At 45.3% G+C, this 114883-nt stretch overlaps 4 protein-coding genes across 4 annotated transcripts; all 4 read left to right on the top strand.

Moving 5' to 3' along the window:
- The first annotated feature begins 2647 nt into the window (after positions 1 to 2647).
- LOC135399291 (protein FAM110C-like) lies at positions 2648 to 68252 on the top strand. The gene is made up of 7 exons (XM_064631134.1): positions 2648 to 2853; positions 22900 to 23369; positions 51501 to 51711; positions 58632 to 58832; positions 60498 to 61116; positions 63806 to 64132; positions 64874 to 68252. Exons 2-6 carry the CDS (start codon positions 23108 to 23110, stop codon positions 64124 to 64126), a joined length of 1614 nt encoding a protein of 537 aa, XP_064487204.1. The 5' UTR covers positions 2648 to 2853; positions 22900 to 23107; the 3' UTR covers positions 64127 to 64132; positions 64874 to 68252.
- Positions 68253 to 68576: 324 nt separating this feature from the next.
- Positions 68577 to 77103, top strand: LOC135399290 (TATA box-binding protein-like 1). The gene is made up of 5 exons (XM_064631133.1): positions 68577 to 69177; positions 69598 to 69680; positions 72120 to 72287; positions 73504 to 73598; positions 76573 to 77103. Exons 1-5 carry the CDS (start codon positions 68905 to 68907, stop codon positions 76803 to 76805), a joined length of 852 nt encoding a protein of 283 aa, XP_064487203.1. The 5' UTR covers positions 68577 to 68904; the 3' UTR covers positions 76806 to 77103.
- A 1190-nt stretch (positions 77104 to 78293) lies between these two features.
- On the top strand, positions 78294 to 80875 carry LOC135399289 (dimethyladenosine transferase 1, mitochondrial-like). The gene is made up of 5 exons (XM_064631132.1): positions 78294 to 78781; positions 78840 to 78922; positions 79057 to 79328; positions 80407 to 80560; positions 80626 to 80875. Exons 1-5 carry the CDS (start codon positions 78503 to 78505, stop codon positions 80810 to 80812), a joined length of 975 nt encoding a protein of 324 aa, XP_064487202.1. The 5' UTR covers positions 78294 to 78502; the 3' UTR covers positions 80813 to 80875.
- A 647-nt stretch (positions 80876 to 81522) lies between these two features.
- Positions 81523 to 98166, top strand: LOC135399288 (G2/mitotic-specific cyclin-B-like). The gene is made up of 8 exons (XM_064631131.1): positions 81523 to 81700; positions 84304 to 84423; positions 84486 to 84602; positions 85167 to 85352; positions 87762 to 87926; positions 93322 to 93558; positions 94691 to 94936; positions 97798 to 98166. The coding sequence occupies exons 1-8, from the start codon at positions 81677 to 81679 to the stop codon at positions 97894 to 97896; spliced, it is 1194 nt and encodes a 397-aa protein (XP_064487201.1). The 5' UTR covers positions 81523 to 81676; the 3' UTR covers positions 97897 to 98166.
- Positions 98167 to 114883: the final 16717 nt, after the last annotated feature.

Genomic DNA, 114883 nt, shown 5'->3' with positions numbered 1-114883 from the left:
GAAATGACATTGAATCAAGTTGTCGAAAGTGACCATGGTAATTTTTCTTTTATTCTGAACGGTGTCGCCTGTGACCTTGAAGGCGCCACGTAATGTTCTCTTTGCAGTCAATAGATGGCGTCTTACACACCTGATTCACAGACTTTGCTGATTGAGACAGAACACCTCTCTTCGAATAGGACACATGCTCAGAGGACAGGACACGCACGGACAAGGCGCACAGCTGGCGCAGCTCCAAGACCGGTTTTCTGATTTGGTGCTACACACGTGGCTATGCTATGGCGCGCGACAAGAGTGGTTCACTGGAAAGCCGCTAGGGTGCGACGTGATCACTGATCAGGAAAGCGCTATGGGAAAGAGGCCCATTGAGTCCACAAGTGCGTCCTGAAAAACCCGCTTTGAACGGAGCGGTGTGACCCTGGACGCGGGGCCCAATCAACTGCCATGACCTAAAAGCACAATTTTGACCACGCGGTTGACACTGGCGTAGGTGTCCGTGACGTCTACCTCACTCACTTTTTTACGGGCTTTCCCAAGGAGCTGATGGGTTTCCAGCAGGGAACGGATGGAAGCGCATACCACTTTCCTCCATTGACCGGAAAAAGAAACTGAAACGAAAGTGATGGACTGGTATTGAATGGCGGTAACGCCTAATACTGTTATGCGGCGATATAGGTGATTCATTGAGGACTTTCGCTATGATATATATACGCCCTGAATGCCACGCGAAAGCATGGGAAGCGCACTCTGTGATCCTCAGGACGTATTCGTTCATCACATGTCCCAGTCTGCATACCACATGACGCGTGAGACGGAAGTAACATCCGAAGAGATGACTACACAATGCCCCTCGACTCCACACGAGGACTCGGACTTGCGACATTTCATTTCACCATGCCATGCCAGTATTGTTTAATACTGATAGAGTCCGCCTGTATTGCGACATTGGAGGGGGGTCTGGTTACGCCCATCTAGAGTTGCTGCACTCAGAATTCAAAACAGGGTACTCTATACGGGATGAAGACATATGTTTCTGGCAGCCAACTCCAAAGCATAACTCTTCGTTAACTAAATATAAGAAACAGGATACTCCGCCTGTTGTGCTACAGCAGGAATTTCTGGCACTAAAGCAAAGTTTCGGAGAGCATGTAGCCTTTTATACAGACGGGTATACGGGTATATATGGGTTTACGGACGGGTAAATATTTCATTTTCAGCGATATTGCTCTACTCAATCGTGGAAAAGACGACGGGATAGCGACGGTTCATGTGCCGCTACGGAATTGGAGCAGCAATGAAAAAGAGAAGCTCTGGTTCCGTGGGCGCTTTCCCGTAAATTTACGGTCTTTTTTAACAGTGTGTCCATTACACGAAAATCACCGTTGTCGCCATTTTAAAGAATTTTACCAATATCACATGCCTTTTCACCCTGCTCTATTGCTTGGGGATGAACCGCTTTTACCTTACATGAGAATTTTCAACTTTTTTAGAGATATCGGCTATTTAAATGTCCTATAGTGTGAATGACTTTCTCTTTTACTGTGGTTTACATATCAAATTCTGAGATAATTCGGTTTTAATTTAACAGTTGGTTTTACCTTTCCACACACATCACAGTTTTGGCGCATTATATAGTCTAGTTGCTCGTGCGCCATAAAAACTGCAATCATCATCATCAACATATGTTTCTTCCGAATTTGTTAAATGCCGGGAGGTGTATGGATCTCACTGTAGATAAATTATATTTATGTGTGGTATGCATGCGAAATGCTTCACTTGGGAGAAAAAAGAATTTTAAAAAAGCGGGGTGGGGGGTGACAGTGCTTAAAGGATGGTATACTCGCAGAACCATAACGGGTGTCCCATTACCGGGATCAGTACCGGACACATTCTTAATATTATGATCTGGAATAAAAACTGGGTGGCATTATCATTATTGCAGGAGCTTGAGTCATCCAATAGGATTCCATATTCTACTCCGTCTCGTAACAGTTTCCGGTACAGGGCGAGCGACGTATACAGGGATCCGATTTTTTTTTTAAATTTCGTGTTAGCGCCGCGAAGCAACTGTGGCTATGAGCGGCGTACAGACGTGGACAAATGGAGAGATGACAGCAGGAATGAGTGGGGGACAGGGTGATTAGTATTTATGCGTAGGCCGGCTTCATGGGGAACTGTACCGACATTCGTCTGGAAGGTCTTCGGAAAATCCAGGGAAAACCTCAGACAACACAGCCGGTGACAGGATTCGAACCCGTGTCACCTCCCAGTCTCGGCGTAGAAAACGGGAGCTGGTCCGGGATCCGAATGCGACAAAGTGTCGTTTTTTTGGCGTCCTTCTTTACGTTGACAAACCCGCGACACATTGTCGCGAAAATGTTTTCCATGCAGGAATATTGACTTCTGAAGTATGAAAGAATTACTTAAAACCAAGCGACCCCGACCAAAGTTACTAAGACCCCGAGAATAGGCACAACGATAACAGACATACACGGACAAAGTCTTGTCGGTCGCGTCGTCGAAACCTTCGCGCCACTTCACGCGCGCCTTCCCTGCTTTCGGTTTCGGAATGAGCGCGCGGCCTTCTTATTGGCCTGCCTGATCGAAGAGGGGGCGCTTGCTACTTCCGTGCTTCCGTCGCTTCCGTCTCATGGCTGCCAGTGCGGCAGGCAGCTGGGAGCAGTTTATCAGTTGGTGCCAGGCGATTTGGCCCTGTGTCGTCTGTTGCACTTGTGCGATTTCTTGCTGATCCACTGTTTACATCTGAACCTTCTGTGTTGGTTTCCGTCTAGCATGCGTTGAAATGTAAGGATGCGCCAGCTATTCATGGCAAACGGACGGATAAACCTCGAGGTACGAACACATTTTTAATCTCCAACTTTTGTTATATCTTTCTCGTCCTCTGTGTAGTGATATTTGAGAGCTGCAAAACGCATGCTCAGACTTTATTGATCGTGGAACGGTCAGCTGTGAGAAAAACTATCCTGCGTGCGCTTTTTTATATTGAATTTGAGCCTGAATGTCTCCTCCGTGCGCTTTGCTGTCGTGAGGTTCAATCGAGAGATGCAGTGTGAATCGATAGAACAGCTGGGTCAACGAGCCGGACGGACAGACGCGGATCGACCTCAGTTACTGAACCTTTTGAAATCTTGCAGCAGAGGAAAACAAGAGAAAATCCGCGACAATCACCTACCTGTAAACGTAGCCAGAAGCTGTGTCGGTGTGTGTTCCTTTTTCGCACCTCTCGGGCGTTTCATTCTTTCTTTTTCTCACCCTCTTTTCTTTTTCTTTTTTCTGTTGTCACAGCCGTTGGTCAGTTGCTCGAGCTCAACTTCTCAGATGCTTCGAAGGAAAGAAAAAAAAAGAAACTTTCATTATTTGTTGTTTCACCGCCATAATCAGGCTATCAGACGGCGCTCGGCGTTTTGGTTGGCTTCTTATTTAGTAATGTAGGTGTTGTGTTAGGTTCCGTAAACAGTACTATATGAGCGCGTTGTAAGCATCAACCGGCTCCCAGTTTGCTGAAGTTAGGTTCCCAGGTTCAAATTAATCGTTGCGGGCAAACGAAAAGCCTGCTGTCAGCTGTTCGCACAAACAAACTGTGTGGAGGTTCACTGCGAGAGCATTGCTTGCCTCGTAAGAACTTAACTTTCTAAATGAATTTTATATAACGTGCAAGATTTCTAGCGTGTTAATCAGTCAATGTTTGCCAATGTTACTGAGTAGAAACCCGAAGACCAGTGCCGAATTTAAGGAGGGCAGAGGGTCGTAATCCCGAATCACGAGGGCCTCCGCCCTCGCGAGTCTGTTTTTATCAATGATTTTTTTTAAAATCCTCATAGAACTCACTTATATCCAGTCAGAAGTCTTGTACAGTGCAATATTTGTGCTCTGGAATATACAGGGAAATATCACAAAACAAAAGGTCCTCGTACTGTGACAAGTATCTCGACGTTATGGCAACCGTCGTTGCTTGAAATTTGTCGCCAGTAAGTTGATATAAATCAGTTAATATTTTTGACAAAAGCAAGTTAATAAATGAATCGAGTACTGTATACTGTATATTGCAATTTATTGTGTGCATCAACATGTGGGTGAGTCTGAAGGATCTGAAGGGTTAAAATTCTGTAAGAACCTGCCTGACCTTCCTCCATCCGTATGGACAACCATGCAGATGTGCCCTCACAACGTGGTACCACGGGGTCCCCACCGTTGTAAATCCGGCACTGCTGAACGCAGATGCGGATAATTAGCCTGAACGTTGTTTGTTCGTGTAGTCTCTGTTGTCCCCCCATTGTACTTCCAGCAGGCGTTTTACGAAACTTCTCAGACTCAAGTCCGGTATGTTATGATCAGTAACCGAGCCACTACGAGTGTGTTTATCTGCAATTGACAGGGAATTCAGTAATTCAACGCATGTGACCGCCCATTCAAACATGCTTCGTCGCCACTTTCAAAACATTTTATTTTTTCAGTAAATGAAGTACCTCGATATCATTTGTTGTCAGACCTGCTTCTCCCTGTGATTTATCCACCCCCTTACAACGGTACGTTTGCAAAAACAGCTTCAAACACACGTCTGTCAAGATACATACATAAATATGTCACAACTTTAACTTAACTCTCATAATGACATCCCACCCCCACTCTAACCCGTAATTTTTTGCAACACCCACGGGTGCTTGCAATTTTGGTTAGACAAATGCCTTCTCTTGTGAGCTTCTGTTTTGTTTCGAAGTCTTTTTTTTGCGTCGCTCTTACAACAGCTTCTGCACATGTCGCATCCAGGTCGATATGTGTAGCCACCTGCATCAGTCGACAGGTGGGTCGAAAGTCAGGCAACGTGGATAGAAGGCTGGAACAAACTTTGTGCCGCAGAGCGCTCTCTGTACAAACCCGGCTGTGCAGGTCACGCGTAGTGTACAGCGCCCCGGTGCGTATGTAGACCGGAATAAAACCTTCTTGGGGGCTCAGACAATTGATAAACACACCGGTACTGTGTGATGATGGGAGCATTGACCCGAACCTCGTGTGATGGTTTTCCTAGCATTGCCGGCTACAGCCTTATGATCTCGTTAGATTTATTTGGAATAGCGTGATTATTACGCGAAACTTTCGAAGGGCCTGCGCGTCTCTCGCTCGCTGTGCCTGTTTCGATCCAGTTTTCGGGAAAAGTGTTCGCGTCATTATTGATTTTGTACGATGTGTCTCCGTTATTCGCGGTGTTCCAGGAAAAGGGGCGCTTCCGTGAAGCTGAAACGGAAGGGCTCTTGAGGAATAGGTGGAACGGGGCGATATTTTTTTTTTTCTGAAATTTTTTTATCAATAGAATTGGCAGTGTTTGTGCGAAACTACAGAAACTGAATAGAGGTGTAGTGCCTACAAAGTTAAAAGATAGTATCTGTGGTGACCAGGCAATGTCCGAAAACATTTTTAATTAATTAATAAGAAAAAAAATGATGGGGTTTATTCAAATTTATTCAAATACCGCAACATAATTAATGTCTAATGCTGTACGGAAAGTAATTCATCTGCGGCTAAAACATACAAAGGAAGAAACACAATACAATCCCCAAGGTGCCATGGGAACATGAACAGTTAAAATATGGCAGTCGTCGAAAAAGCCGGACAGGCTACCTTGCCCGTTCTTCTTTCGTTTTTTTTTTTTGTTCATTTTATTACAAATTATACCACAAATACACAATACAATACTTTAATACTACAAAAATGAAACCCTGAACTCTGAATAATGGAAGTTATAACTTTCACCATGGCAATCCTTTCCCGCGTACTTGCATATCGAGGTTTTGTGTGACGTCACATATGCTCACTGTGCGCAGCAGTGGAGAAGTGGCCGTTCGTATATACTCAAACTTTGTGTCGGACCGCGTCCGTTGCATTATTTCGCGAGGAAAAGTGCGGTCAGACTGTAATTACGCGTAAGCGAGAATAATACTTGCGTCACTTCTGCTGAAAGGGTCAACACGGCGGAGAAAGTGGTTGCAGTGGCCTTGAAAAGCCTGCATTATAATTTATAACGTTTTCTTTTGCACGTTTGAGCGCCGGTATAAAGTGCATAGGGGGTGAGGGGGGCATATGTTTATTCGAAAATTGCATAGCATGTGTAGTGCTGTAACGCCATCCTTCAGTACGCAGTGCGGTCTGCTGATTCTTCGAACTAAATCTCCTCCTCCCTCTATAGCGATAGGCTTCGGACGGGTTTCTGCAAGTCGCCACGCTACACGGATTCGATGGAATCGTACACAACATAAGCGCAGGTCGCAAGCACTTCTTCCCGGTGGTGCTACGTCAAAAACACGTAATATGGACTTCTGTGTATATAGCTGTGTGTTTTGTGGTACGCCCGAGTAACAAAATTGGGAAGTGGCTTAGCGCCATGTAATGGGCGATAGCGAGGAATCAAATCAAACCTTTACGAAACGTTCGATACTCGTTCGTGACGGCCAATGTCTTGCTGAGGACGAGGAGATGGTGGTGGGTTCGAATCCTACCGGCGACTGTGCTGTCTGGGGTTTTCCGTGGGTCGTTCGGCAGATTTTCCGGACGAATGTCGCCACAGTGTCGGCGAGTTTCCACCGCAAGTTGTCTACTCCTTTGCGCTTTCCTCTTTCCATTTGTCCACGCCTCTCATAGCCGCAGTTGCTTCGCAGCGCTAACGCGGAATAAAAGATAAACGTTCGGTAGTGACGTGCTGTTCTTAAGAGCACGTCGCTGGCATATCTTTTTGTCCGATCACTTAACCCGTGAAGCACGAGCATATTAATCGAAACGTGGAAAATTGCGTTCGCTTTTGTCATACTATATATACTTTCGACTCTCCGATAATTAAGTTGTACAATTGAAAGTCCTCAACCATTCGAGTTGATGTTCTTAGGTTGGACACAGAGTACGTGTCAGTGCTGTCAGTTCCGTGCTATCCAATGCGAGACATCTGTCCCGGTATTTATTTTTGCGGGCGGTCTCCTACTCAGACGACGTCATGCTGGGGCAGACTTCATGGGAAACTGTACCGTTGCCGACACAGTATTTATTTCCTTTCGAAAAGCAGGGACGGATCTTGTTTGTAGTTTGACCCCTTTCTTTCTTTCCTTCTCTCTCTATCTTTTTTTCATTGTCCTGCTCATCTTCTCGTTTCCAAAATGAATTGACACATTCTGGGTGGTATTTCGAGAAAAAGAAACGCCTAAAAGCGAGTCTGTCCCCAACTATCACACAGCCACAAACAGCAGCGCCGCTGTGAAAGAAAGAAGGAAATGACGTTTCGGATTGACCGGACCTTCCCTATAATTCGTCAGACAGTCTTTTGTGCGAAACATTTTCGATGAATAATATCATATCACCGTGTAATTCAAGCGCGCAAAAAAAAAAAAAGAAAAAGAAAAGAAAAAGTCTCCGAAAATCAGTGGTGCGCCAAGCGGCCACGCATGGCAGGCGTGGGCAGCGCCCCCCTGTTGTGACGTGATCGCAAAGTGATCGCCCATTTGCCAGTGACGAGACGTACCACTTCGGCCGAGCCAGTTGACTTCAATCCACGAGCCACCTGTGTTGTTGAACTAGAAAATTGGTAACAGACTGATGTATACGCGTAGACTCTATATTTATTCCAGGGACGCGGAGTGCGAGACATCCTGTCTCGCGCGCTGATCGAAGGCCTCACGTGCGATTTTTGCTTTCTCAAAAACGCATGCTATTTGTCGTGCATTTCGCCTCAGCCAAAAACGGAATGTCCGCTGTGCAAGTGGTGCCCCCTAGAGGGAAAATTCAATCGCTGGCCTAATTGAAATAAATATGTCTGGCAGGAGCGCTTGAACTCCAAACAACTCCCCTGCGAGCCCTGTCATTCGAAATTGGCGTATTTGCAGTCTTCGATGATTATTGGAAACCAATGGTCATTGAACATGCGTGCAGCGCCACCTAGCGTGTAACCTGTCATGAAGCATTGAAATCAATGCTCTTTGAGAAGTTGACACGTTATAGGCTAGGTGTCACTACGGTCATGTTCAATGGCCATTGGTTTCAATAATCGTTGAAGACTGCCCGTGCAACAGGGGTGTTATACACTTATTCCGTCATGAGAGCCGGCAGCGCCCGCGGAGGTACTATGACGCTTCGGTGACGTCCCGCCGGGATAGTCACGTATGAGCGTCCTCCCCCACGCCTCCTGCTACTGCCGTAACCAGGTGAAAGAGTACGCCCCCTTGACGTCACACTAACGTCGCGCGTACGTCACTTCGCGTGAGAATTTCAAACCGTGCGGGTCTCAATGATTTGTGATGCCGAAATAAATTATTTCACTCAAGTCGGCGAAAGATGAGGCAGGGAATTGGTAAATTAGGGAATACTACACTACCAGTGGGAACAAAAGCGTACGAATTTACGCTCGAAGTGTGAGCTAACCATTTAAGCGTCATATTAGTGTGGTAGTTTCACATATCAAAACTGTCTACGGACTCCGTGTAACAAACAAACAAACAAAAAGATTAACAGTTTTGCACGAAAAGTTCGGTCACAGTCAAATGAGCATTGACATATGTGCAGGACCTAGATTCATCATCCCAGAACGCCCCCCTTGACGTGGCCGTCAGCCGTGCTGCTTAGGTCAACCGTTATTTATGTAAGCTCCCCATCGCTTCATAATGGCTTCATTCACTGATAGGCATCGCTTATAAAGCTTGTAGCTTAAAAAGGCTACGCGGCACACAAAAAATCGCTTACATAAAATGAGAGCTCCCTTTCCGGCAGGATGGGATGTTTCAAATAGAGGCGCAGCCCGTGCCCCTTCTGGTACAACGGGAGTTTCGAAGGCCAATAACCCGCTGCCCGTACGAAGTTAAAAGCAGGCTCCAACAGCTCCCCATAGAGCCCATAGTTTGAGATAATTCACACAACACTGGGCACACGACCAATGAGAGTGCAACGTTGTAGAAATTATGCAATGCCAGTCGGCCAATCAGGAGCCTTAACTTTGGCTGACCTTTCGACCGGTTCTGGCTACCATCGACTTCTACCGGATTTCACGCCTACCGCGGTTACCCGATATTCAAAATAACTGAAGCTTCTTTTGGCTAAAAGGAATATTTATTTGACACAAAGCACTGATTCAAAGATCTGATACATGGGTGCACTGTGAATACAAAGTCCACTGCGTTGCTGACGCACTGTAACTAAGTTCGAACTTGAAGCAAAACGAACACAGCTCTCGAAATCCGACGGGGCCCGCGCTTGTTCTTCACTCTCCAACCGCTCCAACTCACGAAGCACTCCAGTTCCGGAGTTCATAGACTGTTCGTGGGATAATAGTCGTGCCCAGGAACAGCACGACACACGTTGAATCACATCGACGCATGAATAAACCAACGAACACTTCTACAAACTGTTCTGCCGATTGACATCACCGAAACACGGAACACAACAGGACGCCTTGCCGGCCCATTTTATGATGAGCATCTTCTTTCGTTGTTTGCGGTGCGGAAAAGACGCTTGTGTGGCACGTAATCGTAACCCTGTCTTTGTTGTCAGGCCTCAAAATCCGACGCCGCCCGAACGCGTTCTTCACGCTCCAACCGCACCAGCCCACGAAGCATTCCAGTTCCGTAGTTGATAGACTGTACGTGGCATAATAGTCGTTTCCAGGAACAGCACAACACGCGTAGAATCACAAACTGTTCTGCCGATTGACATCACCGAAACACGGAACACAAGAGGACGGACGCCGCGCCGACCGGTGCGAGCTATTTCGAAACTATGCTGAAACGGCCGCCGGGACGCTGCACACACATGCGCGCGTACAAAATGCGATTTGAAAACGTTGTCGACCAATCGGAGCGCGCACACAGTCTGGGCCAATGAGCTTGCAACGTTGTAGATTGGCGCAGTGGTACATACTCTACAGCCGCATCCTCGGTTACCTGAGGAGGACTGGTTAAAAGCGCGCGCGCGCGGTTGCACGCGTTGGCACGACCGCTTTGATCTGTGTCTTCCCGCTGTGGGGCGCTGTGTGGGCTGTGACAGCTGTTTCCGCACACGTGGGTTTATGCTTCTGTTTTCCTTTGTTGCGGGGACGACAGTTCATCAGCGTGGGTGTGACGTCGATATTGTTCTGCTTATGCTTGCATTTGGGTTGCATTCTCAGGGTTAGGGGTAATGTTTAGTTTTTTGTTCATACACTGAACCAAAAGTGACGATGTTCATGTATCCAACGATAAGACGTGGTGTGAAGTGAAGTGATGTGTTGAAGTCAGGTTAAATTTCTAACATTTCTAACTCCATCGATGATTGCTGCCACGGAATCATCAAGCAGGTACACTTTAGCACGTTATAATGACGAAACTAATTGAAATGCACAAAGTGCCACACGTGTTGGTTGTTGTGTAGATGTCTGTCAATCATTTACCATCAATTCCCAACATGTGGCTTAAACGTCCTTTGGTCCCTGTCAAGGCGGAACTCATCAAATTTTCATTGATAGATTGGAGGCCCAGTCTGTTGTGGCCGAACACTAACCTCTTTACCCAAGAGCGAAAAAAAAAAAGAAAAAAGAAACGTTCTCGACCGTTTTTTTTTTCTCTTTTACACGGAATTAAAAAAAAAAGCCTTTCAATTCCCTCATTTGTGATCCGGTTCCACATCGTTGTGTGCACATTACTAAACTTGGACCAGTAGTGTGACGCATATAGTGTGAGAGGGGGACGAGTAACTCTTTTGGTTTACTTTTTTAAATTTCGTGTTAGCGCGGCGAAGCAACTGTGGCTATGAGTGGCGTATAGATGTGGACATATGGAGTGAGGACACCAGGAAGCAGCGGGGATACTTTTAAGCTGGACATTTCAAATTTTCCAGCTCTTATTAGAAAACACATCATCAATAACGGTAGAAATGTTCATAAAAAAAACGTTCGAGTTGTGCATTGAAAACAACGTTGTCCCTTCCCTTCCTAAGCCTAACTATGATTTATTTTGGCAGTGTTTATATTTTGAGGGCGTTGATTTTTCAGCGATTTATTTCAGAAGGTGGATTTTAAACGAGTGTATTTTTCAGCGTGGATTTTTTAAATGTTTTATCTTTAATTATTTATTTCGGCGTATACACCCGCTGGACCAAACTTTCGTTGTTCTTTATTTATTTTTTTTTTTTTTCTGACACACAATTCTCCAAACCGAGGTGGCCTAGGGCGTCGTTTTGCACGCTGAAGTATATGCATATATATATTTTAAACACAACGTACGCCACATTCATGTCCTTCATTTCTCAAGCTCGGTGACTAACCCCCACGCAGCATAATCGCATATTTTGTCACTGCCACTCTGTCCACGCGCATATGTGACACTCAGCGCCGAGGACACACACAGAGGCGCTTTCGTGTCGGATTGCGTTGCCCGTTCTTCTCTCAATGGTATACGGCTGACATAAAAGCCTCCCTCTTATAATCATCCCTTGACATCCGAGATCGGTTAACTTGCATATGGCCGCCAGATGCGAGTTGACGGGTGATCTTGTTTTCCCCGACGATATCATCGGTGCCCGTGTCGGTCTCGTACATGAGATATATGGAATGCCATTTAGCCGTGTGTAATGCTTCCATGTGGTAATTCGTCTGGCAGTAACTGAAGCTGCAAAGTATGCATAGGTCAGTTGATATGCGGTCGCTCTGTGGCTCATTTTTTATTTCGTTTTATTTATTTATTTTTTGTTTCGACATGTCTCGAGCATTCCTATACGCATTGCGAGGGGGTTTTGTGTGTGTTGTGTTTTGTCCCTATGACGTCAATCGTCTCCAATTGATGACGCGCTCCGTGAGACATTACTATATTATTAACCTGGGGTAAATAAGTTATAAGGAACTTGTAACTGTAGTTACTTTTTGAAGTAACTCCACACCACGCTTTTGCTTTTCTCTTGTGTTTCGAAAGCATTACAAGCACTTAAGTAAGTAAACGGTTAAACAATCAGTTGTAGAGAACAAAACTTTGTTACTTGTACTTCGCCCCACCCACTTTTACACAGTTGCCCCAGTGTTCCCTGAGGTCGTGCTGGCACGATCGCGGAATAAGAAGAATAAGATAAGTTGAGAACCACTACCTTAGACTAGGTAATTCTTACCGTGCTGTTAGGGCGCATGAGAAATCCTTGTGTATAGCCACGGTTGTGGTACATAGAGGCTGTTTCTTTTTTTTTTTTTTTTTGCCTTTCCGGATTTTTTATAAAACAGCTATGAGAGCAGCATAGATGTCGTTTTTGCAGTTGAGCTTTGCAGCCAGGCGGACATCCTCTCGAAGAAGGTGTGCAACTACAAGATGAGTAATTACCTAAATTCGGTAATTCACTTTTTAATTAGGGGATTTCGGGCAAAAGCGAGATAGCAGATTGAGAGACTATCCTAATTGCGAGGCATTTCACGTTTAACAAATCCTGAAACACGCACGTGCGTTAAAATATCCATCCCCGAATTTTGATACGCGAATGAGCCGAAACCGAAACCGCGGCGACCGGGAACGCGGGGAGTACAGCGCTCATTTCACGTCAGGGGGTCACGTGATTTGGAGCGATGGAGATGATTGGAGGAGGTGCCGCTCAGCTGGCCAGATAAACCGCTTTCCGGCCCAGAAAAGCCTCCGTCGGCTAGGGTGACGCGCTCCTCAGGTGCGCTTTTTCGGCTTCGGCTCATTTGCATATCCAAATTCGGGGATGGATATTTTAACGCACGTGCGCGTTTCAGGATGTTTTAAGCGTGGAATGATGTTCAACGAGGAGAGTCTCTCAATCTGCTATCTCGCTTTTGCCCGAATTAATTTCCATAATTCAAGAGTTAATTAACGAATTGCAGGTAATTAGTCATGTTATAGTTACATACTTTCTTCCAGAGGGTGTCCGCCTGGCCGTAGAACGCAACTGCAGAAACGACACCTATGCTGCTCTCCTAGCTTTTTTATAAACATTATGTTAAGACTAAAAAAAAAACCTCTATAGTATATAGATATGCTTGGACACTGCAAATACTAAGACATGATTTTGAGTTACATTTATTCCGCCTTTTCTTTGAAAAGGTAGCTGTAAAGTAAAACTAAGTTACTTTAATGTGGAAACGGTAGCTGTAACTGTAGTTACATATCAAAAAGAGTAACTAACTCGGTTACTATTTTTGCGGGCTAACTGTAACCACTTTTAGTAACTTACCCACGACTGATTATTATTATTTAGTTTGTAATTACTATGTATAATTACTGTACTTATGTAGTTACTAATTACTACTATGCCGTCCTGTTCTACTCGTCCCTTCCGTCATTGTGCCGAACTCCACAAACTCAAGGAGAAGCTGTCGTCGTCCAAAACGCTACGCAAGTAGGCCAGCTGTCTGCGCAGCTCCCCAGTCTCCCTCCCTCCTCTATTACCCGTGGAGCTGCGTCATTGATCTCTCTTCCGAATAAAGGGGCAACATGTGAAGGTTGAAGTGCACGTGATTTCTTGTGTAGACCCACGCTGATCTACAAATACCCACTTATTGCTCCCTTTCCCCCGTATATTCACGCGAGGGGCATCCTGACGGAAGATTCTAGTGGAAGAAAACGCAAAACACTGCTCACGGAGCTGAAGTTCCGCCCCATGTCGAGCATTCACACGGGGCCGGAATATCGGGAGTGGCGTACTGCGCGCTTAGCAAATGACAGTGTCAGCGTGTTTTCGTGTCGTCTACTACGGAATATCTTGTGACTGTGTCGCAGTATATTCCACACGGTTAGCTATGACATTTTTCGCCTCTTCCGCTGGAGTATTCTGGGGAATGTCGCTCGTATCAATACACGGTGTGAGGGCATTGGTCACGTGGTTTTATCCCAACTTTACAGTATCCCCTGCTCAGAGACAAACTGCCATAGCGTAATTACAATGAATCGCTTGAATTAGATGAATTAAGGACAAGGGCTTTTTGAAAAACTTAAAGGGGTTGAGACAGGTCATCCCCAGGTTGTGCCAGATAAACGTAAAAAACGGTGCTTTGCACCGATGTGAACCTGCGTTGAAAATTTCACAGCGAACGGGGTAATAGAAGGCGGAGAAAATGGGCACCGCGAATACCGGAACTCATGGGGCTCTGACATCACAGCGCGCGCCGCCGCCAATGAGGAAGCGCACGAGAAGTTACGTGCTTACGGCAGCCAATGGGAATCGACGCAGCTCTGACCTCTGTGACGTCTGCGCTTCGCTCGGAAGTGTGTTCGAGGGCTTGTATCTCGCTAAGTATGACACGTAGAACAATAATTCTTTTTTCTTCAGTCTCGTGGCGTGCAGTACAATGCGTCCATGATGTAATGAACAATATCTATCAAGGTGTCCCAACCCCTTTAAAGGAAATCTAAGAAAACGTCGCAGTCGTCGGACAGCAAGTTCACGAGCATTTGGCCAAGTGAGCAGGTCACATCTATGGACTTAAATTACAGCCGAGTGCAAGCCTAAGCTCAAAAACAGCAGTAGCCACTCGTGGTTTGTGTCCGCACGTATCACAACAGGATGCGGCTTATCACCAGAGCGGCTATCGCCCCCCCTCTTCGTCCTCGCAACACGGCCCCGGCAACACGTATTTATTCTCATGCACTGGTACGCATCCCGAGACCCTGAGCACTGCAATCTGTTATTATATAGCCTGGGTTGTGTGGCACCTTGAAGTGCTGCATTGAAGGTAATCTAATTGCGTGCTTCTGATAGAAGAGTATGCACAACCTGATAAGCGCAACTTTGTTACTGGGATATCTTCTTGCGGTGCTCTTAGTAGAGTTGCTAACCTGTTTAGTGAGCCTGAGTTATGCCCTACAAAATACGCTGGATTGCGGCATTCGTATATTGACATGCCGTTAGTTCATATCATACCATTCGTTTATATTGAACTGTATAGACTTCAGTCATCATCATCATTATCAGGAAGGACATGAATTTCGATCGCTTTGGTCATTCATTAACCATCTATCTCTTTCGTTCCTCTTTATTTTTCTTTTCCAATGCAACTGGTACTGGTAAGATATTACACTTAATTGGTATAGCAGCAATTGTTACCAGTTGCCTCGAACTAATTATAGTAATTGCTAGTAATTAGCTAGTAATTGCTTGTATAGTAGCACCCTCATGACTAAAATATTATTTCGTAAGAAAAGCAAAGAATATATAGTATTCGGTAACTTCTAAAAAGCGTAACGGCCCATTTTGAATATGACGGTCATTGAACTTGCAAAAACGTGGAACGAAATGGAACGTTCAATGAAACCGCGGAACGAATTTCCCGAAACAAGACGAAAATTCCCGGAAACGACAAGAGCATGCCACTCTGTAAACCATTCTCCTATTGCAGTCCAGCCGAACGGTTGATCTGGACCCAAATCTGATGCACATATTATTATTATTATTCGACAGCAGAGTTCTATGAATGGGAAATGTCGCTCTGAGTTTCCTGTTCCGCATTCTACATCTTCGCTGGTCGACCAACCACAAACACAACCAAACACAACGACTGCCCCCCCCCCCCCCCCCCCCCCCATTGTCGTGTCTTGTGGAACAATACAGGACAACAATAAGGAAGGCAGTTGCGGCAGATGTGAAGCAGCAGTAATTTTTTTACACCTTCCGGCGTATAAAAGGGGTGTATTTGTAAATAAACGGTCTTTTTTTTTATATATAACGCAGGGTCAACTGAATGGTGTTATATAATGACGTAGAAAAGAGTTGTTTCCAAAACACCCATCTGAAACATTGCTTTCTCTGGAATATACCTTTTGAAATGATTCTGTTTGTAGAAAACACCATTCAGAAGGGCGTTTTACAAAACATCCTTCTGTATATGGTGTGAAACTTACGCTAGGCATGTGCGAATAGTTATTTTAAAACCGAAGCAAATAGACACATACCCAACGGAAATGTGAAGCGAATACTTGTATAACCGGACTACATATACACATGTGTACAGCATATGTCCGCGATATTTTGATATATTCATACGGGTCAGAATATGAAGTACCGCTCACTTTGTTTTATGCCAGTGCCGTGTATGCCAAAAGAAGTCTGACCATTAGGAGGAGCCTAAAAAGGAGGCTCGACCTGTCAATAAAACTTAGGCGCATTTCATTGGTTACCGTTTTCCATGGGAGCTGCCATGACACCAAATTTTCTCCAAAATGGAGGATGGTGCTTCGAACTGCGAAGCGGAGATTTCGTGACAAAAAAATTTTCAAAGACTACTTTAATTTCATACTGTAAGTATATATCCTCATGTACGCATGTGCAAAATCAGCTTCAACTTTCGCTCCGCCATCATTATTTACGTGAAAATGGGATGTTTCGTCGCTAACGTTAGGCCTAGTTAAGATCGTGATACCAGGAAAATAGCAAGAAGGACGACCCTTATACGTAGGATTTTGCATTATATAATTGCATTTTATTTATACATACACCTTTGTTCCTTTTTGATTCAATGTACTTACATTACGTGATATAAAACTTCATACCGGCTGTCGTCTGCTACGAAGAAGCGGTTGTACCGCCATCCTGGCCAATCACTTCTGCCAGCTACCATTTCTGCAATTCTGAGCCTTCCCAACATGCCTCTCTCCGTGCAGATGGCGTTGATAAAAGTGGGCGCAAAATCCGTTGTTTTGGTCTGTCACCGGTGATATCCGTTTCAATCCAAATCCATCAATTTTCTCCAAAATGGTAGCGCCCAGTAAATAAGGGTGAGGTATAAGTACTGGATGGATGTAACAATAGACAACTGTATTTCGACCCGTGATTGGCTAGATACCTCAAAAAGTGGGTGGAGCCTCAGGTATAGGCAGGTCCCATTAATGGCCAGACTCCCTTTGGCATACACGGCACTGTTTTATGCTATCTCTTGTGAACCTCTCCCTCCGGTTTCTTTTTTAATAATAAACATACCTCCCCCCCTCTTCTCTTGTGCAGCTTCGGAACTATTTGGATATATTCGATTTGGAAGAAGCCTCGATTCGATTCCAAAAAAACTGAATCGAGTGCACAATATTCGCTTCGGTATACTCGAAAAACTCTAATATTATCACCGGTATATCAGATGTGTGTGTGTGTGCCATAGGACAATACATTTACACCCGCAGGGTGCCAAGAAAAAACAAATAAATAAAAAATACCGTGCATGCGTTTAGTTGCTAGTTTTATTGGTCTGACGTATTTATCCTGTTTTGTTCATGCTGGTTCAGCCACGAAGGTGTCCCGAGAATGACGATGAAGTTTCCCTCTCATCCTGTGGGGTCTTGTGGGTTTCATGGATTGATCCTTCAAGGAAAAGCTTCAGAGCTGCCATAAAAAAAGATGCAGTGCCTGCTTGTTGTTGCCGTTTATGGGAAGAAGTCGTTATATAGTCAGCTCGTATATACCTTGTTTCCTCACTTGTTTTCATAACGCCTTGCATACGGAATTTTATAAAACAGCGGAATGTTTTTTTTTTCAACTATAATAAACGGCGATATATTCTAGGTCACGTGGGTAACATTATATGACCGCTCTAGCAACCTCCTGGGGCGTGTTCCTAATTAATTTTGACTTATTAACTGCTTAATTATGAAAGATGTTCGGCGTGATGACAACGTCTATTCCTTTTGGCTGCGCTAATGTTGTTGCCGTTTTCAAGAAAAGGGATCAAGCCATATACAAGATCTCGATAACAGAAAAGCTGCCGAATGTCGCATACGCTATCGATATTGTTTGTCGTTACAGAACAAACGAAAACTCTCTGTACATAGTGAGAAGGAATGACACTCGAGCGCAGGGTAAATTTGGATGTCATTTTCCACCATTGGAGGTCGAATACCACCACCTGCTGTGCTTTTTCGGGGGTTTCTCTGGGATGTTCTCCTCAAACTTTCTTGACAGATGTATGTACAGCTCCCCGATGAAGTCGTCCCAGGATGCACACGAAGCCCACATTGATTCACGGGCGCGCCAGAGCGTCGGACATACTTCACATCAGCACAATCGAGAGAACATCGCATTCTGTGAGAACCGGGTTTATCGTCCGTCGGATCGTTTTCTTTTCGCCGCGCACTACCTGCAGTCCGTGACGACACGATTTTTTCTTTTTTTTTTACACGAGTTTACGTGAAAAAAAAAAAAAAAGACTATTGAACCTCGTTTTCTTTCAGAGTACAGCGCGCATACGAACATGCGAACTAAGCTTTAGAAAGATACAGGCTACTGCACTTCGGGGTCGACGAGGCGAATTAAGACCTCAGTTGCACTAGAGTCACTGTAAGTTGCACTTCCCTCGCCCTTGTTTATTTCTCTCGATTTTTTATTGTTTTTGTTTTGTTCTGCTCGTTTTGGAACAGAGCACATCATCAATCCTTCTTCCTACAAGAGGAAATCCAGATCGTTCTCTCTCTCTCTCTCTCTCGTTTGCTTTCTTCTTTCTTTCTTTTGTACCGTTTAAGCGGCGTATTTGTGCTCTCTTCTCTACGAGCGAACGGCGTCTGAATGAATATCTGAGTCGAGACAGAGAGACGAGGGAAGAACAATAACGAGTGGAAGAAAAAAATAATGCTGCACGCTATTTTTCTTTGAAGTCTTTCTTCCGACATGTTATGTGTGTCCGTTTCCTTGTTGCGAGACAAGAGGTTTTTGTTTTTGCCTCGACGAAAATGAAAAAGAAAAAAAAAAAATGAAAAGGAAAGAGCGTGGAAGGAGATATTTGACGGAGGAAGAGTATTCTTACAAAGGGTCAAGTGACAAACTGGGTTCCTCTGGTGACGCACGAAGCTAGGAATTGTACGCGAATGCGTTTTCATGCCGACTCCAAAGGGTATTTATTTTATGGGTACGCTATTTTATGTACGAAACATCATCTAGTTGTGGTATAGACTCTATCAACTCCAATTTTTTTAAAAATACGAAGTGCTACTGATCTGTGATTAATTAATTTAATTCCCCCAGGGCTCCGTATTTGGTTTCTTACTTTTCCTAATTTATATTAATGACCTACCACAATGCGTTTCTTCCTCGACTATTCGGTTATTTGCTGACGACTGTGTTGTTTACAAAGAAATTTCATGTGATACTGATACCGTACTCCTACGAACAGACCTTAATAATATACTAGCATGGTGTAACACGTGGGGTATGGAGCTTAATATTAACAAATGTAAACGCATTAAGATCTCTCAGAACCAGGAATGTCACCACTCTTACACACTGGACAACATTACATTAGAAATAGTTCCACATTATAAATATCTAGGCGTATTCATTTCATCGGACTTGTCTTGGAGAACTCATATTGACTTTATAGCTAGCAACGCAAACCGTTCTCTAGGTTACATTCGACGTAACTTTCATCGCGCGCCTTATCACCTCAAGCTAACACTGTATAAATCCATCCTTCGACCTAAACTCGAGTATGCAGCTTCCGTCTGGGATCCAGGTCAGGTAACGCTTACTAACGTCCTCGAAGCCATCCAAAACAGAGTTGCGCGTTTCATCCTCGGGAATTATCAACGTACCGCAAGCGTCACTTCTATGAAAATTAACCTTCAGCTATCCGATCTTGCGGTACGCCGGAAAATTTCCCGACTGCGCCTCTTTCACAAATTCTATTACCACAATGAATCGCTGCGAACTAGCCTTATCCGTCCTGCCACATACATCTCCCACCGTGCCAATCATCGCCAAAAGTGCACATATACCTATTTCTCATACAGCATATTTCGCAAATTCCTTCGTTCCCCGTACAAGCCAGGATTGAAACCACCTTCCTGGTTGTCTCACATCGATTTCATCCGTTAGTTTATTTAAAACCGCTGTCTGTGATTATCTTACCCAAGTGTGAAATTTCCTAACGCAGTATGTTCTTACTACTATCATGTTACTCTCGTGTTGTTGTAACCTCTTGCAATCCACTCCCCTCTGTAACGCTTCTTGCCCTGAGGGTAAATAAATAAAATAAATCAATAAAAACGAGGAAGAAATGAAAGGAAGTACTAGCTTCTTTTGCAAATTTATAGTGAGCTCCAGCACTTTTGGCTCTCTGCTGTATTCGGTTTGCTTTTTGCTGCTCTGATATCGAGGAACAAAAATAGCGAGCTTTTTAGTAGATCGTTGGTCTGGCAGACCTTTCCATTCAATAAATATATATCCCCCCCCCCCCCATATCACCCTTATCAATATATACACCCTTTGGTGCATGGGTCCCATGCAGTGTCACCATGTAGTCAAGAAGAGGAAGAACTAGAGTTTTGTAAGCCGTTAGTATTACATTTACCGTGTATTCACACGAGCGACATCCTCACGGAATATTCTAGTGGAAGAAAAAGCGAAAACACTGCCTCACAGAGCTGAAGTTCCGTCCCGTGTTATGTTTAGCGTTCACACGCTGCGGAACATCGGGATTGGCATACTGCGCATTTAGCAGACGACACCGTCAGCGTGTTTTCCTGTCGTCTGCTACGGAATATCTTGTGGTTGCGTAGCAGGACATTCCCTACGGTTATCAGTGTACGTGAAGACACGACGTCGAGCGCTCGCGCTCACGTGGCAGCAGAAAGCTATGACGTTTTTCGAATCTTCCGCTTCTGGGGGAATGTCGCTTTGAACACACGGTTATAGGAGCCAAACGCGAGTATGGGCGAAGAAAATAAAGCCGTCCGAATGCTTTAGTACAGATGCCGTCAACATGTCTGTTCCAACTTAGGTTTTCGCAGAGTGCTTACGATCAACTCCACAATAACATGGAAAGTAACTGTTCTGACACTGAAACACGCAAAAAGAGACAAATAAACACGAGCCTCAAGGTGCCCAAGAACACGATCAATTGAAATATGGAAGCCAGACAACGGAGGGGGGGGGGGGGGGGGGGGATCGAACCACGTATTCGACCGGAATGCAAAAACCCCGGCGTTGTATTGCGCGGCGTTGACATGCGGTGGCGCGCTCCCTGTCAGAAGCGTACCCGTGACGTGGTAAGTAGGATCACGTGTTCGATTGCCGCGTTCGCAGCGTATCGGCTCCTCCTGTCAGTTTTTTTCACGCTGATTTATGTCATCTAGCCTCTTGTACGTGCCGTCAGTTTGATTGATTGATTGATGCGACTTCTCAAACGATAAAACAACGATATCGAATTAAGTTTCCTGTACGTGCAAACAAGATCCGACAACACAAAAATAAATTTTTGTTGGTGGTGGTGCATTTCCGTGTCATATACTGAAATAACGTCAGCTGGCATAACTACCACTGAGGGGCGTGCCCCTGCTAAGAAACATCGTGCAGTCGACTCGCTGGTTTTTCTTTCCTCCTGCTTATTTCTGTTTCCTTCTCGAAGTGATCCCCACAGCAGTATAATATTGTAGTGCGTGTTTCTGCCTTGTGAGCTCTTTTTATTCAGCAGGAAGTTGGACATTATCACATTTCATCATGCTCTTTCTTTCTTTTTTTTCTTTTTACAATGCGAAGCCGAACAGTAACTGCTAACTCAGCGTCTGCGAAAGGCACTAGGTTACAGATTTAGTTAAAATCTAGTTCGATTGAAGTTTTCTTCTTTTTTTTTTATTGAATTGTAGTTTGAACATAACACAAGGAGGCAAGCGAGCTGGTGTGCAGACATAGAAGGCAGATGTGAAGCTTGAAGATTGACGTTTTTGAAGTTTTGATTTGGTTGAAGTTTTTCGATCGAAGTTTTCGTTGAAAATTGAACTTCTTTTTCTCTTCTTTTTTGTCGGCGCCCAATTAAAAAAGAAACAAACAAATGGCGAAGAACGTTGATTTCGCAAGGCCCCCCAACGTTTCAGTGTACCGCTCGTTGTCAGCCTCCCAAGTGCAGAGCTCACAACGCAACCTATCATCCATTAGTGATAGGTTGTACGGCTGAAAGCTCATTCTGGCCATCCGGAAACGATCGCAGACGACAAAGACACCGCGCGCGTGCTTTCCGGTCCCACACATGGAACGTCCTTCGGGAAACATTACTTCGTCCTGTTTCTCAAAAACTCGCCAAAGCCCATCGACTGACACGCATCCGTGAAAAAGCGGCCCATAACACTTTTCCGTTGTCTCTCCTTATGTCAAACTTTTTTTTTTCTCTCTCTTTCTTTTCCGCTAAGTACTAAGTGGACGCTGTTTTGAAGCGGCCATTACAGTCTTTCCTAGTTCATGACCATCTGGTTTGAGAACAAAAGGCAGTGACACCAAGGCCGTGCACTTGCTGCTGTTCGCGACTCAACGGCCGCGGGGACGGTTGTGGATATGCCTTTTCTGCTCACGTCGCGTTTGTCTCCAGAGGCGATGGTGATTCGGTGATTTGTATCGAGTCAAATGTGAAGCTTTGAGGTGAGCAGTGATGTGGTCGTCGTGAGGCTGTGACATCACCGCGTGCACTTTTGCTTTCTTCCTCGTGACGCTCAAGCTTTGTCAGATGTAAAAAGCCGCAGTGAAGGCTTTTTTGGTTGGTAACATTTCCCTTAGTCTGGGAAAATATGCGTAAAGGATAGACACAGACGAACGAGACTTTTTTGAATTCGTTCTTTTCGTTTGTTTGTTTCTTTGTTCTAGCAGGTCTCCTCCACGAGTGTACGCTGTTAGTCCCTGCAAGTCAATGGAGTGTGTCTATTTTGATGTCATTTGGCGAAAAGTTGTTATTAGTGTAGGTCAGCGCTCCATCTGTACACGGATTCCTTGCATTTTGTCATTATTTGTCACAACCTTTCCGCGCATCTTCGATTTGCAACGAAATTTGAGTGCTTAACATCGCTATTTTTTTGTTTTTTTGTTTTTGCATTTCCCATCTTGTGGCCCCCGAAAAAAAAAAAAACATAAACATTGCCACCGACGATCTTCTTGTGTCTGAGTCAGATCCTGATTGCAACGTATTCTGTTGCTTTTTCCCAGGTGGGGTGTCGGTGCGTGAACGGAGAGAGAAACAGTTCCAACACCAGGATTGTCGCCTTTGGCAGTCCTTCCTCCGATGTGGTTGAGCAGCACGGACCACACGGAGATTCCTTGTGACGTCATGGTCCTTCACTAAAGGACAATCGCCGTTGACAGGGCAACCATCGACGGCGTCCGTCTCCATGGCAACGTGACGGCGCCCATCCCTATGGCAACTTCGGTGCATCCCTGTTTGCCGGGAGGCACCACCAAGCAACCTCACCATCATCATCACCATCATCATCACCATCATCACCACCACCACCATCAGCAGCAGCAGCATCAACAACAACATAGCCACGTGACAGCCCAACAGTTTGCGGCGGCTGCAACGAGTGCTGTCCATCAGCACCACTTGACCCAAAATAGTGGTGGTCTCGTGCGGTCAGCCAGTTTCATCCGTCAGGGCAGCTCGGCGCGGTACAACCTTGGTAAGAAACGCTGGTGTGACGTGTTTATGAAAGGCTTCTTCTGTTTGTAATCGTCTGCCACGATTGCCTGAAGCGGACGATTTTGTGTCGACTTTACGTTATACTTCTGTGGCGGTGGATAGAAAAAGTGACATCGAGCAGGCCTCTGAGGCGTCATATAATTGTTTTCACGTAGATGTCGTTGGGGAGACTATAAGCTGGGACTGTATAACACCGTATGTTTTTTGACGCGAACCTTTTAGATAGACTCCTGATGCTGAGGAAAAATGCGTGAGAGAACGAAATTGAGTCAGTAAATAATGGCCTTTCAGCTTCAATAGCGTGGCAGAATGTCTGGTTCTCGAGCATCTTCTATAACTGGGATTTTCGGTTTACGGTGTTTAATTTTTCAGAAAAGCGTCGGCTTTCGGTGGTAATGTCTTAAACGCGAAGCGATTCGGTGAAAATCGGCGAACGAAACCGGCGTTTCCTATGCGTACAATGAAGTTATTTACTGTTTCTTTTTCCTTTTTTTCGTTGGGGTAGTAGCTACTAAAACATGGAACTTATATTGTGGAAAATTTCTCAGAACTCCATCATACAATTGTCACATCGGACACCGCTTCTTTTGCTGCAACAATGGAGTGACTCCATTTACTCCATTTCCCTTCTCCTCACCAAGCAGTTCAACGCGAAGCGGCAGGAAATAAAAATAAATATTTTGAAGTGCTCATTCCGGTGATTTTCGCTGTGAAATGGTGTTCACTGACCACGTAAAAAAATCTACCGGGGCACGTTTATAGGTGCTTTTCGGTAAATATCCGAAAACAGGAACCCCACAAACCTACAAGATAGCATTCGCTGAGTGAATCATCCATCATATATTCCGATACCTTACTTTCAAATTGTGGTTCCACGACAGGGACTTGTTATTATTATTATTTTTTTGTTTCGGAGGCATCAGGGTTGTTGTTGCGTTCGCGAACTCATCCACCAGTTTGCTCGGTTTCGCAGCACCTACTATACGGAGACTATAGGGGGGATTATAGAAACCATTTGCAGGGACGGAAAAAGGTCCACCTGCTTAAGCGCGCTGACTGACGCATGGGCGGTGAACCGAAAAGAACGCGCTCCTTTTTTTCCGCCTCGCGTTTTATTATTCGACCAGGGATGCCGTCGCACGTGCCATTTTGTCGGCCGGATGTTTCTATATTCACATATACGCTGCTATACAAAGTGGCTCCGCCTCTTCTAAGCGATTTCGCAAAGGGCCTTATTTTGTCGAGCTTTTCACCCCTTGTTTTTGCTTTGAAGGTTGTAGGATATTTTGTTTTATTTTTTCAAGTTTCTTTGTCCGTGAAACAAAACGAGTTCAGCTGTGCAATTCTGTCGCTTTCGGACTACGCTGTGCAAGCAGGCCAGCTGTCTGCTCAGCTAACCACTTCCCTCTTTCCCTATTCCCCGGGGGGGGGGGGGCGACCTCATTGGTATCTCTATTGGTATATACTATATTGGTATGGACTATATTGGTACCTATTGGTTTCTTTCTGTGGGCCCTGGGTCCATGCCGGTCTTCGAATAGCCCCTTATTGCTGCCTTGTGAGTGGACAGACATCTCGTCACGTGGTTTCTCTCCGCGCAGAGACAAATTGCCGTAGCGTATATTTTGCTCGGTCCCCTCTTCTCGTTATGTAATCCAAGCTTATAGGTTTTCTTCCGGCGCACCCTCCATGTCAGCCGTCAGGGAATAATATGGCATCATTAGGGGAGATTCACTTATTTTATCATCTACTGACGCATGTGTCCCTACTTGCACGACTACTGACAGGCACGCATTGACAATGAACAGCTACAAAAGCAATTTTCGCTACGCAAGCTCAGTTTGAACCTTTACGGGGTGTATAGTGCAGTGCAGTGTACATTGAAGTAACGATGGAGGATTCATTACCACTTGCTTTTCGCCCCCCCCCCCCCCCCCGCCCATGTGCCCAAAGTGTGAAATTTTGGCCGCCGCAAAAGAGTCGAGCCACACATATTGTTGTTTTCGGTTGGGAATGATTTCGCCCGGGGAACGGTTCACAAGATATTACCGAGAAAGTTCCCAGTGGACCGACAGGGCTTGACACGCGTATGGACCGCTGGGCACGGTACACCCAGCGCAGCATGCACTGTGTAAACATAATTCGCAATTCTTTTTGTGCTACAAGCCAGAGCCTTTCTCTGTTCCCACTGAGTTTTGACATCGCCCAAATGCACGTTGCAACTGTGTATACAGCGAAAGCGGGGGCCGAGTACAAACATCCGCAAGGGGCCACTTTACGACATACGAGTATATGTCGAGTCAGTTCTTCGTTGGACTCATCGCCGCAGCCGTCCGTTACACAATCTCTGTAGCTTATACACTTCCTCGCAGACATAGTCGCACGAGGGTGTCACCCCTACGTAAAGCGTCAAGGCAAGCGATCATATTATGAACGCTTGACTAAGAATGCGTGGAAAGTCACGCCGTACGTAGTCAGCACTGGATGCTGGAATTCGCACCGTGCTTGACGTTGTGTAAAGTGGCCTCCACTCTCCTTTACTAATAATGATAAAGAAACGCTTACAAAGGCTGCATTGACCTCCACAAATGCGTGACCAGGCTTCGAAATTGCGAAACGGTAGTGCACACGGCTACACGATTTGCAAATACGCAGTGATGACAAGTGTTGTCATATGCAGCCGTTGGGGCAGCCTTCGTGCAGCGGTTCCCGGTTCATGATTGGAAAGGGATGTTGAGTAGCGAAATTGTGCGGCTGACCAGTTCGAGGTTACATCGTTGATGATTGGAAGTGATTATACGCTTATTGTGTATCCATTGTTTCGTTTTGAGTACCAGTGTTTTCGTGCGGCGAAGGACGTTTGACGTTCTGATCTGTCCATACCGGTTTGAGCGATGGTCTTGTAATGTTAATGTGTGTGAAGCTTATCGGAGTGACGTTTCGATTGGTGGTCAAGTAGGTCGTCAAATTCAGTGGTGAGGGCGAATGACTCGTGGGTAGGCTATTCGGCTAAATCGACAGAAGTAGATTTGTGTGTAATGTTTGAAGCATGTTTCTCAATACAGGGTGTCCCACCGAAAAAGGGCCAGGGGCTAAAGAAAAAACGGAGTGCTCTACACAAATGCAACCAACTGTACGTGCTTGGCAGTTGTGTGGTCTATCCAAAAATATTTTTTTCATCGCCCCTTGTCAATTAATTAGCGGTAATTAATTTTCTTACTTTTTAATTATCGGTTTTAGCTCTCAGATGTCAATGAGGAAGTTGTAGTACACGTCGAAAAAGACGCAACTGAAGTGGTTCGAGGTTGCTATGGCTTGTGGTTTTGTTTTTTCCCGGGTTTAAAAATTGGTTTCAGAAGCCGCCCGCACCACAGAGCGCTCCTCATAATTCGGCGCCCGCGCGCGACGATTGCAGTGCACTCTGATAGGTGTGCCGTGAAACAGGTGAAATATCTTCCCCTTGGGTGACGTGGCCCAAGGATGGTCTCCAAGCGCTAATCTGAAGGTCAATGTACGCCGGAGGGCGCTGGAATCGTCGCCCGCGGGTGCCGGATTGTGCGCAGCGATATGCGGTCCGCCCGGCATCTGAAACCAACTTTTAAACCCGGGAAAAAACGAAACCACAAGTCATAGCGACCTCGAACCACTTCAGTTGCGTCTTTTTCGACATGTACTACAACTTCCTCATTGACATCTGAGAGCTAAAACCGATAACTAAAAAGTTAGAAAATTAATTACCGCTAATTAATTGACAAGGGGCGATGAAAAAAATATTTTTGGATGGACCACACAACTGCCAAGCACGTACAGTTGGTTCTATTTGTGTAGAGCACTCCGTTTTTTCTTTAGCCCCTGGCCCTTTTTCGGTGGGACACCCTGTATATCGCTTGTGTCTCTGCCAGTGTATCTCTTCTGCGTACTAAGCAACGTAAAATTTCCTTTTTTATTCTTTCTTTGTCTTTTTATTTTATTTTTGTTTTATTTATTTATTGGTTTGCGATAAATCCTTGTAATCGCTGCTCGATACAGGATGGGACAGCGGAGTTCGTGACAAAGTAACAAACCCAGACGTCGCTACTATACCATTCGGAGAACAAGGCGTATGTCGTTGTGCTCGCCATTGAACTGTTTTTTGTTGTTTTTGTTTTGTTTTTTATTCTTTTGTAGCAGAGGCAGCAGAAGCGAAAAGAACAGGGCGGTGCTCGCGCCTGAACAGTGTTTCACGGCAGTGTCCCCTGTCGCTTGCAAACTTTCCATTTGGAACATTGTTTGTCTCCTGTATTCCCTGTTTGACCTCCCCAAATACTGTGTATTCACACGCAGCCACAAGATATTCCGCAGCAGACGACAGGAAAAGACGCAGACGGTGTCGTCTGCAAAAGTGTCGTCTGCTAAGCGCACAGTACGCCAATCCCGATATTCTGGCACCGTGTGAACGCTCAACATAAAACACTGGGCGGAGCTTCGGCTCCGTGAGCAGGTTTTCTGCATTTTTATTTTTTTCTGCGCGGGTAGTGTAACATTCTTTTGGAAGAAGCCTTCAATGCCACTAAGAAGCCTTGCCGAGTCTTCTTTGTTCCTTAATCTCAGGGACACGCTACAATCAAGCCGCACTTAATTGATCTGACGATCTGCTTGGAGCCGTCAATCTAATTTAATTGCTACCCTGGACGTCAAGTGCACACTCTCCGCATTAGAAAGAAAAAATAAAAATAAAAATCTCCCTTCAGAGCACACTTCCTCTTTCATCCCAACAGCTTCAATTCGCGTCAGCGAAAAAGCTGACAATGCAATATCTTCGAAATATCTATAGAGGGGGGTAATGGAAGGGCCGACTACTATATTTATATCACTCCGAGAGCTGTCTCTCACAAAAAAAGGTAAGAACGAAAAAAAAAAGAAAAACACAAGGAAAAAACCGTAGGCGAAAGAAAATGACTTGGCATTGAACAGGCCGCGAACAACGGACACAATGGTGAATGGCGAAGGGGTGCCGCATCCCGATTTCCCAGGGCCCGCCATTCGATGCACGCCCATTGGCTCGCTGACCCCCTGACCCCCCTTCGCCCCACGCAGCCTGCAATGATGCACCATCGTGGGTCATTGTCAACGGTCGTTGCAAGCCCTTATGGGGGATGCCTGCTGCTGCTGCTGCAACCCCTTTCTTCGTGGACTTTTATATGCTATATCTAACGGGTGTGTGGCCATATATAAAAGCTTTCGTCCCAAGCTTTATGGTTTTTTCATGTAGAGCGAGTGGGTGGGTTAGGACGGTTGTGATCATTTATAAGAAGATATGATAAAGAAGAAAGGATTGCTCGTGCAGTGTAGCTTTACTATAGCTCGCAGTAATTACAGTTATTCCTCGAGGACGCAGCGTGATTGGCTCTGGTGGGGTGACCGATTGTATTGATGCTGGAGTCGATATTATCTAACTCTTTGTTCCTGGGCCGTCAATGTCCGTCGCTAGTTCATGTTTTCTCACCTCCAAACACATCTACTCCGTATAGATGGAGTAACGTTAAGTATAGAATGCCGACCTCGCAAGGTCGTTTGGTGACGTGTACATCTGCTTATCCCAAGTACGCGGGTTCGAAGCCAGCCGAGGAGGATTTTATCGTCTTCTACAATGTGCTCATGCAGACACGAAAATATTTCAAAAGCCGGGATTCATCGTACGAGAATTAAGGGCGAGACAGATGGGGGGGGGGGGGGGTACGACAAAATGGCGACGCGTCGTCCGGCGGGTCACAACGCAAAGCATCCTGGGTCGGGTTCCGGCGAAATCGGCGGCGCCGCTTTTTGAAACGCATGCGTGAATGAGCTTGAAGACACATCGCAGCGCCGACAAAACTGCTCGGATATCTCCGCTCCCATCGGTGGGTTGTCGTGTGGAGGTGATGACGTCACGAACCAAGCAGCCAATGGTGCTGCCTCTCTGGTAGATGTGGTGGGTCTCAGAAAAAATGGCTTACAGTGTGCAGTGTCCAGATGCATCGAGTGGCTGATCTCGTCGTGTTGCGTATTGAATGAAATAAGGAACGAATTGTTCTCGTTGAACATTGTTCTCTCGAATTGTTCTCTCATCAGCAATGAAGTAGAGTATCGCACTTGGCGATGAAACTCCCCATTCATCGTCTCAAAATAAAGTTGTTGTTATCTCTGGCCGCGCTGTCCTAGCAATACGGCGATCCAAAGTGACATGTCGCAGGGAAGTCGCTGTCCATGTGTCCGCGAATGCATCATGATTGATTGATTTCTTTTTATTGTCTTATCATTTTCTTATATGATACAGTAATAGTACCGCTAGGCAACCCAATGCGACAAGTCATGACGCGAAACTGTGCGACCCGTCGCACGATTTGTCGCGCTTTCTTCCTTCCACTTAAATGCGAGGGAGAACTATACAAGAGCTGCTGCTTTTTCTCCCTCGCATTTAAGGGCAAGGGAGAAAGCACGATTCTGGCGGAGCGACAAAAAATGGCACCCAAATGTGCCGTTTTTCCCACGCTCTTTTCATCACGCTATTGGCTGGATCCTTTTTTCTGAAAACAGCAGTGCTACCAGCGCACCGAAACGAAAAGATGTTATCATTGCGCCAAACTTGTACCTTTCATAATTAAAAGTTCATTAGTCAAAATTAATGAGGACAGCGCCACACAGGAGGTCGCTGTTGCTCTGAATAAAGTGACCCACTTGACCTAGAATATATCGCCATCCATTTATTGTATTTTTAAGGCTATAGTGTCATGGAGCCATCCACCATGGTCAATCACCTATTGAGCACATGGCGTAGTCACGTGATATGCTCACGTGACGCCCCTGTAAATCTGCCGCATTCAAACACGCTTAGCACAGTGCCCAAAGTTGCAGCCGGCGTTTTCCCAGCACCCCCCGCACCCCCTAATACACCCAAAAATCTTGCAAACTCCCCCACGCCCCAAATATCGGCAAGACAGGCCAAAAACGCCACAAAAGCAGCAGCCCCCTCCGAGATGGAAATCCTGGGAATATCCTTCCTGGATGCATCCATTTCGAAAGGTATTTCCCTGTTCGGACAACGCAGCTCGGTTTCGTGAGTGTTGTTTATTCACAGCGAGCGCCACAGATGCACCGCCAGTACACCCGCGAGTCAATCTGAGGCCTACTGGCCTGTACACCGTAAGCCACGTTAAAAAAAAAATGTTACCCCACAAGACCTCTTCAGTGGACGAGTGGGCCATATGGAAAGAAGCAGAGAAACGCTTCTCTTAATTGCGATGGACGCGTGCAGGAAGAGTGTACCTCGCAGGAGTCACCCCTATATGGCCACCCGGCCGTCGTACCACGGCACGACGTCTGCCCGCTAACCAGTTTTCGGGGGAGTCTTCTCTGACGGGCCCCTTCGACCTTAGTTCGTCGGAGATGCCACTTCTCCTCTCCCTTTACTTGCTCTCGGTTACACCGTGCTCTCGGTGCACCCAACATTTCCTCCTAGCTTTACCCTTGCGCTACATTCAAGTGCGCTGCTCGGACGAGTTTATAATCGACGATAGGGTTAGTTGCACATCTGCATATCTTTAGTGATCGACTCCGTAACAGGTGTGGTGCCCCAGAGCGATTCAGGTACTGGTGATATGAACTGAATAGGCCGGGGACGAGCGTGGAGTCTTTCAGTGGCGCAAGTGTAGTACCAATGACAGTTTTTACAGTGCCATTTCCCGCGCCATTTCTAGAGACTTGGACTCCTTGGAATGGTACGTGGCGAAGCACGGTATGCGTTAGATGAGGTGATGCGACTTTCACTGAAATATCTTGTATCGTTCATTGTACTTGATTTCATTCTACGTTTCACCGAAATCATTCATTGCCGCGTTACTGCAAGGTTGAGTCAACGGGTAAATTCACGAAAAAGTTAATAGAGGTTGGTATATCCCTTTTACGAAAAAAATGCGTGGACGTGCTATTGAATTTCTTTAGCAAAACGTTCAAACAGGCAATAGACTTTATTTGGACAGAGCTTTTTCTTTTCTTGTTCGTCCCTTTAGCTATTTGGAACGGACAGTCTATAGACTTTTTTTCTGTTGACCGGCTATAGAGACGTTGTCGTTGGAAATGCTATAGACTATTACCATTCCCCAACGCACCATCCCCTGAGCTCAGACAGCGGGGGTCTCGCCACCCATGCGTGGAGGTCGGATATGCTATCTTGTGTTTCGTTTTATAAGGCATATTTTTATGCCTGGTGTATGCACCTCGTTTGCTAAAGATAAGGTTTAATGTTTACGGGACTATTCGCTATGCTGATGCTCGCGTGACGGATAAGATATCTTACCCGTATTATATCTTATAGCTTGCCTGCCTACATATGTCATAGAACGTATATAGGCAGGCAAGCTGGAGGGCGAAATCCATATTATCAGAGTGCCTGAGCTATATGCACAACAGCCTCCGTCTTGTCTGTTGTGCCCATAACTCAGGCTTTCTTGGTACGGACCTCGTGAATAACTGCCTTCTGGACTGTACCGTTCCACAAACAGCAACAACTTTATTTTGACTTTGTAGAGTGGGGAGGTTCATCACACAGTAGCACACAGTTCCACAAAGTAGCCTGTATAGGGTTCCCATTTAGTGACTCTATAGTAGCCTGGCCTTCATGCAATTTGCAGTCACGTGACCACCTGAAGCCAGATAATCTCGTGGAATAAAAAAAAAAATAAAAATTAACTTAAAAGAACGACGACAATCAAATACGTATATACAAACCTCGCGGCAGAATAAAAAAGAGAAAGGTCAGTCAAACGCAAGATTAACTTTAACATTCCACCGAAAAGAAAGAGGAAAGGAAAAGAAGGGGTGTAAACGAAGAGCAAAAGATAAATAGAAAAGCGTAAAAAAAAGCACTGGTGTGTCACTGATTCGGACTAATTCGTGACTATAATGCGACGCACTAATTCAGAGGCGAAACCCTATACGGATACTCCCAAAGCGGTACACGTGTACCGATCGTCCGATAGACACCGATGCGTATACTCGGTGTCGTTATATGTTATGTGGACCGTACGAAAATAGCGAAAGACCGAGCGACATGTGCGCGTTCTCCGTCCTTCCCGTGGGCCCCGCAGGGCGCGCATAAAATGGATGACCATTACTACTCGCAGACCGGTCGTCTATTTCCCCCTTCTTTCTTTTTGCCCCCGCTGGTTTCACTGGGTCACCGTGTCTGCTTGCACTACTACACGCTCTCGTGCTTGTTTATGTGCCCCCCGTACTGATTGATGTACGTTGCATGCCGCGCACGCATTACTGTCTCGCGTATTACCGACCTACTGGGTTCGAGGAAACGTACCACACGTGCGTTCGCGGCGTCGGGTAACTGTACCGAGCAGTCCTTAGGTTTAATGTTTTGCATAAAACAACGGGCGGAATTAATTGAGGAGAATTAGGTTACGTTTACACTAACACGTTTGTGTGGAGCAGAATTCTTACAGTTGGTGGTAGCCAAGGTCGTGCTGAAGACTGGGAGGTAGTGGGTTCGAATCCTACCACCGGCTGTGCTGTCTGAGGTCTTCCCTGGGTTTTCCCGAAGACTTTCCAGACGAATGTCGGCACAGTTCCCCCTGAAGTCGCCTCAGGACGCATACTAACCGCCCCTGTCCCCCAGTCCTTCCTGCTGTCCTCTCTCCATCTGTCCATGTCTGTACGCCGCTCATAGCCACAGTTGCTTCGCGGCGCTAACACTGAATAAAAAATTCTTACAGTACAGGAATGTTCTCGACAGAAGGTACATATATATTGTTGAGGGCGAATCATCATCACCATCGCCCTCATCTTCGTGGCATTCGAGCTTCTGTAAATTGTGATTTCGCACCCTCGGTTTAGACCATAAAATACATCTATTCACCTCTCTCCGGCTCTTATTATTTCACGCCCAGCAATGTTTCTATGACTGTTGGAAGACGTTACGTAGAGTCCTTTCAATCTCGTAGGTTAATTTTATCGAAAATTGACATTATACATTTAAACGAGAGGCATCAGAGATGGCACATCTGTGTAGACAGTGTCTGACGCTATACATCGTGTCACAGATACGTTGTGGACACCGGAGGGATACTAATCATCTGCGGGTACGGCAAGGTACGAGTATAACAACCGTCATGCAGGGTCAGCGTCAGGAAGAGCAACGCGCTCAGTGACCTCCGACACAATATCGAGGAGTTGCACGGGTGCATTTAAACGAAAACGACACTGACGTTCTTATCGTGTGAATATATATCATCCATCCTTGTCCCATCGCGAAATTTGTAGGTATAATTAAGGCTGACAGTTTTTCCTAAGCTGTGATGAGGCCCTCTTCGCAACATGCTGCAAACGATCAGGTTCTCCAGCTGTTCTTTGGGGTAGCCGACCCATTCCTCTATCGACGTTCTGCGCAACTCCTTGCTGACACTTGTGTGACGGATGTGTTTGAACTGAAGCGCTTGAAGCCCATACTGACGATACTACGAAGTGATTACTTTGCTTTCGTTTATGAAGTGGTAACCGCAAAACTGTAAGCTACTTTAAATTGTTAGGTGTAGTTGTGATTTCGTGTTAGCGCCGCGAAGCAACCGTGGCTCTGATCGGCGTACAGATGTGGAGTGATGGAGAGAGGGCAGCAGGAAGGAATGAGGGATAGAGCGGATAGTATGCGTCTTGGGCCGACTTCAAGGGGAACTGTGCAGACATTCGTCTGGAAGGTCTGCTGGAAAATCCAGGGGAAACCAGGAGACATCACAGCCGGTGATGGGATTCGAACCCACCACCTCCCAGTCTTCAGCACTACTTGGCTGTCACCAACGGGCGGACGCTTTTTAAAAGAGATAAAAAAGCAGTGCAAGGGCAACAAAAGGACGAGACGAACACGAAGAGCACTGAGTGACAAAAACCGTATCTCTTATCTATAAGCGACCATAAGGGTTATAGGGACTATATAGGCGTTATAGGTACATGTACACGTATTTATCTCTTTTAAAATGTACGACAAAACAGAGCGTTTTTTATCGCTTTTTAACCTACTGGAAGCTTTTACCGTCTAACTCTAGTTAAATTTCGAAGGAAACTAACAGGCAAGTAGCTGTAATCTATATAGTTACTTTTTTTTTTGCGTAACTTATCCATGAATATAGTCCAAGCATGCTTTCACGGTACAGCCGGTATATTACCGTACCTGGGTACCTAACATGATGCTGGCCCGTGCCTTCTTACTATATATACCACCTCCATACACCTCGGAGGTTGTTTGAGGGCGTGCGCTGCCGGCTTCCCTTCAAATCTGCATGGATGAATAACCGTGCATAAGCTTTGAAGCACACGGCGCCAATCACACGGCACGACCTGGGAAGCAGCTTTTGGAAAGACCGACGTACACTCCACCACAGGGTCGAGAGATTTTCTTGCGTGCTTTGTAGCGCGGCAGTGCTTCCACTTATTGATTGCGTGGTTTCGAAGGTGAAAACGTACGAAACGTAAAAATAAGACACCTCAACTGTGCCACAAACCCCCGATTCGTTAAAGGTACACTATAAAGTGCAAAAATGTATTCTCGTGCACATAAAGATGATGTTACCTTGACACCAAAGGAACGGGATTCGTCGGTTGCGTCGTTCGTGAAAAGCACAAAAGCTTCTGCCGTACAGACATTTAAGAAATAAAAGGAGTGCTTTGAGTTCTTTGGGGGGCTACATGCATTGCATTAGACATTATAGTACTTTCAAGACTGAATACACGGAATTTTATATAGGGCCAGGGAACTAAAATAGAGTGTAATTGCTATACAAGGGATTAGAAGCTGTAATTGCTCACCAAGTTTACTCCTTTATCTTTTTCAAGGAGAGCGCATATTGATGGTACGAGAGCGCCACGCTTCCCTGTATTCTACATTTCATTTTGTTCATTTCTTCAAATAAAATAGAGGGGTTTGTTAGGGTGAAGGGTTTCTTGCCTTTGTGCCTTATCCGTCACTCTTTTATTACTCCGCACTTGACGTTCACGCGTCAGATAGTCAACTGTCTCCTATCATTCTTGTATCTTTTATTGACGTAGCCTGTCCTGTTTTCCCATTGTCGCTTTTACTGCCAATAAACTGGCGGGGCGCCCCGTCAATGGAAATAAACAACAACCTGGACACCACAAAAGTTCCCGTCGCTTATGTATTACACGAAGTACCCGCATTTGAGCAAATGCCCATTGATAACTGCGAGCAACAGCGAAACAGAGCGTGCAAAACAATGTAGCTTGGAAAAAAAAAAAAAAAAAACACGTTCAGTTGCACGAAACAAAAGGGTAATAGGTCCCATTTTTTCATCTGGGTCAGCCCGAGAGATAGTTGCCGCTTTATTGCTCACTTCCGCTCCCCTCCCACCACCCTTTTTCTTATAGATGACGTCATTTGTGTACAGACACCGTTTCCCTCACCCACGTACTCACCTTGACGCTACAGACGGTGGGAGATAGACGGTCGTGAGTCTCGCTAGAGAGATAGGGAGGATATTACGCGTATCTTACGTGAATCGTGGGAAACTGTGGCCAGGCTGTAGTGTGATGAAAGGGGATCCAGTGAATGCAGAAATGTTGATAGCTTTCTCTTTCCATATGGTGGTTGTTCTCCGTCTCACTCGTGTCAGCTCATCACCGGCTTACATCGCGATAATGTGTCCTATAACGTGCGGCGTGTTCTTTGGCTGAAGTTTTGTCAGCGCCAGAACGTGCCTTGCCGTCGTCCAATCACAGCTCTCCTGTACTGCTCCGATCTCTCTTTTCCTCTCCCAGCTGGTCCCTTTGCTTCTGAAGTCAAATGTCCTGTCACAGAGTCACGTACGGATTTCTGTGCGATTGCTCAGCAGGTCTAGAGCACACCTGTAAAAAAAAAAAAATATTTTTTAAGAAGTAATTGAAATGGCAATTGCAATTACAAAGTATTAACTTGAACTTAACTACAATTAGAGTTACTCTGTAAAGTAATGGAATATAGCACAGAATTACATTGCAGAGAGTCATTTCAGTATGTAAGTTTATTCTTGTCACCTGAGGAACTTTGTGATGTACGGTTTGTTCGCGTATTCTGAACATCATAAAAACATGTCGAACATCATAAAAATCACTGTTGTTGTTTTTGCGCTATTAACCCCCAAATCATCACGACATCATAAAACTGATTCAAGATTTAAAATGAAGTTGGATTCCGAACCCAAAAATGTCTGCTTGGCGCCAGCATAGACGATCCTATAGCAGACGACACTGGCCGCCATCGTCACCCGTTCTCGATCTCATGAGAATCCTACGAAAATGCGCGTGTGTTCCATTTATTGCTAGGATTGAATTCTTCAATATTACAGCATTCGTTTTCCCTCAATATCACGCTGTCAGATACAGTTAAAGAGGTTTGTATTTGATGCGGTTAGTTTTGCCAACATGATAGAGAGTAACTGTCCCGAGTAAGACTTTTCTTTGGCTCTTTCGTGCTTTTTTCGAACGGCCGTCGTATTTCAATCTTCTACTTACTAGTTTTGCAGCCCGTGACAACGGCAGTTACCTATCAGGTTGAGCTGGCACATCCGGCTCATAATTCAACCTCGGTTTATATTTATTTATTTTGCAATACTGTTAGTACCCCTGTAGGGACCGTTACGACGCCCGACAAAACAACAACAAAAAAAGTAAATTTTTGGTGGTAATATACACATCTATAAGCACTCAACACCACAACGACGGGAAGGGCAATGTCACGCGCCATGCAAGCTTCTATGCAAACACAGAAGACAGCGAAGCCATTCACATCACCTATGCAATAGTGACTGACTGGGGCAACCTGTTCCACAGAATTGTGTTTGGAAAATGAAAATGAAAATATGACAGGCGCCACGACGAACTTGGAATCTGGAGCGAAGACCCTTATCCATATACTGCCGCTTACGAGATAATATATTATGCGACAGTAACACTCCAGTCTATTTTCCTCAACCACATCCTCAACCAAACAGCTCCGTATATACGTACTTTCCCTTCACTGAAAATCGTGATTTCCTGCAACAATTGGCTCGAATCTCAGCGGCGGCATTGAATGCATCGCCGACGGATACTCTATGTATATCTTCTTCGGCTGAAATGGTTTCATCCATTCTTCCGTAATTTTCGAATATCGTGACTCGAACGCAGCGATTTCTTTCGCCTTGCGTGCGTCTCTTGGAAGTCAGTGAAGCGTAGGTTTGAGAACGCAATGGCCCGCGACAGACAAACTCTCCGACTGTTAACTCCCTGATCAATATTTACCTTATGCACCGCTTTTCGGCGTCTTTTGGAGTGCCACGTTCGTTGGAGCGTGCAGGGACTGATACACACGCCTCAAATGAAACGTCGAGTTCTTTTGTGTCTGTGTGCTTCTTTATTTTATTTTATTTGTTTTTATCGGGGTATATACGAGATTTCCTTTCAGTGTGGGTCATGCGTGCAGCATATACTGCGAAGAGATAGTGAGTGCTTGTTACAGAAGACGTTAGAATCTGGCATATTTGACGAGAGATTTGACGATCCAGCGATTTAGGGATAATTGTGTTACGAACGAAGGCCTTATGTGAGGAGGCGATATTTTGTACGGAGGCTGTTCTTGTTTCGCTGTCCAACATATCGACATTCTTAACGCAGAATCGGCGGGGCTGTTAAGGGAATATGAAGAGTGTTTTGTTTTATTCGAGTAACTCGGGCAAACGGCTGTTTGATTTAATTGATTCCGGGCGTTGGGGACCTATGTGTTTGTGTCGTCCATATTCGGTGGCCTGCCTCGGCTAAATCTCGTTGTTGACGTTATTTTATTTTCTATAATTTCTATAGAATTTCTATAGCAAAAAGTCCAAACAGGTAATGACTTTATTTGGATAGAGATTTTTGTTCCTCCCTTTAGCTATTTGGTGCAGACAGTCTATAGACTTTTTCTTCTTCTGTTGATTGGCTATAGACACATTGACTTTGGAAATGCTATAGGCTATTACCATTTTGGCCCTATGCGATTAATTTTTCTTTCAAGTCATCTGTAATTTATTTTTTATTTTTTTATTTAAAAGTTTATAGTTTGGCTACTGCTCTATATCACATACTTGTTATGGTGGGCTGTCAGGAAGCGTTGTTTCACACAGACACGTATTTGTATAGTGCCTTGTGAAAATCTGTTGACAGTCATTAATTGACTTTTCTTTTGATTACTCCCCCGCCTGCACCCACTTCCCGTAGACATCTGTTCAAAAGAACATCTATTGAATATTTGTCTTTTGTCTCTTCATAGAAATGTGTTAATATAGGGTATACACTTTCTATTGCCGGAGATTTGGCAAATTATTGACAGATGTTGAAAAGTGGCCACCGCGTTCCTCTTCGAATTCTGTTGAGTTCCTGTTGTGTAAAACTGTTTTTTTTTTTTTTACCTGTGTTGAGAAGCAATACATATCCGTCATTGGCACACGTACCGCGAGAAAACAGATACCATATATTACTGCACAGTTCCCTTAGAAGTCGGCCCAGGACGCACATTCCCCCAGGGGCGTGAGTCGTGACGTTGCCCACATACGTGAGGCCGACAACGGCAAGCCCTATCACCACCACCACCACCATCCACCACCATATATTACTTGTCTTGCGAGCTTCCGCAAACTCGAATGTCCTGCTTGAGTCAGAATGAAGGGTGTGGTGCCCCAGCTTAATTCGATTACACACACATCCAACACTGAACTGAGGAATTGCTTTGAGCATTAACTCACGACAAAGATAACGCCTGTGTTTGTAACTGCTTTTGGTTTGGGACATTGAGTATGTAAATTGAAAGTCAAACTTGTGCAGTGGGTAATTTGCCATGCAGGTTCACATTGATGCAAATAGCCGTCTCACTGCACAGGTTTGTCTTTCAGTGGACGTACTGGATGTCTCAAACCGAAAGCAGTTAGAAACGCAGGCGTTATCTTTGTCGTGAGTTAATGCTCAAAGCAATTCCTCACTTCAGTGTTGGATATGTATGTAATCGAATTAAACTGGGGAACCTCACCCTTCATTCCGACTCAGAGGCAAGCAGGACACTTGACTTTGCGGAAGCTCGCGAGACAAGTAATATATGGTATCTGTTTTCTCTATAAGGAAGGAAACTCCAGTTCATGCTGCGTGCTCAGAGGTGGACGTCCTGAAAGCGCTGGCAAATTAAGGCATAGACTCACTTAACTGCGTGACGTCATAGCGATGCGTTGGCGCTGCTGTCCTGTTTGATGGCCAAAAATCGCGCGATCATCGAGTCAGTGGGTGTTTTGAGTCCTTATTAAAAAGCAATGCCGCGAAGTGGTGTAGCTATTGAATGTGCCACGCTGTACAGAAAGACCAAATACGCCCTAGACACCCTGCGGTTTTTCTTATTCTTTCTTCCGTCGGAACACTTTTTTGTCGTTCATTGGACCACCTATAGACTGTTTTCTTTTGAAAATAAACAGAAGATAAGTCCAAAGGAAGTTAATAGATTTCTTTTGGTGTAACCTCTTTAGACATTCAGGAAAAGGAAAGGCCAAATTCCGTCTACAGCCAGTGTTTGGACAATTGGTGTAATTGTCTATAGGAAATCAAAGCCAAAGGAGCCAAATAATGTCCAAAAGATGTCAATAGACAGGGAAATTTCATTTTCATAAGGGTTTATACTGATGCTACGTGAATACGAACGTCACAGTTATTTATTTATTTATTTATTTATTTATACATACTGCGAGCGCAAGGCCCAAATAGGAGGGGCCAAGCCAATTTGAACCAACAAGACAACAAAAGTGGTGCAGTGAAAGAGCATTGGGAATAACTTTCTCAAAAATTTAACTATACAGCCACTTTGCCATACAATAGTCAACAAAAGATACATTCAAGCTCACTGACAAAACTTCCCGAATGGAAAACTTGAGATGGAAGCGAGTTCCATTCATCTATGGTTCTAGGAAAAAAAACTTGTTTTGTAGGCACAGGTCCTCGCAAAAACTGGAGTAAGCAATCAGTCGTGCTGGCGATGACGAGTACGCCTAGTTGAGAGGGGCTTCACGTAATCTGGCAACTTCAATTTTGTTTTTCCTGATAAACAATTAGCAAGAAACGATAACCGAGCTATTTTTCTTCGCGCCTGCAAAGTATAGGCATATTATACTGCTGCATCAGACAAGATGGTGAATCAGATCTTATTTATATAATCATTATTCTATACATCATATTTCTTGTTTTTATTTATAATCAATATTCTATATATCATAGTTAATCATTATTCTATACAAGGATCGAACAGACAAGCATTTTCGAAACATTTATAGCAGTGCATTGCGACTTACTATATCTGCTGGTAACTTGCATCGTAAAAGAAAATAACGCAGTATATCATTTGTGCGTGTGCATCACACAAAAGAGCACGCCCTCACATGTTTCAAAAGGTTAATGTACCCAGGAAACTTCGTTCGAAACATGTATAATAGCGCATTCAAAATGGCTGCAATACTGCGCTGAAAGTTTTCAATTTCGCATTGTACAACGTCTGTGGCATGTTCAAAACTCGTTCCCTGCACAATTCGCCAGAATATCCGAACGCATAGTGAAACGAAGATTTATTAACGAAACTGGGGTTGCTTTCATTGGTGGTAAAGTACTTTTTTTTTTCGCAGGGCAAGCAGTCCGTCGTGCAGTGCGAAAATGCCTGCACGAAAAAAACAGGCGTTATTATACAGCTTCCATCACCTTCAAAACTGGAGTTTTTCTTTGCTGTCCGGGTATTTTTAGAATACACGACGATATAAGAGAGAAACCGAAACCCTCAAAGCGTGCAGTGAGGAAAAAATGACCTCCAGTTATCCATTCGCATCGCTTCCTCGAACCTCGGAATAAAACGAAGATACACAGCACGGCGCAGCGACGCTGGAGGAAAGCTGGGAATGCGACTTTACGTGTGTGAAACTGTTCCGAGATCTCGAAAGAAAGAAAGAAAGAAAAATGATAGTCGGAAGTTGAACTTGGTTTCGCCTCTGGCATTGACGAAGAGGGCCGGCCGACTGGGTTGCATAGCAGACAGACAAGAATAGTTCTCCTCGCATGATGTATGTGTGTGTGTGTGTATGAGAGAGAGAGAGGGCGACATCTCTCTATTGTCGCTCGCGTTGATTGATCCGGCGATTAATCCTAATCACGGGATCATCGCGAAACGAAGGGAAGTTTCTCTGTGGCACCTTCTTCATCGCCCGGATGCTTATGGTTTGTTAGGGTACACAATAGTTGGCGGCTACGTGCAAGGAAGCCAGCGTTCCAGATGGCAAAGCAGGGTTACGAAGATCGTGTGCCATGTTTCTGCAAGAGAGTGAGAGAGAGAGAAAAATGCTAGAAAACAAAATGGAAAGAACAGAAAGCGAAGCAAAAGGCATTTCCACAAGATCCATCACTATATACACGTCAACAATCACATTTTGTTGCCTCGGAACACTGCACCGTACGAACAGAAAAGGAAGAAAATCTGCTGCAGGTAACCCATGGAAATATATTATAGACGGAGGCCGAAGAAGAGGAATATGCCGGTAACCGTGTATTCACACGAGCGACATTCCCCCAGAAGCGGAAGATGCGAAAAGCGTCATAGCTTGCTGTCACGTGAGCGCGAGCACTAAACGTCGTGTCTTCACGTACACTGCTAACCGTGGGGAATATCCTGCTACACAGTCACAAGATATTCCGTAGCAGACGACAGGAAAGACGCTGACAGTGTCGTCTGCTAAGTGTCGTCTGCTAAACGCGCAGTACGCCACTCCCGATATTCCGCACCGTATGAATGCTCAACATAACACGGAACGGAACTTCGGCAATGTGAGCAGTGTTTTCGCTTTTTCTTCCACTAGAATATTCCGTGAGTATGTCGCGCGTGTGAATACGGTGTGTGGTAACGGGAGTAGATTTACACGTAAGGTGTGTCAGCCTATAGCGTGGCGACATGTTGCACGTGCCGCGGAGCACGTGCAACGTGCTCTTACGATGGTTTCGACCACTTGGGGTTCTTTTGACGTGTGCCGGAAATCTCCGACACACGGTGCTGGAAGCACTGGCTGCGTTCGTTTATTCAACTACAGTTCAACTCGCCAGACGGAGTCGTGACGTGTGAGAGTCTTCGTACGTCGTCGACTCCAGCGACCCGCATCGAAAGGAGTGTCTCTGGAACGGCTCTGTGGGAGTCGGCTCTCCAGCACGTTTCTGTTGGACCCTCCAATTTTAGAACGGGTAGTCACTGCCACAGGGACAACGCCATGAGAGCCGCGCCGCGGAATTTTCGCCCACCAAGAGTCGACTCTCGAGCTGCTCGAGTTCAATAAACGAAGGAATAAGAATTGAAGAAAGAAGAATTGAAAGAAGGCAGTGTTTCAAAAAAGCCAAGTAATGGCAGGATTTGAACACACAGGCACGTGTTGACTGCCGATCAAGTACGCTTACCGTTACACAACGCGCAATCAAGGAGTATCGAACTATATACAGGGTGTCTCATCTAATGTGACAAAAAAAAATCGTTTTAAAATATCTACTTGTTTGAAGACTATGGGATCAGCGTTATTCATCTCAGGGGAGATCTTGCCGTGACTTCTAAGCACTTTTATCAAATTTAGTTTGCGAGAAATGGAGTTTTCCCAATTGATCTCCGAAATTTGCCAAGTCAACCTCACCGTTTATTTCTTTGTTATTTATTTATTTATTTATTTATTATTATTTTTTTTTTACAGAAAGGGAAATGCACGTCGGATTTACCCCATTGCATTGTAGAATACATTCCGTACTGCTATGGAAATAGCCGGAAAAAAAGGTCGGACCGAGTTCAGTTTATGTCCGTCAAATTAATGCAATATGCGGCTGAAGTAAAAAGGTCACACGTCCCTTCCTGTTTCATTCTCACTCTTTCAGATAACTTTGCGTTGAAATCATGCTGCCGTTATCAGCACAAGCTTAGAAAAGGGAAAGTGAAAGGGCACGTCTGGTGGGAAATAATTCCTTATATACAGAGTGTCTTTCTTTAATACAGCTTTTTTCATTAAAAAACTATAAGGGCTATAGACATCATGTTTTCACTTCTATCATCTCTGGGCCGGCGGACGTTCTTGGCCATATGTTGCTCAACCGTCGAATGACTAATTACCTAAAAATCGTTAATTGACTTTTTAATTATAAAAGTTACGAAGTTGTCCCAGTGAGAACATCTGTTCCCTTGGGTCACCGGATATCGTAGCCGTTTTCAGAACAAAAATCTGTTCGATAGATCGTCCGCAAAAAATTCGTGAAGGACCACCTTTTTTTTTCTCTTTCTTTTGATCATTGCGCATCTTCGGAGACGCGTCCCAAGCAGCACAATGTACTGAAAGTGCAATAGGGGTGGACGGTATGTGTCTTATCAATGCTCTTTAGTTTCACGAGTCTGTTCAAGGACTTCCACATACCCGGCCACCCCTTTTGCACTCGACTTTCAGTACATTTTGCTGCTTGGGGTCTTTCCTTCACCCCCAATGTGAGAGGGAAAAAGAGCACACTATCGCGTCTTGCGTCCTGGAAAAAGATTAAAAGAAAACTGAAAGTGCAACCCAAGATAAGGGCAGTTCCGATAGCGTCACCCGATACATTTGTTTTTGTTGCATGAGGCGGCACTGTGCTCCTGCACCCTCTCACATTGGGGGTGAAGGAAAGACGCGTCTCCGAAGATGCGCAATGTACGAAATAAAGAAAAAAGGGTGTTCCTTTACGATTTTTTTGTGGACGATCTATCGAACGGATTTTTGTTCTGAAAACGGCTACGATATCAGGTGACCGAAGGGAACAGATGTTCTCATTGGGACAACTTCGTAGCTTTTATAATTAAAAAGTGAAATAACGATTTAGTCATTCGACGGTTGAGCAGCAGAGGGCCAAGAGCGTCCGCCGGCCCAGATATGATAGAGGTGAAAACAGGATGTCTATAGCCCTTATAGTTTTTTTAATGAAAAATCTGTATAAAAAAAAAGACAGTGTATATTATATGTCATGCAACAATGGTCTATGTTCCCGACTCGCTTACTGCTCATGTGGCTCATGATGACTACGAAGCCGATTTATTTTCTTTCAGGCCCAGTGTTATGCGCACGCAATGTAGTTTTGCCGCCGTACTTGACCAACAACGCGCAGTTGGTGGCTACTTCGACACAATGTTGCCCGTAATTTTCAATTTTAAGTTTCTAAAAAAAATCTATAAGGGCGATTGAGACGAAAATTGTGACGTAACAGTATAGTGACGGCTCAGGCTACTGAGTAGATAAATTTTCTGAGATTGCAGCTCTATTGCTTTATAGTACAGCTCGCATTAGAGTTAACTTGAACACCATTCCGACCTGCGGACCCTGGTGGTGCTTAATAGAACTAAGGGTGGTGGGTGTTTTAGTCATGTATCTACAGTTGACCATCGTTATAAAGGCGTCCTTTATTTCTTTTTTTTCTTTGACGCGAGCTTTGAACATTGCCGCGCGAGAACTTTGACGCGAGCCGTACCTTCAACACCACGAAGAATACCAATCAGCGGGAAACCCAGGTAGTAGCACCGAAAACATTGGACCGCGGAAGTGCGAAAGCAGTGGCAGTGATTTTCGACAAGGTGGACGACACGAGTGAGAGCGATGAAAGCGAAGCGGGCATCTTTCTTTCGCGCCGTGTACGACAGGGACAGCTATTGTGCTGAAGGAATGCTTTCAATGGACGCCCTTCTTCCTCGTAGCTCGACTTGTATATAGCGGTTCTTCCACCCCCATTCCATCGTTGCTGCTTGGAATTAACGAGCATCATCTTCCCACGGAGCGACCCGCTTTTCTTCTGCTCTCGAATGCGCTAGCTCCTAAAAAAACAAAAAGTACAAAAAAAAAAAAAAAAAAAACGGAGAGCAAGAAAAGCAAACTCGTTTCCAGTAGATCACCTCCCACGATCAAGTGTGACGTGTGTGACCAACGCCACCACCACCTTGAAACAATGCTAAGAGTCCACCAATCACGACCCATCAGCCGCACGGGAAGCCACCGGTAGCCAGGGAAAGCCTGTGTTTGAAGTCGTTTGCGGCGATTGGCTGACATCCTGACTTTTATGTCTACGTGCGAAGGGGTGAGAGGAGGCATTCTAGAGTCCCTTCTCCCTCCTTTGTTACGCAGTCGCATGTCGTCTGTTTCAACCCAGTCGCCACGGACGGTTTCAAAGTTTCAAACACAGATAGCCCGTGGCTGGTCATGCGGCCGTTGGCGGTTAATTTCCGTGAGTACGGCCACTGAAAGCATGGTTGTGACTGGAGGAGCTATTTGTGATTCCGGAAAGTTGGGAAATAAGTGTATCGCGTTTGCGTAAACGGGGAGAGCACATACTTAACAGACGATCGTTGTGTTCGTTTATGGACGACCTTCTGTTTACGAACATGTGACGTCACGAGAAGACCGGTTCGAGGTTATATTTTGCTGTAGTGGGCATCGGTGACGTACGACCTGCGCCCCTATACGTCATTGATTACGATTCGCCGCCGCGCAGAGCATGCTGGTGGGCAGCTCTCAACCTTATCAACCGACGCGTTTTTCGCGTTTCTTGCCCACCACAGCAAAATATAACCTCGAACCGGTCTTCTCGTTACGTCACACGTTTGTAAACAGAGGGTGGTCCGGAGTCGTGACGTGTGAGAGTCATCGTACATCATCGGCTCCAACGACCCGCGTCGAGAAGAGAGTCTCTGGGAGTCGACTCTCGAGCACCTCTAGCGTTGAATCCTCGAATTTTGGAGCGGGAGTCACTGCCACGGGTAGAGTGTACTCTTCTAGTACACTCTACCACGGGGATGACGTTCTGACGTCACGAGACTCTCGGGTTGCTCGAGTCCAATAAACGAACACAGCCGATATTGTTGATGTCCTTCTGATTTCTGTTCGTTTGCGCGATTCTAAACACGGTGGCACTCTCGGACCATAATCTATTCTAAGTGGGCATTGCATTCCTGTGCGCGTGGGTTGATGGAAGAATGCTGTTGGCTTCCAATGACTGTTCTACGATTCGTTGCTGAACTTGCTCCAAATTTGGTGCGCATCCCTTTTTGCCGTTCATTCCAACGTTCTGCTTCACTCGGAAATGCTTCCCAGGGGAAATCCAAAAGTTAGCCATATATCCTGACTGTCTGCCCATAAATTGCGAATCACTAAAAAAAAATGTGTTGTGGGTTACCGCGAGCAATGGGATACAGTATCACCTGTGGCGATGTAACGCCCCAATAATCATCATCATCCTCATCGTCATCATCAAGATCACGATCATCGAAATAAAGTTGGTTGTTGTTGTCTTCTAGACCGTTCGTGTCGCCTAGCACTAATCCGTATCTTCGGCATCAGTGAAGCTTTCTCGTCCATTTTCTCAGTTTTTATTTTATTTTTAAAGAACCTAAAAGCACAAAAACAACTACTATTACCGCAAAGACCATCAGTGGCTGCGAACAGCCATCTTGACAAACGAACTATATTCAACAAGATCATCTTAAAAAAAAAAACAAAAAAAAAACACACACACACACACACACACGAAGAAACGCAAGTTTGTCAAGATCTTCTTCTATCCCGGCCCGTACTCTCGCTGCGAGAGAAAACCGATCCTCGACACCATTCCCCCCATATACTTTCCACAGCACATTTTCCCCTGCCAGTACGACAGCTGCTCAACGTCCAGCCCTGACGTTACATAAAGATGACACATAATCGCTGATATGCTCAGTGCAGTATCACACCATCTGCCTCGTATAGGATATCGCATACACGACATCTCCTGTATCACGGCTATACCTCTTGACGAACTCCAGGGATACGCAGCAACGGGAATGATGTTGTCTGTATGCCGAGTCATTTCCACGAACATATAGAATACAAATGTGCTTAAAAAGCAGTGTCCTACATAACGGTTCGCTGCGTTTATCCTCGATATAATTAGAAGAAAATAACTGTGTGCCAATGCCAATGCACGCATTTATCTTTTTTTGTTAATCCTGTATTAGCGCCGCGAAGCAACTGGGTCGATGACCGGTGTACAGGCACGGGCAGATGGAGAGAGGACAGCAGAAAAGTGTGGAAGACAGAGCGGGTTAGCAATTAGTATGCGTCCTGTACTCCCCGCTTCGGCACCCGTATGGAAAGTGTGCCGGAAATTCAGGAAAAAACGAGAAGGCACGAGACAGCATAGCGAATCCTCTACCTTCCAGCCTTTTTTCGCGAACTTGGACCCGCTATACAACAATGCTATCGTTATTGTATCTAATCGGCCGCGCCACTGCTTCATCCACATCTTTCAGATGAGACAGTATATACAAAGTATCTAGAAGTTGGCCTACGCCAGCCAAAGAAATGCTAAACAGCGCTGGCATCACTACGGTGGCACGACCCACGCAAGGCGTCAGTAAAAGCATGTCCTTCGAACCTTGGAACAATTTTTTTCTTGAAGGAAACGATACAACAATCTCTTGTGTGTGCGTGTATATATATATATATATATATATATGTGTGTGTGTGTGTGTGTGTGTGTGTGTGTGTGTGAGAGAGAGAGAGAGAGAGCGCCACGCGAAACAACTGTGGCTATGAGCGGCGTACAGATGTGGACAGGTGGAGAGAGGACAGCAGGGAGTGGAGGACAGGGGGGTTAGTATGCGTCCTGGGCCGACTTCAGGGGGAACTGTGCCGGCATTCGTCTGGAAAGCCTTTAGAAAACCCAGGGAAAACCTCAGACAGCACAGCCGGTGGTAGGATTCGAACCTCCACCTCCCAGTCGGTACCACAATCTTCTTTGACGAATATAACAATACAAATGATGTCAAGACGTGTTAATATGGAAGCAATCGCTTTACCATATGGCCAACTACTCTGTATAGGTTCGCCGCCATAGCCTTGAAGGAGCACGTGACCGAAAATTTACTGCCAACGATGACCCCACGAAGCCACCGCATTTGAATGGCGCAATGTCCAAAAACACATTCAATTTATTATTATTATTATTATTATTATTATTATCATCATCATCATCATTATCATCATCATCATCATCATTATTATTATTAGTTTATCAAATGCGTATTCGAAATGCTCAGCAAATCAGAAAGCCGAATATATACAAACTTAATTGGACAGCGTATGTCCGACTGAATTGCCGGATGCTTGCGTGAACCTACGCTGGGGTGCCGTTGCATGCGAGGTCGCGTTGAACGGTCCGTTGCGCCGCGCGCCCTCTGCCAACTCTCCGGTATCATCGCGAGCATCAACACAGAGAGAGCGCCAGCGATGATAGCGAGGGACGCCCTGGTCAACGCCACCGACACCTGTTTTATATGGCTATAATTGGAAGGACGTGTCCACACTGAACCCCTCATCGCTGGTGAACTGAGGGCGTTGCCACTGGCAGAGACAGACAAGTCGGAGGGTGTAGGGTAGAAGGTATGACGTGGAGAGGAGGAGGACTTCGTGAACGGGTGCAGCGGTTGGGTGTATGTACGGGGGGAGGGAAAGGACAGGTGCTTGTGCGCGGTCAGCATAGGGGATGCTTGGTACTCACACGGGTACAAAGGGACCCTAACTTTATCCAGCACATCCGCTGAGCACTTGACCCACAGCCAAGACCTAGCAGAAAGAGAGAGAAACAGAAACGTGTTGTCGCATGATTCCTTACGGTGCATAAACAACATTACAAATTATAGAGCCGCACGCGAAGTGTATTACCGCATAATGCATTGTTGTACAAACATACCACATTGTTTGGACATAAGGTTATTCCTCTCAGGCTACAGGTGCAACCGGGCATCTTTCGAGTACTGCGTAAATAATGCTAGGTTTAACGTATAGGTACAACATTAGCCTACCTCCCCTTCAATGTTGCAGGCTGTGTGCTGCTCCTAATGTGCATACTCCACATGCGTACGTGCACACGCGAACATTTTGCCAGAACTATACGAACGGGCTCACGCCATGTTTATAGCGTTTCTTAAGGGAAACTCTCGTTTGTATTCGCTGTGGTACAAAGCTATATCGTCTGAACATGAAGCAGTGCTATTGAAATTGGCGGTTGAATTCATTTCTACTACTCCATGAGCAGCTGTACTGCCAGAATGAATACATTGTGCAGCCCTGACCGTTTCAGGTTCTTATGTGCTATTCCTCGACAACATCTTTCACACGTCACCTCATTCGTGGCATTGTTTGCATCGAAGAACGTAAACAATGGCAGGAAGCAATACTTCTGGAACCCATGTGGTAGAAAGGTGCAATTGAACATGCGACATTGATTAGCTGCTTGGTTGGTAGATATCAGACCATCACTTGAACGTCAATGGCCCAGTGCCAAGGGCGTGCTGAAGACTGGGCAGTGGTGGGTTTGAATCCTACCAGCGGCAGTGCTGTCTGAGGTTTCCCTGGGTTTTCCGACTGACTTTCCAGACGAATGTAGGCACAGTACCCCCAGAAGTCGTCCCAGGACGCACACTAACCCCCTTTCCTGTCTCTCACTCCTTCCTGCTGTCCTCTCTCCGCCTGTCCACGTCTGTACGCCGCTCATAGCCACAGTTGCTCCGCGGTGCTAACACGGAATCAAACAAGCAATTCACATATGTCTCCAACTGTGTCTTCCCATATCGCTCCTCTATTTGCGATGGGGAAGTTTCATAAAAATAATTTCTAGTTTAAAGAAGTAGGACGTCATATAGGGTGCGCGATCCGCAATGCGTCTGGCAACATTGCTCCCCGAGATTGATTTCCGCCTCCTCCTCACCACAGCTGCTGAAGGACTTGCATGCAACGTTGAATGTAGAACGAAGACGCTCGCGCTGATGCTATAGGAGAGAGACGCCAACTCTGGATGACGTCACCAGCTCTTGGAGAATCTGAAACCACGGAGTTTTGCAACTTCTTTCGAAAATAAAAAAAAAGGGGGAGTTATATCTCGTCAAGTTCGACCGTGTCTTCCCACTTCGCCTATTCCCATTTCGCCTAACGCTTCTTAGCGGATTATGTCGTAATCCCTTAGCAGGTGCGCCAACTTCCAACGCAAGAGGGTCCCATTTGGCCTAATCTATGCAGGAGACAGTTCCACTTCGCCTACTGACCCCTGTCACGTGATGACAGTAGGCGGTCCCCTAGCGTGCTGCCAAAAGTTACTTTCGCATCTTCACATAACTTTACAACCTCGTTGGTTTTATTCAAGCGTAGCATTGCGTTAAATGCATTTTTTTGTACTTCTTGAAAGTAAATGCGAGAAATTTGTGATTCTTTGTCCGGAAGTCAAAGTTCATTACGCACTTCTACCCTTTGCCTTTGCTAGTTCTATTCAAGCGTGCTGCTCTAAGTCACTTTACCTGTTATATTTCGTATCTGTGTGCTAAGCCAATGAGGTCTGTCACAGGTCACGTGCACAGGGAACGCGTCACGACCATCTGGTTGGTCACAGCGTACCCTTCGCCATGCCTCCGTGTTCCCTCCGCTCTTTTCACGAGTGAAGTTTTCTTTCGGTCTTTTTCTTTTTTTTAAGTGAGCAAAAATAAAAAAAATGTCTTTTTCCTTGTCCAGTCTGTATGGAAACTTATCATTTTTTTACGGTAACCATTCATCCACCGACCCATTCATGAGTCAACGAAGACGTTTTACTCGATAATAAACGATTCATGTTATTATTAGTGGTATCGCACATACCTTCGTTTGCAGATGTAAATGGTCCTTGTTTCGGACGACGCAAGGTTGTCGTCGGACGAGTGCATTCATTTCTTGCAGACGTCACTATCGGGGCGGGACATGTAAGCAACGCCCACATGTCGACAGTCCCGTTTCGCCTCATGAGATTGCACAGCGGTCCCATTTCGCCTAACGACAGTCAGCCCTCCCGTCTTTTTAATCCGATAGTCCGGATTAGGCGAACTGGGAATAGGCGAAATGGAATGTAACCAGTCCGACACACGCAAAAATTTTTTTCCCACGGTACTTCGGCGTGCAGTAGAATGCGATTATGATGCAATGAAACACATTTGTCAAAGTGTTACCACCCCTTTAATGTGACTCAACCTCTGGAATTGTAGCTGGACACCGCAGGAGCGCCGTTGAGCGACTGGAGGAAAGCAAGGCAAACTACGTCAAGTCTGAACGAGTTTTGGATTCTCGGCAAGAGCTGAAGCACAGTGCCCACCTACAGGTGTCCGGCACTGGACCACAGCTGGACCTGCTTTACACCAAGGCGCCTTCTGTAAAGCATCATCAATATACTGGACAGCCTGACAACGAAGTCAACAGGTATTTTTCAGTAATACGCTAATGCACACACAATGAACAGGTAATTTCTTGATTGTTCGAAGTTGGAAAGACGGTGGACGTGAGCCGTAGCGCGATGACTGTGCATGGATCGTCTGCATGAGAGTCAACGTCAGTCACACATACACACCAGTGACGAAGTTGGAAAGAGGGTAATTCGTGTGGAAGCGCGATCATTTTGGTTATTCAGCTTGGCAGTGAGAATCGGTCGCGCTGGGAACGTACACCGCTGATCAAGTTGGAAATAAACAGGTTGAAGCGCGGTCATTGTCGTTCTTCAGCGTGTCAATGAGGGTCGGTCGCGCTGGGAACAGACGCCGCGGACGAAGTTGGAAAGACGGTAATTCGTGTCGAAGCACGATCATTGTGGTTCTTCAGCTGAGAATTGGTCGTGCTGGGAACGTACACCGCTGACCAAGTTGGAAACAGGTTGAAGCGCGTTCATTGTCGTTCTTGGGCGTGGCAATGAGGGTCGGTCGCGCTGGTAACAGACGCCGCGGACGAAGTTGGAAAGACAGTAATTCGTGTCGAATCGCGATCATTGTGGTTCTTCCGGCATGGAAATCAGAATCGCTCGCGCTGGTAACGTACACCGCTCACCAAGATGGAAACAGGTTGAAGCGCTGTCACTGTCGTTCTTTGGCGTGGCAATGAGGGTCGGTCGCGCTGGAACAGACACCGCGGACGAAGTTGGAAAGACGGTAATTCGTGTCGAAGCGCGATCATTGTGGTTCTTCAGCTGAGAATTGGTCGTGCTGGGAACGTACACCGCTGATCAAGTTGGAAACAGGTTGAAGCGCGGTCATTGTCGTTCTTTGGCGTGGCAATGAGGGTCGGTCGCGCTGGAACAGACACCGCGGACGAAGTTGGAAAGACGGTAATTCGTGTCGAAGCGCGATCATTGTGGTTCTTCAGCTGAGAATTGGTCGTGCTGGGAACGTACACCGCTGACCAAGTTGGAAACAGGTTGAAGCGCGGTCATTGTCGTTCTTTGGCGTGGCAATGAGGGTCGGTCGCGCTGGAACAGACACCGCGGACGAAGTTGGAAAGACGGTAATTCGTGTCGAAGCGCGATCATTGTGGTTCTTCAGCTGAGAATTGGTCGTGCTGGGAACGTACACCGCTGACCAAGTTGGAAACAGGTTGAAGCGCGGTCATTGTCGTTCTTTGGCGTGGCAATGAGGGTCGGTCGCGCTGGAACAGACACCGCGGACGAAGTTGGAAAGACGGTAATTCGTGTCGAAGCGCGATCATTGTGGTTCTTCAGCTGAGAATTGGTCGTGCTGGGAACGTACACCGCTGACCAAGTTGGAAACAGGTTGAAGCGCGGTCATTGTCGTTCTTTGGCGTGGCAATGAGGGTCGGTCGCGCTGGAACAGACACCGCGGACGAAGTTGGAAAGACGGTAATTCGTGTCGAAGCGCGATCATTGTGGTTCTTCAGCTGAGAATTGGTCGTGCTGGGAACGTACACCGCTGACCAAGTTGGAAACAGGTTGAAGCGCGGTCATTGTCGTTCTTTGGCGTGGCAATGAGGGTCGGTCGCGCTGGAACAGACACCGCGGACGAAGTTGGAAAGACGGTAATTCGTGTCGAAGCGCGATCATTGTGGTTCTTCAGCTGAGAATTGGTCGTGCTGGGAACGTACACCGCTGACCAAGTTGGAAACAGGTTGAAGCGCGGTCATTGTCGTTCTTTGGCGTGGCAATGAGGGTCGGTCGCGCTGGAACAGACACCGCGGACGAAGTTGGAAAGACGGTAATTCGTGTCGAAGCGCGATCATTGTGGTTCTTCAGCTGAGAATTGGTCGTGCTGGGAACGTACACCGCTGATCAAGTTGGAAACAGGTTGAAGCGCGGTCATTGTCGTTCTTTGGCGTGGCAATCAGGGTCGGTCGCGCTGGAACAGACACCGCGGACGAAGTTGGAAAGACGGTAATTCGTGTCGAAGCGCGATCATTGTGGTTCTTCAGCTGAGAATTGGTCGTGCTGGGAACGTACACCGCTGACCAAGTTGGAAACAGGTTGAAGCGCGTTCATTGTCGTTCTTGGGCGTGGCAATGAGGGTCGGTCGCGCTGGTAACAGACGCCGCGGACGAAGTTGGAAAGACGGTAATTCGTGTCGAAGCGCGATCATTGTGGTTCTTCAGCTGAGAATTGGTCGTGCTGGGAACGTACACCGCTGACCAAGTTGGAAACAGGTTGAAGCGCGGTCATTGTCGTTCTTTGGCGTGGCAATGAGGGTCGGTCGCGCTGGAACAGACACCGCGGACGAAGTTGGAACGACGGTAATTCGTGTCGAAGCGCGATCATTGTGGTTCTTCAGCTGAGAATTGGTCGTGCTGGGAACGTACACCGCTGATCAAGTTGGAAACAGGTTGAAGCGCGGTCATTGTCGTTCTTTGGCGTGGCAATCAGGGTCGGTCGCGCTGGAACAGACACCGCGGACGAAGTTGGAAAGACGGTAATTCGTGTCGAAGCGCGATCATTGTGGTTCTTCAGCTGAGAATTGGTCGTGCTGGGAACGTACACCGCTGACCAAGTTGGAAACAGGTTGAAGCGCGTTCATTGTCGTTCTTGGGCGTGGCAATGAGGGTCGGTCGCGCTGGTAACAGACGCCGCGGACGAAGTTGGAAAGACGGTAATTCGTGTCGAAGCGCGATCATTGTGGTTCTTCAGCTGAGAATTGGTCGTGCTGGGAACGTACACCGCTGATCAAGTTGGAAACAGGTTGAAGCGCGGTCATTGTCGTTCTTTGGCGTGGCAATCAGGGTCGGTCGCGCTGGAACAGACACCGCGGACGAAGTTGGAAAGACGGTAATTCGTGTCGAAGCGCGATCATTGTGGTTCTTCAGCTGAGAATTGGTCGTGCTGGGAACGTACACCGCTGACCAAGTTGGAAACAGGTTGAAGCGCGTTCATTGTCGTTCTTGGGCGTGGCAATGAGGGTCGGTCGCGCTGGTAACAGACGCCGCGGACGAAGTTGGAAAGACGGTAATTCGTGTCGAAGCGCGATCATTGTGGTTCTTCCGGCATGGAAATCAGAATCGCTCGCGCTGGTAACGTACACCGCTCACCAAGATGGAAACAGGTTGAAGCGCTGTCATTGTCGTTCTTCAGCGTGTCAATGAGGGTCGGTCGCGCTGGTAACACAAACCGCGGACGAAGTTGGAAAGACGGCAAATCGTGTCGAAACGCGATCATTGTGGTTCTTCCAGCATGGAAATGAGAATTGGCCGTGCTGGGAATGTACACTGCTGATCAAGTTGGAAACAGGTTGGAGCACGGTCATTGTCGTTCTTCAGCGTGTCAATGAGGGTCGGTCGCGCTGGGAACAGACGCCGCGGACGAAGTTGGAAAGACGGTAATTCGTGTCGAAGCGCGATCATTGTGGTTCTTCAGCATGGAAATGAGAATTGGCCGTGCTGGGAATGTACACTGCTGATCAAGTTGGAAACAGGTTGGAGCACGGTCATTGTCGTTCTTCAGCGTGTCAATGAGGGTCGGTCGCGCTGGTAACAGACACTGCGGACGAAGTTGGAAAGACGGCAATTCGTGTCGAAGCGCGATCATTGTAGTTCTACAGCATGGAAATGAGAATTGGCCGTGCTGGGAATGTACACTGCTGATCAAGTTGGAAACAGGTTGGAGCACGGTCATTGTCGTTCTTCAGCGTGTCAATGAGGGTCGGTCGCGCTGGGAACAGACGCCGCGGACGAAGTTGGAAAGACGGCAATTCGTGTCGAAGCGCGATCATTGTAGTTCTACAGCATGGAAATGAGAATTGGCCGTGCTGGGAATGTACACTGCTGATCAAGTTGGAAACAGGCTGGAGCACGGTCATTGTCGTTCTTCAGCGTGTCAATGAGGGTCGGTCGCGCTGGGAACAGACGCCGCGGACGAAGTTGGAAAGACGGCAATTCGTGTCGAAGCGCGATCATTGTAGTTCTACAGCATGGAAATGAGAATTGGCCGTGCTGGGAATGTACACTGCTGATCAAGTTGGAAACAGGCTGGAGCACGGTCATTGTCGTTCTTCAGCGTGTCAATGAGGGTCGGTCGCGCTGGGAACAGACGCCGCGGACGAAGTTGGAAAGACGGCAATTCGTGTCGAAGCGCGATCATTGTAGTTCTACAGCATGGAAATGAGAATTGGCCGTGCTGGGAATGTACACTGCTGATCAAGTTGGAAACAGGCTGGAGCACGGTCATTGTCGTTCTTCAGCGTGTCAATGAGGGTCGGTCGCGCTGGGAACAGACGCCGCGGACGAAGTTGGAAAGACGGCAATTCGTGTCGAAGCGCGATCATTGTAGTTCTACAGCATGGAAATGAGAATTGGCCGTGCTGGGAATGTACACTGCTGATCAAGTTGGAAACAGGCTGGAGCACGGTCATTGTCGTTCTTCAGCGTGTCAATGAGGGTCGGTCGCGCTGGGAACAGACGCCGCGGACGAAGTTGGAAAGACGGCAATTCGTGTCGAAGCGCGATCATTGTAGTTCTACAGCATGGAAATGAGAATTGGCCGTGCTGGGAATGTACACTGCTGATCAAGTTGGAAACAGGCTGGAGCACGGTCATTGTCGTTCTTCAGCGTGTCAATGAGGGTCGGTCGCGCTGGGAACAGACACCGCGGACGAAGTTGGAAAGGCGGCAATTCGTGTCGAAGCGCGATCATTGTGGTTCTTCAGCATGGTAATGAGGGACGGTTGCACTGGAAACAGACAGCGCTGTGACGAAATTGAAAAGAGGGTAAATGTGTGCTGAAGCATGATGAATGTACAGGCTCCCTGTCGAAAAAAACCATACAGCCATCTGTATGAGCAATCATATGAGGCTCGTATATGTGTTTATTGTATGAGCAATCATATGAGCTATATGAGCATGTATGAGCTATATGAGCATGTATGAGCTATATGAGCAAGTATGAGCTATATGAGCATGTATGAACTATATGAGCACTCTCTCAAACAGCGTATGAGCTATATGAGCACTCTCATACAGCGTATTCATGTACATGAATGCACAACCGTCTGAACAAACGTGCAACATGGCGTGATTAGGCTAAAATGAAAACACGTGATTACAAAATACCGGTTTATTCAGGTACTGGCGCGCCGTAGGTCCCTCAGAAAGCTTGCCAAATGCTTTTGATGAGCTTTTTTCGTTTCTGTACAGGCACCTTTGATGTCGATAGTTTACCGTTTTCTGCATATTTGACGAAGGTATCTGTTGAAAAGAACGAACAAAATTAGAACTGCGCTAAATTTCTGCGCCTACAAGTATTCCAGTTCCCACAACTTATACAGCCGTATGGGTTTATGCTGAAATGAACATGACTGGGACCTGTTTCTCATCCCAACGCGTAGGTCACACCTTCAAAGCATTAAGTTGTATTTAGTCAGTCGGAATAACGCACGAGGTCATTTTGCCGATTAAAATTTAACGTAACCTTCCTCTAATGCTGGTGATGTCCAATGAACGCGGTTCTGAAACATCTGAGTATGTTTGCGTTGTGGTTGCAAAACTGAGTGCATGTACTTGTTCGCGCAGCAACGGGTTACTGACACAGAGTGTTCGTGGCTTGCTTCACTTTGGGGCATCCAAATACACATTTTTTTTGCATGCTAACGTGCGATTTCGGTATGCCCTGGTGCACGACTTTATTTTAAACACTCTATACACACATGCAAAGGCTATCAGCGAACCGGCTTTCCACAACAAGTAAAAAAAAAGCACGAATATGGTAGTTGCAGACAGCTAACCCGACAGACATAAAGGGCGATAACGGAAAAACGGGACTGCAACGTACCTGTAATGCGCACACACCTGCCACGGCTTCTGTAGTTTGATTCTAAGGTACACACACAAAACATCTTCAGTGATCGCTGAAACGGTACAAAGACACTGTCACAGCATGGAGACGGCGACGAAAATATGAGTCCCACGCAGAGCGGAGCGAAATACGTCCAGACGGCTCCGAGAAGCAGGGTAGAATAAGCAAGTAAGCGTCCAAGCACTGAGATGGCACTCGCAACGGCTTGGATGAGAATCCAGGAGCCAAAGAGAATGTAGGACACGATCGGAACGGGAAATATGCACCTAAAATTTGAACAGAATCGGACGAAAGGAAATGGAGCTGCGACCGTTACGGCCCGCCGACTGTGACGAGTGTCTCTTGAAAGGCCATCACCAGACGCTGTGGCGCCAGCACTTCTAGGTGAATAATTGGTTAACTAAACGGTCAACCTTTCTCATACTGCTCATACTGCTCATATCTTTCTCATACTACTCGAAATGCAGCTCATACTGCGCATAACGTTCCTCATACTGCGCATAACGTTGCTCATACTGCGCATAACGTTGCTCATACTGCGCATAACGTTGCTCATACTGCTCATTGCTTTTCTCGTATTGCTTATATCTGCGCACATAGCGCGTCGTTGGCCTTGCCGTGCGGTTCATACCATTGCTCATACTGCCCATAGCGCTGCTCATACTGCTCATTGCCTTTCACATATTGCTCATTGCCTTTCACATATTGCTCATTTCTTTACACATAGAAAGTTATATGAGTTTTTTCAACAGGGCTAGCAGTGCATCTGTTCGGCAACAGGGACGAAGTGAGAAGCACCGTGAAGCACAATGCGGGGCATTAGGGTGCGAAGCGAGAGGGCTCAAAATGTGTTGGTGCAACATCCTCAACTCAACATGTCCCTTGCATTGTTGCGATGCATTGTTGGAATACACGATTATGCGGGTAAAAAGATGATGAAGATGATGATTGATGACAGATGCACGAACTCCACGCTTAATATTGCTGAGTCACTGGTAGTTCTTGATAAATATTGATTGATAACAACTATAAAAAAGTAGAGTGTGACTTTCTGATACCCTTTGTTCAGGTCTCCATCTGTGTATGAGTTTGTGGACATGCAGCTTTCACCACCAGTGCGGACTGGCCTTCAGAGGGTTCCTTCTGTGAAGCTACGGCCAAAGTCACCACCTCCTCCAATGCGAACGAGAGCAAAGTCTCAGTCGGAAGCCACAAGCTCTGCAGCAGCATGTCGAAGGAGGTTTTCTCTTTTCAGACAAAGCAGTGGCAGGTAAATTATCACAAAACAATTCATGAAGAAAATATTCAGTACTTTAATTTGTTCACACAAAAAAGTAATAATAATAAAGAATAAACTAGTGTGTTTAGTCATCATCATCATCATTTATTTTAATGCTCTGCAGAGAGCTGTTATGTTATGTTATGTGCATAATGTGCACCTTTCTCCACTTCCGTGTTTTCCGTGTTTTTGATAACACAAACTTGAAACCAACTGTTAATGCTGCATCTAACATTACATCGGAACCATTGGGGCTATTGTTGTCATTTTGAACTGGTAGATTCAAAATTAACCTTAGGAAGACATTAACATTGCAGTCAAACACATACAAGAAGCACGAAAAGGAAAGAGAAGAGGAATTCTTATTGGAAACGCCATTGAGTATTTTCCTGATTCGCTCATACAGAAACATGTCAACAGCACCGATTCTTGTCATTTGCCAGCATTGTCACTGTCCTCGAGGGATGAAATGTCCTGCGTTAGTGTGCTTTTCTACACTTTGACCTCTGTTTGGTCAATAGTCACTCACTGAAAAACTGGGGCTTACAAACAGTAGTGATGGCTCCCGAGAAGCACAAGCAATGTCCCATTTCTATTGGGCACAAAAAGTCTTGACTTTCTAAAATAACATGTTCTGGAAGATTATCTTTTCTCTTTCCTTTTTTTCTGGAGTGATAATCCAGTTTAATGAAACTGTATGCATCTCCGCACAAGATTCACACTTGATTGGACAATAGATGGTGGGGACTGAGGCATCAGGATAAGCAAGGCATGACTGTACGCCACCTGTTTCATCTGATAACCATGTGTCATCCGATAATCCAATGTCTGTGAAACAGCATCAGTGTGAAGCTAGAATATGTCAAGGCAAAAGAAAGAACCGCTCTTAAAGAAACACTGCATGTTTGCTGTTTTGTGATCACAGTCCCCAGTACTTCATTGCTTTTAACGGCTTGATACGTAGCAGAATGATCTGCACTTGTGCCACTGTACTGAATTTGTACTGTAATTTTCATACGATCTACATGTGGTTCATTGGTCAATATATTTAGGGAGTGACTTTTTCGGGTTAAACCCGATTCCGCCCGGTTATTCCCCCCCGAAATGACCTCCGACCAGTTCGGGTTAAACCCGATTTCTCCCCGAATTCCAGTCACTATGAAATCCTCAAGTGACATTTCCACTGAAGACGAACAAGGGTCACCATGTGTAACACATGTAAGAATGGGTCACTTATGTTCCCAGAAATACACCCATGTGTGTCAGAACTCGGGGATTAGCACTGGTAGGCCACCCTAAAAAAAATAAAAATAAACAATAGATAAATAAAAAATGATAAAATAAGGTTAAGAAAGGACTTATAAGACAAGAGGAGAAACAAATACACCAGATAACAACACAGGCGCAATTATTGCCCGATTTCTCTCCGAATCACAGATTTAAAAAATAGCGCCCGATTTTTCCTCCCGAATCTGACAAAGGCACTTAAATATATTGTGGCTTTCTGTCATCATCATGATTCACTTTAGCTGTGTTTGTTATGTCATATACATTACATGTGCCTACTTTCTTACTTAGGCTGCTGATGACACATAGGTATTTATCCAGTGGCTTGCGTAAAATTTTGAAGCGTAGCATACTTTCCAATTTTTACAGGTCTGCCGATGAAATGATGGACCTTGAGCTCCAACTGAAGCGGCTCATTGCAGCTGGAGGCTCTCGCGAGAACCTCACCTGCCTTCTACCTCCTCCATTTCCAACCGGCCCAGCGATCATCATGGAACCATCATCCTCTTCTGCTTCTTCTCCGAGCGAAAAGGGCCGACCCCAGCCGAGGGTGAGGCGAGGAAATTCTGACCCGCTTCAGAAAGCAAACAACTGGTCTGCACTGACCCCTCCCCCTGTGCACAAGAGCATGCCCAATCTCTCCCCATCTCGCTGTCGGAAGGTGTCACTGTCGGAAGACGATCCACGATCCGACAGCGAGGTGTCCTCTTCGTCGTCGAGTGAAGGGGAGCGGTTCTTCAAGCCACGGTCGCGCACGACGTCGGACTATGTGAGCAGGAGCTCATCATTCAGGCATTCTCCAGTCAAGTCTCTGCGTGACTTTGGCCTGCTGCGACCTCTTAGAGGTTCCCCGTCTCCGTCGAGAGAGTGCGATGCTGAAGTTGATGGTTCGAGGAGAAGACCAGTTTTGAGGTCCAAGTCTGATGTGAGCCACGTAACGCATCGTATAAGGAGTCATCCCAACCTATTAATGATGCAGACCAATGCGGTGAGTTGGATGCTGTCGAACCAGACTTTAGTGTAGACGTTGAGGTACCAGTCGTGGGTAAGTTACTAAAAAAAAAAGAGGTAACGAAGTTAGTTAGCCTGCAAAAATAGTAACTGAGTTACAGTGACAGCTACTCTTTTTGAAACGTAACTTGTTTACATTTACCACATGAAAGTAACTTACTTACTTTATGGTTACATCTTTAAAAAGTTGAATAAATGGAACTCGGAAAATTTGTTTTACCACTCGTACTGCCCAAGCATAGGTAATATATTGTGAAAAAACAGAGGATTATTAAAAAAGGATGTATAGAATATTGGAGGAGGAGAGGATATATTGTGTTGTAATCAGTGGAAAATATTGCAATAATACCTGAGTAAATTAGTTACTGTTACATTTTACAGTTACTATAGCTAAAAGTGGTAACTAGTTACAGTTACTAGTAGCTACTTTTGTGGAAAAGTAGCTAGTTATTGTAACTAGGTAGTTGCTGTAACTAGTTGCTACAAAAAGTGACTAGTTATACTTATACGTTACCTAGTTACTAACCAAAACTGTTAAGTACTTGCAACAATCCTTGTGAAAGTTTTATGCAGCCTTTTATAATTAGTGATGCCGTGAACTTTTCGCAGACCCGAGGTTCACAGTAGAACCCGCTTTCGAATTTCAGATTCACCAGGGTTAGCAGTCTGTCATTGATATGGCTTTTGTAACTGTCAAAGTTACGTTTGAAATCAAATGTTAAGAATGCACAGCACACAGAAAAAAAAAACATATTTAAGACATTTGTTTGACATACGTCAGTACGACATACAATATATATACATATGACATACAAAAATAAGACATCGTCGATGAAAGATGAAAGTCACTGAAAACAACACCCTCAGAACATCAGTTTCTCTCTTGTTCAATAAGACATCGTCGTTGTTGTGCTACACCGCGAGAGCTTGCTACGTGGTGCCCATGATATCTATTTTCCAGGTTTTGCATCTGGCTAGTGAAAGCTCAGATAAGCAGACTTTGACTTACTCAATACAGTTACAGCATCATATTGCAGACATTAAACCAACACATGGCAACTTTTTTAGTCCTTAAACATGCGCTGCAGTGCTGTCAAACCTCTGCAAACTTTTTTTTTACTTACCCAAAAAAAAGAATTCGTGAACTTTTGCAAACTTGAACCAGGTTGCAAACCAGCAGGTTCGTGATATCAGTATTTATAATTTAATTTAATTTTGTAGGCACCAACTTTGTGCGCATGCCTACAACTACACCAGTCCTAGGAATTCAGTCTTGGAAGCATGTCAAAGCCTTTGAGAAAACCAAGGAACGATAATGGTAACGGAAACAGAAACAGTAGCATTACCGAAATTGGAGCTGGTAATGATAATGGAAACGCCTACCATGGGACTCCACTACTGGAAACGGAAACAAAAATAATTGTCCGCTACTGAATTCTGGTAATGGCTATTCCTGTTGTGCGATGAGATGAGTGACTTCATTTTCTTTTTGTATTTTGGTGGCCCCATTGCTGGCAATATGTGCCCTGAATACTACACGAGGGCGTGGAAAGTGCAATATTGGATCTCCAGAGTGCATCCGTCGCTTACTCGTCTCAGTCACCATAACTCATTACTTCAACACATGCGACCTCCACGACTCCAGACTCCACGACTAGCACGAGGACACCAGCTTACAATTTTTTTTTATTTCACCATTGCTATGACAGTATTCCCCAACAACACAAGCTGATCCCAGGAACATAACTGGGATGCAACATTGGGGATGTTTGACACATCCCAGGGATGTCCTCAACCTTGACCTAGAATATCCCTACAATGAACAAATGAGATACCCAAAATATGCTTCATGGAGGTTTCTTTTGCGATATCTGTTGGATGCGGGACAGTAATGAATGGGATGTGCCAGCTATGGCTAGCACATCCCAGAAGCAGAGATCTGTGCTTCTTTCCTTTTTTCACTTCTGGACGCTTGTCCTTCCACTAAGGAGGCGGAGCTCCCGCTCTTGCACCCGCACGGAAGTTTGTGGGACTTCACAGCACCGTGTTTCAAACAGGGATCCTTACAATGCTGTAGAAACCTCTTTTGCGGGACCAGGGATGTTGGGACCTGTTTAGGACATCCCCACAAAGTTTTGTGTTTGGGTTATTTTCTACTGAGAGCGTCCGCCTATGAATGCGGCATTGGATGGATGTGGGATTGTCTGACCATGTCCACCTTGAGTTGGTGGACTCCGAATTTGAGCGCAACACTCTACAGGATGAAAACATGTTTCTACAGATTTCTAAAAATCCTGTTAATGCGAAATTACTTGTGTAGTGTGTACGCGTGACACCGAAGCAGCATTTGGGCAAAACGGGGTGCTGGGAGAGCTGAGCGCACTGTCCTCCCGCATCTCCGTAACAGCCGTTCCATCACCAGAAACAGTAACAGAAATGAAATTGAAAGGGTGGTATCAGAAACAGATAATGGAAATAAAAGTATTGCAGTAACGGAAATGGAAACGTTAACGAAAGATGCGCCTGTTACCCTCCTCTGGGGAAAACCTGGCCTTCGAATATCTGTTGGTGCCAACCCAAAGGATCAAAATTTTGATGATGTACTGCACAGAAGGGGAGGTGGTTTTATTTTTCCTTAAGTTGATGGACACCTTCTTCGGTTCCAGAGACGAGGGAACCGCTCGGAACTGGAGCGTTTCTTCGACACCATGGGGTTGGATGCAGGAGCGTGGCGTCACGTGGTGGCCCCATCGTCGCCTTCGACTTCTCCTCGTTACTTCGGAAGCATTAGCTCAGTCGACTCGGGTGAGAGGAAGTCCAGTCCTGCGAGCGACGATGGGTCCTGTGGAGGCTTTCCTCAGGACGGCATTCGGAACAGGGACCTGGCTGAGCACGGGCCAACAGAAACATCCATCATCGAAAAGAACGCTCGGGTTATTAAGTGGCTCTTCAGCTGCAGGAAAGCCCTTGCAGAAGCAGCTTCGTGACTGAAGGTGCAGGTTTTATTTAAAGAATTTGCATTATGCAGTTTCTACACTGGACACCACACACAGTAGACATTCGTTAATTTGACGTCATTCGCTCGGTTTTGACATAAAGTTTGTGTCTTTCTGATTGTTTACGTGGTTGACACTTAATAAATTCTATGTAATTTTTATGCATTATGCCTTGTTGTAAGGTAAATTAAATTAATTTATTCGGTCAATTATTAATTAGCTCATTACAAATTAGTTAACTAAACCCAGTGAACTGAATTAAAGTAAAAATCATCAAAGCAAATTCTATGCCCAAAACATTGCACATAAATTTTTCGCTTCATTCTATTATTAAGCATTATTAAAACCCGAAGTTTTAGGGTTTAACCCGATTCCTCTCTGAATTTGCACCCCGAATTGAAGGTTGCCTCTTTAGGGTGAAACCTGATTTTTATCTGGCAAATTGCCCTCACTGAGACGTCTGTAGGAATGCACACTAACTTGTTTACCAGAAAATGTAGTTACATAACCGTTTGTACCACACCAGTACTGTTAGTTTGAGTAACTGAGCCCGATTTCTCCCCGAATATAGCATACAAGAAGGTTTTCCACCTGAATTTGCATGAATTTCGAGCACATGTTTATTTACCCGATTTTTACACCCCGAATTTAGAAAAAACATTTCCCACGAACTTCAGGCTCTAAGCATTATTACCTATAGTATGTGCACCTGTCTCATTTCACTTTTTTTTTTTCTAGGCCCAAAGGCATACACATCACTTCAACCAAGAGACAGAAAAAACTGAGCTGTGTTTCCAAGCTGCAACCATGTGCTCAAGGTCTAGGTGCTGCAGAAACAGCTTGTCAAACCCAAAGTGTACTATACCAAACATACTTTTTATAATAATTTATCGAGATTTTTTTGCGTTTTCTTCTTTCACTCACAGTTTTGAGCATCACTGTATTTGAGCATATTTCTACTCTGTTCCTATTTCGCATCGCCTGTGAAACGACCAACATTATTGTTCATCTCGTATGTCAAGTGGTGACCTCTATAGGCTCTGTAGCTTCTGCCTACATTTTTCTAAGAATGCTGCTCACTCATTACATGTATATTAGAAACTGGAGTTGTGAATTTGGGAAGCATTGCTCGGTTGTTTGCAACCATTCTTAGCAGGCTTTAACAAAAACACTAAAAAAGCAACATGCAAGCCTTTCTATCAGTCCCTTTTTCTTCAGTGTTCGGGGAAAGGGATGTGCATGTTGTCTTTTGACATGAGAAAGCCCAGTGTACCCCAAAAAGTTATAACTATTTGTGATATTGTGGAAACTGAGGATCGCCGGTATACTAAGCATCTCGCATGTTATTTTCTATGCGCCTTACAGCCTCCAAACTTGCTATCAGGAAAGGACAAAGGAGTCGCTCATTCACCTTCGTCATGTTTTTGTATGCGGTATCAAAATCATTCCCAACAGATACGAGGACTCAAAAATACAATCAGTTTTTAAAGCCATCAGTATCTGATAAATACCGAAGCGAGGATTTCAGGCCAGGGCTTTTTTTCCCCCACACTTTGTGGGGGCATTCAAAAGTTAAGTCAGCGAAAAAGAAAAAAAAAAGTGCGAGAGATAGACACAGATACATCAAGGAATGACAAAATTATTGTCAAAGGATCTTGCTTGGAGTGCATGGGCTACCTAAGAGTGACTCTTGGTCCTAGGCTACCCCATGCCATTCTACATAAACCGTGCAGAGAACACTATTCATCTTTCTGTTTTGTTAGTAGCCTACCTAACTTTACACAAATGTTAGCTCGAGCATTGACATTACTTTCAGCCTGTTGGTCAACAAATGCAACGATGCTAGTGAAGCTCAGTATGTCATATGTCCCACCCAATGGGTTTCAGCCAGTGTTGCATTGTCGCAGTGCAAAAAAAAAAAAAAACACAAAGAAGATCCAACCTTTTATTGCTATAGTGTGCTCAATATAGGCAAGAGAACATTGCTGCGGTTACTCGTGTGTAGGGGTACCCCTTTTTGTAGGATTTGAAGATATACATTTATATAAAGGTTTCTAGTCAGTACTGTTTTCCAGTTTATACCTTTTAACCGGTGCTGCTGCAATCGTGTTCCTCTCTCTGGTGTTACTCTATGTATATGATAATTATACAATGTTTCATGTAGCTCAGCTGCTTTCCAGCTTTTGCTATGTGTTCAGTGCTTGTTGTGTGCAACTTCGAATCTAGTACAGCACGAAGCACTACAAGCTGCGAAGCGCGTAGCTCAGAGTGGAAGTATAAATGAGGAGGCCAAATAGTAAGAACAAATGTATCTGGGACACAATACAGAGCAAGAAGAGCTTGCAGTAGGTTCGTTCATGAAGAAAGGGGGATGGGAGGCAAAATGTCACTCTCTCCCACGACCAGAGAATGTCACTGACATGCGTCACCAGATCACGGCGTCATCTATTGCACAGGGCCTGTCAGCCGGATGGTCTGCCTCGCTAGAAACACAGGAACAAAACTGTTCTCCTGAGCGTTGTCTACTCATCCGTGCCGATAGAATGGGACCCCTTCTTGTGGCTCACGCTGAACAGCACACACACACACGTTGTTGGAACAACTTATTTTGTTATGTGTTGCCAAGCCAAACATTTTTCACGTTTGTCAGTCTGCTTATATGAGCAAAACATGGAAGAAGCAGCTGTACACTGCAATGTGTAGTATGATTTTCCGGTAGCTTTCCATGCAAAAGTGCAACACATAAAGGCATAAGACTGGTAGCGTCTTCTGTCACCTTTTTCTCTCTCTCTCTACTAAAGTGACATTCTCTGGTCGCTTGCTCCTGTGGTACGTTTTCACCTCTTATCTTTCTTACTCCGAGGTTCCGTTACATCTCTACTACGTCCAGAACATTACATTGCGAGTCAATGCATGTGCATAGACCATGGAAAACAGTGTGTAGATGCCGAGGCTTTTGTTTTTAGAAGCAAGCCCATCTAGGTGTCAAGCAAGCAGTTGTCAACTGTTCCACATTTGGGAGCATAATGTGATAGAAGTGATACGAGAAACAAGAAAATGGCGGACACATGTGAACGCTATGCAAATTGACAGATGTTGGAGACTGCTGGTATCAAAATTACGTGTAACATTAATTATAACCAGACATTTTTTTTATTTCACCTTCTTTGTTGCCATCTGACTTACGGTGAATGCAGACGTGTCAAGGGTGCCACGTGCACAGCGATTCGAACGCATTCAGCGTCTCTATTAGTGGAGTATAATCTTGGCCGATTAGTCTCTGTTTCAGATTGTTAATGAGACAACAATGTTGAGATATGAAATCCCAATTATGAAGAAAATGCAGCTTCACCTTTTATTATGTGCTGTATATCTAAACATATGTATAACTGCGGCACTTTTTCTCATTGGGAGAACAGCTTTGTGCGGAGGTTTTGTGCAATTTTGCCTAATGAGGCATCTGCAAATCTTTGTTTCTTTCATTTTAATCCAGCAAAGTACATGTTGTGCAACATGTCGCATGTATTTTCTTGTCGTACTTTCCATGTGTCTCGCTTGTGATACTGTCAACAATGTCAACGATGTGTGAATAGATTGTATAGGTTTAGTGAGACATGGACAAATAAACCGTTTTTTTTTCACAGTATAAGGTGTCCATTTTTTTTTGCTTAATGAACTGACAAACCATTTGTAATAGTCTTGATCCTCTTCCTATTAATCGTAGGATACCACGAGGGAACGCAGTTGCACTGCGGTACAACTGTGCAGTACAATGTGTGTGCAGTACTGTGTGCGCAACACCAATATATTATTGGCCCTCAACATTTCCTAGTGCAGTGGAATTATTCATCCTGTGGTTGTACATGCAAGCGGTTTAGTGTAATGGACTCTATATTTTGTAAAAGGCATTTGGTTTCTTCGCCCTTATCCCAGTGAGTGCTGCATGCAATTGCTCCAATACGAACAAAAGACTGGCTATAGGGACATCGTAATCATGAAGTGAGCTATGGAAGTTGTCAAAAGATAATGCAGAGAAATAGGTGCTACCACACGGTTCCTCCCAAGACCTAAACCTCTAAAGTTCGGGTGTACGAATAAAAGCCATTGTCAGAGTGAATTGCCAGAGCAACGTGTTTCAATATTTTGAAAGGCTGCCGCCAAACTGAGTAAAAAAAAAAAAGGCTCAGCTGAAAAAAGCGGTCACAGGTGCTCACTGCTGTGTGAAGCAATCTTTACCGACTTTCACACACAAGAAAGGTAAGGGGCATGAATACGAAGCAGCGACCTATTGTAGAATCTCCAGCAGAAGCGCAAAGTTGAAACAGCTTATCGCTAATAAAGTTAATAAAGCTAGCGAAAAGTGGACATTAATGTTAAGATTAGTGCTTTCAAGTGAAGCCGAGAGGGGGACGCCAGTCAGTGGTATATAGCCAATCCAAGGTCGGCCGCTCCGCCAATCAGAGAAGTGTGAGGCACACCGGTAGCAGACGCGAAGTATAGACTTGTTTATTAGCTGCAATTTTCAATTTTCACCAAATTTGCTGCTGTTTAGAAGCAAGCGTCGCTTCATCACGGAAAGCTAACCTTGTGCATGCTTCAGTGTGATTACGTACGCAAATGGAGGCTTGATTCTAGGTGGTTTTCCATTCTGTTCTTCCGTGTTTGGGATAGGCCTAAGTTGAGGCCTAGATCCCAAACGACTCTGTACCAGAAAAGAAGCATCGAAATATCGAAGAATAGTGGTGTCTCTCGTGCGATCACCCCCTCTGATGGCAACTGTAAGTCAGGGGAACAATTTTTCATATCATCAGTTTTCCAAAGATGTGGTGACTGCAGAAGCGGACGGCGCCTGTTCCAAAGAACAGGCTACTGAGAACATGACGGATGCGATTGCCGAAACTGATACTCAGAACAACGAGTCTTCGCCGGTTATAGACATTGTTATCAACAACGTGGTGTGCAGTTTTAGTGTTCGATGTCACTTAAATCTTCGACAAATAGCTTTAACAGCTTCCAACGTCGAATATCGTCGTGAGAACGGGGTAAGTAGTTTTGATCCTTTGTTTCAGGTAGCACATCCTGTCCAATATCGCCTCCTCAGATTCCCAGTGCACACTGTCACAGTTGCATGCAAAACTTGATTACACAAATGTTGGTTGCATATGTGTTAACTGGATTAAGTACAGACGGACCAACCGATTGCGATTCGTTGTGCACTATTGGCCTTTGATGGTTTCTGTGCGTGTAGCGAGGAAGTGGGGGCGTGAGGTGGTCGACTTTCTAAATTTAGCCGCATTTCATAACGTTAAACGTAAGGAGGTGGTATACCCGTTTCCTCAACCGGGGGTCATGCACGAAACGTGCTTGCAGCCACTAATATACATACAAGGTGCTGTGTTAGATGCTGATATTTTACTTGAAAAAAAAAAGAAAAATTGATTGTTTGATGTCTTATTCCCTAGATGTTGACCATGAAGATAAGGGCCCCTTACACCACAGCGAGTATATGGTCTTCAGGGAAAATCACATGCACGGGAGCAACAAGGCAAGTTCAGAGCACAGTTTTCATTTATTCAGTTATTTCATTAATAATAATTAGTAACAGATGATAGTCAACAGAATGTGCACAGTTTATAAAAACATAATTCACCAAGATGGCAGTGGTTTGCCCCGTTGGTTTTCCACACAACTGATCGTGAGACAAACATTTTTCACTAAGCTTTGCAGTTTGTACGAATATGGAAGCTTCCTGTTTTTGTACTGTGTTTTTCCACTGTATAGCGCCCATGTTATGCATAGTAGGAAGCGTCATGAAGGGGGAGGACATGTTATACATCACTTTCTTTTGTTTTTGAGAAGCCGTTCCTAAGTAAGTAACGAGATATCACTGCTTGTAACCAGCCATGGTGGTCTAATTTGGCTTTCTCTTGGGAACCGTAGAATGCTGTAACAGAGGAGTCTATAGGTATCTGCTACATTCCCATGAAAGCAGTGAGGAAAAGATCCCCTGTAGTGTGCTTTATTCTCATGTTAAAGGCAGAGTGTGAGCCGTAACTCTCACAAAATACTAATAAGCCGAATAATGTTGTGTTCTATAATTCCTAAGACGAGCAGCCGTTCCGTGCATCTTTTGGAGCTGGTTATTGGCAAACAGCCATTGTGCACCGTGATGTGAAGGAAATCAGTTGTACACAATGAGTGTTGCTGACAGTTGACGTATCACTTCACAGTATGCATGTTGGAGGATAACGGCTCTAGTGCCTCACTGACATCACGCACTTGCGTGCTGTGCTTCTATTGTAGTGTAAAGTATTGTTGCGCTATAAAATTGCTCCCATTAAAAGGGGCTATAAATGGGTTAGGGTTTGTGGGTGTCGTAGGGTACTGAGTGTAGCCGCTACTTTGGGGGTGTTAGGTTAGGGGTGCTGGGAAAATCCCTGCTGTCTGTTTTACGTGAGCTTATCTTTTCCGCAATACCGTCTCAGTGTCCTCTCACTTTGTCATTAGAAATCTGCGTCTGTGCTACTGAGAATCATCTCCATGCGTAATCCAACATGACTTTACTTTAAACAGCAATTGCCGCACAGCGGTTACGAGGCTGGCCCAATTAGTGCATATGCCCACTGGAAGGGAAAAGTACTCCGAAAATTGATATTCAGATGCTCAAAGCTCATATTTCTGTGCTCCAAAGTGCATATTTTTCGATGCTACAGAGAGTTTCTCCAAATTACATTTTGGAGTAGCATAACTGAGATGGTGTTCCCTTACACCTATAATAAACCTCTTATTCAAAAGAGCCACACAGTCGAAGCCCTGTATAGTAGCAGCCGCCATTCCGTGTATGGATCTTCACACAATCCATAACAAGAAAGGGGATGATGCACATCTTCTCATGTTCAGCTTTTATGTACTCTCCACATGTGCAGACCTGTGGAGTGTGCACATGCCAGAAGTATGCACTGGCATTTGTCTTAAATTATTTTAATGTTCATTAAAGAGTCACTAAACAGCTTGCCAAACATTCTCCAAATGTCCTCCTCTTCCTTGGAACCAAGCTACATCACAACATACCTACATGTAGCAACGCTGCATTTTAGGCGCTGGAGATTGAGGACACTTCAAACCCCTAGCCCTGACAGGGCCCCGTTGAAACAAGCTGCGGCACACAGGGAGTACAGATTATGAGAACACTGCCGTGACCTCGTGGAGCAATACAGCACCAAAAACATACTGCACACATGAAATTGAACATTGCGAACCCTTGGTACGGTTTGAACATGCTATATAGAAGGTTTCGAATGGAAAAGCGTTCAGAATCCACCTCGCTTCTCGATACTGCAATAAATTAATGTATAAGCGTAATGTATATGGTTCATGGGGCGCGATGTAAAAGTGACGTGTGGCTATTGACAGCATTAGTTTATTGAGCGGACTTTACAATGGTACAAGGAGGAGACCAATCATGGCCATTCCACTCCAGGCATGCTTTGCTTCTCTTCTGGCAAAACGAATCAAAAAGTGTTTTGTTGAAAGAGTTACGGTCCTGGTCCCTGTTTCGTTTCTTGTTCAATCCTGCTTTCGAAAATGTCTACCGCAGCTATTCATGATGTAGGTCAATGTGTTGCTGGTCAGCGGCCTCCATGCAGCCCATTCATTGTAACTTGTTCCAACTGTGTCCTTGACTCGAAATTTTAAAATTGGCCTATTCTGAACATTCAATATTTTGTTCATCCCTGTATTTTGCGGATGACCCAGTTCCAAAACACTGTTCACTGTTGTGCGAGCGCTATTGCTTGTTGTACAGGTTTGACTTTGGGCGCTCTATAGAAAATGCAAACATAGCGTAGATGGGTTGCAATAGAGTCACTAAATTCTATGCAGAGAGACAAGCTGCAGTCATAGGCATGAAATTAGATTGCGCAAAAATAATTCCCCAGAGGGCACCCGTTTCAGTTGCTAATGCGTGTTCTGGTTTCTTCAACAGCGAGGAAACAGCCAAGCTGGCAGCACGCAGGTATGCCCGTATCCTGCAAAAGCTGGGCTTCCGAGTGAAGTTCCATAACTACAGGGTGGTGAATGTGTTGGGCACCTGTGTCATGCCCTTTGCGATCAAGCTGGTGCCTTTCTCGCAACACCATCGAGGTGTGGCCATGTGAGTCCTCTGTTCACTTCATTGTATGGTTCTGGTAAGCCCTTGTTACACAGGGGGGGCCATGCTACACAGGCAGACAGTTAATGTGGAAAGCTTGCTTCTTAAAAGATTTCTGCTTTGCATGTAGCTTTTTTTTCGTGCACTGGCAAAAATACGAAACTTGATGAGCGATGCTGCTCTGTCGTACTATCCTGCCAGTTGCTGTTGGCAGTGAGGCAACTGGAAGGCCTTTCTAGAAGTTTTTTAAAAATTCCATTTTTCTTCTCGGCAGCAAATGGGTGATGCATGAAGAATCCATTTTCTGTGCTTTTATAGTAACACACAACCAGATTCTGTGCTCTACGCCGGGGCTTGCAAGTTGCCTTGTTTGGAAACTTCCTTTATATTGCAGTAGTACTTCATACAGAAGCGAGCTTTGTACTTCTCAAGCTGAGAATTGTGTCACAACTCACAATACAACATGTTGCAAACAAACAAAAATAGTGATGAAAGGCGGAAGTCACTGAAAAGGTTAGCCAGCTGCAAAACCCCACATCGAACCCACATCTTCTGGATTACCAGTCCAGGGCGCTTACCAATTGAGCTAAGCTAACACGCCTCTCCAGTGACTTCCAAGGGTGCGTCATTTGAAGGGACAAACACATACACACACTCACTCAGCCCACTTTCACTCTTACATGTTTTCTCACTCGCACACACATAGGGCGACGCGAGCGGCATCTGTTGAACATGATGGGAATTGATGTTCTGAGGCTGGAACACATAGAAAGAACAAATACATACAAAGCAAATGCAAACATAGCTTTGGAAAAGGTACTTTTGGCTAGTCGTTTCACGTCCCTGCATGAGAATCTCCGAAACAGGGTGAGATTCTGCGGTGACACAGAAGCCTTCATTTAGATACAGTGAATCCTCGTTACTATGACCCCCGATAATCTAACATAAGCGCTTTACGACCATAGTCCTGGGGAACAATGCAGTGAAACCTCTGCAAATCTACCCCGTTAATATGACAATTCCGCATTATGACCAAAATTTTCGGGAACGACCATGGTCATAATAACGAGGATTCGCTGTATATGAAGAGCTAGCATTACATACTTTGTCTCTGATCTCATTTTGAAATTATGCAATTTCTACATGAATCAGATGCCACAATGTGCACTTACAGCTGTGCTTACAAAGAAACCTTTTCTATTCCATGTCCTGTTCAAAGCTATGAGCCCGAGTTGCACCCTGGTGTCACCTTCCGAATAAAAGACCTCAAAGCCACACTAAAGGTGTTCTCTACAGGGAGCATCACAGTCACAGGTGAGACGGTGCCATACGATGCCTCACATATAGACCCTGTGTTTAGGGGGATTACACTAGATTTTAAAATCAAGGGGGTGGAGGGGAAATATACAGTCGATCCTGTTCGTAACGGTATTGGTAGGGGTGCGATATCCAATCGTTATATACGTGAACTTTGTAACGAAGTAAAACGCCGCTGAACACGTATGTTTGTCGGGAGCACAAAAACATTTCATCGAGCTCTAGATCGACACAGCTTTGTGTCATATTCCATGAAAGCTTTTCCAACGTCAACATGACCGCCGATACCACGTGAGGGCCAGCAGCTCTGGAGGTCAACAACCTCACCCGTTGCTTGTCATCTAGTGTCTAGTCCATTAGAATGCACCTTGTCGACAGGTATTCTGAGGATACACGTTTGAGTGGAGACTCGCAACTGCCTGCGGACTCCCATTTTGGAAGGCACTATATTTTGCAGTGAGGTTTCGCATCGCTACAAAATTTGCCACAGCATGCATAGGGTTCTTCATTTTCGGGTTAAACCCGATTTTTCACGATAGTTCCCCCCCCCCCCCCCGAACAAGTTTTCAAGAATTCGGGTAAAACCCGAAATCCTTGTGGTCCTTCAACTTGTCGTTAGGTAAACCATCGGAAAAGTGAATCATAATATCAGCAAGGAGAGGATACAGCCTATCCTATTTGTCCTCCATTTATAATCCCCTCCTGCAGGAGTCAAAGACTAGCTTTTTTTGAAAAAGGGAAAAGTGTTTGAGTACCGCTGTCATTCACTGCCCGAGTTCCGAGTGGAAATATAAAGATTCTTGTTTCTCGTCCCAGTGTCACAGCAGTAGCTTGTTTCATTAGCCTTTCGTTTCACCCGAAAATTCCCCGATGACATATCAAACAGAGATCATAGTGACCGAATTCTCGTGTGTAAGTAGCACCCGATTTTTCCCTCCCGAATTTGAAAACTCATAGGTAAAACCCGAAAACGAAGAACCCTAAGCATGCACAACTTCACGTCGAGCCATATGCCTCTCCTTGTTAAAACATTCCAGGAGCCGCAGACGCCATTGTAGCATGCAGTTTTGCGCAGTTATATGCGGTTAAATGCTCTGTGCTCTCACTATAATTAGGGAGTGACTTTTTCGGGTTAAATGCCTTTCTCAGATTCAGGCAGTAAAAATCGGGCGCTATTTTTAAATCTGTAATTTGGGGATAAGTCGGGCGATAATTGTGCCTTCGGGTGTTATCGGGTGTTTTTGTTTCTCCTCTTGTTTATTCAGTCCTTTCCTAATCTCTCTCTCTTTTTTGGGGGGGGGGGGGGTCGTGACCTTCCAGTGGTAATCCCCGAAGGCATAAACAGTGTTGACACACATGGGGGTATTGCTGGGAACGTAAGTGACCCATTCTTACATGTGTTACACGTGGCGACCTTTGGTAGTCTTCAGTGGAAACGTTCTTGAGGATTTCATAGTGACTGGAATTTGGGGAGAAATCGACTAACCCGAACTGGTCAGAGGTCAGTTCGGGGGGGGGGGGGGGGAATAACCGGGCGGAATCGAGTTTAACCCGAAAAAGTCACTCCCTAAATATAATGTTCTCTTGAGGCTGTGGCTCTTAAACGCGTCTCCTTCCATCGTTTTCAAAAGTAAAGAAATTTAATGTTGCTTCTTTATTTTTGTGCGCTTTACCGGCTGCCAGAATTATTAGCATTACATGCGAGCATGAGCTTTCATGACGATTGTTACATCGAAGTCTTGCTCACGTATATTTCAGGGGTTGAGCTGATGGGAACCAGCTGCTTGATCATATCGGAGTTATCGTTATTTCAAAGATCGTAATAAATGGGCTTCAGTGTAACTGACTAATGGAGCATACGAGCCAAATAGTGATGTGCAGTTGATAAAACATGAACGAGGTAGGAATCATAGTATGTGTTGTACAATGAAACCTTGTTAATTCGAAGTAGCAGCAACAGCAACAACAAAAAAAAGCTTGAATTGAGTGAACCCAGAAAAGTTACTAAAATCATACTTCTATTGAGTGAGGAGAAGGATGAGGGTGCTAAGGGTGCAGGCAACCACTTATGGCAATCGTCTGGCATATCGTAAGTGGCATCTGAGGTGCTCGTAGGTCGTTGAGGACTCCACATTAGGTCCATCAGGTCACTTCCACCAAGTTGCGCACAACATTTATCGAAGCGAACCCTTCTTAAAATGACAACGTGCTTGGTAGCGAGCCAAATGGATAAACCAAGGAGGGTTTTTGAACACATTCCGTACTTCACTGTATCGTTGATGGTTATCTTTTCTTCTACTATGAGGAACCTGAGTCTTTCAATGACTGCCTTTTCCCTGTGAAAGTTCTGTACCGTTCTCAATTTTTATTATGTCCTGTGTTGTATTAAAAAAACAAAGGAAATGTTGATTTTTGCCATTCACTAAAGATTCTGAATGCTGGTTTTGGGTTGGACTGAAATATTGGACAGGCACAGTATTTGACCAGGGTAGGTGCGTCGTAATGTGGGACTCAAATATAGTTAGAGCCTGAAGTTTTCGGGACATATTTCTTTCTAAATTCGGGTAAATCTGGTAAATGAACATGTGCCCCAATTTCATGCGAATTCGTGTGAAAAAAACTTCCAGTATGCTAAATTCGCGGAGAAATCGGGCCCATTTGCCCAAACGAACTGTATTGGTTTGGTACAAACGGTGATGTAACTGCATTTGCTGCCAAACAAGTTAGTGTGCATTCCTACAGACGTCTCAGGGAGGGTAATTTGCTGGGCAAAAATCGGGGTTTCACCCTAAAGAGGCAACCTTCAATTCGGGGAGCAAATTTGGGGAAGAATTGGGTTAAGCGCTAAAACTTCGGGCTCTAAATATAGTGTAGTGCCCAGTGGGATTATGTCTAGCTTGATATTGCTTCCCTTCGGGGCTGTCGCAGGCCACAGCACCTTGCAGCGATGTCACACCTTTGTTCATTTCAGCCCCAAGCGTGCCAAATGTACAACAAGCCATAGAACAGATCTTCCCGTTGGTGTACGAATTCCGCAAGGAGCGCTCGGCGGAGGAACAAAAGACTGCAAACGCAAGGAGGCAGGCCTCTAAGGCGACCCCCGTCGTGTTTGCAAACAACGGCGGCTACGACTCCCTCGACAGTGAAGCAGACGAGGAGGAGGAGCACATGGACTACCCAGAATCTGACCAGAGCTGGGAATGACACTGATCCTCCAGCTAGCCTGGACCCACGTGGCTAGTCCATCTAGTCTCTCTCCCATACCCATAGAGTGCTGGCTTCTCACCGAACCCCTTCACCGTGTGTTGCGTAAACCCCCACCCCATTTTCCACGAACACTAGGAAGAAGAGACTCATTTCCGGGCTCAAGATGAAACCAACGGGGCTTCGTGCGGCGAATGGTGTGAATAATTTTATATAGTCTCGCGTACGTGCGAGGGAAGCCGCCACCACGAGCACAGAGTAAAAAAAAAAGTTTGCCAAAGAGTGTTTTCGAAACCTTCGGGAATGTCTCCGTAGCCTTATTCACGAGGAAGTGCAGTGATTAGCCAGCATGCAGGTTTCCATGGGGGGCTAGGGAGGGGGTCGTGCAACGCTTTCTCTCTGGAAAGAAGGCTATGCGGTAAGGCGCACCTGTTCACTATATCAGTAAGACTGGTTGCACTGCGCCCGTTTGCGAAAAGAGAAGCGAGCAGGACGGACGTATCGCAGGGCTGCACTGGCTGCATGAACTGCACGTCTGATGTCCCGAGCAATAATCGAGGGGATTTGAGAGAGAGACAGCAGCATTGATGGCCCCATCATTATTTAAAGCTCTCCATCATTTGAACAGCTGTGCGTTTGGTTAAATGTTTGATGTGTGTGTGGTGACTCATTGGAGATCTGAAGAAGTGGCTGTTTCTTTTTCTCTTTTTTTTTTTTCAGTTCAGGCACATGCTCTGTGCTTTTACTTGCTGCTGTAATGTGCATGATGTAGTTGGATGGTAGATTTTTTTTTATGCTTAATATTACTGTTTCAAGGATTTTTTTTTTTTTTTACTTGTGCGTATGGAAAGAATAGCTCCACAGCTTTCATATGGCTGCTAGAATTGCTGAAGCGGTTTCCAGTCCAGCGTAGAGTAGGTGCATAATGTGTGGACGACTTTTTTTTTTTTTTTTTTTTTCTGGTAAGAGTGGAAAATAAAAATGACCTTTTTAAGTATGGTGCACAGTGTATTAATTATTACCACTCTTTACATGTGTCTATCTGCCACATTTCTGGATACCAAGGTATAGTGGAGTGTGACAACCGCAGTGATGTGGTAGGTAGTCAAACAGACTTGCCATGCCACACACAGGCCTGCTCAGATGAGGTATACAGTTTGTTTGGTTTTTGTTGAGTGTAACTCCAGCCTCGGCTTACAGTCGACAACGAAGTGAAGTAAAACAATATAAAAGCGCGCGGCGGCACGGTTACCAGGGCAACGATCAGCATTTCCTGCGTCGCTCCGTTCAAAAATTGAACTCTGCGAACCTACGCGTCCGTCGCTTTCGAAGGGGCTTGCGTCGATTCGCAGACTGGCGCATTGAAACGCATTTGCAACTGGACCCTCGTTTTTGCATAGAATGATAGCACGGACCGTGATGATAGTGATAAAGCAACGCCTCCTCATTTATAGAGGAGGCGTTGGATAAAGAGTCAGTCCGGCGTGAGTGGCTGAGTGGCATGGTGAGTGGGGCCGCTGCGAGCGTTGCCAGAGTGGCCAGAGTTGCTTTCAAGATGGCAGCTTCCATGTTCAGCGCACGGGAGCAGCTCCCGTGAACATGCTTGCCCATTGCCAGCCGTCCGCTCAATAGATACAGAACAACAACGCTTCATAGCCGTTCTGTGCAGTTAGTGGTGTTTTGCGAATATTTTTACAATGGCGTCACAAGCAGCGGCACGTCGCCTGCCACCTTTGCCTACACTGCGCGACATCCTACACATGTTTAAATTAAAAGCAATGCGGAAATTGTCGCAGAATTTTTTGCTAGACCCACGGTTTACGACTAAAATTGTAAAAACAGCTGGGAAAATTAAGGGCAGTCATGTTGTTGAAGTAGGACCGGGGCCCGGTTGTCTCACAAGGCCCATCCTAGAGCTCGGGGCAACTCAGGTCACTGTTGTAGAGAAGGACTCGAGGTTTCTTCCTTCGTTAGAGGTAAGGAAAAATAATTTGCTACGCACGACTGTACATGTGCACCTCCTCTAACTTCCAGCTTTTGGCGGAAGCTTCTGATGACAGGCTGAAGATAGTCATTGGAGACGTCTTCAATGAAACCATGGAAGACTACTTTCCAAGGTATTGTACAGGCACCAAAGTTAAACACAGTGTTGTACATAGCGCCACTCACGTATCTACACCTATGCCTGTGTGTAGATAAACGCTTCGAAGACATTACCGCGGACTACAAAAATTACTTCTCTGCGATGCAGTGAACTACAAAAAGACTGGAACGCCGTCGTCCCAAATATCCACATCATCGGCAATCTCCCTTTCAACGTGTCCACTCCTCTGATCATCCGTTGGCTGCGGATGATCTCGTTGAAGACGGGGCCGTTCACCTACGGACGGGTGCCGATGACTTTGACTTTCCAGAAGGAAGTGGCCGAGCGAATTGTAGCTCCACTCATGGATGCACAGAGATGTCGTCTGTCCGTCATGTGCCAAAATTATTGTCATGTGAAGCACAAGTTCAATATTCCAGGTTAGTCTGATGAGCTGCAGTGATGCAACATTGGTAATGTGTAGCATGCTCTGAGGTCCTATCCCTGCAGAATTACCTATTCAGTGCTGCTTGTGCGATTAAAGATGTTGCTATGTTTGAAAATGTGTGTGTGAACAAAAAGAAACAAAATACGCATTTTTATGAAGTTGCCAATGCTTTCAACTGCAGTATACTCCTCACGCTAAACATTCAAATACGAAAGAGAAACTACACCACGCAACCTCAGATGTACAGCTCCATTACAAAATTTGAATCTAATTTTTAGATGTTGCGGACTGCTAATTTTTTTCAAGCAGTGTAACGTGCTTCTATTTGAGTATGTTAGATTTATAGAAGTCTTGTGTAGCACTTATTTTATTGCATAGTGTGACTCAATTGCCACCACACATTTAAAGTGGCATTGCTTCTAAACCGAACTTCTAGTGGTGCGGTACCCAGTCTCACCAACACTTGGTAACCTTGAACCGAAATCAATGGTTGCTCAAACTTGAAGTCAACACTCAACACCCAGGAGTTAACTCTTCTTTTTTTACAAACGTTGGTTGGTGACATGATGAATGCTTCAGTGACAATAACTCCTGTTGCTGAGGCAGAGTTAAGTGCTAAATTCAAGTTCAGGGACTGTTGATCTCAGTGCAAGTGTTAATTGGCATTGGTGAAACTGGGCATTTGTCATGCACAAGGCAAAGCGAAGTTGTTGTCACTGAAGCATTCATCATGTCACTAACGTTTGTAAAAAAGAATTAAATGTTAACTTCAAGTCTTCGCAACCCTTGATCTTGCTGAATCTTGCTTGAATTGCTGCTTGATCTTGGTGAAACTGGGCCACAGCCGACTGTTTGTTTGAAAGGATGCTAGTAAGCAGAAGTGAATTGTCTGCAGTAAGAGGGGGCTAGTGCCAGGGACAATTATTTGTGCCTTTTATTTTTTGTGTACAGTACAAAAGATCATTTCAGAAGAAGTGGTTAGGGTGGTATAAAAGTAACAGCACAGTGTGATTTTGTGAATTTATGTTGTGTACGACATTATTGGTGAAGTGGTGTCTGCCTTGCTACAGGAGGAGCATTTGTGCCTAAACCTGATGTTGATGTCGGGGTAGTGAAGCTCATACCACGTGAAGAGCCTGACATCAAGCTGCCGTTTGATCTTGTGGAGAAAGTTTGCAACTGCTTGTTCAACGCACGCCAAAAAGACTACAAGAACACTGTCAGGTACAGCAATGACAAGGCGACCAGCAGCTTCTAAGTCACGTTAACTGTTTCTCGTTCGTCTGTAGGAACCTTTTTCCAACAACACATGAAAAGGAGTTGAACAAGCTGCTTCAGTTGACGGAAATCGACCCGGAAACGAAAGTGATTCAACTTTCAGTCGAAGAAATTGGAAGAATCTGTGAAGTTTATAATCATTTCTGCATAGAAGACCCCGAACTATACAAATATAACTTCAGACTTGGAAGGAGATAGCGTCTGTAGGATAGTGGTCATAATAGTGGAATAAATATGTAAATAAAGTCTTTTGATCAAAAACGTAGCAGTAAGAAAAACAGCTTGCTTTAAAAAAGCGTGGAAAGCAAACAAGAAGAGTGGATGGATGGATGGATGGATAGTAGGGGCACCCCTGGCGGGCCTCTTTGTAACGAGGGTCCAGCAAACAGCGAACTGTGCGGACATGCCAATAAGTTTCCTGCATTTCAATTTCAATGCCCTTTCAATTTTCAATGTTTCTTTTCATTTGCGTCCCTGTCTTTCTGTGGTTCATATTTGGCTTCCGGTTCATGTGGTGGCGCTGGCCTCTTCTCCGTTGACTCTGCTTGGTACTTCGCGTATGTGTAGGTTACAACTGCCTTTGTTGCCCGGTACTATTTCGTAGTTTGTTGTCGTTGAGCTGGGTCCTGTTTGTACTGGGGTATTCTCCTCGAGGAGCAGAGACACGAGCATCCCAATGTCGTCTGCTCTTTGACAGGAACTGTCCTGCACTAAATAGACATCGGTGCCTTTAACCGAATACTAAGGCTATTTTAAGACAATTTTATGCTTACGCAATTTTGTATAGCAGTTTTGAGCATAATATTTCGATTAGAAGATTCCTTAATCAAATATAGATACGTTACACAAGATGAATCCATAAATCCTTTTCGGCCAATCGGAAACTAATGTCAGTGCGAAGCGGCCATTTTAAAAGGAGGCTAGAAGAATCCGTTTAGCAGGCAGTGGAGCGGCAGCAGCGGTAGTGCCTGCAGAGCTCGGGAACAGTACAAGAAGGTAGAAGTCAGTGCCGGAAATACGGGGTGATCCACTTGTTTGTTCTTCCTAATTTTCACCTCGAGGATGGCAACAAGAGTAGCACGCTCCGTAAGTTACTTCGTATCACTTCAGCTGCTCAGTGTTTTTGGAACGCTTTGAAATGCTAGAACAAGGGATGACTCATGCCGTGCCAGCACCAGCTAATGGCATTCAGCACATAAGTTGCAGGATACTTTTACACTGAAGATTATTTTGAAGACTTATCTTGCCCGTCTTATATTGGAGCGAACATTTCAAGGCGCATGCATGTTTAGTCTTGAGCCACCGACAGGCACTGATTCAGGCATGAAGCCCTTGCTGTCTATGAACTGCCCATAAACAATACGATTTGGAGGTATTGAACGTTATGTGTCGTTTGTAGGAGATAATGTCCTGCATGATAATGTGGAGGCTACCCTTTTATGCGCTGTATACAAGAAGCATGATAGCACACTGAGGGCATTCTGAGCTTGTGTTTTCCTTCCATAATTTTCTTCAGAAATTACGACGGTATGGGAATAGGCCTTTAGCGCGCTGGTAGTGAATAAATTGCTCCCTTGGAATGCTGCTTACCGAACAACACTTGTATCTCAATGGACGGTGACATAATAGCGTTTGGAGTGACACATTTTTAAGAGTTATGAGGGACAAAGGGTTACGCATTATACCTATGTCGGACGCATTTCAAATCATGCCGAAAACCTTTAACACGTCATACCTAACCCTTTAGATACCATGCTAGTGGTGAGGACTGTGCCCAGAACAACAACAGTCTCTGTTCGAATATCGGCGACTCCTGTCCTGAGGCAACTCCCTTCATAGCATGGACACTGATCGCTGTAATTTGAGTGATGAGCATAGAAAGTGCAAAATTTAACGTGGTCGGCTCACTGTTTTTGTGGAAGGGGGGGGGGGGGGGGTAGGCTATGGCCCATTCGGTTATTTCCCTGGCTTATATTTTTTCTCTTAAAAAAAAAAAAAAACAGTGTCGTGTATCAGTAAAGTGGCCAGAAATATATTTCGGGAGGGGTTCTACTGGAGGAGGAGGAAGGATATCTCCCTCTCCCAGATGCACGACTAAAACTACGATTTCGGGGTTGGGGTGTTGACCCCCCCCCCCCTTTTTTTTTTCCTGCTACGCCACTGTTGTGGATATGTATAAAAACTGTTCATAGCGAGTCCCTGGTCATTATAGTTGTTGCATGCTCTGTGTCACCAGCAGGGGGGTCTCCAGTGCACTCCCAAATCTTCAGAATTGAAATAATTGAAGCAATTGCAAGCTGCACCCAAGTTGTATACAAAATGCTTTTTGACAATGATTTTGAACATTAATATTGGACATTTTGAACATTAATAGTTGGCTTTCCTTGGCTGCAAATATTTGCCCGAAGATATTAACTTGCACATAAATTCGTTTTCGGGGAGTGCCGTTGGTCTCTATACTGCTTCTAATGGCACATCCCACTGGTCGTTTTCGTGCATTGTACTGCTACAGTGTGGCTTCAGTGTAAGAATGTACAAAGAGCCAATGAAACACGGTGCACCTTGCTCCGAAGTGACCAGCTTAACAAGCGCATTCAAACCAAACCTTTCCTGCATACGACCAGTGCAGTTCGCCATAATTTAAAGTTTGCTTCTCTCTCATTTTCATTGGTGTGACCAAGCACTATGCAGACCTGTAAAAATTACTTTTCCAAAGTAATTGAATTATGATTACAATTACTGAGAAAAGTAATTGCATTACACTGAATTACATTCAAAGTTGACTGCAACGGGCAAACGACGTGCAAACTGCAAGATTTGATGTACACATTTAGCGCACATGTCCTGAAAGATGGTGGTAGTTGTGCTTGTGGTAGAAAAACAAGTTAGAGAAGTCTTACACAAGGACAAGTCTCTTGCCATGTTAAAAACACCAAACATCACAATCAAAAGGCTTTCTTTCTTTAGGTATGTGAACAAAGTGCAGATCATGAGTGCAGCTTGTAACGTCCATTGGCTTTCAAGAGTAAGGTATTCTCAAAGTTCTTGTCTGTAAGGCTCGCCACGTCTCCTTGTCATAACAAAACCACGAACCGAAAACAGACGCTCCACTGGTGCACTGCTGGGCAGCCCAACATTGTACTTCATGAACACCTCGAGCACACAAGGAAGATCTTTCAAGCACTCTAACGACTCTGAAGTGCGGGTCGATACCCACAATTCGTACTCCTTTTCCCATGGCGCAAGAGTTCTTCTCCTTCCACATTCAAATATAAAAAAATCTGTACCGAGTCTTTGGGTAATCACTGTGAAAAAAAAATGGAAAAAGAAAAACTGTGTGGAACTGACCCAAACTTTAAGCATTGGGCCTTCCCAGATAGCGTTCAAAGTAATTCCAAAAGTAATTCAAAATGCGTTAGTTGTAAAAGTAATTCAATTACAGTTACAATTACATAAAACCTAATATAATTTTGGTAGTAATTAATTACTAGGAAAGTAATTAATTACAGTAATTCAGTTACTTGTAATTAATTACTTTACAGGTCTGGCACTATGTAAGGACCACCCTCAATGGATGCATGGTGCCTCTTATGCACAGTACCCATTGTTGCCACCATACTTTAGATTGCATTGCCTCAAGCTTTTGCATATGGCTATACCCTCACAGTGACGCAACTCTGATTTTACAGGTTTTGTCCTCAGACAACACTTCAGCAACAGCAGCCTTCAAGAAGCCATCACTGCAGCAACAGAAAGTTGGGCCGCGGCCACTCGGAAGTACAAACAGGAATGTCCCCGTGCTCAAACCAGTGAGTGTACAATATCTGGTTTCTTGAAACAGCCATTCGATCCCTATGTCTTTAATCACCAGGCTCGACCTCTGGCACAGAATGCCACACTTTCAAAGCAGCTCTCCCAAAGCAACTCTTTGGCAAAACGAGATGTTTCTGCAAAGCCACTGGCCAAGGAGAATCGGCAACATAGTGCTGTAAGTCTGGGGGATATTGCATTTGTGCTTTGTAGCAAATAGTAGAGCTTTCCTTTTCTTGTCAGGTTAGAGAAAGATTGATTTAGCATACCATGACCGATTAATTACATACTAAGAGAAGCGCGCCTAATGAAGGGATGAAGACTTAGATAAGACTTAGACCGCATCTCAGAAAATAAGGCAGTTATTAGTGCTGCCTTCAGCTATGCTTTATTAAGGGTTTATGATTTCAGGTTAATTTTATGCAAAATAAATATTAGCCAGAAGTTTGGGTACCTACACTACATCTACAAGCCAGTTGCTTTCTGGAACCTGTGATTCAAGAAGGATGCTTGGCAACATATTTTGAAAAAAAAAAAAAAAAAAAAAAGATTCTGGGTATTTAATGTCGGACCATCAGTATCTCGTTGCATTTCATGTTCTGTTGGTGTCTGAGTTTTCAATGCAGGTGACAGATTTAACAAAGCAAAATGCCCTTAACATATTTCTGATTCAATTTGAAGTATGACTGCAGAGTGGAAGGTTTTGTTTGGGTTCCTTTCTAATTTTGTCATTTCATTTAAGGATTCCATCCTGTCTATCAGCAAGTTGTCTGTCAAAGAAGCAGACACGAGACCAGCCGAGCCCCTGTCTTATTCTACGGCTATGCTGCCTGCAGAAGTGACTGACATCGATGCCCTCGACAGTGGAAACGTTCAGCTTTGCTCGCAATACGCAAAAGAAATCTACAACTATCTGTCTGAACTCGAGGTGTGTTGAACTGTGTGCACAACTTCCAATGCTGGGTACTATGGACAGCTATTTGCAGAGAAGTGCCTCTACTCTTGCAACTCTGCCTTTGCATTGGGCGTGTAAAGTTTACCTTTAGAAGAATCAGTCTAAACAGTGAAAAAAAAGTTGCCTTGATGTTGCATCGAAAGAGGCGAAGTGCTTCTCCTGTTTCATATTTCACTAAACCCTAGTTCTAGAACAGACTAAGACTGCCACTCTCGATTAAAATGAAGCTCTATTTTGTAATATAAATAAGTCTTAATACAGTCGACCTCCGTTTATCCGGACTTCATTTATCCGGATCCCGCGGTATCCAGACAAAAGGCACGGGAACGGATTTTCCTCCATGTATTTTGTTCTCGTTTATCCGGACTTCAGCTTCCGGACTCGGACAAGAGTTCCAGGGAACGAAAGTCGAAAATTCTTGTAATCCAGCTTCAGTTATCCGGACTACCGTGAGTAAGAGGAGACGCTGACCCGGCTTCGTCACCCTTTTCTCTGTGTTGGGGTTATTCCCGTCACACGTCAGGGACCTACATTCCTCCGTATAGGGGAGACAACCGTGCACGATGACCCCCTTTTCTATTTGTGTGCGTTGGGTCACGTTGACCAGTCGAGTAATTTGGAAATATCTGGAGCAACTGTCCGGTTCTAGAGGGGAAAACTCCAACCCGAGAGCCTGCTGCTTACGGCCCGTTGGTCGATGAAGACATTCCCCTAGCTGAGCTGCGATCCCTGATGCAGAGGCTCACTGCGACTGCCGTAGATGATGCTGCAGTTTCTAACTACGTTGACGTTGATAAGGATGATGACGCGTGTGCAGCTATGACTGATGACGGTGTGATTGCTGCTGTTGCCTCCGGTGATGTGCAGCAAGGCGGTGCCAGCTGTCATTGACGCTGTCATTGACGAGATTTCTGTGTTTCAATTAAACCTTGCTCTGTAGGACGTTTCTATTCGGTCGTTTCATTTATCTGGATGCCCCGGCATCCGGACGATTTCGCCGGGAACGGCACCGTCCGGATAAACGGGGGTCGACTGTAGTTTCAGATCCTGCAAAAGCAGATGACGTAGCTAAGAGCTTTTAAGTCTGTCTCCTGTGAACAGTGCACAGATATTCCCACTCTCTACTCCACTGTGGAAGACTTAGCTTCTCCGGTGAGGAAACTTAAAGCTACCCCTGAGAAGCAAATTAAATTAAAATTCAATGTGGGACTGCTCGATCATGCCTGTTAGATAGACCTTGAACTAGAAATTAATGTTGTGACAGTTCTGCTTTGCAGAAAAAATATTTTGGAAGAGTGCAGTAGGTAATTGGTATAATAGGTACAATATAGGTAGTTGGTACATATTAACTTGAACTTAGGGTGCTGGAGCAAACACCAAACATAGTGTGGTGTTGTTCCATCGTTGTAAGTTCAAGTGAATATATTACTTGAAGTACATTTTTTCTAGTACTTTCCGACCAAGCATCCAATACCCAACTGGGACTGTAAATGAATATCGAGGGAAATACGACGAAAGGGGTATTTTTGCTGGAACTCCATTGTTGACATGCTGGCTACAGTTAGAAGTTAAGAACACGGACAGACATGTTATGACTAGAGCCTGAAGTTTTCGGGAAATATTTTTTTCTAAATTCGGGGGGTAAAAATCGGGTAAATAAACGTGCACTAAATTAATGCGAATTCAGGTGAAAAAACTTCTATTACGCTAAAATCTGGGAGAAATCTGGCTCAGTTATTCAAACTAACTGTAGTGGTTTGGTACAAACGGTGATGTAACTGCATTTTTCTGCCAAACAAGTAAGTTGGTGCGTTCCTACAGACATCCCAGAGAGGGCAATTTGCCTGGTAAAAATCGGGTTTCACTCTAAAGGGGCAACCTTCAATTCGGGGTGCAAATTTGGGGAAGAATCGTGTAAAACCCTAAAACTTCAGGCTCTAGTTATGACAGTGTGGCAACTTGTCGTTCTAGGTAAACCGTCGGAAAAGGGAACCATAATATCAGCAAAGAGAGCTATTTGTGACAACCTATTTGTCCTATTATAATCCCTTCCTGCAGGAGAAGATGAGCTTTTGTGGAGCTTGGACAACTGTTTGAATACCACGGTCATTTACTGTCCTAGTGTCACGGCAGTGACTTGTTTCATATGCCATTTGTTTCACCTGATAACTCCCCGATTACACAACAAACAGAGATCGTAGCTCACGATTTCACCCCAAATTCTCGTGTGGAAATAGCACCCGAATCCCCCCCCTCCCCCCCTTTTCCAGAATTTGAGAAATCATAAAACCCGAAAACGAAGAACCCTACTTATCCATCATTTGTGTCATCAACTCTCCCAAATTCCCATTGGTACTGATACTCGAAAATTCCCCCTTACAGCTGCAGTACCCAATCAGACCCAACTTCCTTGGGAACAAGCGTGAAATCAAGGCAAACATGCGTTCAATCCTGGTGAACTGGTTGGTCCAAGTGCACGCAAAGTTCAACCTGCTCCAAGAGACACTCTACCTTACCATTGCTGTTTTAGACAGATACTTACAGGCGGTAAGTGTTTTCTCTCTAGCAATCACGGTGGCTCATCTGCATCGTGGAATAAGAACGAAGCGTTGTATGTTAGAGGTAAACCCTGTAAAAATCATTTTAAAGTAGCACAGAAGTCATTTTTAACACCTAGTTCTCTTCCTATAAAACTGTTAAGTACGCCAGTAAGATGCATCATGCGAAGTAATTTACACCACAGAGTCATAATTATTGCAGAAATTGAATTTAAAATATGCCGCAAAAAGTGACCGTGTGCAACGGTGGTGAAGAGCAGTACCAGCCTGTGATCTGCCTGGAACCTTGCGCTGACGCTATAAGGAGAACGCTCGCTGATTGGCCTAGAGAAATATTGTCTACTACTCCGCTGTCGTCTGCTACTCGACTGTTCGGGGTTCTGATAAAGCCTTTCTCCTTGCTCAGTAATGCTTTGGCCGCTCCTTCTATCCCCAATTCTCCGGGAGAACTGGCAAAACAGGTTTTAGGTTTAAAGGGACAAGGCGCTGACCCCCACTGACCGGCGAACCAGAACGAGTTCTCCTTATACCGTCATCGGTGACGTGGCATCATACCTCCTCATCCTCGTCATAGCTGGAGTGGCGAGTTAAGGGTGAACGCGCGAAGCTATGTTTATGTGAGTTTTTTTTCTGGGAAACATTGCACACATCAAAACCTTTCGTGCTATTCGGTATAATGACACACACACTTTCATCAGATGTCTTAATCTGAATTTTTTTTGGATGGCCCTCTGTATTCCTCTAACCCCGCGGTTCCTGTCATCGGCACTTGGGGTAAAACGTGAAAAACCCCGAAAATGAGAGAGAGAGAGAAACTGTTTTTGTAGTCACGCGATGGATGACACTGCTGTCTCTTTTGTGTTGCGGTATTGCTGATCTAAAGTTACTGAGAAACTTGAATGATGCTGGCTGATTTCATTTATAATCGAACAAGATGCGGAAGTCACATTTTTTTGATCCCGTCGAAAAAAAAATATGTTGGAGGGAACCTCAAGTGATGCAAAACGCACCACATGCAAAGCCCGTGGGCGCGATACTTCCCTTTACTTTTAGGCCGCATGGGCGCGCTTCCCGCAGGCCGACTTTGACGGGGCCTGGAGCCACCAATTTTTTGGTTACGAATCTGATTTTTTTTGTCGTGAGAGACATGGCCGTTGTCTATCACAGTGATCATAAGGAAACGGCTGTCACGCACAGTTCGTTCTTCAGAAAATCCCAAACTTGGCAGGAACGTTCAAAAATTCCAAATTTTTATTACGCTATTACTTCAGAACGGTACGGCCCACTACATTGTGGTTAACTGCAATCGGAAGCCCGTTAAAGGGCCTATCGACTGGTGTACAGCTTATTACTGTCAACTGTACAGTTATGCTGCTGCAGTGCTGAGAGTAAGGCATTGTAGGCGAATTTTCGCGCTGTTTGACCCCAAATATCTCAAAAATGCCATCTTCGTTTTCCACAATTTTTTGCATAGAGGTTGCCCTATCCCTCCGCTTTGCCCCAAAGGAAAGACATTTGTACATAATTTGCTCTGAGACGCTTGGCGATTTTTTTTTTTTTTTTTTTTTTTTGCGCAGTCTCCTTTGCTGCCTTCCGGCGCGGTTGCTCCCCGTGCATGCACTGTCGCTGTTTCTTCTTTTCCTTGTTTGTTTCTTTAACGGCTTGACCGCTAAAGGCCCCCTGTGTAGTGAGCTGGGCATTGCATTATCCTCCCGAGTACAGTGTCTCATGCATGCTCTGTGAAGCGACAGGTGGCATTGTGCACCTTCATCCTGAATCTGTATAGTCATTTCCAATAGCGCATCCTGAAACCTTTCTATCGTGCTCGAAAGCACATTGCGGCGCATGCCACAAACAGATTTTCTCTCGCCGATTGAATATGGCTTTGAGAAAGCAAAGAAAACGCTGTGTAACCTTCACCGGGCTGCGAATTCACACGCCGTTCAAGGTTCAGGGCAGTGTCTGCTGTCCGCATCGAAGCGTATCTTTCCCGCAGGGGCCGTAACACAGAGATTTTGTCCAGTGCTAGTAAGCTTACTTGAGAAAGTCTGAAGGAAGCTGCAGAACCTTGAACGTGGTACCAATCCATACACCGCTCAAGGTAGTACGCTTTGCCCCGACCTCCCAAATAGCGCCTCTCTATACGTCCCATTGTGTATTCTGGAAACTACTGTGTTTGGAAGGTATGACGTTTCACAAGCAGCGGAGCGCTTGGTTTGAACATACTCAGTGCTATTGTCCTCCCCGGTCCTATGAATACGGGGACTACGCATGGCTACACCAACGTACAGTCAACGCCGTGTTGTGTGTGCTGATTATGGATGAAAGCACAAAAAGAAAGCGTATTTAAACAAGACGTTTCGGTGTGTGCGTGACCCGGGTCTTCAAGAAGTCAAAGATGTTTTTTTGCCATGTGGGACCATTGACGTGCTCGAAACGGATTACCTGTGCGGGAACTGTGTTGCACATTTTCGGAGCTTAAGAGCAGCGCAGCTACATTGTGAAGCTGGATCTTCGTCCGGGAGCTCGGACGATCCAACACACAGACGAGACAAGGATTATGTTGAAATGCTGAACGAAAGTGTTGCTACTACCATCCTCGAGAGCTCCCCTTTCAAGCCTTCTAGCCAGGTGAAGCACGAGGCATCATATGCAAAACGAAAGTCCGACCAGCTGGAGAAGGAATTCTCGAAGAAAGCACGACAGTTGGTGAGCCTCGCGTACAGCGAAGAGATTCCACAGTCGTTCCTGCCGGAGGACCAACTTCAACAGTGGGAACGCCAGGGCGGCATTCAAGAAAAGTGTCCCCTGCTCACCCTCCTGCCATCATCTTACTCAACTGGTGACATACAGAAACTGATTTCCTGAAGCGACTAAATACGTAATGCTCAAGGCAAAGAAGCTTCAAGCTGAGGCTGGAATTTGGTCATGTCCTGATCCGTACGTGTCAAGAAACGAAATTACGCCCAATATGTGGCAGACGCCTTGGAATATTACACTAAAGATGAACTAGATTGCAGCGTGCAGAGCCCAAGACCTCGCGATGTGGTCACAGTGAACGACGGAGGGAAAAAGAACTGCCAAGCGATACATGACGCGCACAATACGGGAGGCCTACCGACAGTACAAGACAGCGCATCCGACGAGCAAGTTAGGACTTAGTTTTATTCTTTGCAGCCCAAATGGGTATCTAAGCCCATTCTGGGAGGAATGTGTGTGCCCGTACTGTGCGAACTTTTCCCTGTGTGTGAACGCCATAAACAGTATTTCGGAAGGAAGTTTCAGTGAAGAGCGACTGAAGGCTATGTGTATGTGTAGCCCTGCCACTGAACAGCACGAAAGGGGTGAGTGCAGCTTATGCCCAAGAAAAGTGTTTCACCATTTGCAGACTTGAGCTACATGAGTCCGGTGATGTGGAACTGGCATTGTGGGAAAAAGGCAGGCTGGCGAAGAAAGATCTGCCACTCGAAATCCTTGATACCTGTTTCCTGTGGATAACAAAGCGCATACGTCGTAAATACGTGTAGGACGTGCAAAAGGAGGCAATTAGGAAAGAAAAGACATCAGTGCGACCGCAGACTGTGCTGTTTAATTTTGACTTTGCCGAGAATTGGACAGTGGTTGTACCTGACGCAGTGCAAAGCTACCACTGGAAGAAAACAGATTAGTATATTCACGTGCGTAATGACGACAACGAGCAGGACGCATAGCTTTGCAGTAGTAAGTGATGACATGCGCCACGACTCCGCATTTTCAACGTTGGCACTTGAGATGATCGATGAGTGGGTGGACGAAAATGTGCCCGTGTACGCAGAATGTGTATGCATATCTCATCGCGCGAGCGCACATTTCAAGAACAGGTACCAGGCGTTTGAAATATCTAGGACACCAAGGATACGGAGGTGGCTCTTCTCCGCCCCTGGCCATGGCAAAAATGCGTGCGACGTCGTCGACGTTAAGCATATTGCTATCGTGCACAACCTTAGGTGCTCCCCGTTGATGTAGTTCAGACAGCAGATGATTTAGTGTCCAAGCTTAGATCGCGCTGCCCAAATGTTGTTCTCATACGTGTTTCAAGGAGCGACGTAGAAAAGCACCGGACACTGTAGCTTGAGCCGTGGAAGGTGGCAAAACCAATCCCTAATCTTCGCAGCAGGTTGCTGTGGCTCAGAACAACACAAGACAAAGTGGTTCATAAAATATCAGCTGCATCCCCTAGGTTGTGGAAGGTTAAGGGAACCACCGCTCTGCATACCCTTGTACAGTTTATTTTTGTGCATACATACGTATATGTAAATAAAGTACAGTGCTGCACCAAATACATAAATGTGGTCACTCGTGAAGAAACTGACAGAGAGCAAACAACCGGCCACTCCAAGTTTTCGACAAGTTGAAGTATTACGTCTCGGAGAATTACACAAAGGGTGTTGGCACGGAGAGCAACCGCGCCGGAAGGCAGCGGAGGTGGCTGTGCCAAAAAAATTGCCACGCGTCTGAGCAAATTATGTACAAATGTCTTTTCTTTGGGGCAAAGTGGAGGGATAGGGCAAGCTCTATGCAAAAAATTATGGAAAACGAAGATTGCATTTTTGAGATATTTGGGGTCAAACAGCACGAAAATTTGCCTACAATGCCTTACTCTCAGCACTGCAGCAGCATAACCGTACAGTTGATAGTAATGAGCTGTACACCAGTTGATAGGCCTTTTAAAAGGCTTCCGATTGCAGTTATAACCGCAATGTAGTGGGACGTACCGTTCTGAAGATGCTGACGTTTTTGAAGGTTCTGACGTTATAGCGTAACAAAATTTGCCATTTTTGAACGTTCCTGCCGAGTTTGGGATCTCCTGGAGAACGAACTCTGCGTGACAGCTGCTTCCTTATAATCACTGTGATAGACAACGGCCTTGTCTCTCACGACAAAAAAAAATCTGATTCGTTACCAAAAAATTGGTGGCTCCAGGCCCCGTCAAAGGTCGGCCCAGCGGAATGCGCGGCCATGCAACCTAAAAGTTTCTCCCTCTAGGAAAGTATCGCCCCCACGGGCTTCGCATGCGGCGCATTTTGCATCACTTGAGGTTCCTTCCAACATATATTTTTTTGGACTGGATCAAAAAAACGTGACTTCCGCACCTTGTTCGATTATAAATGAAATCACCCTGCTTGCATTGGCAAGGCGAACAAAATAATTCGTACAGTTCGGTTACAGTTGAGTGTCGGAAGTGTGAAAGCAGTTCCGGGAAAGCAGCAGGTTATGGGATTTGCTGTTTTAATATTTGCGACTTGACTTTTCTAGCTTTGAGCCTTTAGCGAGAGGAACTAAAACAGATGGGTGCACACATACACTCCTGGTCATATCTGAGAGTTATCTTTATTCTGTTTCAGGCTGAAAATATTTCCCGTTCTAAGCTGCAGCTGATAGGAGTGACAGCTATGTTCATTGCTGCCAAATATGAAGAAATGTATTCTCCTGACATTATGGATTATATCTACATTTCTGACAATGCCTTCACAAAGAGGGACATCCTCAAGATGGAGATCGTCATGCTGGAAGCCCTAGACTTCAGCTTGGGTCGGCCACTGCCTCTGCATTTCCTTCGTCGTGCTTCCAAAGCAGGCAATGTACGGTTTTATTCCTACTTCATTAGTCCTGTTACTATAGTGGTTATTACGGTTATGGAGAAAGCGTTTGTAAAATGGAAGTACATTGTGGCTGTAAAATTGAAACAGACATTGTGAGGCTTCCAGTTGATGGACCAAAAGATGTCACCTCAGCCCAGTGTTTGTGCCCGGTGAGGCTGTTATGGTTTTTTTTGTGAGGTCCAAATATTTGCTGCGATGCTCAGTTTCACTGCGTGCTGAAGATCCATATTTCAGTGACTAACTTTAAGTGATGGATATTTGGTACTATTTTACACTAAAACAAGTATGAAAGGCAATGTCAGGTTGTCGAAGAAAACGATTCAAAATGGGTGAAAAAAGAACGAGACTGTTGGGAGAATCTGTTTGATATACAATACATACCCACCATACGTCACCGGGGTTTCTGCAAATCACGTGGTACCGAATAGTGCTAGCTAGCGCAAATTCCCATAGCGAATGCAGCGATTGCAAGAACTACTGCCCCGGTGCTGGGAGCTTTCTGTGTGTTCAGGTCTCTAGTATAGTAGCAGGTCGTAGTCCGAAGTTTTTCCCTGGGTTTTCCAACACACTTTCCAGACAATTGTCGGCACAGTTCCCCCTGAAGTCGGCCCACGATGCATACTGACCCCCCTGCCCCCCCGCTCCTTCCTGCTGTCCTCTCCCCATCTGTCCATGTGTGCACGCCACTCATAACTAGAACCTGAAGTTTTAGGGTTTTACCCGATTCTTTCCCAAATCTGCACACCGAATTACCTCTTACCTCTTTCAGGTGAAGCCCGATTTTTACCTGGCAAATTGCCCTCACTGGGATGTCTGTAGGAATGCACTAACTTACTTGTTTGGCAGCAAATGCAGTTAAATCACCATTTGTACCGGACCACTACAGTTGATTTGAGTAACTGAGCCGGATTTCTCCCCAGATTTAGCATACTGCAAGCTTTTTTACCTGAATTCGCACGAATTTAGTGCACACGTTTATTTATCAGATTTTTACCCCCCGAATTTACAAAGAAAAAAAATTTCCTGAGAACTTCAAGCTCTACTCATAACCAGTTGCTTCACGGCGCTCACTCGGAATTTAACAAAAAAAGAATGTTCTGTTCTGTTCCAGGTGACTGTGACCGTCCACTCCATGGCCAAGTACCTCCTAGAGCTGACAGTCACGGACTACAGCATGGCTCACATCCGCCCTTCTCTGCTAGCTGCTACAAGTCTGTGGCTATCACTGCAAATGGTTGATGACGGCGACTGGACAACAGATTTGGCCTACTATGGCCGTTACACGAAGAAAGAGATGGAGCCGGTTGCGAGCAAAATGTGCCGACTGGTTATGTCTGCCTCTTCCAGTAGTCAAAACGTGAGTACAGTGTTGCTCTTTGTTGAGCACCCATGCTTTTGTTGAAGTGCCTTTCCTGCCTAAGCTAGTGCCCAACTGTGCCAAAATCCAGGAATGCGTTGAGGCAACACCACCTGGGTAAAGAAAGCCTGCTTACTCGTCGTTGTGACCTAGGAACTAAGAGTCAGCCAATCAGGATCGTGTCTTCAATGGCGGTAGCCAATCATGAGCGTGCTTTCAGTGGTCTTAGTCATGGAGACGAACCACGGTCGTCTGCAAGTAGCGATTGGATGTCCCCACGTACTGGGTGGGAAATCTTTAAAATAAAGAGCAGAAAGGTCCCATATCTTTCTCAAGGCTGATTTTCTGGAAAGCGTGCCTGGAAGACTTTTTGTCTACAGATTCAGAACTGCGAATTGCTGTAGCAGACGAATTCTGGCTTTATAGATCCAGGTAGCAAAGAAGGTGAGGAGGCAGTAAGCAGGTCTTCTGTATTTAGGTGGCGTTGGTTGAGGGCAGTTGGTGCTTTTGCGAGGCTCGCATTTCTTTTCCGCTCTCCTTATGGAGGCATTCCTTTTGTATGTGCTTAGTCATGCTTAGAGCCCCTTGATTTCCGCGATTCTGCAAAATTTTGTGGAGTTTGCCGTGTCTCACAGGACCTGCTGTTTCCCTTTTTTTTTTTCCGGAATATTCAGTGTATTACGGAATTGGGCAAGGATTTCAATCGATCTGTGACATCTTCGTGGGCTAAACCCGATCAGTCACGACTTCAATGTCTGTCACCCCTGATAACGCTGGCACTTACAGGGCTGAATGTGTGATGCCGAAAGGAAATTTAACAACAGCATTTCCCCGAGTAAGATTGACAGAGCGTGCAGGATGAGTCTCTCTTTGCTCGATCTTCGGAGAGGGCTGCACTTCTATTTATTTTTTTGCTTGCTTTTCTCCTACCCACACAATCCCACAGATTTGTGAATCCTGGGGAAATCGGGGGGGGGGGGGGGGGAAATAAAGTTTAGGCTAGGTAAAAGTGAAATGGAGCTTGGGGCTTTAGTCATGTCTAATTGTAACGTTCGGAGAGCATCGAGGTGATTTTCCAGAAAGCAGATCTTTCTTTCTTTTTTCTTTTTTTAGGCCCATGTGTACTTTTGATAGGTATGTGACTCTAGCCAAAAGTACATTCCTCATTTTGTCAAGTAAGGGGCCTTGTGTTGTAGTGTAAAACCTGTTTTTACCCCCCCAATTTGCATCATCGTCACTTACGGTAAAACCCGAAAACTAATACCCCTGTCAGACAGGCGCACTTACATCCTTAATGGTTACAACCTTAAGTGCATACGGTCATTAAGTTCTTGCCAGACGGACTTTGCGACGAAACTGAGATGTAAGGGCAACAGAGCTCCCGCAAGAAAGTTTACGGTGTTCCTCTAAAACTGCCAATGTCTCGTTACCAAAGCCATGAACAAGATGGTGAAGATCTTCTTCTATTAGAAATATGTTTTTGAGATGTAATGTTCTGCCAACTTTTTTCGTGCTGAACACCTTGAGTTTTTCTGGTGAATATTTGCACTTTGCTTCTCATTATATCACATCAGTTCGTAGTGATACCCTTGAACCACTGCACCCAGTGCGTCGTCTGCATCCAAAACTGTGCGCTCACAACAAAGCATTGAAATCGCTTCAAAACATATCATTTGCTCTTGTATTTTGTTTCAAATTGGCTAAGTTCAAGCCAAAACATTGTTTCTGAGTGCTCATAGTCAGAACAAATTTGATTTCACAACATTTCATTCAAAGTTCGCAGATGTGTTTATCAGTGTAGTCATCATTGCAAAACGCCTTCACAGATGCCATCTGGCAGTCTCCCAGGGTTTAAGGCCGTATTTCAGCTACGGCGTTTTGTTAATGCCATAGCTTTAAAGGCCGTATCTGTTTCCATCTGGCAGAGGTATAACTTGTCAAACTGCAGATTCAGCTACCAATATTGGCACTGTACACTCAGCATGGCTGTTTCATGTCTTGTCTTAATCTAAAATGCGAGAAGCCCTCTCCTGTAATGAAACACTGTTTTTATCCCACCCCCTCCCTATTTTCAAAATCCGGAAAATGCAATGGTCTAAATATGATCTCCCATAGTTAGATCCTGAGCTTCTCGTACATGGGCCTCTATAGCTGTTTAATTGGGGCCGCAATCACTGCATCCATAGCTCTGCTATGCAGGTTGACCAGGTATATTGAGGTTCCACTGTAATACGTAGTACAGTTGAGCTTGTTTACTGCGACCTTCGATATAACGATAACTCTAATACATTACGATCAAATTGTTGGTTCCTGTCAGCTCACCCATTGAAATTCGTGTAAACAAGACTTCGATATAACGATAGTCATGAAAGCGTTTGCTCGCGTATAGCGATCAGAATTCTCCCAGCGACCGGCAAAACACATGAAAATCGACAAACAATCGTGTTATGATTATATTATGATTATATTATATTATATATGATTATATATATATATATATATTCGCTCGAGCTTCTGGTGCACGCGCGGGGACTGGACGATGCGCACATCGAGAATCTGGTGGTCTTTGAAAGTGCTGTTATTGGATTGGCGTTGTTGAGGCAGACAAGTATTGTCAACTGCATTTTATGTGCACTTTCAAGTAAGTCCAGCTACAACGAACTTCAGCTATAGCGAACGCATTTTCCGTGACCGTGAGGTTCGTTATAAACGAGCTCGGCAGTGTAACGATGTCTTGATAGTTACGATCGAATTTCGCGTTCCTGTCAATATCGTTATAAACGGGCTCAACTGTAGTCACAATGTTCGAAGTCAAGAAGTGTACATTGAGCCTCATTGTGCATGCCTTTGACTACTTTCAGGTAATCTACAACAAGTACAAGAGTCCGAAGTTTCAGAGCATTAGCAATCGACCAGAGCTCCACTCTGAGCTAGTACGAGAGCTTGCAGCGAGACCCTGAAACTTATTGTCTTAGTAGCAATCGTTCATTTACGAGGCATCTAGGATCCCCTGCATGAGGTTCCGACAAGTGTTTTTAGCATAATTTTGGATAGGGACCTACTCTGAATCGTTGCTACAGCCAGGATTTGGCCTGTATTTCAGATGGGGTTTTTAAAAGTAAAGTTTTATCGACAGCCTGTCCGCTCGAAGATGTGCCACTCATACGATATGACAGTTTTCTACTAAATGTACTAGCTTTTAACCTTACAATAAATTTTAAGCTGCTGTAGCCTTTGCTTTGGAATCATGAATGAAAATGTAGAAGAGCAACGGCTGCGGCGCTGTTTCATTTCCTGTTGTCTGCAGGAAGAGAGATTGGAGCTGCAACGCTGACACGTCACGGGAAGATATTCTGATTCCTGTCTCTTCAGTGGTCTTTCCTGGGGCATTTTGGAAATGTTGGTGTAAGTGTTCCTGCCACTGATGGGAATGGGGGAAGAAGTATTGAGTACAGAAGTAACTTTCTGTGGTGAAAATTAACATTTCCGCGAAGTGGGTTCAACAAATCCATGGGATTCCGTGGGAAAGACCAGCAAGCAAAAAATAAATAAATGCAGACGACATGTGCTGCCTACTTGGCCGCCCTCATTGGCTCATTTGGTAGCATGTCCGCCTGCTGATCCCAAGGTCGCGGGTTCAAACCCCAGGCGAGGACGGGGGCAACTTGGTGGAAGGGTACAAGTTGCTCAGACACGCAGTCTTCCGTGAGGGACGTTAAATGTGATGTGTCGAGATTTCGGCGCACGTTAAAGAACCCTCAGGTGGGCAGAATTAATCCACTGTGGCGTCGCTCATGATCGCTGTTGTATAGCGACGTAAAGCCCCGAATTATTAGGATTGGCACAGTGCTTAATGCTTCGGCACGGTTGGCATGGCAACGACGTACGGAGAAGTACACGCATCGCACGAGTTGTGCCCGGTTCACACTGTTGCATTTTCACGCTTTACGGATGCGGCACGGCACTGTTGTCATGACAACGAGGTACGGCGAACTGAATAGCACACGGACCGCAAGCGTTGATGGGCTCGACCGAACTCCATGCGGTACGGATTACCTCCGGCTAGAGCACTACACGGGCCAGAAATTACCGCACAAACAGAAGAGACAAGTGAGAGAACCTTCACACTTGTCCTTCACAAACCTTCAGCCTTCGCAAACTTCTGCAACTAACCCCACCTCGGGTTTAGGCTTCATTCCTAGCAATATGGGCCCAAAACGCCGCTGACGTTCCACATTGCCGGTCACTGTGTCTGCATCCCCCGCAGCAGCATATCCGACAGATCTGCGAAGTATATCCGTATTTCCGGTGTATAACGCGCACCGCTGAAAACGGGCCGAATTTGAAAAGTTCCATGTATAACGCGCGCATAAAAGTGCTTCGAAGAGGTCCTGCGCGTTATGATCCTGGTAGGATGAGGAACTCTGGAGCGTGGCTTAGCGAACGCTGGTTGTCGGCGCAGGCTGCGATGGGCGAAGACTACGTCAAATTCTAAACCAGCGTTAAATCAGCCTTAATGCAAGGCCAGTAGCGTTACATTAGCACAGATATTGCTATGGTAATTGGAGTCTACTAAACGTTAGGCCTTAGACATTATTTTGTTATCCTAATTGTCTAAGTTTAGACGTCGCATAGACATATAATACTTGCACGCCATGTGCTGAGTAGTGTTTGCGCTGCTAGTGCATCAAGCCTTCATTCAAAGCGACTCCCTCTACTTCGAACCCCGCTGTATTGGAGCAAATCTTTGTTCCGGATAATGGCGAACCGGATATAGACCTTACCGCGGAAAGGTTCCCTGTGAGCCGCCACGGTTGGACACGCGTGGTGCGCCCGGTATGGTATAACGTACCGGGACGTCATATACAGCTGTGGGACACAGAAGTCAACACAGAAGAGAAGCCTCTGGTCTCTACGTGCTTGGTCGGTTCAGCTAAGTCTTACTTTATCCATTCGAACACTCCCAACTAGCAGGAAAGTCCCTCTGGCTTCGCTACGCCATCATAGCTGTGCACTTTACTGTATGCACCGTCATTGTCACGTGTCCTTACTCTCATATTAAATCCCATTACTCGTGTCGTCATCAGTAAGCTTGGGTGTTTCGGTATCTATTGACATGTCATTGCCCATGGCTTGTACGGGAGTCGCGTACGCGGTTGGTCACCGTCTTCACGTGGTGCTGTCCCAAGCGGACAAACACAGATACCATTGGTGATGAGTTTGCAACCTGTCGGGGACTGTTTCCGCGAGGGGTCCTTGCCTTCCCCCGGGACGGTTCCTAGGTGGGGGGGACCTTGGGCCCAGAAGCTCCCCACAGTCTGCGGACATGGTTGATACCTGTTTACTGAGTATCATACGCACGGCAGCCCTGCCGTGGATTAGTGCTGAGGCGCTTGACTTGACCAATGAGCAATGTTCACGCCTCGCTGGGTGAAGAGTTTCTCAATGTCCTGCGTTTTTCGAGCGCAGTACACTTTCCACTACGAGCCCGCCGCCCTACTTGTCAACTTTGCCACTCCATTTTTGGGATACCTGCTTATATCCACAGCAACAACTTTGTTTGATGATGATTAGTGCGGAGCTCCATCGCCAGGGGCACTGGAAGAAGCCTGTGGCACGTAATTTCTTCTTGTCAATATACACGTACATAGGCGTTTCTCGGTGTTCTCTCGGCGATACTCTACCCCATTGCTGTGTGCACTCGACTGTCATCGCGACCGAAGTGCACATTACTCCGTCCACGATCCAAAGCGTGCACTGGTGTCGTGGCCAAATGGAGAACAGCAGCTCTTCAAAGACACCTGCTCCGAAGATGAGGCACTACTGGTCATTCGTATGCACCTGCAGGCAAAAGAAGGAAACAAACCAGAATTTCACTGACCTGCGCACATGTTGCATCTCAGATGCCTTGCTGACGTTCCTGGCAGATATAAACGGCCTACTGACGCGCTCATTGACTCGTGACGTCACGTTACGCCTTCTGTGACGTAAGGATATCACCTTTCCGTAACATCCGTAGTTATTTCGAGCGGCATTAGGTACGACAAGTGGATGCAAGACGAGAACCAGAATAGTTCAACCTTGAACCCTATACTCCCGCGGCGCACGAACGAGGAAACGAGACAGCCTTGAGCATCGTTAGGAGACTGGTGCGTTGCACTTCCGCGGTCAATTCAAACCGCCCATTCAAAAAATAACGTGTACGCGCTCCTTATTGTGAGTGAAATAGTGCTACGTTGACGTCAAGGGGAATACGCTGTGAATGGTTGTTTCGAGTCAGTGCAACGATGTGATTTGAAGTGGTAGAAATGTATTGAGGCTGTTCTGGACTCGAATTGGTATGCACTGGAAGAAGAATAACCTGCAGGATCTGACTTTTGATTGTTCTTGACGTCAGCTGATAAAGGTTCTGGGTACGATACCATGGGATAGCTATGGTTGGTAATATTTCTGTGTTACCTGAGGTTGTGTAAAACCTGGGCAAATTTGTGGACTAGGTGGCATAAGTGGACCGAGACTAGATAGAAGGGGCGAATTCTGATGTCAAGCATGGAGGGAGACAACACAGGAGCGGCCTCTCTCCCTGTTTTCAACGGAGAGTAGCGTGCCGGCCTGCGCATGGGACTTTGGGATACTCCTAGCTACCATGTGGCCGCTCTCTTCTCTCTCTCTTCTTTTTTTTTTCTTTAGAAATCGGCGATAGCCTTTTGCAATGGGATTCAATGGCATGCTGTAGGCCATTTCCCAGCACTTTTCGGTACAGTAAAGAATGATCTGCTGCGAACTACATGGTTTTCTACAATTCTGGACAAAAGTTACGGAACACGCTCCGGCGCATTCCTTCTGCAGGGTGACACACTAGCAACGAATGTGACCACACGGACTTCGAGACATGTGCCTAGGTAACCCAGTCACCTGTTTGCAAGTCCGTACGGTACCATTCGCTGCTAGCTTGTCTCTCTAATGCGCCGGAGCGCGTTCCGTAAACTTTGGTCCAGCACTGTTCCTATGAAGTGTAGAGGCGAGAGGCCGGAACCTGACACTACCTCTCACTTGTGGTACACTGATTAGCATTGCACGCGCAAACCGGTTCGAACCGATTAATATCGGTTCAGACCGTTATGTTGGTTGCGCTGAACCCGAACCGAACCGGTAACCTTAAATCGAACCCCCCCCCTCAAAAAAAAAAGAAAGAAAGAAAAAAAGAAATAACGGTTTCGACACCTGCTACAGACAGAACAAGGAAACAAACCAGAATTTCACTGACCTGCACAGATGTTGCATGTCAGATGCGTCGCTGACGTTTCCTGCAGGCATAAACAGCCAACTGGCGCGTGACGTCACGACGCGCCTCCTGTGACGCAGGGACATCACCCTTCCGTAACATCCGGAGTTATTTCAAGCGCGATTAGGTACGACGAGTGGATGTAAGACGTGAACGAGAATAGTTCAGCCTTGAACCCTATTCGCGTGGCGCACGTACGAGGGTGCAAGACAGCCTTGAGTATCGTGAGGAGATTGGGGTGTCCGTCCCATTCACAAAATAGCGTTGTGTATACGCTCCTCATTGTGGGTGAAATAGTGGTGCGTTGACGTCAAGAGTAATACGCTATGTATTGTTGTTTCGAGCCTGGATATAGCAGGAGATGTAAGCGCCGATAGGGCAGCAGCTGCCGCTCTGTCCTGTGACATAACTGGATTGCGAGGTTCCCTCTAGGGACCTTGCGGTAGGCCTGAGGAGCAAAATGAGCCCAAAATGGAGTGAGGAATGGGATACACAATAAACGCCATTTTGTCAAAACTGCCATTGGGAACAACAACTTTATTGTGAGATGACCGCCATTGGAAAGTCTTCACACGTCCATGGGAACCGACTACGTGAGGTCTTGCTTACACGCCTGTAGGGACCGGTCACACTTACATTAAACGCGGACACTTATAGCGCAAGGACGAATCCCCCGTGTGTACAATGTGGCAGGCAACTCACTGTGTTACACATATTATTAACATGTCCATCGCACGCGGATCATTGTCACCGTCACTTCCATGAATTCTGCCAGTACCCTCTTCGGGTCCACCCTGCCCTTTTTGCAGGGTGAGGGAGGGCCTATCATTCCTTTTACCAGGGTCATCGATTTTTTAAAAGATATGAAGCCCCTGCGTCTTGTATAATTTCAAAGTCATGTTTTACAATGTCCAATTTTAAGCGATACATAATTTTATTTTTTAACTAGTCGCATTATCACCAGTACTTTGGCGCATTATGGCCTTAGTTACCGATGCGCCAATAAACGCACGAATCATCGTCATCATCGGTTGTTTCGAGTCGTTGCAACAACGGCGATCTGTCGAGGTAAAGAGGTATGATGCTGTTCTGGACTCGAATTGGTATGCACTGGAAGAAGAATGACCTGCAGGATCTGACTTTTTATTGTCCTTGACGTCAGCTGATAAAGGTTCCGGGTACGACACCATGGGATAGCTATGGTTGGTAATATTTCTGTGTTACCTGGGGTTGTGTAAAACCTCGGCAAATTTGTGGACTAGGTGGCACGTAAGTGGATCGAAGACTAGATAGAAGGGGCGAATTCTGATGACAAGCATGGAGGAAGACAACACAGGAGCGGCCTCTCTCCCTCTTTTCAACGGAGAGCAGCGTGCCGGCCTTTGGGATACTCCTAGCTACCACGTGGCCTCTCTCTTCTTTTTTTTGTTTTTTCTCTTTAGAAATCGGCGATAGCTTTTTGCAATGGAATTCAATGGTATGCTGTAGACCATTTCCCAGCACTTTTCGGTACAGTAAGGAATGATCTGCGAACTACATGGTTTTGTACAGTTCTGAACAAAAGTTTACGGAACACGCTCCGGCGCATTCCTTCTGCAGGGTGACACACTAGCAACGAATGTGACCACACGGACTTCGAGACATGTGCTTAGGTAACCCAATCACCTGTTTGCAAGTCCGTACGGTACCATTCGCTGCTAGCTTGTCACTCTAATGCGCCGGAGCGTGTTCCGTAAACTTTTGTCCAGCACTGTTCCTACGAAGTTTAGAAGCGAGAGGCCGGAACCTGATATAGGGTGAAACGCCTCGGCCAGGTGGCGTGCAAGTTCACTGCGTACAGCGCCACTCACGGTGGCGGAGTAATTACCGTCCCGCGCCAGCCACAAGCGGTTGCCGGGAGGAATGCACCTCCACCCGATTGGACATTGTGTATGACGTCATGCTCAAACCTCATTGGAGAAAATCGCCGGCAGCGTCGTCTGCTGCATGGTCCGCTGTCTGTTTAGCTCCGCGTCCCGCTTGTTTGTGTAATTGGTGTGTGAACCACGTTGTTTCAGGATTGTGTCGAAGTTTTCCAGTGTAGGAGCGGGGAAAAGGGTGCTCAAGTTGCAAAAGTCATGCAGGATTGGGAGTCACTGCTTCGCTTCAATGGGTGTAACACGAGAGGAAGGAACCGCTGGTGCATGAGTGAAGGTGCGGGAACAGCACACAAGACATACTGTTGACCCACACTGTTTTCAGCTGTCACCCAACGAAAAAGCAAGGACTGCATGTATGGAGTGCTGCAGTGACTGAGTGTATTTCATATTATAAAACAGGGTTCGCCGAATGGACCCAGTTTAAAAAAACCCACCCGGGTTTTTTTGGGTCCACCCGGGCTGAAAAACCCAATAAAGCCCACACGCGGGTGAAATACAGAAACGAAGGAAAAAAAAGAAAAGAAGGAAAAGGGACGACTGCTTCGGAGATTCCTTTACCGTAAATTCTACAGCGGCAAACAATTATTTCTTCCAGAAACATGAAAAATAGGTGGAGAACGGCTGTTGCGTGTCATATGCAGCAGTTCGAGAAAAAAAAATCCTAGCACCTGAAAAACCCACCCGAAAAACCCGAAAAAACCCACTGGGGCGGGCTTTTTTAAAAAAACCCGGGGTTTTCCGAACCCTGTTATAAAACAACACGTACATAGGGTCTGACTTTGACCATTCAGCCGATGCCACCTTGTCCATCAACAATTAATTTCTGCGAACAACGATAATTTATTGTGAGACGATGGAAAATAACGTGTGTTTATTCCTGTACCCTTTTTGAGTGCACACTGTTTATTCGCATGTGTATATACACATGTGATGTAAACTTCATATCAAAGAAATAGTAAGGTGTGGGAGGCTGAAGAATACTTATATAATAGTTTTACACTTTTGATTGCAACCAACCTGCTGGACAAAGGCTAATTGTGGCTGGACAAAATTACCAACGATGCCCAAACCTGTGACTAGCGTCCCATTTCACCCCGAATTGTGGGTTCAAAGATAGCACCCAATCCTTGCCCACCCAAATGCAGGAAAATTTTTAATTTCCTGAGGAAAGCTTTAACACCAAATCTTTCAAAAGCATGCAAAAAGGGTACAGGAATAAACACACGTCGTTGTCCATCGTCTCAGAATAAGTTATCGCGCGAATTAATTGTTGATGGACAGGGTGGCATCGGGTATAACCTAAATGGTCAGACCATTTTATAATATGAAATACAATCTGTCACTGCAGCACACCATACCTGCAATCCTTGCATTTTCGTTGGACGACAGCTGAAAACAGTGTGGGTCAACACTATGTCTTGTGTGCTGTTCCTGCACCTTCACTCGTGCACCAGCGCTTCCTTCCTCTCGTGTTACACCCATCGAAGCGAAGCAGTAACTCCGTATCCTGCATGACTTTTGCGACTCGAGCATCCTTTTCCCCGTTCCTACACTCGAAAAAGTTGACACAATCCTGAAACCACGTGGTTCACACACCAATCACACAAACAAGCGGGAGAGCTGCAGACCATGCAGCAGACGACGCTGCCGGCGATTTTCTCCAATGAGGTTGAGCATGACGTCATACTCAATGTCCAATCGGGTGGAGGTGCATTCCTCCCGGCAAACGCTTGTCGCCAGCCAGGCCATAGGCGCAGCTTTTTCCAGTGAAAGCAAGTGAACGGCTACTTCTGCGTTGTGCCGACGTGCTTTCTTGGCTATGGCAATGTTGCGTCTATTTTGTCACTCGGGATGACTCGTTTCTTTCAGAATTAATCCCAAAGCTAGAGTATGTTTACTTTACATATCTCCTCAATGAGCTCAGTGAGACCGAATAAACTTGTGGCTTATATTATCTGAATATCAACATTTGCTTTATCCTGTAGCAATGTTCTAACAACTGAATAAATTATGCTCAAGTGGAAGCCAAAGGTGTGTTACTGACTTCAGTGGTTAAAAGGACAGTCTCGTGCCAACACTGTTGTTTTAAAGCTCCACTAAATTACGTTCTATAGGGTTTAGAGACATATTCACTGCACTGGGATACTTTTTTGGACTGGAGTGGACGAGTTGATGATAGGACGCTCAGGACCTGTCCCCGCTACAAAAGCTATGCCGCTCCGGGGTTTTCACTGTCAGAACGAAAGACAGGAAGTCGCCCGTGCGGATGAAGTTTGGTGACAGCTTTTTTTGTTGGCCTTTTTCTTTTCTTTTTGTGGTCGTAATACCCTCTACTACAAAAAAAAATATTTTCTCCTGTATACGAAAAAACACCCTCGATATTTTTTAATATGTTGTAGTGGAAGGCTCGTTCTATAAAACTGCGTTGGTTTCAGGCGTATCTTCCGACCTCTTCATCGCGTGTTTTACGCTCGATTGTAGTGAATTTTGGAAAAATCGCATACTACCTCTTTTTTTCCTGCAATGACTATGAAAGTTACGTGTCTGGCGATTTTTCCTGTTGAAGTATTCCTTGGTGCCTTGGCAGGAAAAAAATATTCATTAAAATTTAATGGTTTGATTGTCCACAAAAAAATCGCGAAGTAGGAGGAAAATTACGAAACTTCCGGCCTTTGTATACCTGCACCGATAACAGCAATACAACCGGGATTTGGATGCTGTGTAGAGCATAGTTTCCTCTATCCGCAAAAGAAAACTACACAGTTCTAGGTGCTTTCTATGAGCCGCACCTGCCGTTCACGCCAGGCACGGTTTTCGCCAGCGCTGCGAACTTTGCTCGTGTCTAGCACCCGCCACATTGAGATTTGGGAAGACATGTTTCGTGGTGTGTCGTTTTGCACTATTAGCGACTGCTAAAAAAATTTTCGTAAAAATTCGGGATCGTTTTGTGGGGGCCGAGCAGGTCAGCTGGATCATTTCGCGTGGAATCGCCCAGCAGCACACTCCGGTATACACGGGACGGTAGTTTCGCCTTCCGTCGACAGGAGAGAAATTGGCGCTGGCGTCATTCCGCTAAACTCCAGGCGCGCGCCCCTAATACTGATTAGCATTGCACGCGCAAACCGGTTCGAACCGATTAATATCGGTTCAGACCGTTATTTTGGTTGCGCTGAACCCGAACCGAACCGATAACCTTGAACCGAACCCCCCTAAAAAATAATAATAATAACGGTTTCGATACCTGCTACAGACAGAACAAGGAAACAAACCAGAATTTCACTGACCTGCACAGATGTTGCATGTCAGATGCGTCGCTGACGTTTCCTGCAGGCATAAACAGCCAACTGGCGCGTGACGTCACGACGCGCCTCCTGTGACGTAGGGACATCCTCTTTTCCGTAACATCCGGAGTTAGTTCGAGCGCGATTAGGTACGACGAGTGGATGCAAGACGAGAACGACAATAGTTCAACCTTGAACCCTATTCGCGTCGCACACGTACGAGGGTGCAAGTGCAAGACAGCCTTGAGTATCGTGAGGAGACCGGGATGTCCGTCCCATTCACAAAATAACATTGTGTATACGTTCCTCATTGTGGGTGAAATAGTGGTGCGTTGACGTCAAGAGTAATACGCTATGTATGGTTGTTTCGAGTCTGGATATAGCAGGAAATGTAAGCTCCGATAGGGCAGCAGCTGCCGCTTTGTCCTGTGACATAACTGGATTGCAAGGTTCCCTCTAAGGACCTTGCGGTAGGCCTGAGGAGCAAAATGAACCCAAAATGGAGTGAGGAATGGGATACACAATAAACGCCATGTTGTCAAAACTTCCATTGGGAACTCTTCACGCGTCCATGGGAACCGGCTACGTGAGGTCTTGCTTACACGCCTATAGGGACCGGGCACACTTACATTACATTAAACACGGACACTTATTGCGCAGGGAGGAACCCCCCGTGTGTACAATGTGGCAGGCAACTACACATATTATTAACATGTCCATCGCACGCGGACCATTGTCACCGTCACTTCCATGAATTCTGTCAGTACCATCTTCGGCTCCACCCTGCCCTTTTTGCTGAGTGAGGGCCTATCATTCCTTTTATCAGGGTCATCAACTTTTTAAAAGATATAAAGCCCCTGCGTCTTGTATAATTTTAAAGTCACGTTTTACAATGTCCAATTTTAAGCGATACATAATTTTAATTTTTAACTAGTCGCATTATCACCAGTACTTTGGCGCATTATGGCCTTAGTTACCGATGCACCAATAAACGCACGAATCATCGTCATCATCGGTTGTTTCGAGTCGTTGCAACAACGGCGATCTGACGAGGTAAAGAGGTATGACTAGAAGAAGAATGACCTGCAGGATCAGACTTTGGATGTGCCTTGACGACAGCTGGTATAAAGGCTCTGAGAATGACACCACGGATTGGCAATGGTTGGTAGTACCGAGGATTCCTCACCTGGGGTTGTGTAAAATCTTGGCAAACTCGCGGACTAGGTTGGAAGTTTGTGGCACCTAATTTCTTCTTGCCAGTACACGTTCATATGTGTTTCTCTTAACCAATCAAAAGTGGATCGAGGACGAGACGGAAGGGGGTGAATTCTGATGACGCGGTTCTGCGCGCATCAAGACAAAAACGTTGATCCTAAGGAGTTCTAAAGTATCTATGGACGTGCCCCCGCCCGCACATCCAAGACACGCCAGTAGCTTGTACCGGAGTCGCGCACGTGGCAGCTCACCATCTTGACGTGGTGCTGCTCCAGGCGCACAAACACACTTGGCATACCATTGGCGGAGCTTTTAATCTGTCGGAAAGGGGGTGGGGGCTCGGGGCCAGAAGCCCACCGCAGTATGCGCCTATGGTTGATACCTGCTTGCTGGGTGCCATACGCACTGCAGCCCGTCCGTAGCTCTGTGCTGAGGCACTTGACTTGTGGACCAGAAGACGTCTTAGTTCAATAACCAATCTCGCTGTGTACCTGAAGATTTTCCCAATGTCCTGCGCTTTTCGGGCGCAGTCCAAGTGGCATCTAGAAAAAAATGCAATATCACGCCTCCGTAAGAAGCTCTGAATTAATAATGTGCCACTCGCTATTCTTGGAAACAGTTCCCGGCTATGTCACCACACTTTCTACCATAAGCCCGCCGCCCTACTTGTCCACTGCCATATTCCAGGTTTGGGATATACCTGCTTACATCCATACGATTGTCATCACTCCGGTCAACGTGAAGTTTACACCGTCCACGAACCAAAGTGTCCACTGGTGCCGTGGACAAATGGAGAACAGGAGCTCCTCAAAGACACCTGCTCCGTAGATGAGGTACCACTGGTCATTCATATGCACCTGCAGGCAGAAGAAGGAAGCGGACCAGAATTTCACTGACCTGCACAGATGTTGCATGTCAGATGCGTTGCTGGCCTTCCTTGCAGACATAAACAGCCAACTGACGCGTGACGTCACGTCACGCCTTCTATGGCGTAGGGACATCACCTTTCCGTAACATCCGGAGTTATTTCGAGCGCGATTAGGTACGACAGGTAGATGCAAAACGTGAACGAGAATAGTTCAACCTTGAACCCTATTCGCGTGGCGCACGTACGAGGAAACAAGACAGCCTTGAGCATCGTTGGGAGACTGGTGTGTTGCACGTCCGCGGTCAATTCAAACCGTCCATTCAGAAAATAACGTTCTGTATACCCTCCTTATTGTGAGTGAAATAGTTGCGCTTTGACGTCAGGAGGAATACGCTGTGGATGGTTGTTTCGAGTCGGTGCAACGACGGCGATCTGACGTGGTAGAGAGGTATGGTGCTGTTCTGGGCTCGAATTGGTATGCACTGGAAGGACTAGATGAAGAATGACCTGCAGGGTCTGACTTTTGATGTGCTTTGACGTCAGCTGGTAAAGGCTCTGGATACGACACCATAAGTTGGCAATATGTTCGGTGAGAGCAATGATTTCTTTGTTACCTGAGATTGTGTAAAACCTTGACAAACTCGTGTACTTGGTTGGAAGTTTTTGGCACGCAATTCCTTCTTGTCATATGCACGTTCATAGGCGTTTCTCTTAATCGATCAAAAGTGGATCGAAGGCAAGATGGAAGGGGCGAATTGAGATGACGCGGTTGGTGCGCTCACCAAGACCTTGCACCCTGAAATGTCAATGTTTTTTTTCTTTTTTTTCTAGCAGGTGTTTATCGTACGTAGAAAGCATTGCGGAGCAAAACACGGTTTTAGAAACAGGGTGCCGGATAACCTGCACACAATCTTTTACAGCGACACCCACATTAGCAGTACAATACAATACAATGTTTATTTATACGAGAAATCATACGAGCAATTCGCCAAGAGACCGCTAGGATGTCCTGTAAAATTATGTGATATTATAAAGCAATTATGGTGTGGTGTGTTTGTCGTGGGGGGGGGGTCGAAGGTTGTTTAAAAAAAAAATTTTTTTTGCGTGTTTAAGGGACGGATGTAACAATTAGTACATTCGTTCAGTTAACAAAGTTCTTGCACTATAAGACAAAAAGAAGCAATTTCAATTCGTTTTGGGGCTGAATGTAATGCCACACCAAATAAGTGTCGCAGAATTAATGAATTAAATTAATGTCACAGAGGTGGGGACTGCATTTAACGTTTTGTCCTCACGGTCCTCATTTACACAATCCATGTGCGTGAATGAAAATACTTTGACTTCGAATTGAACCGTGAGATGTGGAGTACAATCTAAGAAAAAAAAAAGGTGTGAAAAGGTGCTAACTTCAATAGTTACCACCTAAGCTAACATAGCGTCTGATAAAGAGTGTAAATGGGTGGTAAAAGCAATTAGCGTATATCCAAATTGCTGCAAAAAGGCGTACGCCCCCCCCCCTCCCCCTTCCTCGCTCACTGAATCAGAAGCGGTAGCCTATCACTCGTAGGTAGCAGGTAGAACTTAGCAACCTTTTAAGCACAACATGTGCAACAACCAGACCTGTAAAAATTACTTTTCGAAAGTAATTGCGTTACGATTACAATTACATGTTCACAAAAGTAATTAAATTACAGTTACAATTACTCACTTTGTATTGTAATTCAATTACGATTACAATTACTGAGAAAAGTAATTGCATTACACTGAATTACATTCACAAGGTTGACTGCAACGGGCAAACGGCGTGCAAACTGCAAGATTTGAGTGTACATACACATTTAGTGCACATGTTCTGAAAGATGGTGGTAGTTGGGCTTGTGGTAGAAAAACAAGTTAGAGAAGTCTTACACAAGGACAAGTCTCTTGCCATGTTAAAGAAACTCGAACATCACAGTCAAAAGGTTTTCTTTCTTCAGGTATGTGAACAAAGTGCAGATCATGAGTGCAGCTTGTAACGTCCATTGGCTTTCAAGAGTAAGGTATTCTCAAAGTTCTTGTCTGTAAGGCTGCCACGTCTCCTTGTCATAACAAGACCACCAACCGAAAACAGACGCTCCACTGGTGCACTGCTGGGCAGCCCAACATTGTACTTCGTGAACACCTCGAGCACACAAGGAATATCTTTCAAGCACTCTAACGACTCTGAAGTGCGGGTCGACACCCACAATTCGTACTTTTTTTCCCATGGCGCAAGAGTTTGTCTCCTTCCACATTCAAATGTAAAAATCAGTAACAAAAAAATGTACCGATCTGAATCGAGTCTTTGGGTAATCACTGTGAAAAAAAAAAAAAAAAAGAAGAAAGAACGGTGTGGAACTGACCCAAACTTTAAGCATTGGGCCTTCCCAGATAGCGTTCAAAGTAATTTCGAAAGTAATTCAAAATGCATTACGCGGTACTTGTAAAAGTAATTCAGTTACAGTTACATAAAACCTAGTGTAATTCCGGAAGTAATTAATTACTAAGAAAGTAATTAATTACAGTAATTCAATTACTTGTAATTAATTACTTTACAGGTCTGGCAACAACTATTACCTCCTAAAAGGTGTAACTGCTCCACCCGTTTTTCTGAGAGAGTAATACAAAATCGTGTGACGTGCATACTGGGCCCAATTCCTCAAGAAAGAACCCGCTAAGTATTTCTCACTCCGCATTCAGGAAATAAATTCCCCACTTATGTTGCCTCAGAGCAGAAATTTACGTAGATTAATTGTTGCATTAGTATATGGAGTTGTGGGGAGTAAATTTCGGGGCCCGGGGACTAAAATGGGGAGATTTTTTTTTCTTTCTTTCTTAGAGCGTACATTGTTACGTTACGTCGTCCCGACCAGAAACAGAGAGCTCCGAATAAAAAAATTTAATAGGGTTACTCAGGCATATATCCACTGTTCTAAGGCATATTTCGGCACTCATTCACAGCATGCATTACTTGCATAGCTAATGAGGCTGTATCATCTATTCGTCGTAACACCCAATTCAATAAAGTTATATGTTTCAGTCAATAATCGCCTCGTTATGAATAGCGACTTTTAGTAGATGGGGAGCACTCTAGCATGTACACGATAAGAAAAAAAGAAAAAAAAAGAAGAAGAAGAAGATAAGCGTTCTAGCCCAAACTCAGCATTGCGATGTCGAGCTACTTCAGAGGAATTGAATTGAATTGAATTGTGGATTTTATTGTCACGTAGAGTTACAATACTCATGCTTTCCGAACCCTATTATCGTGAATACCTTCCGATACTTATGTAAAATAAAAGATCATACTAAGTATAATAATATATACACTTCATCCAAAAGGGAGAAGAGCATCCCCCCCCCCAAAAAAAAAGAAAAGAAAACAGCAGAAGACACGGACGCGCTACCAGCACAACATCTATTGCCAATATTGGACCAATATTGCCTATCTATTGCCAATATTGGACCGATATCGGCCCTGTATTGCCAATATTGGACCGATATTGGGCCTCTGGTGACAATATTGGACCAATATTGGCCCTCTATTGTCAATATTGGACCAATATGTTGTGCTGCTTGGGCGTCTGCTGTTTTTTACGCTGTTCCCCTTTTTGGATTGTGTACCCATACCAACGCGCCCGTATTTCGGCTCTCAGAATATATAGAATTGTTGGGTTTAGGGTATCGGTTTGGTGCAGGGCGAGAGAAAGTATATCAAGTACATCACGTGCTATTTGACGTGCATTACGGCACTACGTGACATTCCCTCGCGGCGCCTTATTCCTCAATTTTATTTTAGTTATTAGGAAACGAATTTTAGGGAACGAATATACTTTTATATAGGTTCATGCGTTCAGACGTAGGTATATCTTACTAGAAAATCAACTAAGTTGCAGTTATAATTAGCCATCGTAGTACGTAGAAGAGCAATGTGCAAGTATCCGGCTATAGAGATTCACAATCTAATGAGCCTGCTATAGTAAAATGTCTCGCAGTTACATTAACACTTTTCTAAATGTACCCAGCTACAGCTACCACGTTAAAGCGGTTCATTTACTGTTACATTCTAAGAAAAGTACTGTTCTGGTAAGTAAATGTTGTGGACCGCGTGCACGCTCCAGAACAGCAACAAGCTTGGGTACTTTTTGGGTGTTGGCGTCTAAGTATCTCCTCATTTGAACTGTTCGGGGGTGAAATCCTCCACTATGCATAATGTAAAACCCCGAGACGAGGGAACTCGAAAGGAAAATGGCTAAGGAAGCAAGCGAGCTGGTGAAGATGATGCATAATGTAAAACCCCGAGACTACGGAACACGAAAGGACAGTCTCTGTCCTTCGTGTTGTGTCTGTCCTTTCGTGTTCCCTAGTCATTTTGTCATCATCCACTATGTTATGCAACGCAGATGAGTTAACATGATCTTCGCTCGAGACGGGACAAATCCAAAATTTTTCGAATACGAATCCGAATTCAAGGAAGGTTCTACGAATTCACGAATCTTACGAATGTCCTCGAATCTTTCTAATCCTTTCTCCAAAACGAGTTTAAAAAGCCAGAAAAAAAAAAACACTTCTAGTGAAAAGTGTTTTGAAGCAGGATATGTTGCCTAGATTTAATGAAAAATAAATTAAATAATGCTTCAGTTTCAGGAGAAAATGTACCTATGTAGTTCTTCTTAAACGTAATTTATTAAACATGTTGTTCATCGGCTACAAGAAATGCATAAATTCTCGAGTCTGAATTATTTCCAGCACTGGGATTCGGATGCGCGAATCTCGAATCCCTGCCTAGGATTCGCGGATTCGGTTGGCGCATCCCTAATGTTTGCCATCCGTAACAAACGTGGACAGTGGTCCTATTAGATGAGGACGACGGTATAGAACGGCGGGCTCCAATGCGCTACTGTTCAATGATCCGTCACTCATGACACAGTTTTGTACATCCCCAACATTATTACGTCGTCCTAACTCATTCGACCGACTCACGTAAAGAAAATGATACAGTGACGAATGTGCAGGAAGCTCCGTGTGGAGCTTCCACAACGAACGTTCTTCTGCCTGTCGTTTTTTCCCCGACAGTTTAAAACCCGAGCGCTGACACCGACGGAAAGCAACTAACAAAGATGCGACTCCGAACCGTCAACGTAGCGGAAGAGAAAGAGAAGAATTTAATTCCCACAACTTCCGCCTAACGTCGCAACCTCTCGCTGCAATTTTCCTTCTCGCACCAGAAGAACAAAATGTCATGAAAACAACCTGTATCCATCTCGCGGATCTACGCTGAGAAAGGAGGTTTCACAAAGTGGGGTATCTGAACTGAGGAACTTGCAAAGAGGAGGGGGGGAACCGAATAGGCAATGTGGGATT

Source organism: Ornithodoros turicata, chromosome 6 (genome assembly GCF_037126465.1).
Source record: "Ornithodoros turicata isolate Travis chromosome 6, ASM3712646v1, whole genome shotgun sequence".
NCBI lineage: Eukaryota > Metazoa > Arthropoda > Arachnida > Ixodida > Argasidae > Ornithodoros > Ornithodoros turicata.
This window is presented reverse-complemented; position numbering and strand designations above follow the sequence as displayed.

What these genes read in the sequence shown, in the direction of transcription:
- LOC135399291 (XM_064631134.1), top strand. Translation starts at nt 23,108, where the DNA reads ATGGCAACTTCGGTGCATCCCTGTTTGCCGGGAGGCACCACCAAGCAA. An exon ending in CTCGGCGCGGTACAACCTTG is followed by an intron (nt 23,370 to 51,500) that starts GTAAGAAACGCT and finishes CTGGAATTGTAG; the next exon opens with CTGGACACCGCAGGAGCGCC. An exon ending in CCTGACAACGAAGTCAACAG is followed by an intron (nt 51,712 to 58,631) that starts GTATTTTTCAGT and finishes CCCTTTGTTCAG; the next exon opens with GTCTCCATCTGTGTATGAGT.
- LOC135399290 (XM_064631133.1), top strand. Translation starts at nt 68,905, where the DNA reads ATGGCAACTGTAAGTCAGGGGAACAATTTTTCATATCATCAGTTTTCC. An exon ending in AATATCGTCGTGAGAACGGG is followed by an intron (nt 69,178 to 69,597) that starts GTAAGTAGTTTT and finishes CTTATTCCCTAG; the next exon opens with ATGTTGACCATGAAGATAAG. An exon ending in AGGGAGCATCACAGTCACAG is followed by an intron (nt 73,599 to 76,572) that starts GTGAGACGGTGC and finishes TGTTCATTTCAG; the next exon opens with CCCCAAGCGTGCCAAATGTA.
- LOC135399289 (XM_064631132.1), top strand. Translation starts at nt 78,503, where the DNA reads ATGGCGTCACAAGCAGCGGCACGTCGCCTGCCACCTTTGCCTACACTG. An exon ending in GGTTTCTTCCTTCGTTAGAG is followed by an intron (nt 78,782 to 78,839) that starts GTAAGGAAAAAT and finishes TCTAACTTCCAG; the next exon opens with CTTTTGGCGGAAGCTTCTGA. An exon ending in GACTACAAGAACACTGTCAG is followed by an intron (nt 80,561 to 80,625) that starts GTACAGCAATGA and finishes GTTCGTCTGTAG; the next exon opens with GAACCTTTTTCCAACAACAC.
- LOC135399288 (XM_064631131.1), top strand. Translation starts at nt 81,677, where the DNA reads ATGGCAACAAGAGTAGCACGCTCC. An exon ending in CAACAAGAGTAGCACGCTCC is followed by an intron (nt 81,701 to 84,303) that starts GTAAGTTACTTC and finishes CTGATTTTACAG; the next exon opens with GTTTTGTCCTCAGACAACAC. An exon ending in GTGCTTCCAAAGCAGGCAAT is followed by an intron (nt 93,559 to 94,690) that starts GTACGGTTTTAT and finishes GTTCTGTTCCAG; the next exon opens with GTGACTGTGACCGTCCACTC.